This window comes from Chanodichthys erythropterus, chromosome 20, assembly GCF_024489055.1.
Source record: "Chanodichthys erythropterus isolate Z2021 chromosome 20, ASM2448905v1, whole genome shotgun sequence".
Lineage (NCBI taxonomy): Eukaryota > Metazoa > Chordata > Actinopteri > Cypriniformes > Xenocyprididae > Chanodichthys > Chanodichthys erythropterus.
Window position 1 is genome coordinate 16,813,144 of NC_090240.1, and position 144,179 is coordinate 16,957,322.

At 37.0% G+C, this 144,179-nt stretch overlaps 3 protein-coding genes across 10 annotated transcripts; 1 reads left to right on the forward strand and 2 right to left on the reverse strand.

Moving 5' to 3' along the window:
- The first annotated feature begins 13,514 nt into the window (after positions 1–13,514).
- Positions 13,515–25,720, forward strand: tcea2 (transcription elongation factor A (SII), 2). The gene is made up of 10 exons (XM_067371982.1): positions 13,515–13,765; positions 14,227–14,289; positions 16,137–16,242; positions 16,490–16,583; positions 18,630–18,766; positions 21,501–21,555; positions 22,095–22,251; positions 23,014–23,160; positions 23,489–23,560; positions 23,781–25,720. Exons 1-10 carry the CDS (start codon positions 13,697–13,699, stop codon positions 23,787–23,789), a joined length of 909 nt encoding a protein of 302 aa, XP_067228083.1. The 5' UTR covers positions 13,515–13,696; the 3' UTR covers positions 23,790–25,720.
- Positions 25,721–36,340: 10,620 nt separating this feature from the next.
- rgs19 (regulator of G protein signaling 19) lies at positions 36,341–99,284 on the reverse strand. 8 transcript variants are annotated; one of them, XM_067371661.1, is made up of 7 exons: positions 99,101–99,277; positions 88,856–88,892; positions 82,312–82,422; positions 47,965–48,104; positions 44,936–45,019; positions 44,572–44,806; positions 36,341–38,845 (listed from the first exon to the last, which is right to left on the reverse strand). In XM_067371661.1, the coding sequence occupies exons 3-7, from the start codon at positions 82,324–82,326 to the stop codon at positions 38,657–38,659; spliced, it is 663 nt and encodes a 220-aa protein (XP_067227762.1). In that variant the 5' UTR covers positions 82,327–82,422; positions 88,856–88,892; positions 99,101–99,277; the 3' UTR covers positions 36,341–38,656. The 8 variants fall into 8 exon arrangements, with proteins under 8 accessions (XP_067227762.1, XP_067227763.1, XP_067227759.1 ...); XM_067371662.1 differs by lacking the exons at positions 88,856–88,892; positions 99,101–99,277 and adding exons at positions 83,324–83,379; positions 88,401–88,810; XM_067371658.1 differs by lacking the exon at positions 82,312–82,422 and having other exon boundaries at positions 99,101–99,284.
- A 3,438-nt stretch (positions 99,285–102,722) lies between these two features.
- Positions 102,723–113,089, reverse strand: LOC137009844 (protein LKAAEAR1-like). The gene is made up of 4 exons (XM_067372417.1): positions 113,041–113,089; positions 110,151–110,448; positions 107,761–107,883; positions 102,723–103,432 (listed from the first exon to the last, which is right to left on the reverse strand). Exons 2-4 carry the CDS (start codon positions 110,424–110,426, stop codon positions 103,373–103,375), a joined length of 459 nt encoding a protein of 152 aa, XP_067228518.1. The 5' UTR covers positions 110,427–110,448; positions 113,041–113,089; the 3' UTR covers positions 102,723–103,372.
- Between the last annotated feature and the right edge of the window lie 31,090 nt (positions 113,090–144,179).

Here is a 144,179-nt window from a genome sequence, read left to right on the forward strand (position 1 = left end):
CGGGTTTTGTAGTCTATTTGCTTTACTCCAGTCACGTTATTGTCATACGAGGGAAAGTTATGTATATATTAGGTCATGTTTTAACCTTGATCCTTCCTGACTTGTGTACTATGGCATACTGGATCAAAGTGTATACTAGATTAAGTGAGATGAAATGTTCATTTTTACATTTTTGGTAAAAACTGAGTTGTTGCATAGATTAAATAATTTAAATATTTTAAATGTGAAATCTTTTTAATTATAAAGTCAGTGAAACATTTTTAATTGATGGAGTCTTAATTACAATAATGAATGTTAGCTTGCTATTTCAGAAATACTGATGTCTAGAGAGAAAGGCATTTCTCCTGTCCCTCTTTCTGTGGAAGTCCTGCTCAGAAGCTGCTTTCTGTCTATACAAAAGGAAAATTTAACTTAAATGGTTAAATGGCTGCAATAATGTGTTAAATTACCCACCATATTCCAACCTAAATTTAACATCTGTACTGGACAAAATATATAGCACTGCCTTTTATGCGTAACTTGAACAAGAAAAAAAAAAAAATAATAATATATGAAAAAAAATGTCATAAAAAACATTAAATTTAACTTTCTTATGCATGTCAACACATTGTTACAACACTAATTTTAATGTTTTAAAACAAATTATAAGCAAACTGTTTCTTTTTTTTTTTTTTTTTTTTTTTTTTTTTTTGCTTCAATTAATGTTTTGCCAGATAGAGCCTTATAATTCCAAGTGAAAAGTGTTTTTTTTTTAGAAGGTTCTATCTGCATTTATCCTGTTCCAAAAATCCACATTTACAAATTTGAGAGGATTTTGATATTGTACATTTAGAATACATTTAGGGTCTGTCATTTTCATGTTTGAAAGAAACTTTTCTATATTTTTACTATATACTTTATATTTTCTATATACTTTACTATATGAAATGCAAAAACTTTGAACCTCAACATCTCAAAACTGCTCAGAAGGCAGATCCTTATAATTCCAAGGAAACAAGTTGCGTGGAACCACTTGACACTTCCTTTTTAAGTAAATCCAACAAATTTTTTTTTTTTTTTTTTTTTTTTTTTGAGTGTTTGCGATGACTTTTCACATCAGAGCCACTATGCCTTGTGTCTTGTTTGCAGTCAGCTGCACACAGTTTGGGAAAGTTACTTTTAATCCAAGTAATCCATTACAATATTGTTTTACTCCCCAAAAAAGTAGTGTTACTTAGTTATTTTTTTATGGAAAGTAATGCATTATGTTACTTTTTCTCACATTGACTTGTTTTTTTGTTGTTTTTTTAATAACAAATAAAAAAAGTTCTATTTTTGGCAAATGTAAATGCTCTTTCACACCAAGGGGCCTATCATACACTCGGCGCAATGTGATGCCAGGAGCGATGCAAGTGTTTTTTGCTAGTTTCAGCCCGACGCATTTATCATTTTCACATCCTGCGCCACATTGTTTAAATAGCAAATGCACTCGCACCCATCTGTTCACCCATGGGTGCGCTGGTCTGAAAACATGTGGGTGTTCAGGTGCATTGTTGGCGTGTTGCTATTTTGAGGAACTGAAATAGACTGCGCCATTGACCAACTGAAACCTGCTCTAAAGTCAATGGCGCAATATTTTTGTTATTTAAAGAGCGCGTTAGTAACATGCGCCTCAAAGTGTGCATACATTCTGCTTGTTACACACAAACAACAATGTAAAAGATTATTATTGTGTGCATAAAGAGAAAAATGCTTTGGTGGAATCCGTCTTGTCCCATAGATGGTCTGCTTTAACCTTGCGCAGATCCATTTCCTCACTAGAGAATCATTCCGTTTTTTCCGCTTACAAATTCCACCATGTAAATAGCAAATCTGCCATGGTGCAAGCGCAACTGGCTTTTAAAGGGAATGGGAGATGATTAGTTTATTGCACATTACACCCAAAACACACCCATTACTCATTAAGAGAATAGGGACGACCCTTTTAGACCATGCACCGGGCGCACCGACGATTTTTCCAGGCATTAAACCAGCAAAAGTGGATTCGGACACGCCCTAAGTGCACTTGCACCGTGCACTTTAGACCATGCGCTTAGATCGCTAAAATGAAATGCAAATTCACATCTGTACAGTAGAGGGCGCAGCTCAAACTAAGCTTTGACATCGAAAGTCAGCAGCAAAGACATAGGTTAATAAAGTGAGATTAAATACATAAAGTATATTTGTGTTATTTAACATATTTAATTATTGCTGGTTTGTGTGATATTCTGAGTTTGCATTTCAATTAGCATTTCAAATTTCTATACAATTCTGTTATACTGAATCTGTTTTTGTGCCAGTGAGATGTTCACATTTAGTCTACAATAACCATCATGTTCACACAGCGTCTCCACACCTCACTCCCAATGTGTCTCAACATGGCGACAGGAGAGCTGTCAGTCAATAAATGTGAAAACAACATAACTTGCGTTACTTTTTTGAAAAAGTAACTCAGATATTTTGTTGCGAAGTTACTTAAAGTAATCTGATTACATAACTCGTGTTACTTGTAATGCATTACAGTATCCCCAATAGCTGCACACAAGAATCAACAAATAATCAACTATACAAATATGATTATGATTCCACACTGTCAGTTTGATTTCGAACATTCTACCAGTGCAAGTCCTCTTTGAGCTTGAATCCTTCAGTTCACAACTATTGTAACTGCATGGGAAAAGAGTGACCAGTACATTTTTCAAAATGTATTCTTTTGTGTTCCACAGAAGCAAGAAAGTATGAGTTTGGAAAGACTTTTCACTTTTGAGTGAACTGTCCCTTTAAAGGAGGAAGATGATGAAGGAAGGGGAACAGCAAGAGAGACAGGCAGCAGGCAGGGATGCTGACACAACTGGAGTCCTAATTTCACCAGCGCCTCAGCAGAGGAAATGCGCACACCTCAGGTTTACTGTCCCCCTATTCTTCTGCCGATCCCAGAGGAGAGAGAAGGAGAGAGGGAGAGATGAAAAAAGAAAACAGAACAAAACCAGCAAAACAAAAAAACAAAAAAGCCATGTGTGAGCGCGATGGCAGGCCGGCAGCAGGAGGAAATGTTGAATGGGAAGAGCCGTGAGGTGCGTGTGAGAGTGAGAGGGCTGACGGCTTCCCACACAGCGCCCTGCAGCACAGCAGCAAAGTAACCCTGCTGAGACAGGCCAAGGGGAAACACTCCATTCCCCTGACGCACAGGGTCAAGGCTGGGCAGAGAGGGGGGGTGCTGTGGACGTCTTCATTTTGCTGCTGAAATGAGGATGGTGTCTTGAGACAGACACTAAAGGTGGTGACAGGGCTGAAGCGTTTCTGCTTGAGAGAGAAAGTGTTTCTCGTGGAAAAAGACTGGAAAGGGAATAGGGACAATAGAAACGGGGTGAAAGATTAAACTAAGAGGATGAAGGCGGTGGTTTGCAAAGGTACAATGTGCTTTGGTGGGATACAGGTGAGTTTAAGGACAGGTTTAGTGGTATGGTTAAGTTTAATGGGTAAGGGAAGGGTCAACATGATAATTATAGATGTAATTACAGGAATTAATTATATGCAAGTCTTTTTTCTTTTTTTTAAAGTGCAATATAAAAATGTATGGACACAATAAGTTCACTGTACCAAATGATTCATTTAAATGTTAGTATAGGGGTTAAAGACACCTAATATAAAGTGTAACCAAAACACTTTACAGTATGTATGTTTAGATATTTATTTTTAATAAAATATATTATTTTTATCATCATTACTATTTAAAGGGTTTTTAACTTTAGTTAGTGTGTCATGTTGCTGTTTGATCATAAACAACATCTGCAAAGTTACGACGCTCAAAGATCGATGCAAATTTGAGATTTTCTTTTAAAGAAATTACTAAGGACTACAACAAACGGCTGGTAGGGACTACAGTGAGCTTCTTCCTGAGTTAGTGACATCACAAACCCCAAAATTTACATAAACCCCACCCCCGATGACACACAACAAAGGGGGCGGGGCCATGTTGGGCTGCTTTAGAGAAGACGAAGAGTTGTTGTAGTCGAGTGTTGTTGACATGCCGCCATTTTACGGCAAACGAGGATCAATTCAACACAAAAGATGAACATGACGGCACATGCTAGTGGATGAGTTGAATCAACTCCACAGCAACTACATCAATTTATCCACTAACCATTCAGAAACGTCTAAAAGTTGTAACTTCTTCCTGAGTCTCTCCATCAGTGTCGACTCCGGTTTGAACAATGTAAGGCTGAACACTTTCCTCGTTTTGTCTGCGTGAGATTCTCCAGCTTTGTTGTTGTTGAGCTGTTACAGCTCCGCCCTCTTCTGGAAAAGGGGCGGGAGCAGCAGATCATTTGCATTTAAAGAGACACACACAAAACAGCGTGTTATAAGCTATAATAAATGATCTGTGGGGTATTTTGAGCTGAAACTTCACAGACACATTCTGGAGACACCAGAGACGCATATTACATCTTGTGAAAGGGGCATTATAGGTCCCCTTTAATATAATAATATAATATGTTATTATTTGGTATAATAATAATAATTCGATTTTTTAACACTACATTTAGAACAGAAGAATGTTTTGTTGATTAGATATTTGTTTTTTATAAAATAATAATAATAATAATAATGCTGTGTTACTGGATTGGGGCAAAAGCATGTTCTTCTGGAGCAGAAGGTGGGATTTGATGAGTGTTTATGAAAAATGTGTGGAGATTCTTTACATATCAGGTTGGATGGCGGCAGGAAAACAGAAGGTTAGTGTGCTGGGGCAATTGTGATTGCTGATGTGTGTGTGTGTGTGTGTGTGTGTGTGTGTGTGTGTGTGTGTGTGTGTGTGTGTGTGTGTGTGTGTGTGTGTGTGTGTGTGTGTGATGTGTTTAATGACTTATTGTGTGGCTGCATTATTGTACTTCCTGTTGAAGGCGAAATGCCTGTCATGAGTCCAAAAGGAAAATGGTGATATCATTAGGCATCCCAGTCGGTGCTTACTGAGGGAAGCATCATATTGCTCACACTTAGGGTTAGTAATCTGAACAAACTCCTAACTCTTCATATTAAACTTCACTCGGGATGGACTCTTTTTCCTTGGACTAATAAGAATGGACCACTCACAACAAATATATAAATTGTATATTATTAATAATACTGCAGTAACACTGATAAAGGCAGATTAAAATTAATTAATTACTGTTGAAATTAATCGATATGAAATGTGTGCCTTTATTCATTCTCAAATCAAATCAAAACAATGGCACAACAAACTTCATATGTCGACACACACACACACACCTCAAACATAAGACATTGGGTCACATGAACTGCAAGAAGCAATGAGGTTTGAGGAAATGAGATGGATTAGTGTTTAGGTTGTAATTTTGCCAACTACTGTAATTCTGTATAGTATTATATTGCAGCTTGTCTGTTAATGACACATTTAAAGGTTTGAGGCTGGTATATATTTATCATTTATTTGATCAAAAATACAGGAAAAAGAGAAATATTGTGTAAATTACCATTTAAAATAATTTTTTAAAATAATTTAATTTATGTAAAATAACTTTTAATTTTTATATATATTTATAAAATATTATTTATTCCTGTGATCAAAGCTGAATTTTCAGCATCATTACTCCAGTCTTCAGTGTCACATGATCCTTCAGAAATCATTCTGATATGATGATTTACTGCTCAAGAAACATTTCTTATCATTATCAATGTTGAAAACAGTTTGATAATACTGCTTAATATTTTTGTGAAAATGATTAAACATTTTGAAGGGTTCTTTGAAGAATAGAAAATTCAAAAGAACAGCATTTATTTAAAATGTATATATATTTTTAGTTTTTGGTTGTTGTTTTTTTTTACTTAAAGGTGCAATATGTAAGATTTTTAGCAGTAAAAAAAATCAGTGTTATATATTTTGTTCACTTGAGTACTTACAATATCCCAAATGTTTGCAACTATTTGTAAATCATGAGAAAATTGCAATTTTACCCAAGGCTCCGGGACGTGTGAGGAGTCGCCTGTCAATGGCGTCATACCCGCGTTACCCTCAAATTTCCGGTTTGATTTTGTAGAAACCATATAAACACCAAAGACGCTTTAATATTTACATGTTTTAATAGACAAGGGAACAACTGTTTTGATATATTTATAGACAGAAAACTAATTGTTGTTATCGCTCAACACGTTTAGTCTCATTGTTTAAATCTAATTTTCTTGATTTTTTGCGAGTACCATGCTTTACCATGCCTCAGAGAAAAACACTATTGTGTGAAGTAGCTAACATAGCCTAAAAAGGAGTGTAAACACTAAAGTGAATGTTAAGGCCAAAGTATAGTACAGTATACTGCATGCAAACCACTGGATTTTTGTAACCGTGCGCACTTTGTAGAATACTTTGTATTTGCGAGGCTTTGCGTTTGACTGTTTGCATACGCTCACGTACACGTAAAAAAACAAAAAAAACAAAGCATACTTTGGGCTTTAACCACGGCTGTCCAGAAAGCAAACACCACTAATACATTTGTTTAGAGGCTATGCGTCCTCAGGGTCTTTTGTTGCTGTGTATTTACCATCAGAGCAGGATTGTTATATGTGTGCTCTGCAGATCACCGCTGGCCTAAAATCTCTTTCCCAGCACATCAAGAGCATGCCTGGGGCCGTTCCTGCAGTCCTACAGACACTGTTTTATGTGTTCTGATACATGTGTTAAAAATCAAGAACATGCACTTTCCTCTCAGACGGAGAGGACCCTTGACAGAGAAGAGGAGAATGCTTCTTTGTCTCTAATAAGATCTTGGATGATGTTCAGTCCCCTTCTCCCTGAGTTTTTATATAACTCATCATTCGCTTCGACCAGGCTCACATGTTTTACGGTATCTCACTGCCTGAGAGTGAAAAACACCATGAAAAATTACTCTAGACATTAAATACAGCATCGACTGGAGTTTGTTATCATATTGAGGACGGCCAGTGAAAGATACATTTGTTATAAAGGTAACATGAGAATTTGGTTCAGCAACAACAGCGAAAACCAAAAGGCTACGAGGAGAAGGAGAAACACAGCAGTGAGCTAAATAAACACAATTAGCTTTCATTTAGCTCAAACAGATATGCTGCATCTAACATTTGATTTTGTCAGTGCCCGAGATATTTCTCTACGTCCGCCCCGTGCCAGGGTGATCTTGCATCGTTCGTCCGTCATAAACACATACCAATGCGCTTACAGTAACGGCACAGGACATATGATGATATTCCAAGCCCTGGGTTTCTTTCCTAAAACTGTTTGCAATTATACATAGGCTTTTTGACTGGACTGGACAGGTCGCACTCCCTCGATGTTAAATTTCCTCTGTGATTGTTAAGAGGATGTAAGTTTGGGACCAGAAGTGGTCAGCATCTGAATTCAATTTGAAAGTGCTTATTGACAGAGTGATCTGTTTAAACTCAGCACACATGATATGCCTGCATGAGATGTCACCCTCTCGCGCTCCCACACAAACACACACAGCTCTGTTCCCCTGTGTGCTTTAAGCAGAGATAAACAAATGTACACGCTTGGAACTATTCAACTGAACAGGGATTTTTGGGAGAAGCTTTTAAACAAGCATAGCGGTTCAATGGAAGTACGGAAACACGTTTGTTACATTAAGTGTACACTTTTTTTTCTGTTCAAATCAACTTAATTAATGTGCTTCAGATAACATCATATTTTGAGTTTCTGTTGATTAAATCAATCGCCTTCATTGTATTAACTCAATTCAACCAACTTACCTTTTTAAGTTAAACCAGATTTTTTTTGTTTTTACAGTGTACATATACTTTATTAATATTGCTATGTTAGTCATATTTGAAAGATAGCATTATTTTTTATTATAAAGTAGGCATCCTTATAATATTTTGATCCTTATATGCATATGCCTATAAAAACAAAACCATATCAATGTTAATGAGAGGTTCTTAAATGAAACTAAATTAAACAATAATAAATTAAATTAAAAATTAAAGGACTATCTAAAATGTTGTTTACAAAATGTTTTTATGAAAAACTATCAAAACAAAAATTCAGATAAATGTTAAAAAAATATATTGCTCAGTAAATTAAAGTAAAATTAGTTTTATTAAAACATGTATCATCAATTTGTTTAACTATTTAATTTATATGACACCTTTTTATTTATTTATTTATTTATTTATTTATTTATTTATTTATTTATTTATTTATTCATTTATTCCACTATGGGTCATTTTGACACCCTTCATGAATTTATTTGAAGTTATAGTTTTAAATATGTATATTTTTCTTCATTTTTTTTTTAAATGGATGAATGCATTATTTTTGGCTTCAAAATGCATCACACTCTAAAAAAATGCTGGGTTAAAAACAACCCAAGTTGGGTTGAAAATGGACAAACCCAGCAATTGGGTTGTTTTAACCCAGTGGTTGGGTTAAATGTTTGCCCAACCTGCTGGGTAGTTTTACTTAACCCAACTACTGATTAAATATACGACTATATGTCTGGCTTAAAATGAACCCAAAATAGGTTTGAAATTAAAAATCAGACACATAATTAATTACTAGAGGCAACAATAATAATCAAAAGGAGAACATTTATTAATAAGCAATTTAATAAATGTTTATTGTTTATTATTCATTTTCATCTTATTAATAAATGCTCATTTATTAAACATATTAATAAATGTTAATTTCCAGCATATTTTGGGTTCATTTTAATTAAGCAATACAGTAATTTTTATACAACAGTTGAGTTAAGTAAAACTACCCAGCATGTTGGGCAAACATTTAACCCAACCACTGGGTTAAAACAACCCAATTGCTGGGTTTGTCCATTTTCAACCCAACTTGGTTTGTTTTAACCCAGCATTTTTTAGAGTGTATTAAATTTATATTAATAAAATATTAAAGCTTATTAATAAACATTCACCTTTTATCTATTTTTGTTGTCTCTAACTGCATCTGGTTTTTAATTTCCCAACTATTTTGGGTTCATTTTAAGCTAGCCATATAGCAAATTTTAAACAATAGTTGGTTTAAATAAAACTACCCAGCAGGTTGAGCAAACATTTAACCCAACCGCTGGGTTAAAACAACCCAATCACTGGGTTTGTCCATTTTCAACCCAACTTGGGTTGTTTTTAACCCAGCATTTTTTAGAGTGCAGGATATGTTTAAATATATCTCTGATTGTTAAAACTGTTGTGATATCTGTTGAGATTTTATTTTTTTTAAAGATGACAATATAATCTGTAATTTCCCCATCTAAGTTCAGTTTGTCCCCATGTCTCGCAATGACAGATTAATGGTCGGCAACAGCCTCAAACTGATAAGCCAAGTGAAATAAACACACACCTCAATCAATCAGCACATTTCTGAACCACACAAAAGTCCAAAGTAAGAATGGCACCGCATGTATCCTTCTAAAAAAGGGAATGTATGGCAGGAACAGGGCATGTTCTAGCGAGCCGATCGGGCTGCCTTATCCCGGTCCAGTTATAATCAGAAATGACCTCAGCAGGGTGATGAAGACCGGGTTTCCTGCCCGAGTGACTGAGGCCTGAGCTGGCTGTTTCGGGGACTTCCCCCCCTCTGAACACATTCCCTCACTGCTGAGGTGGGGTTTCCTCAGCTGGAGAACATGCCATGCTGTCACTCATATACAGAGTCTGTATGTACACATAACCTGGGTTCAACAGGGCATTGTGGGGCATTAACCCTCCGAGCTCTGATCGGTGTATGACATCAAAGTCACCGATCATACAACACACACCGAACAAGCCTAATGTCTTCTGTGTCATGTGACATGCTAAAATCTACAACAGTCAGAACAATATGAATATAATATTTTCCAGAGGTGGGGAACTTGAGTCACATGACTTGCAAATGTAAGTACTTGAGACTTGCTTGACTACACATCTTTAAACGTCAGCAGATCGCTGTGCTGTTCAGACTACGTGACTTCATTGTGGTGTTCACACTACATAAGCAGTCCCCCAGGAATCGCGTCTCCTTTTGTCGACGCAGGTTACTTCTGATATGAAAAATGTCTTAAATTTCGTCATTTTTAAAGGAATTGAAACAATAAATACCGTATTGTGGCTCTTTAATGTGTCGTGACAGATCGCTGTAGAGCCTTAGATCAAGCGGCTCGTGAACCGATCATCTCTTCCTAGAGATTCATTTATAGCATCAAATAAACATGAATGAACATCAGAAGGTATGTTGTTTCAAACGCAGAAACCATTTTTCAAGTTTAAGTCCACCTACATTAATCTGCTAACTCCCCTGACTGCTTTGTCAGACAAAATGGCAGATTATTGCGTTATGATTGGTTAGATCGCCTGTCAATCAAACTCCTGGTGAAGGGTCAGTTGTGAAAGTCTGGTGGTTGAAAGCTTTTTGCAATTCTAGTGAGCACACATACGTAAAATCAGAGCGAGAGCAGAGCCATGAGACCACTGTAGCGAGAAAACTGCACGTCCAGTTTTGTGCCAGAGTGAAATAAAGCCGCCTGTAAGCAGACAGATTTGTCACATTGATGTGTTTGTGCATTACAATAATGCACTCTCGACAGCTGTCATTAAAATAACGCTATAGAAACGGCCTCAAGTTAACTAAATGAGAAGAAAGTTGTGTCTGAAAGCTGCAATATAAAACTTATTGGTTAAAATTAATGGAAAATATCATGTGTTTTTCTGTGAGTGCTTGGGATCGACGTCTATGCTCTCTTTGGCTGTAGTACATCTTCGGAAAACAAATTATGATATTTTTGATGAAATCCGAGAGCTGTCTGACTCCTCCATAGACAGCAATTTAACCACCACTTTCAATGTCCAGAAAGGTACTAAAGACATCGTTAAACAGTCACGTGATTATTTAATTATGAAGCAACAATCATTTTTTTGCGCGCAAAAACAAAACAAAAATAACCACTTTATTCAACAATATCTTCTCTTTTGTGTCATTCTCCTACGCTGTTTACGTTCAGCGCTTCCAGGTTCTACGTCAGAACGCCGCTCAGTATTGGCCGACGCTAATCACATGATCAGCATGACGCATTCGTGTGATGCTGCGCAGAAGCCGGCCAATAATGAGACGCCGTTCTGATGTAGATCCTGGAAGTACTGAACGTAAACAGCGTAGGAGAATGACACAAAAGAGAAGACTGTTTAAATGGTGTCTTGAGTACCTTTTTGGACATTGAAAGTGGTGGTTAAATTGCTGTCTATGGAGGAGTTAGACAGCTCTCGGATTTCATCAAAAATATCTTAATTTGTGTTCTGAAGATGAATGAAGGTGTGGAACAACGTGAGGGTGAGTAATTAATGACAGAAATTCATTTTTGGGTGAACTAACTCTTTAATGCATCACACTTGTGAATTTACTATCATCAATTTACTGTTTTATCTTCATCATTTTTCTTATAATTGTTAGTAATAATTCAAAATTCTAATAATTATAAATATGTATTATAATATAGTATTAATGAATACATTATTTTTGACACAACTACATTTTGTGTCTTTTAAAAATCACTTCTTTCCTTAAATCTACCTCTATCAAACTTGAATGGCACTTAAATGACCCTTTACTGTGAATCAAACATGCTGTTAAGTATAAAGTATATATCTGATTATTTTTCTGAAACATGTCAGATACTCTTTTAATCAATAATTCACTTGCATTAGGAAACAAAATACCAAAAAACAAACAAACAGTGAAATCAGTAAATGAAAACAGTAAATCACGGGGACCTTTTAAACTTTGAGCTCCATTTTACACTCATAAAAAAACAACAACATTTTTGAGCCAGATTTTATTCAAAATATTGACCTTGAGACAATGTAAGGGTTAAAATGAATGTTTGGTTTAATATTTTGTTGCCATTCGTGCATTTTATACTGTGGTTTAGGTGTTGAAATACATTATCACTTTTGTTACAATGACGCCCTCTACTGATTTATCCTGTCTAAACTAAAACCTGCTCATGCAACACACAGTAGGCCAAAATACTGGCCTTATTTTGCAAAGTGAATGCATTTTTATTTTATTTCATTTTATTTTATTCCTTATCATGATGTCGAGACAAGGCTTAATATGCTGTTTTACTGTAACTGTGGTCACTAAAACAAAGTCGGTAACAATATATGAATGGTGAACTTCAACTATTGTCATGATAAGGTGACATTATTGACCTATTTATCTCCTTTTATATAACTTAAATTAAAAAATTGTTAAAAAAAAATCGACTATTGTCAAAACTAAACATCAAAGATGTTCATTAAACCTGTCAAAACAAATATCAGAATTGTTAAAACTGTTCAGAAAATTTAAAAAAATATATGTATTTAATAAAGCTGTTTGATTCACTGCCTTACTTCTTTTTATTATTATTATTATTATTATTAAACAATACAAAACATCAGAGCATTAAATCGATACAGATACATGTAAAACACAAAAAAGAAAAATACACAAACACAGATAAGTTGCCAGGGTAATAAAGCAACAACAATGCATTATAGGCTATGTAAACCTTAAGAGGACAAAAAGGATGAATAAAGAGAAACAGTTTTCATAGCTTTAGGATTAATAGAGCATTGGATAGTTTCGATATACCTGTCTAGATCATCTCTAAATAGAGAAAAATGAGGTTTAAAGCCAGTACATTTTTGTTTATGTGAAACTTAGCCAGTATAGGAAACACAAATTAATTATGTAATCTTTTTCCTATATTCTCTTTATAGGAAGCTAGTCGAACAATCCAAAGAAAACATCTTTAAAACAGAAAGAAAAGTCGCTTATAAAATATGATTGGATAAACAATAACACATCTGACCAACATTTCTCTGTGTGGCAAATCAAGTGAATGAAATCTTCCTCAGCAAAGTGACAGTAAGAACAATTCACTTCAATCACTGCCTTACTGCTGAGCTGGGTCATATAAACTTCACTTCCCATAACGCCCTGCTTCACAACAGAAGCGACGGGCGGTGCATCTCATTTCCGCGAATCGGTTCTTTCGAACAGCGCCTGGAATCAACCGGTTTTAAAGACGATTCAGTGAATTTTTTTTTATTTTTTTTACGTTACCACGTCATCAGATGATTAGTGTCATATGATGTCGATAAAGCCATGTTCGTAGTCAAATTTCGTGTATAATGGCTGCAACAAACTGAACTACGACACATCTACTAAATATGTGATATTTGTTTATCTGTGTATAAATAAACCTACATACAGTTAACTCATAAACATTTAAATTACATAATTTACGTACCATTACCACTTACTTTTCGCCTCATTAGTTCTATCAGCTCACTCTTCTTCACATTTTGGCTCATTTACTAATTAAACATCCTGAAAAAGACGAGATGTTGACTCGAGAACCACTCGATTCAGTCTGATTCGTAAACGAATCGATTTTATGAACAGGTTCATTTGATTCTTTGAAAAGATTCGACTCAAAAGAGCGATTCGCTCGCGAATCGAACATCGCTACACAACACAGTCGAGAGCGGAGAGAAAGGCAGTGGATTCCTCTCATACTGCCACTAAAAGAGACACACACACACATACACACACACACACACACAGACAGAGACGGGCTCATTTTCCCCACATAAATGGAGGCACGAGCATCGGGCGCCATCAAACAGCCCTAAACCTGTAAACATGGCGAAGGACCAAGAAGTGGAGCGCATCGCAAAGAAGCTGGACAAAATGGTGCACAAGAAAAACACAGTAAGTGTGACACATTTCCTAATTCCTACAGCATCTGAAAAACGAATGTGGGGAACTATTGCTCATCCACGCGCTCGTTTCTGTGTGTCTTCATGAAACACGCACGAGATTCAGTAACTGTGATTATCACCTGTTTCATCCTCATCCAGGCCAGGCTTGTGTTGGTCAGTCTTTATGCACAATCACACATTTAGCGTTTACTCTCACGTTTGAAGCGTTTGTGTACTGTGATGAGCTGGCAGCTGGTTGTTCTCCAAATTTCTCCAGCGCAAACAAAAGACTCATTTATCCAACACTTCACACCAGCCAGTCCCAGTTTTGTCCCCAAAACACAGCATTTATGTGCAGTCTGGATGTGTTTTAATATGAACCAGCCTATAGCTGAGGAAGCCAGTGTTTACTACTGCATTTGAGAAGTTGTTGTGTAACTGTCTTTCCTCCTCCATGTGTTTTATCCTCAGGATGGTGCCATTGACCTGCTTCGGGAGCTGAAGAACATGAAGATGTCTTTGGAGACCCTACAGGTATACAGCGTCTGTGGGCAGAGCATGTGCTGTGTTTGATTACATAATCATCTCTTTCTCTTCCAGGCAGGGAAGCCCATGCTGCTTTTCTTATTGGCTGTGTTTGGAATGGCGTACTGTTTCTGCAGTGTGTAGAACGTAATCTGTACTTGGTATACAAAATGTTTGTATGCATGCATAGAATATATCTGGATAAACTACTAGATCTGCCAAAAAGCATAGTATACAACACAACATCTATACCACAATGCATTGTGCACGACCTTCCGTTTCTGTTGTGATCAATCAATCCTGTCTATTTTTGATTGCATTGCCAAAATTTGCAGCGTTTTTAAAAATGAAAGAGAATTTATACATTTAAAATAAACAATTAATAAAAAAATTATGCCTTTTTCATATGTTCTTTGCATACTGCAATCCATTCTGTCGATGCGTTTTTCAAATGTGGTATTCGGTACATTTTTTTGCACTCATATAACATGCATATAAAGTAGACAGTATTTACTGTAGTATATTGATTCTGTCCGTATGGATGGAGTTAAAGGGTTAGTTCACCCAAAAATGAAAACAATATCATTAATTACTCACCCTCATGCCGTTCCACACCTGTAAGATCTTCGTTCATCATCAGAACACAAATTAAGAAAATTTTTTGATGAAATCCGATGGCTTAGTGAGGCCTCCATAGGGAGCAAAGACATTTCCTCTCTCAAGATCCATTAATGTACTAAAAACATATTTAAATTAGTTCATGTGAGTACAGTGGTTCAATATTAATATTATAAAGCGACAAGAATATTTTTGGCGCGTCAAAAAAACAAAATAACGACTTATATAGGGATGGCCGATTTCAAAACACTGGTTCAGGAAGCTTCAGAGCGTTATGAATCTTTTGTGTCAAATCAGGATTCGGATCACGTGCCAAAATCACGTGAATTTGGCGCTCTGAACCGCTGATTTAATGATTGTTTTGCGTCATTTCCTGCTCCACTTCTAGCGTGTGTTTTCATGACAAAACGTGGTTTGGGAACCAGTGAAATTGAGAAATTGAGTACCCCACCAGTAGACATGTGACGATCTTTGGAAATGCAATCTATCACGATAATGAATATGCACGATAAAATGCACAACACCGCTGTGTGCTGCCATGCCGGAACGAATGAAGGAGACGCGCTGAATGAAAGTTCACGTTCAATCTCTGACAGCAGAGGGCGCTGATGGAACAGCAGAAGTGCAGCGGTTACCCCGGAAACCCCATAAACAAAGCAGCTGCGAACAGTGATTAAAATGCTTCAAACTGTTTTTTTTTTTGCATTCGCAATGTTGTTCATCACAGCACCAAATACTTAAAGACTTAATAGGCTTAAAGATAATGAACTACAACATGACCTAATGATTGAAAATGTTCTGATTATTTGTTATTGTGCAGTAACACTTAGTGACATTAGCAAAAATGTATAATTACCATCACTATATAAGTCGTTATTTTGTTTTTTTTGGCGCACCAAAAATATTCTTGTCACTCTATAATATTAATATTGAACCACTGTACTCACATGAACTGATTTAAATATGTTTTTAGTACATTAATGGACCTTTTTTTTTGTGTTCTGAAATTTTTGGGTGAACTAACCCCTTAATGTACAGACAAACAGACCTTATTGGTCCCTGAGGAGAATTTAAAACACAATAGAGCAGCTACACGCAGAAGACAAATGAATACACTGGGGGAAACACGTCTGTGTCTTAAGGCCTGCTCACACCCAGAATAATAACTGTATGAATGATGTGATGTGTGTGATATTTATTATAACAAATGTGTTCTTTCATTGTGGCCCGCTGTGCAGTCGACGCGGATCGGGATGTCAGTGAATGCGGTGCGGAAGCAGAGCTCGGATGAGGAGGTGCAGACACTGGCCAAATCACTCATCAAGACCTGGAAGAAACTGCTGGGTACTGCATCTCCATTCACACTCAAACAGCTTAAAAAAGACAATTTAGATGAGGGTTTTCCTTATTTCAGAGTGAATGACACCAATTGAGAAAGAGACTGAAGAGGTTCATTATAAACAGTTCTGGGACAAGGCTGCTGTCTGTTTGATTTCTTGCTGTTATTATATTAAGGAAGTTAACTTGTTGGTAGTGAATGCAATGAGTGTGTCTGATGCTAAAGCTGGACTGTGAATCTTCCTTTATGTAGATGGTTCTGAAGGTAAATCAGAGGAGAAGAAAAAAGGAGGATCTCCTCTCCAGTCCTCGTCTTCTAAAGACTGTCCTGGATCCAGTGACTCCAGGTGTGTGGATCTAACCATTAAAGTCGGCATGAAGTGAAAATTCATCCTGTTTTCTAAATGCATATTTTAGATCTTATTGTGAACAATTCAATGGAAGCATGTTTCCGCCACTGAATTCAAAAATAAAAAAGGTAATTGCAAATTTTTAGCCCACAATTCTGACTTTTTTGAGTTGTGATAGATATACACTCGAAATTTTAAGAAAGTGTCAGAATTGTGAGCTGACGTTTTAACTCAGAATTGGACTTTATAACTCGCAGTTGCAAGTTTTTATCTCGCATATCTAAGACAAGAAATCAGAACTGCGGTTAGGGATGTTCATTTCGGTTAATCTTCATGAGCGACAATTGATGCTGGTTAACCAACCTTTAACCAATGACTGATAAGATTTGAATGTTAAATTAGTATTAAAGAAAAATAGAATTGACAAGTGTCTGTGACATACAATACAACTTTTGTTTTGTAACCCTACTTGTGCAAACAGCAGAACAACAGAATATGAGGATTCACACATTGTCAAATTATCACACACCTGCAGGGTGGAAGTTAAAGGATTTGCACGCTTGACTGTGAGACGTGGAGCGATCACTTAAAATACTTCGTCATACAGATAGCAGTAATGCATCATAAAACTAAACCAACTGTAAATATCTACTATTTAATATATACTCACAATAACAACAAAATAAAGAAAGCAATCAGGATGCGCTTTCTGCCGTCTGTCTCCATCTTATAAATTAACCGAAACTCGGCGTGTACTTGCTCCATAAATAATAAATTTATCTATTGAAAGCTTGAAATTTCTAATCTTAACCAATTCACATCGAATACAGATTACATAATCGGGGAGTAAGTTGCATTTCTCTCCAAAGGCGCATCCACTGTCCTGCAGAGATGAGAGCTTCGTCAACTTCACAGCTGACATTGACATGGAAATCACCAGTTTATTAACAAGTTATTAAAATGTATCCTTGCTATTTTTTCCTGACACATTAATTAATTTCGCCAGTGTTTTGCAGCAAGATTTATGCATGAGTTTGAGCACGGAAAATACAGTAAAATGGTTAATCGGTCAATATGAACATCCCTATGTGGGATATAAACTCGTAATTGTGAGAAAAGAAGTCAGAATTGTGAGATGTAATTTTGTAATTGTGGGAAAAAAGTCAGAAAGGCAGAGAAAAACTTGAAATTGCGAAAAAAGACAATTGCGGTATATAAACTTGTAATTGTGAGCAAAATAGTCAGAATTGAGAGATAATTTCGTAATGTGAGAAAAAAGTCCGAAATGCAAAGAAACAATTGTGAAAAAAGAAGTTGGAATTGTGGGATATAAACTTGTAATTGTGGGAAAAGAAGTCAGAATTGCAGGATATAACTTCGTAATTGTGGGAAAAAAAGTCAGAAATGCGAGAGAAACTTGCAATTGTGTAGAAAATGTTAAAATTGCAGGATGTAAACTAGTAATTACGAGAAAAGAAGTTGGAATTGCGGGATATAAATCCGTCATTGTGAGAAATAAGTCTTCTCGCAAAATCTCGCAATTTTGACATAATGACAATAGTGAGGAAAAAAGTCTGAATTATGATATAAAATGTCACAATCTTCCATACAATTAATCTGTGCATAAAAAAAAAAAAAAAACCCGTAAAAGTTAAGAACGTAAAGTAGGCACTATCTTCAAGCTACTTGTCGTCACTAGTACTTGATTGGATATGTATTTTTTGATGGCTGATATTACACACTTAAATAATGCTTGCTACAATATATACTACTTTTACTAAAATACATAATTTGAAAATGAATCACTATAAAAAGTAATGTGGAAAGGATAAACAGATTTATACTTTAAATAGCAACCTCTTGATACTTTATTCCCATTACAGTATTTTTCGCAAATAAAGAAATTGTTAAAAAAAAAAAAAAAAAAACATAAATATAAAGAAAGCAAATACTTTTTTTTGCACAGTCAATAAAGTGTTTTTACAATACGTATTTTAAGCAGTTTTACGAAACTGTGAAATGTTGTTACCCCATGTTGTCTAGTAACAAACAAGAGACACCAAAAACTCCCACCACCCCAGTCACCCCGAAATTCACCTCCTTCCCACCTGCACCCGTCACAACGGACAGTGTGCGCACCAAATGCAGAGAGCTGCTGGTGGCGGCCCTACAGACTGATGGTAAGCCCTGAATAAATTAAGCTGAGTAAGTAACTTCACTGTAAAATTTGCTAAATAAAAAAAGCTAATTTTACTCAAATATAAATGAACATGAACTCTTACTGTGAAATTAAGTGAACTAAAATGTTGAAATTTAAGTGTTATAAAATGTATTCTTGCTGTAAATGACTAAATTGTCTAAAATGTCTGTATTCATGAATTATAACAGTTTAAGTTTGGATGGTGCACTTTTACGTCTAGGTTCAAAAATGGGTGGTGACAGTTAAGGGGCATCAAATGATTTGAGTTAATGTAACTCATTGGGCCTTACTATGTGGAGTGTGTTATTTGTAGTTTATAAAACCCAAATTCTGGAAATTCCAGAAAAGTTAGGACTTGAAAATGAAAACTAAAAGACTTTCAAATCACATGAGCCAATATTTTATTCACAATAGAACATAGATATCATAACAAATGTATAAACTGAGAAATTTTACACTTTTATCCACTAAATGAGCTCATTTCAAATTTGATGCCTGCTACAGGTCTCAAAATAGTTGGCACGGGGGCAACAAATGGCTGAAAAAGCAATGCATTTTGAAAAGATTCAGCTGGGAGAACATCTAGCAACTAATTAAGTTAATTGATATCAGGTCTGTAACATGATTAGCTATGAAGGGATGTCATAGAGAGGCAGAGTCTCTCAGAAGTAAAGATGGGCAGAGCTGTGAAAGAGTGCGTAAAAAGATGTTTCTTAACGTCAGATTGCAAAGGCTTTGCAAATCTCATCATCTACAGTGCATAACATCATCAAAAGATTCAGAGAAAATGGAGAAATCTCTGTGCGTAAGGGACAAGGCCGAAGACCTTTATTGGATGTTTGTGGTCTTGAGGCTCTCAGACGACACTGCATCACTCATCGGCATGATTGTGTCAATGACATTACTAAATGGGCCCAGGAATACTTCCAGAAACCAGTGTCGGTAAACACAATCCGCCGTGCCATCTGCAGATGCCAACTAAAGCTCTATCATGCAAAAAGGAAGCCATATGTGAACATGGTCCAGAAGCGCAGTCGTGTCCTGTGGGCCAAGCCTCATTTAAAATGGACTGTTTCAAAGTGAGTGTTCTACAGTCAGAGTCCAAATTTGACATTATTGTTGGAAATCATGGACACCGTGTCCTCTGGGCTAAAGAGTAGGGAGACCTTCCAGCATGTCATCAGCGTTCAGTTCAAAATCCAGCATCTCTGATGGGAATGGGGGTGCATAAGTGCATACGGTATGGGCAGCTTGCATGTTTCGGAAGTCACTATGAATGCTGAAAGGTATATAAAGGTTTTAGAGCAACATGTGCTCCCCTCCCTGAAATAGACGTCATCTGGAAGGCCTTGTGTATTTCAGCAGGACAATGCAAAACCACATACTGCAGCTATTACAACAGCACAGCAGAACAGAACTACAGCTAACAGAATGGGACCAAAATCCAACACCAAGAAACCGGAACCAGAAACTCATAATCTCGATGCCCAGACGTCTTCACGCTGTTTTGAAAAGAAGAGGAGATGCTACACCATGGTAAACATGCTCCCGGCCCAACTATTTTGAGACCTGTAGCAGGCATCACATTTGAAATGAGCTCATTTAGTGCTTAAAATTGTAAAATTTCTCAGTTTAAACATGTATGTTATCTATGTTCTATTGTGAATAAAATATTGGGTCATTTTGTGATTTTGAAAGTCTTTTAGTTTTCATTTTATTCAAATTTTAAAAAACGCCCCAACTTTTCCAGAATTCAGGTTGTAAAAGAGAATTTATCTTCAGCGTTTTAGTTCTTTTAGGGACATTTATAGAGACAGATGTTGGATATAATAATTCGAAGGCTTTGTCATATCCTTGCTTTTAGGTTAAATGTTGTGGGTTATTTTTATTATTATTTTTTTTTTAAGTGCCCCTATTATGCTTTTTCGAATATTACCTTTCATGCAGTGTGTAATATAACTGTTTGTGAATGTTGTGTACTTTGCTGACCTTTTACAAAGTTAATGTCTCCTAAAAGAAAGCAATGATTCTGAACTGGCGAAATGAGTCATAAGCAATTCCAGTCTCACTTCCTGTTACACACCTTCATAACGGTGTAAAGAATTTGCATAATCCCTGCCTATGGTCTTCATTGGCTGTCCGCGAACGTCTACTTTAACCCGCCCTCAAACACTGTAGTTGTAACTGAGGCCTGGAAGAGTTTAGTTCATGTTGTCAACATGTAGAGAAGACACTGTTTTCTGTGCCGCCAAAGCAAACCCACTTTGCACTCACTTCAAAAGGATGAGGACTCGGGCTGGAATTGATATGGAAAAACGGACGCCATAGTTACTGTGTATCGAGTGCTGAGGAAGCATTCGAAGTGGAAATTCAGATATGGTAATGGGCGTTTGTTTCTGACACATTCTGAAAGACCAAATCACAACAGATTGGGCCATCTGACCAGTCAGATATAGAGTAGCTCACAGAAAGGAGCCGTTTAGAGAAATTGAACAAATTGTTTTCAGACTCTGAGAAATGAGGTGATGTGTAGTGTATATTATGAGAAAAAGAGTGTGTTTTGACTTTTGATGCATGTAAATCTATTGTAGGAGACCTCCAACACAAGTAGGAACCTTTTAAAATGGCATAATAGAGGCACTTTAAGCATAAACTTTTTTTTTTTTTTTTTTTTCAAGGAAATAAGGAAATTATTCTTTGTATACATTTCTCAGGTGATCACCAGACAATCGGAGTAGACTGTGAACACCTGGCAGCACAGATTGAAGATTATATCCTTCTCATTACCAAAGATAGTTAGTAAAACAGTAATGTGGAATATTTTTACAATATATATATAAAAAAAAAAAAAATATATATATATTTGAATACATTTTTGGAAGCCATTTAAAAACCCAGTTAAAAAGAGCTTGAAAAATTTGTCCTTTCTCAATAAAAATATATTCTTTCAAAAACAAAGCAAAATGTACTGACCCCAGGCTTTTGAACGGCAGTGTATAAAATGTTAATGATTCATATTTTGCTTGTTAAAATTTATTTTGAATGCATAACTCTGAAAAGAGAAGTCTGAATTTTGCCTGCAAATTTTGTAGTAAAAACATCTACCAGCAGGGGTCGTGACCTCTTACCTCAAACAAATAGCGCCACAGTGTTTACACTTTTCATTAAAATCCACCAACAAATGGTTTACTTACAGAAGTCTCTGCATAACTGCGAGACGAGAAAATATTTGAAAAGCTGCTCGCTTCCCCTTCAAAGGAGAATGTAAAATAATGACTTTGTGCTTCCTTGACTGGACTTCATGACACACGTATCTACCAGGAGTTCAAATCCACTGACATGAAGTACAAGACCAGACTGAGGAGTCGCATTTCCAACCTCAAGGACCAGAAAAACCCAGACTTACGGCGGAACGTCTTGTGTGGCAACATCTCGCCAGACCGCATCGCCAGTATGACCGCAGAGGTGCGTTTGGATTTGACTTTGGCTTGAGAAATGTTAGTCACTATGGAATTGAAATGAAAATTCTTGTATTTTTATGGAATAATGCAGTAATTATTATAAGCAATTTATTTGCACACTTTTTTTATTCAAAATTCACATGCCCTTGCAATCAAAATAACTTCCCCTCCCTCCTGCAGCGTCATCTCTTCTTTTTTCTGGTGACGTGTGTACTGGTGTGAGGGCGGGGCAACCTGTCACTCACATGAGATCCACCAATAGCAAACCACAACCATCCAATTAATTCCATATTGATACAATTAAATCCTGCCCTACATTTTTTTCTTGTTTGAGAAGCTGTTTCACTCAAACATACATCACAGTAGGATAGAAAAGACCATTGCAAAACCATTTAAAGGGTTAGTTCACCCAAAAATGACATTTCTGTCAGTAATTACTTATGTCATTCCACACTCGTAAGACCTTCGTTCATCTTCAGAACACAAATTAAGATATTTTCGATGAAATCCAGACCTTTTCTGAACCTTGAATGTGGTAATTGCATTGCTTTCTATGAGGGATTAAAAAAAAAAAAACTCTTGGATTTCATCCAAAATATCCTAATTTGTGTTCCGAATATAACAAAGGTCTTATGGATGTGGAATGACAGAAATTTCAAAAATGACAAAAAATAAATTTTTGGGTGAACTAACCCTTTAAGATCTAGTAAACTGCAGCTTCTCTGCAGGATGTGAAGCGTGTTTGTGTTAATTGCGTGTTTGGCAGGAGATGGCAAGCGCAGAGCTGAAAGAGATCAGGAAAGCGCTGACCAAGGAGTCCATTCGAGAGCATCAGCTCTCCAAAGTGGGCGGCACGGAGACTGACATGTTCATCTGTGGAAAATGCAGGGGCAAGAACTGCACTTACACTCAGGTATGCTGTTACAACATCTCACCAGGGTTTAGGACTGCTTTATTACCAGAAGTGTTTATACTTGCCATCATTATAAAAACGGCTATCAATCTGGGCGTGACACAGCAGTAGGTTACACAAGTATTTGTACACTTAAGCCACACTTTAAAAAAGAAAACGAGGGCGGATCAAGTGTCTGAAACACAAACAGCCGCACATTTCTGTGCTCAGAGCAAATTCGCCCAAGTCTTTGATCCGTTTGCATGTCTGAAAGGAAGTTCGCAAATGGGCTAAAGCTGCATTGAAGCATGAAACGAGCAGGAATGTAATGCACAATCTCTCCCTGCAGGTCCAGACACGCAGCGCAGATGAACCCATGACCACCTTCGTGCTGTGCAACGAGTGTGGAAACCGGTGGAAGGTAAGAATCTCCCTACACACCTGGCAGTGCAAAAGCCATTAGTTGACTTGAGTAAAAAAACAAACCAAAAAACTGACGAATCCATTATGCGACTGATAAACGCGTGACTTGTCTTCATGCTACAATGGCACCACATGGTGGCAGTATTTACACACTGTAGTCTAACGTCAAATATTTTGAAAATTGTATATTTATTGTCTTCTGTTTTCTCTTTTCACAGTTTTGTTAAAGACTAAAGTGAGCAGGATTCTTCATATGAAGAGATGACCTGAATTCATAGTGAAAGAACAGTTTTATTTTTTTTTTTTTTCTTTTGAGAAAAAAAGAATTTTTTTTTTTTTTTTTTTTTTATACATTCATTTTCATAGCTTTGTAATATATGAGTGTTGCTCTGTAGTTTTTTTTTTTTTTACTGGTGTCATATCATTGCCTTTCATGCACTGCCGATAACTTAGACTTGGTAAGTCAGCTGGCTTGTTCATTCTTGCTTTGCCTTTTGATATATCGCTTGTGCCTTTTTGCTCTGAGTGCCAAGTAATTGGTGAAAGAATTTTTACACATACTTTTTTTTTTTTTTTGTTTGTTTGATTGTTTTGAATGTGTGCTTTTCATATGTATATGCAGTTTATGCACTTCGCAGATGATTTATTTAACCAAATCTTGAAAGGTTGGTTGCTTTTCCAGAGTTTAGGAAGTCTTAAAGGATTACGGTTAATATTTGAGTCTTAATGTAGGCGATAGTTTGCTTCTTGTAGACAGCCAGACAAAGAGAAAAACAGAATGTGGTACACGATTGAAGGTTCATATGTATTATATGAATAATTGGACTGTTTTGTCTCAGTAAATTTGACTAGAAATATTTTGTGGTTTGAGTGTTGTTTTTTTTTAGTTCATCCCTCCAGACCCACCTGTATGATTCCCTCCCAAACAGACTGTTCTAGCTGCTCTTCCATACAGTAAAATTCAATAGGGAACGGGAGCAGTCGGTCAAACTGGAAAAAGAAATGATGATTGTACACACTATTTTGATTCACTCTCAAATCATATGATAGCTTTAGGTGCAGAATAGACTAAAATGTAGTAATTACTCTCTTAAAATCTGCTCCTCCACTAATGTACAGTGGTGTTCAAAAGTCTGGGGTCGGTAAGATATTTTTAATGTTTTTGAAAAATGGGCAGCATTTATTTGATCAAATACAGTACAAATTAAAGTACTATTGTGAAATATTCCAAATTAAGATTATAGTTCAGTCATGAAACTCTAGATGGCACAGGCTGATAAGGTCCTTTACATGCAGTCTGCAAGCAATCATTACATGGCACAAGCTGATTGGCCTCTGCTGATCCTGCAGCCAATGAGATTGCTTGCTCAACATTTAAATAGTCTGGTTCAGTGTTTATTGTAAGCTAGTCCTTCCTCTGAACCCCTCCACCTCCCCAGCTCCACCTGCCTAGATCTGCTACAGGGTTTATGTATGTCTATTTATGCAGCAGCAGCATATCTTGCATGCTCACAGCAGTGTGTATCTATTAGCAGAAGCAAGTCCATACATGCTCTGCAGCAGCATAGCAGATATAGTCTGCCAATAAATACATTAGAATTGCCATATTCAACTAAGACAAAAAAAACTAAAATAACATGTAACATAAAATTAACTAAATATATGCTAAAACCATTCTGATATTTGTCATGAATGAAATATATCTTAATATATATAATTATATATAATTTTCATTGGCCATTACTCCAGTGTTTTTGATCAACATTACATATTATCAGTGTTGAAAACAGTTGTGCTGCCTAATATCTTTGTGGAAACAATGGATAGAAAGTTCAAAGAACTGTGGAAGCTTGTTTCCACTACTGAATAAAAAAATAAAACGGGTAACTGTAACTTTATATCTCCACAATTCTGACTTTTTTTCTCAAAATTGCATGATATAAACTCAATTGTGGACTTCATATCTCACAATTCTGACTTTATAACTCAATTTCAATTTTATATCTCACAGTTTTGAGAAAAAAAGATAGAATTGCAAGATGTAAACATACATATTTTAACATGTCAGTGCAAGTTACTTTCAGTTAAAACGGTTCAAACATGCATTTTAGTCTGGGACTAGGCTGAAGCCTAGGGGGATGATGTTGCAATTGTCGCAATTTAAATCGACAAGCTTCCATAAACAGCATTTATTTGAAATTGATTTTTTTTTTTTTGCATTATAAATGTATTTACTGTCAGTTTTCAGAAAATTAAATTTGATTTAATGCATCTTTGCTGAATAAAAGTATTAATTTCTTTCAATAAATAAATAAAACTCGTACTGACCCCAGCCTTTTGAACAGTAGGGATGTGAACTGTACTTAAATATGGTGCTTTAAGACACAGCACAACAAGTTTGGCATCAATGGCAATTGGAACCACTGATAAACCACTGGCATCACTGGTACATGAGTTAGCCTATACGGATCACATTTTGAAGTTCAATGGCCCTCATCCATCCGCATTGACGATATGGAAAGTGTTTTCCACAGGAAAAAAAATAATAAAAAATAGTCCCATTTGAAAAACATGAAGGTGAGTAAATGAGTTTTAGGTCATCTATATTTAGTTGTCTGACTGCTGCTTCTTTTTTGTGCTTCAGATGTTTTCCACTAGAGGGAGCAGTCAGCCAATACTCAACAAACACTGCACAACTGTATTCCACTGACATCATATGTGTGATGCATTAACTTTGTATCAAGATCAGATGAAGCTGATGTTTTAATCCAGTGTTTGATGCTTTTGATCCGGAGGACTTGTACATAAAACTGGTCCTATATTTTGGAAAAGTCCTAGCAGAGTCCTCATATCTTAATCAAATATGAGAATAGAACTGACCCTTTGTGACTTGCATGAGACACAGCTGGTGAAATATGTCTGGCCTTTGCCCGAGCAGTAATTTGCTAGGAGCTGTCACAACATTTCTTAATTATGTTGACCAAAAATAAATTGTCAGATCTGGTTTTGAATTGAGGGGATCATAGAAGGTGCTCCTAAATAACCACATTTGGGTTTAGTACCTGCCAGATCATTAAGGCAACAGAACCTGTGATGGGTTGGAGAAAATACGACGGGACTCTCCCAAGCAACTGTCTCCACAGAGGCGTTTGAGGGACAAAATAGCCCCCAGTCATGGGGGAATTAAAGGGTCACTAAGCGAGCATTTTGATCTGCTGATTCACAATGAATGGCTGGGTTATTTAAAATGCTCTGTGTTTGGAGGAAGTTTCCAGGCCTTTCAAGGGAGTAAACCATGGAAGTACTGTAGGACCCTCAGGTGAAGAAGAAAGGAGGCTTGTAATATGTAGACTACATGAAAAATTAATTCTGAAAAACTGATCTCAGTCTCCGTGTCCGAATGTAAACACATTCGTTGAAGACAACAGAATAAATAATGGGAATGAATAACATGTGCAATGTTTAATAGAGTCACAATTACTCTGCACAACAAGTGAGGAAAATCTGAAATCTGATCAGAGATTTCAAACCATTTACAAATGTTACAAAATTTTAGTGCGTGACAAATAAAGTTATTAGCTGTGTCCGAAATCGAATACTTCTCCACTATGTAGTACGTGAAACAGTATGTGAACAGTGTAGAATGTCCGAATTCATAGTATTTGAAAAACAGTACACGAAAAGTACCCGAATGACTTACTACTGCGCATAAGATGGACACTTTACTATCCCATGAGTAGGTCATGTGACGGTAACAACATGGCTGATGAAGTACATCCGAATTTGTTCAAACTACATGCATTCCTACTATATAGAACATACTTTTTCAACAGTAGTGAAGTTAATTTAAATTCAAATGTAGCACCTACTCAACAGTACGCGATTTAGGACGCAGCTGTTTTCTCCTAAAAGAAAGACTCGATTCTGAATTGCTGAAACAAGTCATCAGCAAACCACCTGTTACAAACCTACGTAACAATGTTACAAATTTGCATAATGCCAGCCTATGGTTTTCATTGGCTGCCCACAAACATCTACTTTGACCCGCCCTGAAACAGTAATTGTTGCTGAGGCCTGGAAACAGTTTATTTGTGCTGTCGACACGTCGAGAAGACCCTGTTTTCAGCCCTGCGAATCCACTTTGCATGCACTCCTAAAGGATGAGGACTCACTCTGGAATTGATAAGCTTTGAAAGAATTGAAATTGATACGGAAAAATCAACGCCACTGTTACCTTTCGCATCACTGTATGAAGAGCTGAGGAAGCCTCCGGAGATTCAGATATGGTAATAGGTGTTTTGTTTCTGACACGCGCTGTAAGTGATAGACTGGGTCATCTGACCAATCAGAGCAGAGTATGTTGGGGTTTAGAAAGACTGAATCTTTGAAAGAAGCGTTTTCAGACTCTGAGAAATGAGGTGATGTAAAGGAATGGAAAGAAGGGGTTTCAGACACTGCGAGAAAAGAGGCGAGGACTCAATGAATGTTATGAGAAAATTAAAGTGTTTTTTGACCTTGGATATAAACCTATTGTAGGAGACTTCCAAAACAAAACTTTTAAAATAGCATAATATGGGAACTTATGTAAACAGTAAGGTACTCGAGGCTGTGCTGTATCATGAATAAGTCAAGGCTGAAGGGCGTTGTTAGGCACGATGCGAAGCGGAGTAACCTCTTCAGCCGTGACTTATTCAAGATTCAGCACTAACCTCGAGTACCTTATTGCTTTTATAAAACGGTTACAACACAATACAAATATTAAAGCCAAAAATTTGTATCAATGCAACTTTCATGAAGTAAAGTTTCACTAAAAGCCTTCCTTCCGCCAGAAAAAATAGTCCCTGACCCTGAACAGCAACAGAAGTTACATTATTACACCATTAGATGGCAGCAAAGACTGTCTTTATGAGTGTGTCAGTCAGTAGCAAAGACTTTTACATTGAAAAGACTGAATTGTTGTGAACACAGAACTGAGAAACGCTTTGACTAGCGCTGTCAGTCACGGGAAAATCCCTTAACTGTTAAAAGGACAAGATAATACATCATTTAAACAGATTTTTATTATGAACATAGGACTGACCTGAAGGAAAATGCTAAACCTGAATGCAGGTAATAAACTCGCTCACTCGATCTCTTTCTCACAATACTTGGGTGGTTTATCGTTTTAGCTATTGACCAATCCGGATCAAGGACAGGAACTAACCGTTTTATAAAAAAAAAAAAAAAAAATATAAAAAAAATGAAACACATGGATAATTTACAATAATATAAATATTAGGCACTTACAAAATATATTTAAAATTTTCATTTCATGACAACTTTTAAATGAGTTTATTGCTCATTTATTGGTCTGTTTTTAACCATCTTTTATCATGTAACTTATCTGTTTTAATGAGAGTGATTCCTGAAGAGTTAATCATCTCTATCCAGATGATGGGTCACTCTCTTTATCACCGCTATCTTTACCGCCAGATTCTTGTTGGAATGGCAGCATGAACTGAGCCTCATGTTCAACTCCAGGAATGTTTGTGGAACTTGAAGGGGGAGGGAAAAATGTCTCTGTATTGGTATTTCCGTCTTGCATTTTTAGCCATTTGTTTTTTCCTTCTTCATCCATTCAAACTTTATGCAACGCAGATGTTTGAACAGTGCTGATATGTGCATTAAGCTTTTGTACATTGATCGCTGTTTCACTCAGCGATCACCTACATGGCAGAAGCAGAGTGTGTAGAGCCGCCTGACTGCTGTCCGTGTTTGTTTTGGCAATATGACAATATTTCCATACATGTTCTCGGCAAAGGCAACAAGAATGATAAAGTCAGAGAAAAACCCTGAGCATTTAAGGATACACTTGGCATTTCACATTGGTTTAGATATAGGGTCACAGTCAGTCCAGAGTTGAAAGGATCAAGTCAACACAATAATGAGACTTGTGACATGTATAACTAACTGATATTAAGGAGCCAACGTGAGGAAAGACAATTGACATTTTCATCGTCTAGTGCTCTTGATGCTTAAAAATCCACAAACGCTCCTTGCATCCCAGTCATCTTCCTTAAAGTTAAACCAGATGTGCAGAAGGGGTTCAAGTTAAGTATAAATGCTATTTAGGGGGATACAATAGATCATATTACTTTCCTATGGGCTTTTCACATTTAAAATTAAGCCCATGTGATTCTGCACCCTGGATTAATGTTATTTCATTCCATACTTCACACTATTCATATAGTTGACTGGGTTATTGATTATAGGGAGATTTGTAAATCATGGGTTAAAGGGATAGTTCACTCAAAAATTAAAATTCAGTCATTAATCACTCACCCTCATGTTGTTCCACACCCGTAAGACCTTCGTTCATCTTCAGAACACAAATTAAGATATTGTTGATGAAATCCGATGGCTCAGTGAGGCCTCCATTGACACCAAGATAATTAACACTTTCAGATGCCCAATAAGCTATTAAAAACATATTTAAAACAGATCATGTGACTACAGTGGTTCAACCTTAATGTTATGAAGCGACGAGAACACTTTTTGTGCACCAAAAAAACAAATAATGACTTTATTCAACAATATCTAGTGATGGGCGATTTCAAAACACTGCTTCATGAAGCTTTATGAATCTTTTGTTTCAAATCAGTTGTTCAGAGTGTGTATCAAACTGCCAAAGTCATGTGAACCAATGAAATTTCGAAACACTTATGACGTAACGAAGCCTCGTTTACTGAAATCACATGATTTTGGGAGTTTGATACACACTCTGAACCACTGATTTGAAACAAAAGTTTCGTAAAGCTAACTGCACATAATTTTTACTCTAAGCTTGCAAATGCTCCTTGCATTTGTTGGACTTATTAGATGGCAACACTGGCCCAGGCTATTTAACTTATAACAAGAAATTAATGTTAATAAAATTACTTAATTACACATTTTTCAGTTTTACTCAAATTAGGGTGATGCAAAAATGAGCACACCCCACAAAAAAAAACTACTACATCTAGTACTTTGTATGGCCTCCACGATTTTTAACGACAGCGCCAAATCTTCAAGGCATGGAATGAACAAGATAGCGACATTTTGCTACATCTATCCTTTTCCGTTCTTCAAGAATGAGCTCTTTTAGAGACGATGCTGGATGGAGAGTGATGCTCAACTCGTCTCTTCAGAATCCCCCACAGGTGTTCGATTGGGTTCAGATCAGGAGCCACTGAATCACTTTCACCCTGTTCTTCTTCAGAAATCCAACAGTGGCCTTAGATGTGTGTTTAGGATCATTGTCATGTTGGAAAAGTGCATGATGACCCAGTGCATGGAGTGATGGTGGCATCTTCTCTTTCAGTATAGAGCAGTACATCTGTGAATTCATGAAGCCATCAATGAAATGCAGCACTCATGCAGCCCCACATAAGGACACTGACACCATCATGTTTCACTGTAGACACCATGCTGTTTCCTTTGTATTCCTCACCTTTGCGATGCCAGTGCCAAAAACATTAATCTTGGTCTCATGACTCCAGAGTATAGAGTCCCAGTAGTCTTCATCTTTGTCAGCATGGGTCCTGGTAAACTCTAGGAGGGTTTTTTGTGCCTGGGCTTTAGGAGAGGTGTCTTTTGTGGACGGCTCCCATGCATGCCATTCCTCTGCAGTGTACACCATATTGTGTCACAAGGGAATAGTCACCTCAGTTTGGCTTTCTAGATAACTGCAGTGAACTTGCATGATGATTTTCTTCAACCCTTCTCATCAGAAGACGCTCCTGTCGAGGTGTTTACTTCCGTGGACGACCTGGACGTCTCTGTGAGATGGTCGCAGTTCCTTATTTTTTAAATTTTGTCTCACTTTTGCTACAGAATTCTGACTGATAAGTAAAGCTTTGTTGATCTTCACCTTTCTGGTGTAAAGAAAAGATTTTCTTTCTCAGGATTGGTGACATTTTTCTTCCATGTGGTGCCATTGCTGACAGTGTGAAATTGGAAGGAGTTTTAACACCCTTTTATAGTCAACTGTAGTGTGATGAATAATTAGACTCACATGTGGTTGAATTCTTGTTAAATTAGACATTTGTAGTCTAAAATTTAGCTTTGCTCCAGAAACTTTCAGTGGGGTGTACTCATTTTTGCATCACCCTAATTTGACACAAAAAACAAAATTTTCAGTTTTTAAGAATTTTCAGGAAATTGTTTTAAGTTATATTATTAACCTTACTTTCATGTTATAAGTTAAACAGATGTTATATTAAACTTAGTCTTTTCAACATTTCGGAAATTGTTTTTGTGTTCATTTAGATATTGTTAAAAATGTTACTTTTCAAAGGGGGTGCACTCATTTACGCTGAACACTGTATATCCGATTGAAATAGCATCTTGAACAAGAGAGAAAAAAAAATGTAGGACGGGACTTGATTCTGTCCATTGCAAATTGATAGAACCATGTTTTGCTTTTGCTGTGATGTCATGTGAGTGACAGGATGTCCTGCGGCCATGCTATTTACAAGGGCATATATATATAATTTTTTTTTTTTTCTTCACTCTTTGTTATATTGCAGCCATTTGCTAAAGTCATTTAAGTTCATTTTTTCACTCATTAATGTACACACAGCACCCCATATTGACAGAAAAACACAGAATCGTTGACATTTTTGCAGATTTATTAAAAAAGAAAAACTGAAATATCACATGGTCCTAAGTATTCAGACCCTTTGCTGTGACACTCATATATTGATCTGAGGTGCTGTCCATTTCTTCTGATCATCCTTGAGATGGTTCTACACCTTCATTTGAGTCCAGCTGTGTTTGATTATACTGATTGGACTTGATTAGGAAAGCCACACACCTGTCTATATAAGACCTTACAGCTCACAGTGCATGTCAGAGCAAATGAGAATCATGAGGTCAAAGGAACTGCCTGAAGAGCTCAGAGACAGAATTGTGGCAAGGCACAGATCTGGCCAAGGTTACAAAAAAATTTCTGCTGCTCTTAAGGTTCCTAAGAGCACAGTGGCCTCCACAATCCTTAAATGGAAGATGTTTGGGACGACCAGAACCCTTCCTAGAGCTGGCCATCCGGCCAAACTGAGCTATCAGGGGAGAAGAGCCTTGGTGAGAGAGGTAAAGAAGAACCCAAAGATCACTGTGGCTGAACTCCAGAGATGCAGTCGGGAGATGGGAGAAAGTTGTAGAAAGTCAATCATCACTGCAGCCCTCCACCAGTCGGGGCTTTATGGCAGAGTGGCCCGGCGGAAGCCTCTCCTCGGTGCAAGACACATGAAAGCCCACATGGAGTTTGCCAAGATGGTGAGAAATAAGATTCTCTGGTCTGATGAGACCAAGATAGAACTTTTTGGCCTTAATTCTAAGCAGTATGTGTGGAGAAAACCAGGCACTGCTCATCACCTGTCCAATACAGTCCCAACAGTGAAGCATGGTGGTGGCAGCATCATGCTGTGGGGGTGTTTTTCAGCTGCAGGGACAGGACGACTGGTTGCAATCGAGGGAAAGATGAATGCGGCCAAGTACAGGGATATCCTGGAAGAAAACCTTCTCCAGAGTGCTCAGGACCTCAGACTGGGCTGAAGGTTTACCTTCCAACAAGACAATGACCCTAAGCACACAGCTAAAATAACGAAGGAGTGGCTTCACAACAACTCTGTGACTGTTCTTGAATGGCCCAGCCAGAGCCCTGACTTAAACCCAATTGAGCATCTATGGAGAGACCTAAAAATGGCTGTCCACCAACGTTTACCATCCAACCTGACAGAACTGGAGAGGATCTGCAAGGAGGAATGGCAGAGGATCCCCAAATCCAGGTGTGAAAAACTTGTTGCGTCTTTTCCAGATCAAAAGGGTGCTTCTACTAAATACTGAGCAAAGGGTCTGAATACTTAGGACCATGTGATATTTCAGTTTTTCTTTTTTAATAAATCTGCAAAAATGTCAACAATTCTGTGTTTTTCTGTCAATATGGGGTGCTGTGTGTACATTAATGAGGAAAAAATGAACTTAAATGATTTTAGCAAATGGCTGCAATATAACAAAGAGTGAAAACTTTAAGGGGGTCTGAATACTTTCCGTACCCACTGTATATATAATTTATAATAAATACAGCAATAAAAAACAGGAATTGTCATTTTTGACTAATCCTAACCCTAAGCAGTTAAGGGTTGAGTACAGTGTGAAAAGCTCTTCTGGAAGCCGCAGTGAAATTAAATCTCTTGGCAAGCTGTAAATGAATAATAACACAAACATCTTTATTATTATCATTATAGTCATATCTTCTCTTTTAAAAAACATTCAAAAAAAAAAAAAATCTTCAACCAAGTCAAAAGTTATGGAATATTACAGACGGGTTCTTGATTAAATCATCTCTGGCAATGAGTTGGCCTGGGTTAAAAGGGACCTCAAGTCGGCCCCAACCACAACCTGAAGAGGGCGTCCTGCTATGGCACCCAAGGGCGAGGGGAGGTTACACAGTAATGGTCACAGACTTTTGAAAAAAAAAAAAGAAAAAAAAAAAAAATTGGTCCAGAAATCCATAAACATACTCTTTAAAACATAACTTGATTTATTTTAATACAAAATATAATGCTAATGTCAATAAATAAGTGTCCATAGAAGTCCATGAGTCAGGGACCGATCTCACTGCTGTATGTCATGGCACTGCAAATCTCAGAGAAAATCTCACAGAGTGACCGGAGAGAACATAAGAAAGAGTGAGGGAAGGCCAATGAGATGGCGAGACCTTGAGGCTAGCATGTGAGGTGACAACAAAACCAAAACATCTTGTAACAAAGACCGGCGTGACCATCTGATGATGGCATAATGCAGATGACGGAAACACAACACTTATTGACAGACTCACTCCTCCGTGCAAATGTCTTTTGTTTGAGACTGTTAGAAGGCTAGATTAATTTTGGCACCTTAAAGAAATTTATGTAAACATAAGCAGCTCTAGGTCACAGTCCCCATCTCAAATACAAGTGAAAGTCTGTCTGTTCTGTGCAGCTGTTGAAAGACGACAGTTGCTAGTGAGCGATACAACAAATTCAAACATCTCTTATGATTAACAAAGCATGTGTTGCGATGCATTCATTTTGAGTTCTTTCTATATGAATGATACATTGGTACCATACTGGTTATTGGCCGATATTAGAGAATTTATATTTGACAGCTGATGAAAGCCATTGACTTCCATAGTATTTTTTTTTTTCCTACTATGGAAATCAATGAGTGCCGTCAACTGGTTACCAACATATTTTATTTTATTTTATTTTTTTTTTGTGTTCAATTCCGGTTTGGAACTTGAGGCTGCATAAATGATGACAATTTTCATTATTGGGTGAACTATCCTATTAAATGTAATATTTGTCAGTCATAAATTAAACAGGTAAGACTTCTCTAATAGTACTAATAAACTCAATGTGCTTTAAATACACATTAACCAGGTTTATAGATCAATAAATCCAGTTTGTTTCAATCTGAAACATTTGAATTAAAAATTTTCATATTTTTTAATGGAATAAATGTAATTGTTTTCACAATTAACAGATTATGCAGATTCTAAGACATTTGAATAAATGCATTTCAAAAATATTATTATTTTAATAAAATCAAATAGATGTAACAAATTATGAAATTAGTTTTTGAGTGCAGAAATGTTTCCTGTTTCCTTTATGTATAACTAACAAATATGTATCACATTAGGTTGATTTTGTTATTATTATTTTTAAAACTGTTTAATCCAAATAGATGAACATTTTAGATGCAATTCAATGACACAAATCATAAATTTATGCCTATTTGTCGGTAGATTAATCTTTAAAAATACTAATAATTTAATATCACTAATTAATGGAATCTTTGGCACCAAATGATCAAATATACATAAATGAATATCCATTTTTCATAATCTACATTATAATGTTGTGATGCCTAACTTCAATTGTAGCATTTAACCAACTGATTTTAGTGTTTAGTGTTTTATGTTTTGATTTATTTAGACAAGATAGTATTGAATTTTAATATCAGCCATAATATGAAAATCATCAGTTTATCGTTTTTGTGAACGTTTAAATCTGTTGAATCGCATTGGTTACAAAGTGTGCACACTGACAGTGATTTGCAAAGCAATCTGAAGTAAAGTTCAATGTGATTTAGCAATTTGAGAGACTTGAGAGACACTTTAACATTACGCAAATGAACAGTGACAACCAATAGGAGTGAACAGTGGTGCTCATTTGATCTGCTGATACAGTACAAGACAGTGACCTCTAAATCGTTTTCAGTGTGAATGCAAAGTGCAAGTGATGTGAAATGTTAAGAGGTCCACCAGCAAGCTTCCCTCATTGACCGTGTCTTTAAAGAATAACTTTGCATATCCCTGTGTAATTGAGTGTTTGCTGTCAAAGGCCGCAACGACATTGACATCTCTCTCCTATTGTATTGAGAAAGTTCACTTAACTTTTAACACACGCATGCACACACACACACACACACACACACACACACACACACACACACACACACACACACACACACACACACACACACACACTCACTCTATCTGGCTTAAGTTAGACTGGTCACATCATGTCGGACAATAAGAGCAATACTAAATATATGTTCATGTACATATATAACCATATACACACATATTTTACACACATTTTCCAAAATGTACATCTTCATGCACAACTGATGGAAGAAAAAAAAAAAAAAAAAAAATTATATATATATATATATATATATATATATATATATTTTTTTTTTTGGGGGGGGGGGGGTCAACAGTACATGAAGTTCCTCTAAATTAACACATGACTCTTGAAATATCACCATTAGAGTCCTTAATTCAATATACATGTATTTGCTATACGTATATATTTACAAAGAAGCAAATCCTGAAAGTACCAGGAAGTACCAGGCGGATGTGGATGATTTACCTCATTTCAATGTGAAATGAAAGATCTGATATTAAGACTTAAGGAAGGACTGCTTAAGGAAGAAGAATGTTTAGGGGAAATATGAACACCAGATTTCCAGATCAGTGCTGATATGAAAAGATTAACTCTAAAACAAAACTCTTATTGTGGACCCATTCACACAGTTGGTTTCAGATTCACATTATGAAATATTTAGTGATCCATAAATATGGAGTGGTATCACAACTCACAGTGTTAACATCAATCAAACCGGTTACTCTCCGATATTTCTACTATTTTCTTAATATCAAGGGGGTTCAGAGGCTGTTGAAGGCATCTGTAAAGGAAATGAGTTTTAGCACGAGTGCAGACGTAACACTGAGCATTAAACGTGAATAAATGAAGTGTACTGGACCGGTGAAATCAATGTGTGCTCGAGAGGACTTTAAAATGGATTTAACAGAAGCTAATGGCTTCTTTTTTTAAAAAAAAGGTTCCTGTACAATACTATAAAATACTTTTTCTTATTCTGACAAATAAGAGATATTCTCCTCAACACGTACATTGTGTGAAAAACAGACAGAAAAACACTGTGATTACGTGATAAGGCAAAAAGCAAGATGTTAAAATGATTTTCAACGATAACGCTTAAATTCAAATGTGTGGTTATTGGCTATTATTGCTGTAACGTTTAGTACAACAACATAAATTGGGGATTAAATTACTACATTTAATTTTGCCATTTAGACAATTTTAGAAAGTTGTTTCAGAGGCTTTTAGAAGTTTTTACATTTACAAAGTCTGACGTGCACTGATCAAAGTAGTTAAATACAGTTATTTTTCATTTTATGTTGACTAAGAGCATTTGCTTTTGCCTTTCTGACTAAAGAAAAACCATGAAACTGAGAAACAGCTCGCATAACTGCAGTACCTGAAACCGCCTACAGGAGGCGCCAGAGAGACTTGTGATTTTCACACCATACAACCTCAGAAACATTCAAGCACTCAAACACACAGCGAGGACAGAGAAAAAGAGAGAGAAATAGACAGAGAGAGAGAGAGAGAGAGAGAGAGAGAGAGAGAGAGATACAGCGCGATTGAGCACTCAGGACTAACAGTTTGCTCTGTATGTCGCATATGTTCCAGATTTTCTTTAATATTTGTACAAGAAAAACAAATCAGGTCACAGTTTAACAAAATAAAAAAATAAATAACATTACAAAACTAATTTTTAAAATGTGAGTGACCAGTCTAATTAAGACCATGGCATTCTCTCAACTCTCATGTTTTATTTAATATCTCTAAAATTGGTGGTCCTCCTTTCTCTCCTATGTTGTTGATATCTGTTGTTTGGAATCAACAGGCCCAAACGAAATCTGTATACACAGAAATCTAAAACTTAACATTTACAAAATTCTATGCAGCCCAATTTTATGTTTATTAAATATTTTGGCTGAGTTGATAAGCTTTTCAGCTACCAGTATGAGTTCAGTACACTTTTTATTTTTATTTTTTTTAAATTTAAATTCATTCCATAGATTTCCCTTAAAATCAGTGCAGAAAATCCGGAAAGGACCGCAGATTCTGCCTGGGCCTGAAAATTGATTTGCATTCAAAACAGTGTGTGGATATTTTTGTACCTATTTGTTTAGCACCAAAAAAAGTGCTGTTCCTCTCTTTTACAATGCCGCCAATCACCTCTCGACTTCTCGCCTCAAAGAGCCAATCAGAGCACAGAGACAGTGGACAGGTCGGGGTGAGGAGAGAGGATCAGATTGGTCAGGCCACTCCAGTGTATGTTATTGCAGAGGCCCTCTCAGCTCTCTTCAACTAGAGACGTCAGGAGATACAAGTAGCGGAGCATGTTTGCGTGAAAAAAAATGGCTGTGAAAATCAGTAGTTGATGCTGGAACGAGGGTAAAAAAAAGGATTGGACAAATGAAAACTGCATTTTCAACCCTGTGTCTTCCAGTTTCAGTCTGTGCAGGTTCAGAAGAAATTAGGGATTCCCTCAAAAATGAGAGAGGAACATGGACTAAGCAAAAACAAAAACGATAATCCAATCGTGACGACACAAAAGAGTACTTTCTCCTCGAGTGGTTGTGCAATGAGTGAGATGGAGAGAAATGGGGAGAAATTGGATGGAGAGAACGAGAGAAAGATGAGGGGTCGGGGTTCTATGACTCAGACGAGGAGCGTGACCCCCCCTGCACCAGTGATCTGTAGACGGAGGAGTTGAGGAATCGTGGGTAGGAGTCTCTGTGCATGAGGGTGTAGATCTGCAGCTGTGCATCCTCAAATATGTGAGGGGTGGGATCCTGCATCCTCCTGTTGATCACTTCCCTGACGCGAGAGTCCAGACTCACCTTCAAGACAGAAAAACAACACTGTGAATGTTGAGCGACATAGTCAGAATTTCATAGTCGTTTATACGCTAATAGAGTTTAGGATTTGGGTTAATGCCTTTTTAAGCCTGGGTTAAACAATGTTACTTTTCCTGTCATTCATGATCAATGCATAAGTATTTCTACAATCATTTTATAGAGATACAGGTTTTGTTGTACTTGTCTCATTAACTTCATAAATATGCAAATAAGAACATTAATCAAGATAACCCATGCAGAAAAAAGATAACCTATGGAAAACGCATTGATTACGACTGTAACCTCGGTTCCCTGAAAAGGGGGAAAGAGAGGCTGCGTCATAAGTTTACGACACTAGCATGTGAAAAATCAGTCCAATGGTGTGACAGAACGTCATAGTGCGGGTGACATCACGACCAGGGAGGTTTAAAGCACCCCCGAACCAAGCAATGTCAGCTTCTGATATGCTGAAGGAAGTCGGCCACAGGTACGCCGGAAGTATTGGCAGGGCGACGCAGCGTCTCATTCCCCCTTCAGGGAACTGAGGTTATAGTTGTAACCCGAGGCATTCCCTTTCGAGAGAACTCACGCTGCATCTTAAGTTTACGACACTATGGGAATGTTAAGCATCAAGCACCCTAACAGGGCAAAACCTAAAAAAAATTATCTCTCCTTGTCTGATGTCTGAAGGGGCAGAGGACAAATGCCTGCAACACTTTAGATCTATCCTTGCCTAGCCTGTGTTTTTGACCCTGGACTGTTTCCTTGTTTGCTGCCTGCCTTGACCATAGCCTGTGTTTGGATTACTCTTTTGCCTTGCCTTTCCTGTATCTGTTTGCTGGTGTGTGACCTACTGCCTGTACGACTACGCTCTCCTGTAATTAAAACCTGCTTGTGGATCTCCAACTCTGTTGTCCCGTCCCGTACGGGACAAATTTGAATTAAAAACACAGGTCAAAACACAGGCTAGGCAAGGCAAGGAACAAGGAACACATAGACAAGGTTGGATACAAGGATAAACAATACTCAGCCACCCGTGTGTGTTTGAGTGCAGTTTATAAAGGGTCACTGATGAGAAACAGGTGTGAGTGCATGATTGGTTCCTAGGTGGAGGATTGTGGGAAATGGAGTCCATATGAAGAAAACAGAACATGGACCCAGCCTAGGGTGAAGAAAAGTCTTCACTGTGCCAGGTGCAAACTCCAAACACAAAGAGAAACACAAACCGAAAGGGCTTGTAAATCTCTTGAAAGATGTAATGGCCAACAGAAATAAAGCCTTCCAGGTCAGAAACCTTTCTGAAACCTCCTCGATAGGCTCAAAGGGAGCAGCCAAAAGGCCCTCCAATACTAAGGCCAAATCCTATGTCAGAACCCTTGTGTGAGCTGCAGGCCAGAGCTTTAAAGTGCCATGTAGGAAATTAGATACTAATGGGTCCCTCCCCAAAGATAAACCACCCAAAGGAGTGTGGTAAGTAGCTATGGCCACCACATACACCTTTAGCATAGAAGGGGATAACCCTGCAGAGAAACGGTCTAGCAGAACCTCCAGTACTGTACCAACCGGGTGGTTAAATGGGTCTAAGTGACAACTTTCACACCATGAAGAGAACAATCTCCATTTAAAAGCATAAAGTTTCCTCATGGAGGGAGCTCTGGAGTGAAGAATGGTCTCAACAACCTTAGTTGAGAGACCAGCCTCTATGAGCTTCCATAACTCTAGGTGGGGGTGAAATATTGAGCCCTCCACCTGAGATAGAAGGCCCCTCCTGATGGGATTCTCCCAAGGGGAGCCGTTGAGAAATCAGGTCCGAGAACCACACTTGAGTTGGCAAAAGAGGAGCCACTAACAACAGGTGGGCACCCTCCTGGCGTACTATCTCCAGAACTCCCGGGAGCAGAGCGATCGGCGGGAAATCATACAGACGTAGTCTCGGCCATGCACTAGATTGAACCACAGTGGACAGTGTGTCATTTCCTGAGAAGGAAAAGTATCCACTTCCACTTGGCCGTACCTCTTCAAATTGAGACCCACCACCTTGGGGTGAAGTCACCACTCCCCAGGCCTCAGCCCCTGTCTCGACAGGACGTCCACCCCCTGATTTAGGCATCCAGGGATATAAGCTGCCATCAGTGCAGGCCCCCCAAATGGTTAAGGTTAGTGACCATCGATGTATTGGTGGACTGGATAAGAACATGATGGCCCCTTAGATCTGCGAGAAAATTTTTCAATGGCAGAAAAACAGCCATCATCTCCAGGCAATTTATATGTCATGATAGATGATGGCACTTCCACAGACCCTGAGTCGAGTGGCCCTCCAGGACTGCTCCCCAACCCGTGAGAGAAGCATCCATTGTAAGCATCATGCGATGACAAGGAGCTCCCAACACTGGGCCTTGGGACAAGAACCAGGGTTTCTTCTACATTGTCAGAGTACAAAGACATCTGCTTGTAACTTTGATCATGCGGAACGGATTGCCCCACAGGGAAAACCCCCTGGTCTTGAGCTACCACTGCAGGGGTCTCGTGTACAACAGGCCAAAAGGTAATACGTTGGCTGCTGCTGCCATCAGATAGATTAGTATAATGGTTGCTCAGTGAAAAAATGATACAGTCTGACATGAAATCAGTCTTCACAAAATGTACAAAAGCAATAATAATAATAATAATAATAAAAAAAATGTTACTTACTACTCTACCATTCAACAGTTTGGGGTCAGTAAGATTCCTTTTTTTTTTTTTTTTTAATTAATACTTTTATTTAACAAGGATGCAATAAATTGATCGAAAGTGACAGTAAAGACATTTATAATGTTACAAAAGATTTCTATGCTGTTTCAAACTTTCCATTCATAAATCCTGAAACAAATCTGTCACAGTTTCCATAAAACTATGATGCAGCACAACTGTTTTCAACATCAATAATAAGAAATGTTTTTTAAACAATAAATCAGCATATTACAATGATTTCTGAAGTATCATGGGACACTGAACACTGGAGTAATAGAAAACAGTTATTTTAAATTGTAATAACTTTTGACATCAAATGAGTAAAATCATTTCAATCATCAAAAATCAGCCTTGGTGAGCATAAAAGACTTCTTTCAAAAACATTAATAAATCTTACCAACCCCACACTTTTGAATGGTAGTGTGCCTCAAAATATCTTGAAAATCTTTTAAAACTTCAATGCCATAAACCTCTCAAACCTGTACACCATAAGTCTATGGGCTGAGATTATTACTACACTGAGCTCTCTAGTTTATGTTCTTCCAGGACTCTATTTAATGATTCCTTTTCTTTGATTAATTTCATACTAGACACTTGAGTGTACAAGAACTGAAACTGGGAGCTCAGGGCAAAACAAAGCCCATCTATCCGAACTCACTCACTCCCTCTTGCACTCTACAGCCTATTTATTAACCGCTTTACAGTAGAGCGTCCAGCCGGGATCAATTTATAGCTTCCTTTGTTCAACCTTTGCTCCTTAATTTACTTCTAGAAAGTACGCTTTCCTCAGCTGCCTCTAGAAAGTGGCGGAATTGAAAGGTGTGAGTTCATGAAAAACGCAGATAATGAAAAAGGGAAAAAAAAAAAAAAATCACATTTAACATGTCAACACAATGAATTAAACCACATACCAGGAGCACATGTGCGCACTGAGAATGCAACAAGTGTGTACAATACATGCACACCCCGCGGTCTCACACCAACAGGAGACAAAACATAGAGAGCTCATAATAGAAAGCAGGATCGACCACCACATATGGTGCTAGAGGGCTGTATTTCAGGAAATGAGCCTTTAAAACATTAAGCTTCAATCATACATCTGGCAGAATTCCTTCATGCCTTGTTTCTTTGTCACACGTGATCTCTTAAACGTTTAATGGTGTGAAGTTCAAGTCAAGCTTCAAAATAAGTTTAGTTTTTTTTTTAGATAAGGCCTTAGTCACTTCTCATTGGTCAGAACGCAGCCAATCATAGACCTGCAGCGAGGCTGAAATCTGCATTCCACAAAGGAGAGACAAGACAGAGGTGATAAAGAACAGCCACCAGTCTTTCCATTGCAGTTACTGCAGACTGGACTTTTTATGGACATTGTATTTGGTGGCTGATTAGAAAGGATGTACATACTTATTTATATAAATATGTTAGTGTCTTTCAAATTACTTTGATTGTAGCAAGCTAACATATTAGCCTACTAGATTAGTATAGCACTAATGCGGAGAGAATACAGACACCTGTCTGTATTAAACCTAGAGGACACAACTCGCAGAACTGCCGTCTCTCTTTATATCAGTGGTTCTCATCCTGTTTAAGTTGAAGTCCCCCATATTGTCAAAACAATTATTGAAGCCCCCACCCCCCAAAAGTTGCTTGTTTCAAACTCTTTTCAAGACCTGCATGTTTTTCAATAAAAACAAAAGAAGAAATATCCTTGCAGTTTATCAATTTATCATTATGTTTTAGCATTTTAATTGGGTACTTCATTTTCATACATAAAACGCTAAAGGGGGTGTATCACACACAGTTTCTGCCAATCTTATGTTAATCTTGAGTACATATACAATGCATCCTTCATATCTCCGAAAAGTCTTTAGTTTTGTCATATTTATAAAAGATAAGATACGCTAAACTGAGTCTTTCCGATCCTGGAGGCGTGTCTGCTGTCAGTGCTGTGGGCGGAGCTAAAGAGCGCGCGCAGCTTCTGTGATGTCTGCTAGCTGCGACATCGTTATAAATACAAAGGGAACAAAAGTGTCCGTGATGTTTACATTATGTGCACTTGCGCACTGATTGCCAACAAAACACAGACATCTGATGCAGCTTTACTCGCCACCCGCAATCTGCAAATCCAGCGCCGTACTGGGACTTGTTTACAAAGTATTCATCAATGAAATCCAGGGAACAAACAAACATACGTGTGCAACTCTGTTGCTGCCCCGTAAAAACAAACTTCATCCTCTGTTCCCTTAACGCTGGGAAGCTGAAAAAGGTCATCTTTCCCTCACAACCAAAAACACACGCCTTTGTTGACAGGAGCTGCGTCTCATTTCAGAGGCTTCGTCCTTCGGAGGTCGCATTTGAAGGCTGAATACTTCATCAAGGATGTCATATTTAAGAAAAGTAACCATTATAAAATTGACCGATATTCATTGTGAGGTGTAAAAAACTGTAATTTCTTTTTTACGTTGCAATCTAACGGTTATTTTTCTTAATTGAGACTGCCTCAGTGATGTATGCAGCCTTCAAAGGGTGCAGCCTCTGAATTGGGACACAGCCATTGTTAAAAAATCTCTCGGCTTTTGTATCCTGAACGAATCGCGTTAATGGGCGTGATCTTGCTCTGGGTGATGAGTGTGTGCACGCTTATCAGGGAGAAGTGCCTATACGAGGAATTCCGCTCTCTTTTGACGTCTATATACAGGCCATACTTGAAAAAAAAAACTCCCCGAAACCTGTATCGAAACCGGAAGTAGCCATTTGGCACAGGCATCATACGTCCAACTCGTGTTTTGAAACTTTGGCCATGTTTAGCATGAGAACTCTTCAACAGTGTAAATAAGTCAGAATGCATGAAATAGCATTACACCCCCCCCTTTAATAAAAAACAGTTTAATTTAAATGATTTCATCCTGCAGCCCCCATAGTGCGCCTCAGAGAATCACTACTCGATATATGCTCCTTAGAGATGGGTGAAAAACTTGTGTGTGTGTGTGTGTGTGTACCTCTTTGGGCGAGAGGATTGAGATGTAGTCTTCATAGATCAATCGCGTCTTCTCCTCGATGGCACTCTTGTTGATCTCCTTCTTCAGGTCTTCGCAGGCCAGCCAGAAGAGCATGTTCTCCTCGCTGTACTCCGTCCGCAGGAACTCACGGAACTTGTTCCGCCCCGCCGGGTTCTTCATCAGCTTATCGAAAGACTGCGCCCACTGTTTAATCTCCTCCATCGTCGGTTTGGGGCTGAGAGACAGAGAAAGAGACATTAGGCACATTCACATCCCTAATAAACATAATAATCCATGATGATTTGTTGGCCCTCATGATAAAGTATATGGCAATGTGCAACTGTGCGTAAGTGTGTGTTCTCACCAAGTTTCACATGGAAAGGGCTCCAGCTTTGTCTCCTGGGCTTTCCTCCGCCCACGCTTGTCATCTTCACTCCTAACAGTGAGACTAGAAGGTGGTAAAACGGCATTGAGAAATAACAGCAGTGCCTGAACAAAACAACACAACCTACAGGCAGACAACACACTCACATATAACATGCAAGGCCCTTCAACTTCATGTTCAGGTAAAATCATGTGAGCCTAGAGGATTGTTTTTTAATTTCTGATATAATTATGAAGTTTGTCTCATATGGCTTTGAATTACTAAGTGAATCACTGAGTCGTTTGTTTTTGGAATCAGTTAGAATACACTAATTACATTGATTTTGATTAATAAAAAGAACTGGTTCATGTGAGTCATTTGTTTGGGAATCTCTTGGACTACACTGGTCGCACTGTATGGCTGTGAATCACTAAAGAGAACCTGTTCATTAGAGTCATTATTTTGGGAATCAATTGTGCTACACTGGTCACACTGTATGGCATCGAAGAAGAGTCATTCATTTGGGAATCGTTTAGACCACACTGATTGTGCTGCAAGACTTTCTGAATCACTAAAAAGAATCTGTTCAGAAGAGTAATATTTTAATGAATCAGTTGGACCATACTGGTTGCATTGTGGTTTTGAATCACTAAAAAGACCTGGAACATAAAAATAATTTGTTCAAAAATCATTGGACTACACTGGCCGCACTGTACGGCTTTGAAACAAACCTGTTTAGAAGAGTCATTCATTTGGGAATCGTTTAGACCACACTGATTGTGCTGCAAGACTTTCTGAATCACTAAAAATAATTGGTTTCTACAGAAGCAGCTCTAATGAAGCTCTGTCATTAAGAGGACATCAGAGTTCGGACCACAACGATCCTTACTAATGGCTATGTGCAGCAGGTGTGCTTGAATGAGTGCGAGTGAATAAGTGTGTGAAAGATGTGTGGGTGTGAACATGGCTCCCATTTCCTCCAGGGCTTCTGATGAAACGAGAGCAATCTTAACCACATTTATTCTAATGACTAACAGTATACTTGAATTTCACACATTTCACTCATTCATAGGTACACACACATACACACAAACAAACACACACACACACACACACACAGAAATGAATGATCATATGTGTATATCACAGAAACATGTATTCACCTGTACTCACAAACACATATCATTTATCATACTGAAATACATATCACATCTCATTCACACAAGTATAAAATAACTGAATGTGGTGATGATGAGGGATCTTGATAGGACAGAAGGAGGGAGAGCTTCATAACAAATTCAACTGAATGTGGCATATTTCCAAGTGGAACTGAATATTTGGTCGGAAATAATGCAGGACTGATTTTGCACAGGGATTTGATTGCATTGTAAAAAGTAGACTGTGATATTACTGGTTAATGTTATTTCCCCCCCAAACAGCAGTAAGTAAGTAAAAGTTATTAAAGTTTGAGGAAATATTATGAAAACAAACATTTTATTTAAGGATAACGTGCACTGATGAACTGTGCACAATAAAACCAGGAACATGTATTAAAGGGTTAGTTCACCCAAAAATGAAAGTTCTGTCATTAATCACTCCCCCTCAAGACATTCGTTCATCTTCAGAACACAAATTAAGATATTTTTGATGAAATCCGATGGCTCAGTGAGGCCTGCATTGACAGCAAGATAATTAACACTTTCAATGCCCAGAAAGCCACAAAAGACATATTTAAAACAGATCATGTGACTACAGTGGTTCAACCTTAAAGGGATAGTTCACCCAAAAATGAAAATTTGATGTTTATCTGCTTACCCCCAGTGCATCCAAGATGTAGGTGACTTTTTTTCTTCAGTCGAACGCAAATTATGATTTTTAACTGCAACCGTTGCTGTCTGTCAGTCAAATAATAGCAGTGATTGGGAACTTCAACTATAACAGTATATAAAACTTGCTTAGACAAATCCAAATGAAACCCTGCGGCTCGTGACGACACATTAATGTCCTAAGACACGAAACGATCGGTTTGTGCGAGAAACCGAACATTATTTATATAATTTTTACCTCTAATACACCACTATGTCCAACTCCGTTCAGCTTCCTGTTAGTGAGGTCAAAAAACGCGTTGTGATGACGGAAGTGATGTCTCGCCCATATACTTCAATGAGCGCGAGACATCACTTCCTTTGTCAGAGCGCGATCAGACCTCACTAACCGGAAGCTGAACGGAGTTGGACATAGTGGTGTATTAGAGGTAAAAAATTATATAAATACTGTTCGGTTTCTCGCACAAACCGATTGTTTCGTGTCTTAGGACATCAATGTGCCGTCACGAGCCGCAGGGTTTCATTTGGATTTGTCTATGGAAGTTTTTTCGACTCTTATTGTTCAAGTTCCCAATCACTGCTATTATTTGACTGACAGACGGCAGTGGTTGCAGTTAAAAATCATAATTTGCGTTCGACTGAAGAAAAAAAGTCATCTACATCTTGGATGCCCTGGGGGTAAGCAGATAAACATCAAATTTTCATTTTTGGGTGAACTATCCCTTTAATGTTATGAAGCGACGAGAACTCTTATATAAATATATAAAATATATACAGCTCTGGAAAAAATTATATATATATAATAATAAAGACTAAAAGAGCTTTCAGAAGCTTAATGGTGATGACACTGTAGTGTAGTTTGTTTATAGCTTATGTTTAGCTTTTAACTTCTGGTGATTCAAAAATGTATAGAAGTTGTGTTCATTTGTAAAGATGTTGAACAAAATGTGAAAGAATCATAAGCTTTTGTTGGTCACAGAGCTTGTTTTCTACAATAATCCGAAAGCCAATGGAAATATACCAATGGGTTTTTGTTGAGGGAATCCAACTTTCCAGTTGGCCTACAAAATGACGTCCTCACCGCAGCACTCTATATGAATGTGAATATAATCCCTGTGAAGGAATGGGCGTGGAATGTAAGACTAGCAGCGGTGATGAGTGGAATGTACCATGTGGAGACAGAGACAGGTGAGTGGGTCGTACCATGAGCAGCTACAGCAGCAGCACCAGCAGAAGCAGCAGGTGTTGGGTTTCTGTGTGGGGGAGGGATGCCGGGCGCGGCTGGGGGACGTCTCGCTCCGCGTCATCGGAGACTCGCGGTCTGCCGGGACAGGGCCTGTGTACTGATACATATTAGAGTAAATACCAAACCCCGTGCAGAAACACACACACAGGAAATCCTCTACATCTGGTGACTTGAGTTTGGAAATTATCACGCACGTGGTCATGAGGTCATAATCGGTCCATCTAAACAACCCCATATAGTCATAATCCTCTGACAAATAGACAAATATTAGCCTTTTCACTCCTGAGGTGGGTAGTAACGTTGTTGCATTCACTTGAGTAACTTTTTTTATGTACTTTTAAGAGTAAGTTTACTGGCTGTACTTATACTCACACAGAAATTTAATTTTACTTCACAACATTCTGTGACGTTCCACCTGTTATCTGTTAAATACAGGCTGCATACGTACAAGCTACGCTGCGTGGTCTGAATGCGTAAGCGGGCTTAGTTCTGGACGATATGGCCGAGTGGAATGAAGAGTTCGTATCGATGGAGGCAGGACATCCATGACCCCATATCCAATCGATCTTTTCATTCCAAGCAATGAAATATAATGTGATGCCAAAAACAAGTTGCTCCATCTACATACACGAATTCCAGCTCAAACCTGATAAATATAAATATGTCAACTCTAGAAACAACACGCATTTAAATGTTTATTCCAAATGTCTGCACATTTTATATCCATTTAAATTATGCAAACTAAGCAGCATTTCTGATATCTTACATTCATACACAGTGCCCTAGAACTGCCCTCCGGTTATGTGTCAAGAATAATAATTTTCAGAATAAAAACTTGATGGTGTATTATGCCACAGTATTTCTCAGGAGTGCATAACTGTATCTGATCAAATGTATACCTCAGTTGCAGTGTAAGTAGCTTTGGATATAACCATAATATATGTACATGTAAGATGTATGTATTTTTATATAATCTATCTTTAAAGGGAAATATTTAACTATTGTAAACTGTAGAGCTCCATTTAGCCTAACACTATTCATTCACACTATTTATAACCATTTTATTTTTATTAAATTAAAAATACAAATAGCCTATTTTTTTATTTATTTTTTTCTCACTATTCTTTGTGGAAAGTACCTGCACTTTAAAAAATGCTGGGTTAAAAACAACCCAAGTTGGATTGAAAATGGACAAACCCAGCAATTGGGTTGTTTTAACCCAGCAGTTGGGTTAAATGTTTGCCCAACCTGCTGGGTAGTTTTATTTAACTCAACTGTTGTTTAAAAATTACTGTATTGCTTAATTCAAATTAACCCAAAGTATGTTGGAAATGAACATTTATTAATGTTCAATGAATAATTATTAAACAATAAACATTTATTAAATTGCTTATTAATAAATTTATATTAATAAAATATTAAACTATTTAATTTATATTAATAACATATTAAAGCTTATTAATAAACATTCACCTTTTGTCTATTATTGTTGTCTCTAATTGCATCTGGTTTTTAATTTCCCAACTATTTTGTGTTCATTTTAAGCTAGCCATATAGCAATTTTTAAACAAAAGTTGGTTTAAATAAAACTATCCAGCAGGTTGAGCAAACATTTAACCCAACCGCTGGGTTTGTCCATTTTCAACCCAACTTGGGTTGTTTTTAACCCAGCATATATTTTAGAGTGTGTATATGAATAATTACCATTAAATAGATGATTCAAACCATAAATTATGATAAAACCTAATTTACTGTTAATTACATATTATTTGTTAACTAATTGTTGTTTCATCTGAGGATCCACTTCAAGGTGAATGCAAATCTTTTTTGAATCAGCTGTGTTTGATGAACCTCACTGAAAGAATGAGTAGTCACAAGAGTAACGCAGGCAGTAGTTGACAAACTGTTGGTCAGTTTTGTCGGTGAAGCAACCAGCCATTTTCTGTCATGGAATTATTTAAGAAAATTATAGAAACCTTGCAACCTCAGTGCATGACAAGGAAAATATTACGTATCAAAATACAGGATGCATTCGAAAATATGAAAAGGGAACTTGTCAAGAAATTAAATGATGCTGATTATGTCTCTACTACAGTAGACTTCTGGTCAACCAGTAATACCAACTTCCCAGACATCAGAAGTGTACATGCCATCTTCTCAGTCTTATTAGTAATGTTGATCCAACAGGCTTGAAATGATTCAAACAAGAGACTGCAATGGTCAGCATTTGCAAAATGTAGGTCAGAGTAACGGTCAGGGGCCGTATTCACAAAACATTTTATCTTACCACTAAGAGTTCTCCTAAATAGCAGTAAAAGTTCTTAGCTAAGAGTTTTCTCTTAAAACCCATTCACAAACCTGCTGAGACAAACTTTTACTAAGGAATAGACTGAAGTCTTAAGCTAAGAGTAAGGGCAGGGATTACCTCATTGCTATGGAGTAAACACACAGTGATTGGCTGATGGGGAGGAGTCAGCGATTTAATCATAGAAATATTGTAGAATGAGGTGTCATGTTTCCATATTAAAATAAAGGTTTTAAAATACAAATGTTGCCCTAGTCAAAATAAAATGTTGCCATAAAGGTTTTAAAATGTAGGCTAAGTGTCACTAATTAAACTAGTATATACAGTTAATTGTCCACCTTTTGGATGTCTTAATCTCAAGAGAATACAGAATTCAAGCGACAAATTATGTTTTATGAACAAAGTTTGGGAGAAACACAATCAAACTGTCTTACTAATCAGCTCGAGAGGAGGAATATATACACAGACGAGAGCTTATAGTCGACTCGCCTATAGTTACTTCGACAGTTTACTGCATCCCTCTGCCACCCCGCTCCTCACTCTCGGCTGGGGATACGGCCCTTGAGCCCTCAATCCCCTTGGACAGCACACCAAATACGCTTAATATATATATATATATATATATATATATATATATATATATATATATATATATATATATATATATATATATATATATATATATATATATATATATATATATATATTTTTTTTTTTACTCCACTGCCACAGGTAATCGGACAGTATTTATTTATTTGTTAAAGTTTTTTTTTTTGGCATCTCATCATAGATTCAAATCTATAAATCAAATTGTATTGCATTTATGAAGAAAAATTTCATCACCTAAGGCTCTATCGCTATTGCCTCAATGGTGTTCAGTGTCTTTGGGTGGATTAGGACTGTTTGTGATTTGGTCTTAGTGATTTAGGAGTCCTCTTGACTACTCGTAGCGTTTCACAGATTTAGGAGCTAGTTTTAACGCTAAAATGTTTTGTGAAATACTCTTAAAGCAAAAATTTTGGACTCCTAAAATTAGGACTGACACGATCTCCCTCAGCACAAACAGTTCACGTTCTGCATATGCCCGCAGGAAAACACTCCGATATGGTCCGAGATTCAATAGGTCCTCGATTCCAGAAGAAACAATGAGCAACAAAAGTCTTCTCCAATATATGGCGGCTGTTGCGATGGACAGAGCATACCTAATCCCTTTAGTTTCTTTTTAACACACAGAAAACCTTCCCGTTGTCAAAAAAATATATAGATATAGGTTATCTGTATCGGATATAGGACACAAATACTGTCGCTAAAATAAACTTTACAGATTTCCCAATCTAACTCCGTCAACAGCTCGCCATCGCCAAATCTCTATCTCCTCCGTTTTTTCCAAACCCCTCGTAGCTCCTCCCCCCATCCATTACGATTGGTTGCATGTGAACACACCAATAACCCAATGAAATATATCTTATTCATTAGTATTTTAAATATCTATACATAATATACAAAATACAATTTATGTACACATAATATTGAAATAAAACAAATGAAAATAAAATAAAGGCGTACAAATATTCACAGGGTTACACTCTCCCCCCACCAAATTCCAGCATGTCCCCATGTCTGGACTTAAGATGAACACACAATGGGGAAAGGAAAAAAAATGTGCACACCTTGCATTCAAATGATTAATTCAAGGTTCATACTCTAGGGACTGTGCACGGAAAAGTCTTTGAGTGTCTCATACACATGTTACACAATGCTTGAGAATTACACCACCAGACATGTTCAATTTCAACAAGTTTACAACAACATGAAGACTCAGTTCTCACAACCTCACAACAATGGGAAGTAACGATTTTCTCCTTAACAGGTCTCCCTAGCTCAGGATAAGTAAACCTCTCAGGGGGTTTTCTTTGCCTCTCTGATCTCCTCACATGAGAAGTATCAAACATATCAGGCGGTTCAACCCTAGAAGTTACTGAAACATGGGGCTCAGGTAGGTTATCGGTATGTTCAAGATGCTGTACAATTTCACCTTCACCACCCACTACTTCCGTGTCAACATTTACCGGATCTAGAATCTCATCTGGATCTCCCAACTGGTGACCTAAATCACGAACATCAGGTACAACAGCATGCCTATTTTGCTGGTCTCGATCCGGATGTTCAACATCTGCAGAGTTAGGATCAACATACATAAAAGGACCATACCCATATTCTGACTCTGAATCAGATGAGGAAAAATCTCTCTGCTCGGGGTAAACAAGATCAGACACTGGCTTTACATTGGCGCTTCGTCTCTTTCTGGTCTTACAAACTGGTGAAGGACTCGGGCTCTCAATTTCTGGACTCACTCTCACTTGTGATTTCAAATGCAAGATATGGTTTCTATGGAGAACCTTTTTAGGCCCATTACCACTCTCTGGAACCAGCTCATAAACAGGCAAGTTCGACAACTGACTTTCTACCACATATGGTACGGAATGCCATCGATTTGCAAGTTTGTGCTTTCCTTTTAACCCAAGGTTCTGAATGAGTACTCTGTCTCCAGGAATTAGGCTCTGAGGACGCACTCTCTTATCATATCTCAGTTTGTTTTCTTTGTTTGCACGTGCAGACTCAGCTGTTGCCAACTCATATGCATTCTTTAATTCTTGCTTCATTCTTTCCACGTATTTCCCATAGGAAACTGGGGAATCTTCATTAGACCGAACCCCGAGACACACATCCACTGGTAACTTGGGCTCTCTCCCAAACATGAGGAAGTACGGCGTATACCCGGTCGCATCATTTTGGGTAGAATTGTATGAGTGAACTAACTGGGCAATATGCTGGCTCCACCTGGATTTCTGATGTGCATTCAATGTTCCAAGCATATTGAGTAGTGTCCTGTTAAACCTCTCTGGTTGTGGGTCCCCTTGTGGATGGTATGGAGAAGTGCGGGATTTCTTTACTCCCAACATAGCCAACATCTCCTTGATCAAACGGCTCTCAAAATCCCGCCCTTGATCAGAATGTATTCTATTTGGCAGGCCATAGTGAACAAAATACTTCTCCCACAGGGTTCTCGCAACTGTCAAGGCTTTCTGGTCCTTACAAGGAAAAGCCTGAGCATATCGAGTAAAATGATCAGTAATGACCAACACATTACTTACATTTCGAGTGTCTGGCTCAATTGTTAGAAAATCAATACAGACTAAGTCCAGAGGACCAGAACTGTGCATGTGTGACATAGGAGCACTTCTCTGAGGCAAAGTCTTCCTCATGATGCAGCGATCACAATTTTTACAATGAGCTTCCACCTCGGCTTTCATCTTAGGCCAGAAAAAACGATCTCTCACAAGCACGTACGTCCTCTCAAAACCTAAATGTCCATTCTTGTCATGCAAAGACTCCAAAACAGTACTGCGAAGAGCAGTGGGAAGCACAAGCTGCCTGTACTTTTGATTATTTTTTGTTTCTACCACCCGGTAGAGCAGTCCTTGATCCACTTCCAGACTCTTCCATTTTTTCTTTAAAGCCTTGAGGTCAACATGGTCCAAATGAACACTTTCGGGTGATTTCTCCTGGCTAACTGCTAGCCTTACCTTACTCAAGCAAGGGTAATTTCCCTGTGCCTCCCTCAACTCACTGTAGTCCGAACTGTTTGGTTCATTTTGAGTAAAGGCAACAACTTTCCCAGCAGCTTGGAGCACTCCTCTCTCAGAACAACATGACTTGGGTAAGTGAACACTCTGCTGATATACTACAGTTGACTTAAGGACACCTCGCACTTGATTCTTTGTTTCAACAGATTGGCAAAGTGTACGCACACCAGAAGCTGAAATTTCCTCCCAGCTTTCTTCAGCTCCAGAACTGGAATGAGGCCGTCTCGACAGAAAGTCTGCATCAATGTTTTTCAAACCTTGACGGTACTTCAAGCTGAACTGGTAAGTTGACAGAGCTGCTAGCCATCTGTGACCCGTAGCGTCTAACTTAGCCGAAGTCAGGATGTAAGTCAGGGGATTGTTATCCGTTCTGACTTCGAAATTTACTCCATAGAGATAGTCGTGTAGCTTGTCGACCACGGCCCATTTTAATGCCAAGAATTCCAGCTTATGTGCTGGGTAATTTCTTTCAGAGGTGGAAAGACTCCTACTAATGAATGCCACTGGGCGCAATCCTTCAGGATGTTGTTGATAGAGCACACCACCCAGTCCATCCATACTGGCATCAACATGTAACACGTAAGGTAGATCCGGGTCGGCAAAAGCTAACACAGGAGCTTGAGTCAAACGGAGTTTCAGTTCCCGAAAAGCAGTTTCACAACCGTCATCCCATCGAGAACCAAAAGGATCTGAGAGCCTGAAGTACCCATCAGTAAAAGACTTCTGGACGTTCTCCTTTCCTTGACGTTTTTGTGGATAACCTTTAAGCAGCTGATTGAGGGGTCTGCACAAACTAGAGTACCCTTTCACAAACCGTCGATAGTACCCACAAAAACCAAGAAATGATCGCAATTGGGTAACTGTCTGAGGTCTGGGCCAATTGACAACTGCTTCCACCTTAGATGGATCAGTGGCAATTCCATCTTGTGACACTATGTGCCCAACATAAGTCACAGACGTCCTGCAAAACTGGCATTTGTCCAGTGACAACTTTAAACCCTCCTCTTTAAGCCGATCCAGAACTTTGAGCAGACGCTGATTGTGCTCTTCAAGGGTTCTGCCAAAAACAATCAAGTCGTCCAAATAAACCAACACTTCCAGAAAATTCATGTCACCCAATGTCTTCTCCATAACTCTCTGAAAGGTTGCAGGTGCCCCACTAATTCCCTGAGGCATACACTCAAACTGGTAAAATCCAAGTGGACAAATAAATGCAGTTTTCTCCTTATCAGCCTCCTCCATGGGAATCTGATAATACCCACTTCGCAAATCAAGTACACTGAACCATTGGCTTCCAACCAAACTATGGAGTGCATCTTCAACCCGAGGGACAGTGTATTGATCAGGTATAGTACGTCTATTCAGTGTTCTGTAATCAACACACATTCGCACTTTGCCCGATTTCTTACGCACTACCACGTTGGGAGAGGCATAAGGGCTTCTGGATTCAGGGATGATACCACATTTCTGCAATTCCATTAGATGGTTTCGCACATCTTGCAAATCAGCAGGAGGCAAACGGCGAGAACGTTCATGAAAAGGTGTTGAATCAGTAAGCCGTATTTCATGCTTCATGCTCTTTGAACGTCCAACATCCCACTCATGACAAGAAAATACATCACGCTTCTCCATCAATTTTTCACACAACTGCTGCTTGGCATCTTCAGGTAAGGGTGAATTCCCAAAGTCAAATGATGCAGGAGTTAGTGCATTGGGCGATTTATTTTCGACAACGGTGGGCTGAGGTACAATATCGACAGGGTAAAGATGAGCAATCGGCGTGCCACGTTTCAGATGCACATCTTTAGTGGACATATTTCTCACAGTAACAGTGAGGAGGCGATTAGATACTACCGAAACAGATTGCACTTCAGGTCTCACTAACAAGTCATCTGAAACACTAGTGTCATCAGGCTGGTCTATCAGGACATGCACGTCTGTAGGTTTCACAAAAAGTTTAGGTTTACCCTGAATTTGACGTGATTCTCCAGGCCCTACAACAATTTGTTTATGTTGTGTGAACCACACAGTACCATGTCTCTCACAATCATCAGATGAGCAGTCAGTCTTCTGAATATTCTCATAGACTTCTCGAACTACAGGATGTATGGACAAGGTATGTAAGAAATGATCACCCAGCTTCTGTTTACAAGCCTCAAACAAGCGTCGCACTATATTGGTGTTAGTCCCCACCAGAACAGCAATTCTCTTCTCTGGCTGATAATCTGGACAAACAAGGGCAAGGGTGTCAACTGTTTGTGGTAGTCCTACCACATTTTCAGTGAATTCAAGCTTAATGGGAAGATAACCATCGTATGGGTATTTGTGTGAACTCAAACCCCATATTTCAAGATTTTCCACCGGCGACAGAGGTAAGTGTTTCAAGTACATGTCGTAAAAGCTTCGATAAAGGATGGTGACTTGAGAGCCACTATCAAGTAGAGCTTTCGCGTAGATTCCTTCAATTTGGACCGGTACTTCAGAAGTTGGACCAATCAAGCCAGATGGAAATCCTGAGGAACAAGCGATTTCTTTTTCAGAACAAGATGTGGAACGGAATGGAAAAGGAGTCCTGTGCCGTTCCTCCACGGAGCTCCCTAGAAGTTTCCCGAAAACCTACACTGACTGATCAACTTTTGATTTACTTTCCTCAGGTTTTCAGTTCCTCTACACTCTCGCTTTGTGTGACCATCCTCACCACACTTGTAACAAAAAATTCCCGGCCGAGAAAACTTGGATGAGCTCTTCTTGTTGGAAGCTTCTGTAGCACTTGCATCTGCCACTTGACACACAGGGCCAGTTGCTATTGAAGAATGCTCAGGAATAGAGTCAGTTGCAGCTCCCTTCAACAGCTTGGTCATCTTTGTAGTAAGTGCACTCACCTCTTGCTTTATACTGCTCCCTACTTTTCCACCATCTCTAGCCCTGATCCAATCCTCTTCTTCCCTTACTTCTCGTAACAATTGTGAGAAACTAGGAGGATCACGCAAAGTGTGGGTCATCCTTAGTCGTAGTGCTACCATATCAGTAGTACGTGCTCCCTTAACCACTTGCTCCATACGCATGCGATTCAAATCAGCGGCTACAACTCCTCCTTTTACAAGCATACGATGAAGGAGCTTGTCCAATCTGTAAAGAAAATCAGATAGCTTTTCACTTTCCCCTTGGTAAGTACTCCTGAACTTTGCAAGAAGATCGGAATTACTTTCAGTAGTTCCATAGGCAGTTTCCAGAGCAACCAGATAATCAGTAGCTGTGGCAGCTGGATTACTGACCTTTAGAAACCGAACTATGTCTGAAGCGGGTCCCCGCAAGCTCTCAACAATACGCTGCCTTTTTACAGAATCAGCACACTGCCACTCGCTGATCATTTGGACAGCCTGTTCCATCCAGGGGTCATATTCTTCCTCCCCAGAAGGTACTGGTTTAACACCTGAAAATACTCTTAATCTCCTGTAACCCACAGTATCACTGGGCACATGGATACACTTTTCCACAAGGCGATCAATAGCATTCACCAAGTCAAGATTAACATTTACATTAGTGGACTGACCTTGCTCCAACATAGACTTCACATCCTCCAGCGACTTTCCTTCCTTCTGCAACAAGGACAACAACTTATCCTGAAAAACAGCATCTCCCACAGAAGGATCTGTCACCATTTTTCCAGGTACATGTACCCTCCATGGGCCAACCTCATCAGGAATCCCTATCTCAGGTGGTACAGTATCTGGATCAATATCGTTACTGGTTTCAAGCAACAAGAACAACTTAGTTCCTGTAGGGTCTCCCCGTTTACCATGAATTTTGGTACGCCCAAATACCTTCACTGTATCAAGCACATCTGCGATAGTCTCATCCCTTACATCTATTGGGACATCGCTGAGTATTAGACAACGAGACGGATTTATTTGCGCTTGACGACTCCATTCACCAGCCTTAGAAATATCCATGTCTCACAATGTTTCACAACACAAATAAAAAAAAAAAAAAAAAAAAAAAAGGAGAATGAAAAAAACAAAAACAGGCCAACAGGGAAATAAAAAAAATTATCCAGAGAAAACACTAAAATCCCAGCGGTGCCTCCAAAAATGTAACCCTACTGTTACAACAGCAAGACCTGGGTTTCAGCAATTGATGGTGAGTTGGCTGGGTTATCTCTTTTTGTTTTTTAGAAATTACAATCTCGCTGCCAGTGCCTCCAATAATGTGTGTAAACTATACACCAAGGAAACAAATTATGTATGCTGTTCTCCTAATTAAATAAGTGAATTTCTCTATTTGCTATGGGCTGTTTTCTTTATAAACCACACTGTCATCAAATTATTAAATGCAAAAATACAGTGAAACAGATACAAAAGTAGTAATAAAGATAATTATTTATTCTACCAAACAAACGCTCTGAAACTTAAAACGGAAATAAAATGTTCACTTTCTTTTAGAATGAATCAAATGAAACCCCCTCGTTTACATAATGTAAATTATGTAGGATAGACACAGAGCAAAATAAACGTGATATCACTTATAAATTGCAGTTGTAAACCTCTATGAATTTAAACTGTAACTGAAATTATACATTCACTTATTACGTGCTCAAATGTTCGTAAACCAAGCGCTTGGATTTTGTTGGGGCCCTTATTCGGTGGTGCACTTATAGCAGTCTCAAACAGATGATGAAGATTTTAAAGTACACTGTCAAACTGGTTCGCTACTCACTCAGGCACAACGAAACACTCCAAGTCGCGCCGAGAAGTGTGATGCTTTGATCCTCCTCAGCTTCACATGCACGAGGAAAACAGTCCAAACCTGAAATAGCTGATGCGTCACACACCCGAAAATGGCCGACGAGTGGTGCACAAAGGCGTGCGATCTCCCTCAGCACAAACAGTTCACGTTCCGCATATGCCCGCAGGAAAACACTCCGATATGGTCCGAGATTCAATAGGTCCTCGATTCCAGAAGAAACAATGAGCAACAAAAGTCTTCTCCAATATATGGCGGCTGTTTCGATGGAAAGAGCATACCTAATCCCTTTAGTTTCTTTTTAACACACAGAAAACCTTCCCGTTGTCAAAAAAATATATAGATATAGGTTATCTGTATCGGATATAGGACACAAATACTGTCGCTAAAATAAACTTTACAGATTTCCCAATCTAACTCCGTCAACAGCTCGCCATCGCCAAATCTCTATCTCCTCCGTTTTTTCCAAACCCCTCGTAGCTCCTCCCCCCATCCATTACGATTGGTTGCATGTGAACACACCAATAACCCAATGAAATATATCTTATTCATTAGTATTTTAAATATCTATACATAATATACAAAATCCAATTTATGTACACATAATATTGAAATAAAACAAATGAAAATAAAATAAAGGCGTACAAATATTCACAGGGTTACAATCAGTAACCAAGGAAACCAGAACTAAACAGAGCAGGATAACAGGAACTAAGGAAAAAGAACATCAAAAGAATATCAGAAGACCACAATCGTGACAGTCAGCCTCTGGCTGAAACTGTGGAACATGAGTGTAAATTTCAGTTCCTGCGACCCAATTAGACCAGCTGAAACTCAATGTTCCTTGCTGTAGAAAGGGAGGTGGGCATCCAGAAGTAACAAGGAGAACAAGCAATCCGAAAGGTATGCACAGCATTAAAGATAAAAATGTAAGTTGCAAGACATGTTAGCATTTAAAAGATATTCTTAATGTTAGTGTGAGTGTGTCTGCCCTATTATCATGCAGCTAAACTACATTAGTATTATTATCGTTATTATTATTTACTATTTGTGATTTATGGTGCAGGTTGAATCTGGCTGAAATGGGATTTTTCACAGAGTACACTGCTGTAATGAAGCAATGGCCCTAAAATACTCCAAGGGGAATCATCTGTCCATATGGGTTTTCTGCTGCCAACTTTTTCCAAATGCTGAACAAGCTGAAGAGGCTGGAGTCAACCTGTGAAGTCTGTCAACCCCTCCTTAAGGCCCTGAAAGAGGGAATCCTGAACCTCTTGGACAACAGAGCAGAGCATTGACAGCTGGTAATACTTTTGTGTGTCAATTCAAAAGTTAAGATTTGTTTTCTCTTTGTTGTTTTATTACTAGTGTAATTGCAGTTTAATAAGTTACAAAATCTGAACTGGTTATTACAGTTTAAAATACAGGAATATGCAGGTTTAAATAATTTAGTAAAGTAATGACAGAGGACTCGACTACATTAAAACTCAATTGGAGACCAACATGGAAAATGATGCCCTCTCTAACAGCCGCCACTTGGATGAAGATGACTTCTTTGCATCCATGAAGACAGGACTCTCACAAGCAGGAGTGAGGTATGGAAACGTTACATTCCTTTCCACAAGTCAAAAACCTGTCTCTCAAACATGCAAACACAAACGCTTACTCGCTCTCTCTCTCTACACATACTTTCTCTTCTGTTCTATAGTCTGATCTTTCGTTGTCCTGTTTAAATGCAGATGCTGATACGTTTGAGTTGTGAACATGTTGTGAGAATAAGTGTTAGGAGAAAAAAAAAAAAGTTGTTTTATGAGGTGTGTAATTTTGCACTGAAAATAACAGCTTCTGGAGAGGTTTGACTTACAGTTCTCCATGTAGTCTGAAATTCAGGAATTTTCCTTAATTAGATCCAAAGTAACTGATAACATGCTACTTGAGTAGTTTTCTCATTGGATACTTTGTTATGCGTCCTCAAGTAATTATTAGCATTATGACTTTCACTGTTACTTGAGTAGTTATTTTTAGAAGTAGTTTTACTAGAGCACAATGTTTGGCTACTCTAGCAACCTCTGTTCCACTCTCAATCCACCTTTAAAAGAGGCCAAGACTCAACCTAAAGCAGCCAATCAGAATGAAGACTACAGGATATCAGTGAGCATAAGACCTGGGCTGCGTTCAGCCCCAACAAAACGCTGCAAAACGTTTTTTAAATGGAAACGGTGGCGCGTTGAACACCCTGTTCTGATGATGCATGAGTTGCAACTATGGCAGCTGAGAAGGCCATTCTTTGTGTTCCTTTTTAATAATTTTCAGAGCCTGATGGAGTCTGTATAAATATGTGTTTAATACTACAAAATACGCTCAATGTTACAGTCACTGCCCTGCTGTCCAGAATAAAAGAGAACATCCCAATTGGGTGATTTGTGGAAACTGCGGTTCCTAATTATTGCGATCCAACATTTGTCTTTATGTCTATGAAAGTTTATGAAAGTATCACTCCATAATACAAAAGTAATATAATATATATATATATATATATTGCACACCAAATGCACACCTAGCACACCTTCCTAAGGAAAGGATATGGACCAGAAGACATTGCAATTACTAAATGATAGACAAACTTAAATAAGTTCCAGATCTATACTTATTATTTAGAGCCACTGCCACAGGTAATCGGACAGTATTTATTTATTTGTTAAAGTTTTTTTTTTTTGGCATCTCATCATAGATTCAAATCTATAAATCAAATTGTATTGCATTTATGAAGAAAAAGTTCATCACCTAAGGCTCTATCGCTATTGCCTCAATGGTGTTCAGTGTCTTTGGGTGGATTAGGACTGTTTGTGATTTGGTCTTAGTGATTTAGGAGTCCTCTTGACTACTCCTAGCGTTTCACAGATTTAGGAGCTAGTTTTAGCGCTAAAATGCTTTGTGAAATACTCTTAAAGCAAAAATTTAGGACTCCTAAAATTAGGACTGACACGCCCAAGTTATTTTGCCATTGATGTAAATAAACGTGCAAACAATATACTTGCTCTTGTGAATTTATTTTAAGTTAATTACATTTACGAGCTGTTTCTTTAATACTGCGTGGTTTATATGCATGTTGATGCTGATTGGGCTGACATTTTTGACACACCCTCCAAACAAGAGAAAACGCATCTCAAACCCATTACACACTGTTTCCAGGAAACACGTCGTTCAACCCGGAAACCGTAGCAAAACGTTGCGCACCGGTTTGAGCTTGAACGTGCCCCTGATCCCACCAATCAGAGCTTAGATGTCTTGGCACAGGGCTGGTGAGTGACAATAATGAGGTAAACGAGCAGGTAAATGAGATGCAGGGAACAGAAGAAGAGTGTAAAAGCCCCGATATACTTCAAACAAAGTTCTTTTTCATTCTTTGCTTAGGGGTAAAACGAAGTTCAAAATATGTGAGCAGCGATATACTGTTTTCAACATCTGACGCCGCCCAGACTGCTGAAAGCAGCGATTAGATGAATATGTCAATATGCACGCTTTCCTCTCAGTAACAAAATAAACAACAAAAACAGCATTTTTATAGAAAGCATAAGAAAAGCATTTGATCATAATAACATGGGTGTGTTAGCACGAGCTCAGCAAATTAACACTCCGGTAAAGTCACGTCATGTTTATTTATATGGCATTTTATTCAATAGATAGTACAAAATGAACTTTTTTTCATCTATAAAGCGGCTATCCAGTGTGTTCATGTTTTCACCCGTGGAGATCTCACCTCGACAGACTCAACAGATGAAATGAGTCAGAGAAGAGTTCCTCGTGAAAGAAGGCGGAGCCTCAGAGCACGCCTCCTGTTACGTTATCTTCACGAACCAATGGTGGCACGAAGGTGATAACCAGCTGAAGAGAACTTTTCCTGAGAGTTCACTTTGGCAAGCCATTTCGAACTCACAAAACAAACACAAAACAAACTTCGCTTTGGCCTGATTTTGTTTGAAATGACTTCACATCAGTCCGTTCTTGGATTTCGTTTGAAGTATATCGGGGCCTTAAGGCCCAGGGGTCGTGCATAAGGCCCTTAACCTGAGAGTAACCCAAATAAACAAATGTATAAACCAACCACATTTAAAGGGTGCTTCTTCCATTACTGTACCATTACTTTTGGCCCTGTGAACTCATAAAAAACACACTTTTTACACTCATTAGTTTAATCTGTCCACTAACTGGATACACATCAGAGGAGAAATCTCTTTTTTTTTTCTTCATGAAAATGATTACCATATCTCAACTGCGTTTGTGGCACAAATTACATTTTACAGTTTGATTGGAGTAAATTTAGATGATGCCTTTATATTACAAATTACGAATGAAGTGAAGATTTCATGTAAGATTTTCCATTAGGTTTACCCTTTAAAGTCACTTGTGGGTTAACGCTTTAAAGTTAATGTGGAAGAAGTCTGTTTTTTGTAAAAATGCCCGAGACCATTAGTAACTTGGAAATTTCCTAAGGTACATTTTTCTTTTGGAGAAAAACTGAAATTTATTTACATAAAGAAGCTGTTGTGTTCAGATGTGTCTCAATAGATGGTGAAAATCTAGTCTTTAAAGTGGATTTGATTATTAATTATAATAATTATTGGATTTGATTAACATTTAAATTGAATACAAAAATGGGCAAACACATTTTTGGAATTGGAATTGACATTAAAACCTATTTGGAAACTATCTAAAATTCTCTTGAACATGTACAAAGATTTTCTGTAATTATTTGTTGTTTTTTCTATATATCCCTAACATGTTGGGTTATATGAACTCTTCTGTGTAAAATACACTTGATTCTAAAAAATATATATATATATATATATATATATATATATATATATATATATATATATATATATATATATATATATATATATATATATATATATATATATATATATATATATATATATATATATATATATATATATATATACTTGGGATTAAAACAGATGACTTCTTTGTCAGACTAATATATTCTCACACTTTTCAGCACTTGACACAACAGGAAATGGCACAAATGTGCATTACAATAAATGTGATTTCTCTGGTTTTTATAAACTGAGAGACAAGTCAATGATTTTCTGCGGTAATCGACAGCATGAACCAGTATTGAACCCGGAACATTCCTTTAAAGTGGAACAGAGAGTGGGGTGGTGTTTTTAAACTCTCCTCCCCCATATGACCTTCTCAATTCAGAGGTTATTTTTAATTCTCTAAAAGGCCTAAGCCATAATTCTTTTCCAATTACATTTGGGCCAGCTGTCCTAAATAGAGAGGCCCTGTCCCACTGCATACTGAATATCTCTAATGCCATCACAATAGACACACAAACATACTGTACATGTGTATGTGTGTGTTGAGGAAGGGAAAGAGAACCTCACAGCATTAAAACAAAAGGCTTTTGTGTTGTTTAATGACAACTTCAGAGAGCACGGTCATATTCACATGCATGGAGAGCGTTTTAAAATCCAAACTTCCATACACACAGACACACAACTGCTCCACAGTCTTAGAAACTTCCCCAGCCTCTGGCAAAACCAACAACAAACCCCTGAGTGTCTCTACAAGTTCGAGTGCCAGCCTGGAAAAGCTGTTCGCTGTAATGAGGAAACACAAGTTAAAACAGCAAGAGGAAGTGTGCGTGAGGGTGACGGGGAAGTAGCACTTCATACCCAAAATGGCAGCACAATGTGGCAGACTATGTCCCTGTCCTGGTGAGTCTGCCTTTATGGAAGAAACCAGGAGCGTTTTGAGGAGTTCTGAGGCAGGTCATCCGCTCATGATGGCCACCATGTCGAGATGCAAGTGTCCCATTAAGAGAGACTTTCATTTAATAAATAAATCACAAATACATCTGCGAATAAGGTATTTCTAAAATGGCATCTAGTAAACGAAAACATTTGGTTCACTCTTAAAAATAAAGGTTCTACAAAGGGTTTTCATGCAAAAATCATTTTGGCTTCCCCAAAGAACCTTTAAGGCATTTTAAGGCATGCACTATAGAGATACAGATAATTATTTATATTTGAAAGCCAATAAATCTAAATCCAAATTTTTATATAATTTCTGAGAGCCTGATTACAAATAAAAAAAAAAGCCATGTCCCAAGCACTTCAACATAACCAGTGTAAGTTTTAAATTAATTTTACACTCCTATGGCCAACATTCTTTATCAAAACCTGGACAACATTACTTAAGTATAAAGAATCAAAATGCATGTGCAATGGATAAATAAAACGGAATAGCCTCCGCATTGACAATAATGAATGTTTAGCTGCGTGCGCTGAAGCTGAAGAGCTGAATGACCACCAGGAAGTGCTTTATTAGAGGGTTAATTAATGCATCCCACATGAGATTAATCGGATATTTATGCAACATAAACATAATGTTACAACTTATATATCTGCATAAAATGACACAAATGCACAAGTGAACTTGAACTTGTCACGGGAAATCACAGAAACAGGCAAGTAGATCCAAGTGCAGCTTTTTAATGAGGCTAATCCAAAACATAGTCGTCCAAGCAAAGATCAAAATGCATCCAACAGTCCATAACAAAAACAGGAAAACAGAAACCTGTGACCGTAAATTAAACCACCATGACAAGAACAGAACAAACACAGACTAAATAGACAGACACTGATTACAGAACTCAAAACAGCTGAGTGTAATGACAGGGATAACGAGTCCAGGAGTGAGTTATGGGAAATGTAGTCTGAAACAGTGAAACAAGGTCCGGGGTGGAGTGCCCTCTGGTGGCTAGACAGGGCACTCCAACTGGTGGTCATGACAGAACTAAGTTACTTGCTAGTCAGAATGTGTAACTCCTGTTGTGGATGCACTCTTCGCTGAAACATGGTAACTAAAATAAATAGTGTTTATTATAACCCTTTATAATGTTATGTGACAGTTCCAGTTTTCTGTTTTACAGTCGTGCTCCCATTATAACTTTATGTAGCTTATTTTGGCTTGTGCTGCACGAAGTTTCGAAATGATTCCAATCATAACGAACAGTGCGCATCTGTTTCTCAGCTATAGGAAATAATCAGTTATCTATGGGCTTTAATATAAATTTTCCCCAATTTTCTTATTGGCCAATAACGATAACATTAAAAAATTAACATGGCAACACTTTAGGGTCCAATTCTCACTGTTGCTTATTAGCATGCATATTATTAGGATATTGGTTGTTTATTAGTACTTATAAAGCACATATTAATTCATTATGAATTCCTGCATGACCTTATTCTACATCCCTTAATCCTACCAAATACCTGAACTTAACAACTACCTTACTAACTATTAATAAGCAGTAATTAGGAGTTTATTGAGGCAAAAGTCAGTTAATAGTGAGAACTGGACCCTAAACTGAAGTGTGACCGTGAACATATATCGCCTGAATCCGATATGGTGGCCGATATATCGTGCATCCCTAAATTTCCCTAATATTCTAGACAACCTTCTTCTACTATAAAGAACCTTTTGTGCAATGAAAAGCTTCTATGGATGATAATGGTTCTTCATGGAAACACAGATTCCAATAAAGAACATTTATTTTAAGAGTGTGTGATGCTTCATTCACACTGTTACAGATAAGTGACAGAGGATCTGGAGATTCAAATTCTGGCACATAACTGATAAATGGTCAATATTAAAGTTGTGATGAAACGGTAGTAGCCACAAATCTTTTCTTCCGTTTAATGACGTACATTTGAGTATAATGTATTAAAAAAGAAAAATAGGTATGGCGAGGACTTGACTGGATGGAGTCAGATCTGAATGTAAGCTTGCAGATGATTGGAGATAAGTTTCACGGGAAGCTCGAGTTATGACAATCTGATTAAAAATGACAAGAACATAAAAAAACAACAACTGTAAAATCAATAACATGCATTTAGAAAATAGGACGAATCAACTTTTAAATTTTACACAATTTTGTCTAAATAAACAAAAATAAAACACTAAGAAATCAATTATTTGACGTGCAAGTGAATTTAGGCAGTACAAAAAGTAATCTTAATTTTGAGATCTGCTAAAGATTAATAATTAAAAAAAATGCGTAATGCACATTTAAGGTATTAGTCAAATGTGTCAGCATTATTGTTACCAGTCCACCAAGCAAAACAAGTCACCAGGCAGCTACAATGAACTATATCTTCTGTTTTCTTCTCTCTCTCAGCCTTTGACAGGCTGTACAGGAGGCAGGAGGAGACATCCCCTCAACACCTACTCCCTCACTGTTTTCCTTTCCTGACTTTCATTTTATTTTCCACAAAGTTTTCACAACTTCTCTCCTCACTCCCCCTTGTGCGTGAAATTCTCTCCTCTGTAAAAATGGTTACAACCGCTTGAGGTATTTTTAGCTTTTGGCAGACCCCCTATTCATCCTCCTCTCTCAAGTTTTCTTTTTCTTTGCCGGAGAGCTATTTTCTGCGCCGGGGTCAATGGTGGCCAAAAATTTTGACAACACACTCCACACTTCACAAATACTGTCGAAAGCAAACAAGGTATAAATCCTCCCCCGTCCCTTCATTCTCTCGGCGTGTGGTGTTGTACTTCCCTCCGGAGATTCTGTCTGTATTAAACGCCTCTCCTGTTTTGCCGTTGCACAATGACTGTCTCAAATGAGGTCCTGTGAACATTTGTGTTTTTGTTTAGTGTGCATCTTTTTTCTTTTCTTCTTCTTTTTTTATCCACAAATGCTCGGAAGATTACACAGGGATATAACACAGATGTAAGCACTGCAGAATGAGCAGCATGTAAACCATAACATGCTTTAAAGGGGTAGTATTTATGGGTCTAATATAGGATTCTGCCAAATATGAAGACAAAAATGTGTGTGTGGGTCTAGTCCTGAGGCAAAGTGGAAGCTCAGTCATTTCTTAGCTTGTTAACCCTCCCTCCAATCCTGTTAGGAGGGATTTGGTCAAGTCTTGGCAACCACAAATACCATCTCATTTGACCCACAGTGAGAGGGAGCAATGCACAATGCAAGAGAGACAGTAACTAGATGTGAGAGAAGAACTTATGCTGTGATTTTCCAGGTGTCTCTTGAGACACAAATCCCAATGCAGTCATCACAAAACATGTTGCAATATAATTCCTCATGGGTAACTGGATGCCAGTTCTTGTCGCTGGTAGGCATGGGCCGATTACTGGTTTAAAGGTATACCGTGGTTTGAAAACTTCACAGTTTCAAAACTACAAAAAATGTCCATGATACTGTTCCTGCGCTATGAGATGTTTTTTTTAGTTTTTTATGTCTCGTGCCTCGCTCGTTCATCAAATACTTTCGCTTCAAATCACATTTTTGGAAATAATGTGTACACTCACATGTATTCAGGCTGTAAAATGTCATGTGGTGCGACCCCACAGAAATACTTTTAAATACTCCACAGAAATACTCCACAGTAAAAACTTTTATCTATATTTATATATATATATATATATATATATATATATATATATATATATATATATATATATATATATTTTTTTTTTTTTTTTTTTTTTGGGGGGGAAATAACGATTAAAGGATTAGTTCACTTTAAAATATAAATTACCCCAAGCTTTACTCATCCTCAAGCCATCCTAGGTGTATATGACTCTATTCTTTCTGATGAACACAATCTGAGTTATATTAATAAATATCCTGACGCATCCAAGCTTTATAATGGCAGTGAATGGGATCAACGAGTATGAAGCTCAAGAAAGTGCTTCCATCCACATCCATCCACATCATAAACGTACTCCACACTTAATAAAGGTTAATAAAGGCCTTCTGAAGTTAACGGCAGTTTACACTTTCATGTTTACATTTTCATGCGTCAGCCCATACTCGTCGGTCCCGTTCACTGCCATTATAAAGCTTGGATGCGTCAGGATATTTATTAATATATCTCTGATTGTGTTCATCAGAAAAAAAGAAAGTCATATACACCTAGGATGGCTTTTTTGGAAAGAAAGGGAGAAAACATAACAGAATAACACAACGGATATCGCATTTTGTGCAAAATTAATACATGACTTTTCAATACCAACCAGATACAATACTGATTTTGGTGGAAACTCAATTTTTTTTTAATTTTTTTTTTTATGGTTTATCGTGTTTTGGAACCAAACTCTTCATATGCTACCACTTGTTACTTGGTCACACCACATGACATGTTTTAGAGTCATTAGACATTTTTCTTGAAAACAGTAATTATTTTTTTTTTTTTCAAAACTTTACGAAACCATATAATTTTAAGATTAACAATTTAAGATTTTTCTTTTTTCTTTATCATTGACAATCTTGTATGTCATATAGCTAGGAACTAAAACATTTGGGCTCTTTGCCAGTCGGCAACCACCCAGAACATCCAAGCGACAACCAGAAACACCGCATAGGAATACCCAAGCTTCCACCCTAGAGTTGTGGTGTGAGTTTTGCACAGGCAAAAACCACTCACATTTTCTTCGTAAAATCTAGAAATCTAGGTTGAATAATCGTTATTTGCCATGAATGTCAAGTTTTAACAGGAAATACTTGAATGAAGTAATACAATACAGAAATACAACCCAGGGGAAATCTATTTCTGCAGATGAGAACTAGAGAAGAGGCTAAATGTGTGAGCGAGAGACAGGATATGGTGTAAAAGCGATACAGGCTCCTGGGAGCTCCAGTGTCACCAGGGCCCTTGTGAAGCACATGGCAGAGGGTGAAACTCAGAAAGTGAGAACCGGAATGGAGGCATGCTGGGACGTGTCTCTCTGGGTGGTGTTGCTCTGGTGCTGAAGGGCTGAATAAAGCCCTGCTGTTCATGCCCGCGGGCTTAAAGCAATTAAGAGTTCATTTGAGAATTAATCTGTGTGATTATTCCCTCATAATATCGAACACAGATCAGTGCTAGAGGACCGAGTCAGAGAGAGGGGCTTGTTTAAATAACGCCAGGAACTGCAGGGAATTCAAGCCCAATGCAGACAAATGAAAACAGGCTCTAAATCACACATACAGTAAAAGCACATGATTACACAACGGTAAAAGAGAAAGCTGTGATCGCTCTCCCATAACTGGGAGGAAAATTGTTGATTGTGTTTTGTTTTTTTTTAACAGATGATTCAATGTTACAACTAGATCTCATGTTAAACAAACCACCAAAAATATTTTTGAAAGAATATATTTTTTTTTTCTTGAATTACACATTGCCATATGAACAACCAGACATGAACCTAAAGTAAGAACCTCTGTAATGGTTCTGAACGAAACACTGAGTCTGATTTAGTTAGAGGCTGTTTCGTGACTGATTCATTAAGAGGAACCAGTTCATAAAAGTCATTTGTTTACATTATGTCTTGTTGTAAGGGGGAGGGGAAGATACATTTGTTGATTAAAGATTATGAGGGTAAATTAATTCTTTAAAAAAATAATAATAATACAAATACATAAATAAAAAAAAAATAATAATAATAATAATAATAATGTTGTGCATGGATGAATAATTTATAATAAATACTGCAATATTTCATAAATGTAAAAAAAAAAAAAAAAAAAAAAAAAAGAAGAATTGTCATTTTTTATTTCATGATGACTTTAAAGGGGATCTATTATGCCCCCTTTCACAAGATGTAAAATAAGTCTCTGATGTCCCCAGAGTGTGTATGTGAAGTTTTAACTCAAAATACCCCACAGATAATTTTTATAGCACGTTAAAATTGCCACTTTTTGGGGTTGAACAAAAACGTGCCATTTCAGTGTGGGCCCTTTAAATGCAAATGAGCTGCTGCGCTCAGGCTAAGAGGGCGGAGCTTCAAGAGCTCATTCTCCCCTGTCAGGATTCAGTCAGGATGCACTATAATGTCAGAAACTGCGAATATATGCTGCATGGAGATAGTACAGGTATCGTTCTGTTCAATTACGGTTATATTGTCTTCTTATTTTTATCCACTATATTAGTACAAGCCAGTTTACTGATAAGATTTATAACGTTTATTGTACTTCACACAAAATATGAAGCATCTGTTTTCACTCTAGAAAATTAGCTTAATAAAACACAGTGCAATTGTTCATCAACATATTATCCATAAACTCTCTCTCTCCCTTGCATTATCATCAACATACACAGCGAAGCACACAGAAACACTATATATAAAGACCTTATGCCTTTTCAGGTGGTGCTTAATAAACTGGTAAACTTTCTATCCATAAATCAACTCTGATGAACTGTAATAAAGTGCTCTCACCTTCATTACTGCTGTATCCAGTATCACTCTGGAGGCTGTATGTTTTGTATTGTCCCTTTCTATTGATATACGATACTAAGCGTTCACTAAGCAGCGGTGACATAAATTAATTTTGGTAGAGTTGAAGGAGCATTTTCTGTGGCTAATGTGATGTCACATTGCCAGGGATCTGGAAATTGGCTTGTTCTGAGACACTGCTTATGATTTATGGGGATTAAAAAAAAAGGAGTGGGTGGATTTTTATCATTATATGGTGGTTGTGTACACACACTGCCAACACACATTTATAGCCATACACCATGCAAAAGTGAATTTTGCATAATAGGTCCCCTTTAAAGTTATTGTTGCACATATTTAAATTTGGTCACATTTGCATTTTTGGTCACAGTCTAAAGCCCTGCCTAAAACATTGCAAATTAAGCAATCGAGTCCCAAAGAGTTCTAATATATCTTGAGAAAATATTATGTTAGAATATTCTCAATTGATACTGTTATGGTTTAAAGCTTAAAACCTTTTTAAATGCATATGGAGAAAATTAATATGAAATATACAGCACGTCCAGGACCAAGGCTGCTTAAAAAAAGTGTGCATTTAGCACTAAAATGTGCAATGCTGGCATGATTCCACAGACAGGCAGAGACATGTAGTTTACATATAAAACAAGCAAAAACACACACTGATATTTGAGACTGGAATTACATTTTGACATAAAAGCGAAACTCTTAGTGCCGGCCCTTTTGGTTTGAGTCATCCCTGCCACACCTTAGAGGGGAATTTGGTGTCAAAGGTTAAAGGTATGAGGGCAAACATTGGACAGCTATTCCACTGGTGCAAAATGCTAAGCCCTAACACTGCTTCGGATTTAATTGCAACCAATGTGATGAGGAATTTCCTCTTAGTTAATGTTCTTTAATGGAGAGAAAATTCACCTAAATTAAATAAAATAATAAAATAACAAACTAAATATTTCACAAGCATTAGTCAAGCTGATATCAGTTAATTACTAGCATTAATACGTCTAAAAATAAATTATGTCCAGCATTTCTGCAACATTTAATTCTAATAAAAGTAACGTCAGGCAGAATGAGTACTCAAAGCTCCAACGAAAGCAAAACAAGGCAAACAAGACAAAACAAAATGACTAGACAAAACATTAAAGAATAAAAAAACAACAAAAACACAAAAGACAAAAAAAAACCAAAAAAACAAAACAAAACAAAAAACATCCCAAGACAAGACAAAACAAAAACTGCCATGTTAAAACACACTAAATTTAAAAACTAAAGGTATTTGACTTGTAATTAATCAAGCCAATATCAGTCTATCATTGGTATGAAAAAGCCTAAAAATAGGTTCTGTCCAGCAGTTGTGCAATGTTTAATGCTCACAAAAAACGCCAGGCAGAATGAGCACCCATCGCTCCAGATAAATGGGGCCAAGAGCGAGACAGAGCAGCTCAGTGCCCCGACACCACCCTGTGGAGACCTGGGGGTCAAACTTGGAGCTGTGGCGAAGTCAAAATTGTCACAGACTTCTAAAAAGAGTCTGAATCAGAATGGGTCATAATACAGAGGTACTTGTCACACACAGGGGGGGGTGGGGGGGGGGGGGGACAACAAACAACAAAACACTGCAGAAAATTTCACAGATGAGAAGAGAAGAGCATTTGCTAACTCTGATCTTGTTCTGACAGGCTCTGAAACTCAAGCTCCCAGTGAAACAAAGAGAACGAGTTTTCAGGACACACTAACATACGTCAGCATAAAGATTTGTGAGCTAAGAGTACATTAACATTCTCTCTTAAATCATCAACTCACCCTGGAAAAGCCAAAAACCTTCTATGAAAAAACACATAGTATTATCACACTAATAGTTTATTGAGCCAATAGATATTTTTAATACCAGGAGCCACAGTAAGTATTCGCTGCAGTTATGTTGTAGTTTGATGTCCTTGTAAGGAGATCCCACTGTAAATTTAGGCTCATTTCGTACAGTCACACGGGAAACAAAGAGCTCAACTATGAAAACCATCATGAGCACCATAAGTCTTTGTACATGCCGCTTGACCGGTGGATTCAACAATTAAATATGAATTAACAATATTCTTTTAATTAATATTTATGAATTCATTTAATTAATTATTTCATTATTTTTTTTTTGTAAATGTTCACAATAAATGTGATTGACCTTATAAATATGCAAATGAAAACATTAATCCATTCACACGTTTGCAGCGTCAAATAGTGTACAACCCAGCATTACGTTTACAGTTTACAGTGACATTGTACTGACAGTTTCAAGTGTAAAGAGATAAAGGAACAGGAGAGGAAAGGAAGTGTTGTAACTCTTCAGATGTTGTAAGTGGCACACGGCACTTGAAATCTAATGAGTCAGCCGCAACCTCTTCCTCTTTCTAGACGCTCACCTCTCACCAGATCAAACCAGATGTCCTGACAAACAATGAGTTCACAACACCACAATTAAAGCTAACATCCGCGCACCATTCCACATACACTTTTTTTCTGATCAGATAACAGGCACGCACACATCTCTGCACAACACAGCTCAACGAGTTAGCTAATTATTCATCTAACACACCTATGTATTACACAGCAGCCTCGAGATGCAGATTTGGTCATTTCAGCAATTACACTGAAAAAAATTGCGTACGATTTACTTTGAAACCATTTTTACTGAGAAGTGGCTAAATTTCACAAATAATTACAAAGAAAGGACAAGTACCAATGAATTAAAAGTGAAATTCTGATGTAGAAAGACTGAAATAGCATTTTCTGTTGTACTCTAATAATCTTTGTTATATTTACAACTTTTTCCAGTGTTATTTATTTGTACTGTATATTATATTATAATTTATATTATATTACAGTATCGCTCAAACGTTTGGTAAGAAATCATTGTTTTTTTTGTTTTTTTTTGTTTTAAGTATTTTATATAGTGTAATTTACTTTATTATATTATACTTTATTATATTATATTATATTATATTATATTATATTATTATATTATATTATATTATATTATATTATATTATATTATATTATATTATATTATATTATATTATATTATATTATATTATTTTATATTATATTATATTATATTATATTATATTATATTATATTATATTATATTATATTATATTATATTATATTATATTATCGTTCAAACGTTTGGTAAGAAATCTTTTTTTTTTTTTTTTAAAGTATTTTATGCTAACCAAGGCTGCATTCATTTGATCAAAGATAGTCATTTTCTGAAATAATATTACAATTTAAAATAGCAGTATTCTCTTTTAACACATTTTAAAATGTATTTTTAGTTCATGTGATTGTAAAGCTGAATTTTCAGCATCATTACTCCATTCTTCAGTGTCACATGATCCTTCAGAAATCATTCTGATAGGATGATTTGATGCTCAATAAACATTTATTATTATTATCAATGCTTATATATTATATTTTTTTTATATTAATACTTTTTTCAGGATTATTTGATAAATAGGAGTTCATAACTTAAAAACAAGATTTATTTGAAATATAAATTTTTGTAACAATTTAAATGTATTTACTTTCACTTTTGATCTAATTAATGTGTCCTTGCTCGTTATATATACACATATGAAAAAAAAAAAAAAAAAAAATAGAGAAACTTTCCACAATTTGCATGAGAACCTGAGGTTTCTGCCAGTGTTTGCTAATAAAATTGACACATGACACTTTAGTGACTTCTGAGCTAACGTGTGCTACATAAAGAGCTGGCATTAAAAAGCAGAAGCATCCTGTGCCCGTGGTTACAGCCCACATCATTTAGCAGCTTCCTCTGTGAGTCAATACAACAGCCCCTCTCCTGTAGCTTATGGGGGATCAGAACGTCTGGAGATAAATTTGAACGGCAACCGTTACAGTTACAAGTCAAAATTATTTTATTAGGTTAGGAAGACTAAAAGGCATCTTTCCCGGATCCACCAATTTTTAACAAGACTGACAGTGTTTCAACTTCCTGCTGGGAGTTGGGAAACAATTGCCACATCAGCCTCCTTTCCCATTAATAGTGCATGAACTCCGCATGCCATCCCATGATCATCAGTACACTGTTTGATTCTAGTCATCATTAACCGAGCTAGTCCTGTGTCTTACATCAGTGCTTATATATAGGATCACCATGTGAAGAGAATTGAAATTCAATTTAGCCGATGGCAATGTGGTAACCACACCACGTTTATCAGGTAAAAAGCAAAAACAAGGACTTAAATGCATATTATGCAAAATTAACTTAATCGTGATTAATCGCGCACCCTTAATGGCGATTAATTGCACACTTATCTCACGATTAAGCATACACCATTTATCTTGTTTAGCACGTCCATTTTGCCATCATTGCCTAGATCCAGCAAAGTAAACCATCAGATTTAAGTGTGATTCTCACAAAAAGTTTTTTTAGCTTTTTTCAAGGTAAATTTAGATGTCTTTCCAAAAAAGAACACCAAATAACAAAATTATTGTTCATATAATTCATACATTTATGTTTTTTTTTTTTTTTTTTTAAATCACAGCAAAAATCGTTTCAGAATTCAGTGTACATTATGTGCAACAGCAAAGAGATTGTTTACATTTTAGACAAGTCAAGTTGCAATACTGAACATGACCACATGGAGATGCCAAAAAAAACCATCCTATACAGCTGCCTTGACCTGCATATATACTAAAGTACACAGCAACATACACAGGACAAATCCAAACATTATCCTGAATGTGTGTGAAAACGACATCAATGTATTGAAATGTGTCCGTGCATAAATACAGTGTAATGCTGTGTTCACACCAGACGCGACTTGCGCGAATAAATCGCGCTATTCGCGCGTAGTTGGACGCTTGAACATTTTGAGTTTACTCGCTTCATTCGCGCGTGACATTCGCTTCATTCGCGCGTGAAAATCCCTTCACAACAGACGCGAATTCGCGTCATGAGAGGGGCTCTCCCGCTCCTTTATGTGTCCCAGACTCTCCCACTGCTTCTGCACACTTCCTCTGAATAAACACAACTTGTCAGTGGGGAAATAATTGTAAATTACAGCGAATAAGCTCAATTGGTCGTCTTTAGTTGGCTTGTAGTCTTAATATGTATTTATATATATGTATATATATAGCTCAAATTGAGTAAAGACCGTTTTTTACAACTTATCAGATTGCCGACCTCCTCACTCACTTTCTTTCAAACACAGTCCTTTTTATTTCTGTTTCTATAAATGTATGAAGATGTACAGCGACGATGATTTTGTCCTCCATTGTTGTTTCGAATTTCTGCCTCAGCTCGCTACGTCACGTCACTACTAGAGCAAGCTCCCGATTGGTTAACGCGGCGCGGAAATTCGCCAAAGTTCAGATTTTTCAACTTGCGCGAATCGCTCAATTCGCGCCGCGTCATTCGCGCGAATCGCGTCATTCGCGCCGCTTCATTCGCGCGAATCGCGCCGCAGGATGTCAATTCGCGTCTTTGCATTGACTTAACATGTAAATCACTCGCGCTTACCGCTTCATTCGCGTCCGGTGTGAACGCACCATAAGATCAGTGCATTGGGAGCGCTCATACACGATTTGTTTGCCCATCAATATAACAGACTCACGTGTGCTTGTGTACGTCACCGCAATTGTCTTTACTTTGATTGCAATCATCCTCCATCAAAACTTTCATAGCAAGACGCTGGTTTGCTTTATCCATCCGAGAATCATAGTTTTCATATCATTTGGCTATACAGCGGTGATGTTTCGACGTTCCGTTCAGACATGAACAGTGCGATGCGGGAGGGCTCCGCTCTTCAGATACAATGACTCTGTGTTTTAAAGCGCAACATACACTGGAATTGATTATTCTCTCTGCCATCTCTGATATAATCAGCATGGTCTTTAAATCATCTAACTGTGTGACGTAATTACGTTATGACACCATTTCACCTGCTTCCGTAATTTTTTGCATTAAATATGCGTTAATTATTTTGAATTAATCGCATGCATTAATGCATTAACGTTGACAGCCCTAGATTGAACATAAATGTGTGTTGGCAGTGTGTGTACACAACCACTATATAATGACAAAAATCCACCAACTCTTTTTTTAATCCCCATAAATCATAAGCAAGGTCTCAGAACAAGCCGTTTGCAGATTCTACCTTTTGTGATGTCACAAAATGCCTAGGCCCCGCCCACGACTGCTGGCGGACTCTGCTGTATTAGCATAGTTTCCACCCTAAGCGAGTTGTACTTTGTCGACATTTTTTTTTTTTAAGCCGGAGCAGCTATAGCGACAAGAATGTCTCGTAAACAACTCCACACCGTGGAATAGTTTATTTTTGAAGGGAATGCATCCCCATATACCTAAATTTTTTGATGTCTGCGCAAATCATTTTACACCAGACTGCTTTGTACAAAGGGACGATACAAAACACAGTTACTCAAAGATGGATTTCAAACTGTTCGTGATCCAGCGTTTCACAAGTTTGCCCTGCCCATTTAATATTAATGGTAAACAAACTTGGCTTGCTGTCCTCGAAGGACGCTCCGAGTTAAACCCTCCTATAACAGTACTGTGAAGAGGGAGAATAAGAGAAATAGAGGGGAAGATGGGGAACAGGAGTGATGTTGGAAGAATTGTCGCTAGGATGACGCAGTGCCTGCTGCGTATATACACTCATAATGATGATTGACAGGACTGAATGTTTAACCTACATTTGGAACTACATATAGTCTTTGGAGCGATACTAATCACAAGCACTTTATTACAGTTCATCGGAGTTGTTTTACAGATATAACGTTTACTAGTTTATTAAGCACCCCCTCGAAAAGGCATAAGGTTGTAACGAGTGTTTTTGTGTAATTTGCTGTGTATGTTGATGATAATGCAAGGGGAAGAGAGAGTTTATGGATAAGGCTTTAATGTGCACTTCTTGTACTGTACTGTGATTTTCTGGAGTGAAAACGGATGCTTCATCTTTTGTGTGATGTACAATAAGCTTCATAAAACTCATAAGTAAAGTTTTGGCCATCATTCTGACGGGATCCACTACAAAGGCTTGTACTAATAGTGGATAAAAGCAATATGACAACAACCGTAATTAAACTAAACAAGAGGTCTCCAAACTCAAAAGTTGCTTGTATGCATAGTCAGACCTTGATTAGCTGATTCAGGTGTGTTTAACTGGGGTTGGAGCTAAACTTTTTCAGGACAGCGGCCCTCCTGGACCAAGTTTGGACTAAAGTATAGGCCTATACCTGCTCTATCTCCATGCATTATATATTCTCTGGCTCTGTAGGCATCATTGTCTGACTCCAGTTTGAACTGAACACCGCACAGTTTCTACATTTTCAGTGCATGAGATTGTCCTGTTTTGTTGTCGGTATGGCAGAGCATGGACTCTTGAAGCTCCGCCCTCTTCTTGAAAGGGGCTGGGAGCAGCAGCTCATTTGCATTTAAAGGGGCACACACAAAAACGGCACGTTTTTGCTCACCCCCAAAAAGTGGCTATAAAAATACTATAAAAAAAGATATGTGGGGTATTTTGAGCTAAACTTCACATACACACTCTGAGGGCATCAGAGACTTAAAAAAACAGAAGCATTAGTGGTCTATGAAAGTAAGAGTTCAAAATAAGAGGGAGCTGCCTCAAAGAACCAATGAGAAAAGGAAGTGGTTTTACTAAAAAGCAACCGCAGCAGAGCAGCGGCCCACCAGGAACTGGATACACTTTGGTCTTAAATCACTGCAAACACACATAGCAGCCCTTTAAAGCAATACAGAGCTGCACTCTTCCACTCTATCACATGACTAAACTATCACGTTTGTTTGGAGGTTACAGCATGAGGCTGAGCAGAAACACTCACACAAATGCACCCAAAAATCGACTGGGCAAATCGGGTGACATCAGTTCACTTTGCAAAATGAGACCAAATTTAATAAGTATCTTCAGCAATTAGCTACTAGTACGCACATCACTGCTAATACAGATTCCATTGAATTGAATTATTTATTTGTTATCATATTATTTTATCCTATTATTTAATTATCTTAATCATAAACACATGTAGTTTTACCATGCACTGCATTTTGTTATTCTTCAAATTATGTACCTATAGTGGAAAATAAATCAGAAATCTCACACACTTAAAGAAAATAGCTTACTTCCACATTGCAAAATAAATTGGATACTGTGTATAATGCCCAGTATGCAGTACACTGGCATTCTGTTCCAAACATAGCACATGTTTCTGCAACATTCATGCATGACCACTACAGCACCACTATGGTGACCATGAATCAATCCTTATTGGCATGGAACCTGCAGCTTTCTGGAAACCAGCCCAGATCCACTAGGCTATGCCACATCCATCCCTTTTTAAAAAAGACATAGCCGCTTGTTTTCTAAAAGGAGTATCAAAACCAACAGGCTTGAGAGCACTAGCACAGAGAACCCCCAACCTGGCATCAAGCGTGAGAAACTCAGAGATCTCCTGAGGGCAAGAAACTTAACCCAGGAGAGGGGGAGGGAGAGAGAATGTGCACTGATGTTTGCTTTATATTTAAATGTATGAGTCAAACTTTAGTCTATGGAGCTGGGAGGAGCTCTAAAGAAAGACATGCCACTAAATAAACTGCTGGAGATACAGAATGAGTAAGCTGCTCTGTGCCATTAAAGACGAGAGGAAAACTCCCTTACACACACACACACACACACACAAACAGAATGAATGTCTGTCTGCTTGTCTGTTTTTAGATCTAAATCTTGCTTTCCTCTAACTTTATCCAGATGCCATGGCGGACCGGCCATGAATCATGTGACTTGTCACCCCCTCCCTCTTTTTCTGACTTCTCCTTTCTGTCTTTCTTGCTGTCTTCCTAGCAGTCTTTGTCTCTTAATGATAATCTATGTATCTCTTGTTTTTCATCCATCTCTGCTGTTCTGTGAGCTTTGATGGACCGAGACTAGCCAGGACAGAAGTGTGCTTGAGGAGTGACACCTTTCTGAAAATGCCGGAAATTTAATAAAACATCTTCAAAACATGATAAAGACAGATGTTGCCTAAATTAAAATACAAAAAAAATGTCAAAAGATGTTTTGTGGGAGGTAGTAATTATAATTAAGCTTAATTTGGGCTAATCTACAAAAAAAAAAAAAAAAAAAAAAAAGTTTAGCGGAGGTTTTTATAAATTGGTGTGTGTGGAATAGGGAAAGGACAGGAGAGGAGATGAAAGGACAGGAGAAGAACAGAGCAGAGGAGACCAGATGTGATGTGAGGAGAAAAGACGAGACTCAAGGAGAGGAGAGCAGAACTTCACATGCTGTAAACATCTCCAACAAGGACCAAATTATTCTCTCAAGTATTAAACACAAAAAGCATTGTCAGTGAAGAAAATAAAACACACAAATAAGGCTAAACATCATGATATATGGCTATAACCAGGACCAGATGGAGTCTGCAGACATGTTTCACATTTTCTGCACTGATTCTGGAGGGAAAATCTCTGGAATGGTAAAATGTAGACTGAGCTAGAAGTGCTTCACTCTTATTGGTAGCATTATCAAATTAGCCAAAACAGGGACCAAACATGAAAATGTTGTCATCATTTACGACTTTCTTTCTTTTGCGGAACACAAAAGAAGATAGTTCGAAGAATAACCAAACTGTTTTGGTGACCATTGACTTCTATTGTATTATTTTTTCTCAAAATATCTTCTTTTGTGTTCCACAGAAGTTTTGTAACGACATGAGGGTAAATAGTGACAATAAATGGTGATAGAATTTTCCGTAACACTTTAATATGGGGAACACATATAAACTATTAACTACGACTTTTGCCTCAATAAACTCTTAATTTACTGCTTATTAAGGTAGTTGTTGTAGCGTTTACGTTTCGGTATGGAGTAGGATTAGGAATGTAGAATATGGTCATGCAGAATATGGCATTAATATGTGCTTTATTATAGGTATTAATAAACAGTCAATATTAGGGGTGTAAGGACACAAAACTCACCGTACCTCGGTTTTGAAGTCACGGTTCGGTTTACAGTACAGCAGAAGGGGAGAAAACTAAACATAAAATTGCTCTTTTTAAATTAAAAAGTGGTTTACTAAACAAATTGTGTTTTTGTCTTTAAATATATTAAATTAAATTAAAACTAAAAGTTTCTTAAGGATAAAAAATGATCTCTTCTAATGCTATAAACTCTGTAGGCAGCCCTTACTTGAACATTATGCTACTATAATATTAAAGGTTAACAACTGAGCCCAAACTATTAGCCTAAATTCAATTGCTTTTTATTTTTAGATAAAATAATCAACACTCAAATAACAAATTGTATGCAAACATGTAAGCTGCACCTAAGGCAGTTTTTGCATTAACTTCTAAATGTTTTTACTCCAATTCGTTGTTGAAATATAATCATTTCTACACAGTAGTTGTCATTTTCATGACAGATTTATTCAAACAGCCTAAATTAATCAGAACATCACTAATAGGTTAAGTAAAATATAATGATTACATAGACTAATACAGTGCATATATTAAGCGAAAGAGTTCATTTCTCTAGCAAACTAACAAACTTTGGACTTTTCGGAGGTAAATGCTACATGTCATATTGTTTACAAGCTTTCATTGATGTCTTTCCGCCGCTGAAACACTGATTGAGCAATTACACGAGACATGACCGTTTCAGTAAGTTGTACTGTATCTTTCAACAAACCTTCAGATGTTCATTCATTACGTATCTAGTATTAAAGAGGAAGAGATGATCGCGTTCACTCGTGCTGCCTGTGCAATGATCTGTCACGCCGCATCAAAGGGAACGGCATTTTCTGTTTCTGTTTGAATTTCGTGATTTCGTGGACATAATTTGAAGATGACACTTTGTTTCTTATGGAAAGTAACAAAACGCAGAGCTTATTGCGATTATTGGTGGTTGGGCTACAACGTTGCAATGCAATGCTTCGGTACACACGCGCACCGTACCGAAACGGTTCGGTATGAATACATGTACCGTTACACCCCTAGTCAATATGCAAGCTAATAAGCAACTAGTTAAAAGTGAGAATTGTTTTCCATACGAAAGCATTTTTGGGTGAATTAACCCTTTAATAAAACGTAAACTTTGCGAATTATGGAGGTTCCAATTCCAATTCCGTCTGGACCTGGATACAACAAATAGTGTTTAACAGTATCTATCAGGACATCACTTGAAATGACCAAAATGAACAAACCACATCATTACGCACCTCGTGCCATTAACACACAAACAAACCACCACAAAACACCCCAAACACAAACAGCAATGAGAGAAAAGGCCAGTTACCAGAATGTCCATCATGGCTTGGCGGAGGGCAGCCTACTAGTCTTAAAATCCTCAATGATGTTAAATGCCTGGACACATGCATGTCATCCCCCCGCTGGCCGCGGACCTCTCCTTCACACACAAACACATACGGCACAGGCCGGAATGCACAGGAACACACGAACAGGGCAACAGTAAGACACAGACACACAAATAGGGAGAGAGAACGGTGAGGGAGAAAAAGAGAGAAAGACTTTATATTAGTCACATCAAGCAAATGCTCACAATTAAATCTATGACTTTGTGTTTTAGGAATTAAGCTAATTTAGACAGGCATGTTAATCTTAATCATCTACTAAAATGAGTGAAACATTCGGTTTTTAATTAGTTGTTAAGGCAGAGATTAAAATTAACATCTGCAGACAAATTCACCATTGTATGAGATTTAACAGAGAATTTTACACATCCATCCATTTTCCAAACTGCTTGTCCAATGCCCATTTCCTAAACCCTAATTCCTCCTCCACATTTACACTAGAGTTCAAAAGTTTGGGCGCGATTTTTCAATGCTTTTGAAAGTCTCTTAGGCTCACCAAGGGTGCATTTTTTTTTTGATCAAATACAGAAAAACAGCATTAATTATGTGTTATTATAAAATGTAATTTTTCCCAGAACGGCAAAGCTGAATTTTCAGCATCATTACTCCAGTCTTCAGTGTCACATGATCCTTCAGAAATCATTCTGATATGATGATTTGCTGCTCAAGAAACATTTATGATTATCATCAATGGGGAAACGGTTGCTTAAAATATTTGTGGAAACCGTGGTACATTTTTTTCAGGATTCTTTGATGAATAGAAAGCATTCATTTGAAATTGAAAACTTTGTAACATTTGTAAATGGTTTTACTGTTACTTTTCATTTAATTGAATGCATCCTTGCTGAATAAAAGTATTAAAAAAAATCGTACAGACCCCAAACTTTTAAAGGTATTAGGGGTGTAATGACACAAAACCCACGGTTCGGTACGTACCTTGGTTTTTAAGTCACGGTGCGGTGCGGTTTTCGGTACAGCAGGAGGGGAGAAAACTAAACATAAAATTGCTTTTTTATTTATTTATTTATTAAACAGTGGTTTACTAAACAAACTGTGTTTTTGTCTTTAAATATATTAAATTAAATTATAACTAAAAGTTTCTTAAGGATAAAAAATGATCTCTTCTAATGCTATAAACTCTGTAGGCAGCCCTTACTTGAGCATTATGCTATAATAATATTAAAGGTTAACAACTGAGCCCAAACTATTAGCCTAAATTCAATTGCTTTTTATTTTTTTTAGATAAAACACTCAAATAACAAATTGTATGCAAACATGTAAGCTGCACCTAAGGCAGTTTTTGCATTAACTTCTAAATGTTTTTACTCCAATTCGTTGTTGAAATATAATCATTTCTACACAGTAGTTGTCATTTTCATGACAGATTTATTCAAACAGCCTAAATTAATCAGAACATCACTAATAGGTTAAGTAAAATATAATGATTACATAGACTAATACAGTGCATATATTAAGCGAAATAGTTCATTTCTCTAGCAAACTAACAAACTTTGGACTTTTCGGAGGTAAATGCTACATGTCATATTGTTTACAAGCTTTCATTGATGTCTTTCCGCCGCTGAAACACTGATTGAGCAATTACACGAGACATGACCGTTTCAGTAAGTTGTACTGTATCTTTCAACAAACCTTCAGATGTTCATTCATTACGTAACTAGTATTAAAGAGGAAGAGATGATCGCGTTCACTCGTGCTGCCTGTGCAATGATCTGTCACGCCGCATCAATGAGCGTCAAAACGGCATTTTCTGTTTGAATTTCGTGATTTCGTGGACAGAATTTGAAGATGACACTTTGTTTCTTATGGAAAGTAACAAAACGCAGAACTTAATGCGATTATTGGTGGTTGGGCTACAATGTTGCAATGCAATGCTTCGGTACACACGCGCACCGTACCGAAACGGTTCGGTATGAATACATGTACCGTTACACTCCTAAAAGGTAGTGTATAATAATTTAATACTAAATTCAGATATGTTCTGATTTGTTGTGACCGTGTCAAGCATCTTCCTCATATTCATTGTGGACAAACAAAGTACTATCTGCTGGAAGCTCACATCAGGGTTTTGTCACTCTGAAGTGCGTTTCCAGAAAACATGGTTAGTCAACTATGGTGTACGTCCCACTGAACTCTGTTGGTAACGATGGAGCTTGCGACCATAGTTCGCTTTGGGAAACGCAGCCCTGGTTGGTCTTACTCTTAGTTTGGTGAAACAAGCCTGACACTCATGTATCGTCTTATCTCTGTGTAAGTGTGTTGTGTTTGAGCTGTGTGCTCTCTCCTCTGTGTCATGTGTTGTGTATGTGGAGTTTGGTGTCTGGATACCTGTCTAGATCGGTTTGGTTCAGTGTTGAGGTCCGTTTTGTCTTTTGTTGTGAGCAAACAGGTTGAGTGTTCATTCCCTCACCATGCGCTCTTGTCTGGTCTGGTATGTTTTTGTTTTACACTTGGTTTGTGAGTTTTCATTGGCCATCATGGCCAGGTGTTCTTGTATTGTTAGGTTTGGTGTCAGCACATAGCTTGTTTCTATGTGCCATGTCTAACGCTGCCTTCACTTGCCATCTTGGAATTATCATAAATATGAGTTTCCTAGTAGAAAATTGGACATGAATGCCCTCTTTTGGTGCGGGATTGTGGGTATAATTTTGTGAATAATTCCCACAGGTTTTGCACTTTTAATGCATGCAATTCACTTAAACATTTATGCTCTATAGCATGTTGGTTGAGTGAGTAATATAATCCACACAGATTATCAGATCAAACCATTCATTTGAAAACTTTCTGTGATATGTAATTTAAAAAATGATTCAGCAGCCTAATAATATACCTGCTGCGGTCTGTGTTATTAATGGTAATTCAAACAACAAAAGAAAAAGAGAAAACCACTCAGTGCTCATGACTGAATAACTTTAGTAACTTTAATTGTAAAGATTAATCCTTACAGGATACAATGAAGACTGTCCAGTGTTATTATGCATTTCAATTTCTCTAGTATTTCTGTAGCTGACTGTTTTACCTACCTGAAAAACTTAAAGCACTGTTTATTTCATTTGTATATTTATATAGTATTATTTGCGTTACTATTTGCAATTTGTTTCAGTTTTTTTGTTGTTGTTGTTTATTTGTTTAAAAGACAACTTGTCTTTTTTGTAAGTTCAGTTCAAAGTTTGAAATCAAACTACTTTGTGCTGTGTGTAAGTGATTGCGCAACAAAATTACCCCATTGTAAAACCACAAATACATTGAGTGAGCAAACATTAGGAGAGATAATTGTAATTCATTTTCCCCACCTGCTCTCCCTCTTTGCCCTCTATTATTCCCACCGTGTGCTGTCTTGTGTAAGATCGTCATCATATGTTCCCTATTGTATCTAGCCTTGCCCTGCTATTGGACAGTGTTTTCTTGTTTGTTTTCAATAAAAAGCCCTTTAAACTCTGCAACTAAAGCCGCGCACACACTTAACGATTGTAAGGCCGATTATGAATGTAAATTGATAATTATGACTGATCGTGCTCAAACACATCCAGTCAGAGCCAGTTGCGTTCAGTCGGTGTTCAAATTGCTTGTGTAAAGGCATGTGACGGTATCAAATGTTCATGTTGCGATTAATTGATGAAGCTTTTATCACGGTACACGGTATTAAAATAAGTTGCAAAACCATTTTTGTCAGTTTAACATGTTTAAGAACTCTTTTTGTAATAAAACAAAACAACTCTGACTGAAATTTTCAAACAGATTAAAATGCAAAAGAATTAGGCTATAAAGAACAACAGATAACACTTTACTCTATTTAATGCATTAACTAAGATTGAGCAATAGCTACATTTGTTACAGAAAGTGTTATTTTTTGTTAATGTTAGTTTAGAAACACAACTGATCATTGTTAGTTTTATCTCAGGTCCATTAAATAAGTTATTTTGATTTTAGTAATGTTATTAAATAGTAACTAAGAAATTAACATTAATAATTAATACTTTAGAAGTATTTTTATTGTCAGTTAAGTGATAATGAATCAACATGTTAACTAATGAAGCTGTATGTTTTCAAAGTTTTACTGAACAATAACAAATAATCAGAACATTTCTAATCATTAGGGCATGTTGTAGTCCAGATTAAAATATAAAAATGTTTGGGTATGAAAATAAATATCCTTTTAAGTATTTTTTAAGTATTCAGTATTTGGTGCTGTGATGAACAACACTGAGATTGCAAAAAAGTGAATGGCTGTTTGAAGCATTTTAAAAACTTCACTAGCGCAGTTACTTTGTTTGCACGGTTTCCGTGGTAACCGCTGCTGTTCCATCAGCGCCCTCTGCTGTCAGAGAGTGAACGCGCACTTTCATTCAGCTCGTCTCCTTCACTGGTTCCGCCATGTGCTTCTCGTGCACGTTGGGATTGTTTACATCTGAGCGCGTGTCCTTTTGACGCAGAATACAGCAGTGTTGTGCATTTTATATGATTGATGGGTAAAGTATTCTTAATTGCCTTATAAAAAATTAATAATTGGTAATAAATTATTATTTACGGTATTCTGAAGTGCCGACGATTACAATATCGTGCATATTCATTATCGCGATTTATCGCATTACCGAATATCGGCACAAGTCTACTTGTGTAAGTATATAAATCTGCTTCAGTCGAAGGAAACAGTCTTCGTGTGTTGTGCTCAGTCTTAGCTAGTCGTTAAATGTGTCCCAAGCTTAAGTCCTTGCCTCATCCCTCAACCACACCTGACAGTTCATCTCATCATCTCAAGTTATTTGGCTTACATATCTATCTTAATTTGACAGGAATGGAAAGTGTTCTTGCATTTTCTGACCAGTGAATTTCCATTATTTTCCATTACTTATACATTTATGAGTGATAATTGCCTAAATTGACTAAAGACATTTCCGTGACTTTTCAATCACCTTTTTATGATTTAATCAATTTCCATGACTTTTCCAGGCCTGTAAATTACACTTTTGAAATGATCTGGTATTTCCAGGACCAACGTGAAGCCTGGGTATGAAGTACAGTTTGTTCAGTAGGTTGTATCTTAATGTCACAGGTCAGGTCAGTTTTACACAACCAACGTTTTCTGGAGTTTCTCATCCACTGGAACTTTATTTGGAAAGCTCTAGTAAAATGTGTTTTTTTGGCTAAACTATTTACACATCAGACTTGTTTCCACATCGAATCATATGTGACCCTGGAGCACAAAACGAGTCATAAGTCACACGGGTATATTTGTAGCAACAGCCAAAAATACACTGTATGGGTCAAAATTATCGATCTTTCTTTTATGCCAAAAATCATTAGGATATGCCAAAGATCATGTTCCATGAAGAACTTTTATAAATTTCCTACCGTAAATATATCAAAAATGTATTTTTGTGAGTGGATATGCATTGCTAAGGACTTCATTTGGACAACTTTAAAGGCGATTTTCTCAATATTTTGATTATTTGCACCCTCAGATTCCAGATTTTTAAACAGTTGTGTCTCAACCAAATATTGTCCTATCCTAACAAACCACACATCAATGGAAAACTTATTTATATATTCATATGATACAGAAAACCACACAATTGACATCAAATCAAATCTATTCTTCAAAACATCAAAGTCTAATACCTTTTGAGAACTCTTTACTAAATCACCATATATCACTTCTCTAAACTTGTGTCCAGCCTTCTCACGTTAAATAAAAGTTCTGCCAAGAATCACCTACAAATCATGAAAAAAAAATCAGCCCCAGATGTTAATCCAGCTGCCACGGTCCCGTGCCACCCTCAGATACACGCAGACGCGAGTGAAAAGGTCAATCGGTTCAAAACCCAGTGAGAAACTGGCATGTGATCTCAAATATAATAAATATCATGTTTCTAATATTACTTCCACAAACACTACTGCTAATTCCATTATAAGAAGGACAAATATATTGTTACTGCCCTCAATATCATTATTAAAACTTTTAATAGAACTATAGATCAGGTAGACTGATACTTACATGGTTTCAGGTTTTGGGGGTAGATAATATCTCTGGACTGTCAGCTAACCTCTACTATATCTTCTGTAGAAGGGTTTGTGACTATGTAGGGAACTAAAGGCACTGCTGAGCCTGCTATGACCAAAATCTCCTACTTCCCTTTTAACTCTGTGAAGGAGAGAGGAGGAAGGGGAGCTACACATGAAAAGAGGAAACGTTCAGCGGAAGACCGGGGAAGAAAAGCAGACATTGGTGAGGACATGTGCAAGAAAAAGCAGAGATGGAAGACAAAAACACAAGTGCTCAAAGTGAGAGAGAGAGGGAGTGATCTCTGTTAGCCGGCCTCTCTACGAACACAATGTGATATTTCAGTGATGCTTTCATGAAATTGCATTTGGACACCTTTGAAAATGCCGTAACTAATCTGGTTTTCCATAGCAAAGAGTTAAATTAATATTCTGTCATCATTTACTCACCCTCATGTTGTTCCAAACCTCTATGACTTTCGTTCCTCTGTGGAATATAAAAGAAGATATTTTGAAGACTGTGCTGGTTGCTCTTTTCAATACAATTACATTGAATGGAGAACGCTTTCAATTTTCAAAAACAACACAAAAGCACAGTTGTTCATATTAATCTAATTCTACATACGAAAGATTTGTGAGAGGAACAAACTAAAATTCTCATTATTTGAGATAATTAAGACTATAACCACTTGAAAGCCAATTAAACTGAATCACTGAGTCAGAACATTCATTCAGATTAATTTTGTGAATCAAATCAACTGATTCATTGAAATGATCTGTTTAAAATGAATGGCTGGTTCATGAATCAGATGTTACTACATTCCTCATGAATGCGTTAAGAAGAACATAGTGGGATTTATATTGAAATGACTTCAATTTTAGTCTATTTCTCACACAAAGGAATCATATGACTTCAGAACACTTGGAATATTTGTATGAACCACTTCATGGCACTTTTATGGAGTTTTTGACCTTTTTCCTAAAGCTTGAAAGCTGCATGGAAAATAGCCACCAGTATGAAGTCATAGTTTTAGAAAGACATGAGGTGGGTGAGTAAACGTTTTGCGGGACATGATGGATTGGAACGGAGAATGTGATAATCATATCCATGTAAAATTAGTGTAAAGAGAGAAATAGAAACAGGAAGTACAGAAGAAAAGAGACAGAGAAGAATGTGAAAGGATTTGATTGTGAAAGAGAGTGAAGACAAGAGGAGGAAAGAGGAGTGTGATGAAAGATAAGAGAGAGAGAGAGTGAAGGAAAGAGAGCAATATGGCTGCAAAATGACTCAAGCTTCCTCCTTAAAGTCTGTTTTTTCCTTACAGCGATACCAGGCTAATCTGTTGGAGACTTGCACCCCAGGCTTTTCCATTAGACCCAAACATGAAAAACCACAAAACAACAATGGCGCAATGAACTCAAGTTGTGTACACTTGAATTCTTCGGCTCTCAACTGTTGGGTCGTGACCCAAAATTAGTTCTGACAGGGTTACGGACAGCAGGGATATAAACAACGCTAAATATATAACATAGTAAAGTTCAACATAATCATGCATAGTTAGACACAGCAAAATGCTTGTTTGTATTTTGCCACATATTCATCTTTCATTTGTTAGAGTCAAATGATGACCTCATCCTTGAAAACCATCAACAGAACTACTTTGGGTCCTGATTCAACTCCTCACTGAAGGTCTGTAAAACTATTTGCTTAGTTTTACTTCGGCATATGATGTGAAAACAATGCCTATCGGAATTATTTTGACAAGCGAGGCGTTCAAGTCGAGGCTTGGATTTGCAGACCAGCATTGTGTTTCATCATAAAACAAGCAGCATCATGAAAAACATTCTTGGTCAGCATTTGTCCCTTTAATCAACTTTCTGACAATTTAACAACCCAATCCTTCCCTTTTCAACCATTTTATTGATAATAATAATCGGTTTTACACGTAAAGTGTGTCAATAATCCCAGTAAAACACTTTTACTAGACATAACTAATTTATCATTTAACTGACACTTTTATTCAAAGAAACTACAGTCTTCCTAGAAACCAAAAGCACATTGCTGATTAGTGTGCGATTTGAATTTGGCAGTCACAATGTTCAACACATCAGAAGAGTCATTCATTGGACGTTCTGTATGTTTTTTTTGCAAAAATAATGTTATAGAAAGATATGTTTACTGTCTGTTCTGTGTCTTGTTAATACTCTTAGCAATGCATTTTATTGCAATTGAATTCCCGCTGCAGTACTGAAATTTTAAAAATGTGACGGTTTGAGTTCTGTTGAGCGGATTCGTAAACACCTCTTATTGGCCACTGTGTTCATGTGCTCAACAGATATGTCTCTGATTGGCTACAATGATCAACCCTTCAAAAACATGTTGAAAAATAGACATCAGCGAGCGCTTACACAGATACACACGGAGCGTTTGAAAGCAGGCATCTATCCATTCCACTGACAGACGCCTGCTTTCAAACGCTCCCGCTCACACTTTCAAATTCAAACACTTCCGCACGTTGATCATTGTAGCCAATCACAGACATATGAGTGTGTGAACACAATGGCCCAATCAGAGGGGTTTACGAATCCGCTCAACAGCACCACATTTTTTTAAATTTCAGCACCGACTTGGTATCAAAGTCGTTGCAACACAGAAATGCAAAAAGAAAAACCATTTAGGTCATGACTGCACTACAAAGATTTTCAGCCAAACAAATGTCTCAAGAATGAGATTGTCCTGCCCCCTAATACCACCTGCAAATAATGAATGAATGAAGGAATGAATGAACTAAATAACACTTTCAGATCTCTGTTCAAGCAATGCCCTATAGCAACAACAACTCATGGAAACTACTGTCTCATAAAGCCAGTGTTAAACTTTAGCTTACTGTATATAATGTAAAAATGCCACCTTTGCAATTTGAAATGGGGAAACGCTTTTGTTTTTAAAGGAGCTGTGTTTGCTAAGCGGTGTTCTGATTGAATTAGTGCTTCAGAGAGGATGACTAGCCCCTTATGAACCCTGCACAACCCTGAAGGCCCTGAATAAGGGAATCATTTATTCAGGATTCTGCTCCAGTGACTGGTCACATTGCTTTTCTATTTTCACTGGTTTTGTTCATTCAGGAACTGTTGTTGAATAATGCCTATACAGCAGACAGAATGAGTTGTTTTTTGTTTTTTTTCTTGTAATAGGATGTGGTTTAAGATATCCATCTCTGCAAACCATACCGACGGAACTCATCTTTTTTTATAAAAATATGTAAATATGCAAAGGCAATGCAAATTTTTAGATCATTTAAAGGGTTAGTTCACCCACAAATGAAAATTCAGTCATTAATTACTCTCCCTCATGTCGTTGCACACCTGTAAGTCGTTGCACATCTTCAGAACACAAATTAAGATATTTTTGATGAAATCCGAGATGTTTTTTTTTTATCCTCCATTGAAAGCAAAGAAATGACCACATTCAATGTCCAGAACAGTAGAAAAAACATTGTTGAAATAGTCAACTATTTTGACTACAGTGGTTCAACCTTAATGTCATGAAGCGACGAGAATACTTTTTGTGCTCAAAAACAAAACGAAAATAACTTTATTCAATAAATTTGTCTCTTCACGTCTCTCCCCTGCTATGCTTTTTTCGTTGCAGCCTCCAGGTTTTACGTCCAAACAGCGGCTCAGTATTGGCCGACACTGTTCATGTGGGCAGCACGACGCATGCGTGTGATGCTGACACAGGAGCTGGCCAATAATGAGCCGCCGTTCGGACGTAAACATGAAAACAGCACTGCACCAACTGCTTAACAGACTAACAAGGAAAAATTGTTGAATAAAGTCGTTATTTTCGTTTTGTTTTTGAGCACAAAAAGTATTTTCGTCACTTCATAACATTAAGGTTGAACCACTGTAGTCAAAATAGTTGACTATTTTAACAATGTTTTTTCTACTGTTCTGGACATTGCATGTGGTCATTTATTTGCTTTCAATGGAGGATAAAAAAAAAAAAAAAACATCTCGGATTTCATCAAAATATCTTAATTTGTGTTCTGAAGATGAACGAAGGTCTTACGGGTGTGGAATTCACTAACTAACCCTTTAATCTAAATCTGAAACTGTACTAAATATGCACTTGTGAGGAAATAGAACAGAAAACTTGTCAGAGCATGATTTCCTGTCTACTTTACACACACAAAGTGACAGAAGCTCTACCTCCGCTGAAAAAGTACAGTGTAATAATGTCATAAAATCAAAACTTTAGCTGCTTTTACTCCATGTCTAAAGGTTGAAGCCATCAATTTGTGCACTTCTAAAAGTTAATAATAAAAAAATAGCATGTTTCCTGTGCCACTTTCTATGCCTGCTGCAGTCTCAATTGAATGTGGAGCAATAGAGCTGTACATAACATTTTTTTTCTGAACATAGCACTTCTGAACTACGTTTTGCAGCACAGGCCACACAATTAAAAACCTGAAACCATTTCTGAAAACAACCATGAATAGTGAAGTTCATCATGCATGCTATGTATGTATGCAAATTATGTTATCAATCACATCAGAAACTTGTCATTTACGGGTGGGTGACGTGACCTTTTTTCTTTTTTTCTTTTCTTTCTTTCTTACAATGTATTTAGTATTGAGTTATATCGTTTCATCTTATGCCATTTTTTTTATGAGTTTATGGGGCAAAATAAATTAAATAAACATGAATAGACGTCTCATAAAAATATGGTTAATAAAGATACCATTTTTCCTGTGCATATGGTGTGTTCCCAAGAAATTATTAACTGCACTATATATTATTATATACTATTATGCTTTAATATATTTACATAATACATCTTTAATCCTAATGTCTTTATTGTTAATCTGTATAGGCTGTCTTTATTCTGTTAATTACTTTTATATCTTTAAAGTAAAAAACAAACAAACATGAAATACACACATTTTTATCAAACAGCATCAATGTATCTGCATCCTTCCAAAACAGCTTTTAAATCTTCCACAACATGCTTGACATAAAAAAAAAAAACTATATTTGAAGTTTGACCATATGATCTGACATTATTCCACCAAAATTCTTCTCACCACTACTTTGTTGGATTAGAGGTTTTTTTTTTTTCTCCAAACATCCCCCATCATTTCAGAAAATAGTAAAACATCGAGTGTGTCAACTATAAACACATCTGAGGTGTAAGTCAGCAGTGCTAGGCGAAAGTAAATACAAGGCTTGAGTCATTGTGTCTGTGAGCACAGCATAGAGTTTTTTCACATGCGCTTAATAGCGTTCTGTGCTTTTTCTCATTCGTGAGTGTTTCTTTATCACTCTAATGTGTCAGTAAATTTTAAGCAGCATCTACTTTGCTGGACGAATATATTTACATATATTCATGTGTTACAGCTTGTATAACAGTGTAAATTTGCTGTCCCTTCAAAATAACTCAACACACAGCCATTAATGTCTCAACCACTGGCCACAAAGTGAGTACACTCCTAAGTGTAAATGTCCAAATTGGGCCCAATTAGTCATTTTCTTTCCCAAGTGTCATGTGACTCGTTAGTGTTACAAGATCTCAGGTGTGAATGGGGAGCAGGTGTGTTAAATTTGGTGTTATCGCTCTCACTCTCTCATACTGGTCACTGGAAGTTCAACATGGCACCTCATGGCAAAGAACCCTCTGAGGATCTGAAAAAAGAGTTGTTGCTCTACATAAAGATGGTGTAGGCTATAAGAAGATTGCCAAGACCCTGAAACTGAGCTGCAGCACGGTGGCCAAGACCATAGAGCGGTTTAACAGGACAGGCTCCACTCAGAACAGGCCTCGCCATGGTCGACCAAAGAAGTCGAGTGCATGTGCTCAGCGTCATATCCAGAGGCTGTGTTTGGGAAATAGACATATGAGTGCTGCCAGCATTGCTGCAGAGGGTGAAGGGGTGTGAGGTCAGCCTGTCAGTGCTCAGACCATACGCCACACACTGCATCAAATTGGTCTGGAATCAGAAGGAAGCCTCTTCTAAAGATGATGCACAAGAAAACCTGCAAACAGTTTGCTGAAGACAAGCAGGCTAAGAGCATGGATTACTGGAACCATGTCCTGTGGTCTGATGAGACCAAGATAAATCATTTGGTTCAGATGGTGTCAAGCGTCCAGGTGAGGAGTACAAAGACAAGTGTGTCTTGCCTACAGTCAAGCATGGTGGTGGGAGTGTCATGGTCTGGGGCTGCATGAGTGCTGCCGGCACTGCTACAGTTCATTGAGGGAACCATGAATGAGCAGAACATGATCCCCTCCCTTCAGAGACTGGGCCGCAGGGGATTATTCCAACATGATAACGACCACAAACACACCTCCAAGATACCACTGCCTTGCTAAAGAAGCTGAGAGTAAAGGTGATGGACTGGCTAAGCATGTCTCCAGACCTGAACCCTATTGAGCATCTGTGGGGCATCCTCAAACGGAAGGAGGAGGAGCGCAAGGTCTATAACATCCACCAGCTCCGTGATGTCATCATGGAGGAGTGGAAGAGGACTCCGGTGGAAACCTGTGAAGCTCTGGTGAACTCCATACCCAAGAGGGTTAAGGCAGTGCTGGAAAATAATGGTGGCCACACAAAATATTGACACTTTGGTCCCAATTTGGACATTTTCACTTAGGGGTGTACTCACTTTTGTGGCCAGCGGTTTAGACATTAATGGCTGTGTGTTAAGTTATTTTGAAGGGACAGCAAATTTACACTGCTATACAATCTGTACACTCACTACTTTACATTGTAGCAAAGTGTTATTTCTTCAGTGTTGTCACATGAAAAGATATAATAAATTATTTACAAAAATGGGAGGGGTGTACTTACTTCTGTGAGATACTGTATGTACAGCCCTGAATGTACTGTGAAATGTGAAGAAAACGTATCTTTCTATTCAGTTGTTTTTCGGGCTGTGCATTTCCCGACCTGTGCGTTTCCCAAAACGAACTATGGTCGCAAGTTCCATCATTACCAATAGAGTTCAATGGGACTTACGACCATAGTTGGCTAATGATGCTTTTGGGAAAAGCCCCCCAGAGTAGTCTGATTCATGAACAAATGACATTAAAGCCTAAAGTATAGTTTAATTTTTACGCGTACGCATGGGTCAGTGTAAAGTGCGCATGATGCAAATTTCATCATCAGAAGAGTATGCATGTACTGTACTGGATTTTTATAAGGTTGCAAATCTGCATTTAATTAATTAATTAGATTAGCGACCGTGCCCTGGAGGCATCGATTCACAAGGTAGTCAAAGAAAAACTGCATAAACAGAACAGACTGGAACGGATGCAAGCTACAGTGACGATGGAGGCCTATATAGACGAGAGATTGTGTGAAGAGGTTAGAAAGTACCCTTATTTGTACAACTCTAGCATGAAAAAATACAAAGATGTTTACCTGGGTTGTAACTCGTGGCCAGAGATTGAACGCGTTGAACGCCTGTGTATGTATACGTGTCAAATGAAGTACACTTTCCAAGGCTGTCCGTTCTACTGTACACTAGTGTACACGTAAAACAACGAAGCCAGGACTTTATGAACAGATTCTTTTAAAGTCACAATGAAAGTCTCAAATAAGCTTTTTTCCGTACTGTGACATTCAAGTGTAAAGGCCTGTACACGGGGATGAATATCACGCATGATTATCGCTGACGTTTAACGTCTCGTGACTAAACAAAGGGCGCCAAAGTGAGTGTGCACACCGACGCAAAAAACGGCAGCCATAAAAGCGTCAATGCTTTTTCTCATTTGTTCAATGCATTTTTAAAAAACGCCTCGGAAGCGTTTTTTTGGTTTGACGTGCCGCGTTAAAAACTGGCACACCAATGAGAGTAGCGCTTTTGTTCACGTGCATGGAGCTGCTGAAGTTACAGTAAAACCCGACTTGGTGGCACTCAAGCACAAAACGGTCTTGCCTAGCACACACTGATACCAAGACGACGAAGAGGAAGTAAGTAGACGAGGAAGACCCCTACAAACTATCCCTGCGTCTCAAACAGCTCCCTAGCTTCCTAGGTTGTGTATCAGTATACCGTGTAAATGAATGTGGCCGACTCCCTTATCAGTGCCCTGACTAGTGAACTAGGGAGCTGATTGAGACACACTCTACGTGCTCTGCCAGTTCTTGGCCAATCCAACAGATGTCTATTATTTCTGTATTTTTACTGTTTGTTTTTTTTTCTTTTACATTAAAAAAATATAGCTGAGAATGTCTATTTCATAAATATGTTTATTTGCACTACCGTTCACTTGCACTTACTGTTATTGTGACTTAATTGCACTACCTTTTCTGACATCTCTCATATGTCATATATATGCCATTTTATATCTGTATTTTTACCTTCTTTAACTTTATTAATATCATAAATATATTTGCACTAAGCACAAGCACCATATACTGTCAGGGATTGAATAGCATGTTCACTCAGCGCATCGCCAGTAAAAATCGCTTGGGTATGAACACTAAAAAAGCCTCGCAGAAATGCTGGCGCTAAACACGTGTGATATTCGCCCCGGTGTGTACAGGCCTTAACAGATTTTCGGAAAAGTAAAAAAAAAAAGTAGGGCGGGGAATTGGTTCAATGCATCAGTTGTTGATTGGATTTTGCGATGTGGATGGAGCGCTCAAAATTAGAGGCAGGTGAATGTAATTAAAAAAATAAATAAATAAATAAAAAAAAATTAAAATGAGACATGAACAGATGTGTTGTTCACAATGAAATCTATAATATGCATTTAGAAAGACGCATGGGTTACCGGTTTGAATAAAATCCTTCATACTTAGTTAATTCAATTTAAAAAAATGTGTGTGTGTGTGTGTGTGTGTGTGTATATATATATATATATATATATATATATATATATATATATATATATATATATATATATTTTAAAGGGAGGATTGAGTCTCTCACTCTTGAAAAAAAAAATCTATAGAGAAAACTTTGCATTTGCATTGCATTTAAAACATTTTCTCTTCTTGCCATTACAGAAAAAATAAATAAATAAATAAATGAACATGATTCATCCTGCACTACATATTTTTGTCCAATCAGATGCTTTCTAGAATGAGAATGCCCCGCCCCCTATACCACCTCCAAATGCCTATGTAGCAAATCATGGTTCATGGCTGTGACATAACTAAATTCTTTATTTAAAAAAAAAAAAAAAAATGTTTTGCTCAAACTTGCTTTTTCAATGAGAAATACATCAACACAAGAAAGAACAGGGGTCCTTAAAACACCAATAATAATAACCTCTAGTTCTTGATTGATGAGTTAAATTTGGTTTCACTAGTTTTCAAGGTCTTTTTTAAACCATGACTGGTTTAATAAATGCCAAATGCACCATTAAAAGAAAGACAATGCAAACATTTTCTGTGAACTTGGTGGAACAAATCTGAGTCCTGGTACAGCAGAGATGCTGAAGATATCAAAGCAGCTGAGCTTTGACTGGCAAGCCCACGTGGAAGCTTACTTGGTGTTTCAAAACATGCCATTCTTTTTGCTAAATATAGACCTTGCTGTTGTCACCACAAACTAAGAAGGCTACATACACTGTGATGATTAGGGTGAATTGGGATCACTAGGAAAAATGTGTCCCAATCAACCCAAATTCCGTCAAATAACAGACATGCCTGTGGTGTGGTCAACAAAAAAATATCCAGGCTTGGCTACCAAAAGGTCACATATAGTCATTGATTGGACATTAATATCTCCTAACCTCGGGAATTCTCTCTCTGACGTCAGAGGTGCACGAGCACTGTGTCTCCCCTCCATTTCTGCAGCGACACGCGCGAACGCGTTCAAAGCTACGCCGCCACGCGACACCGCGGGCCCCGCCCCCCGATAGCCACGAGAACGCGCGCACAGAATTCATTCACCCGAAGGTCCCGCGCGTGCATCGCGAACGCGCTTTACTACACAGCCAGCTAAATGGAAAAAGAACATCTTTCGAGACGACAAAAGACACGCGAATGCAACGAATGCAAAGTTTATTCTTATTGGTTGCGTAAAATACACGGTTAATCTAGAGAAAGACGGCAGTGACAGATGATAACCTGAGCGTTATCCTCCCCCACTTCCTAGATGTTTGAATTGAAAATATCCCCCTCATACAAGGCTACAATCTGTGCATTAGTGAACTGAAATGCCCCAGAAGCAACATTGTATCAGCTCGCGCTGCTTTACGCGCAGAGATTTAAAACATCGACTGTGGTGAAACCATAATGTGTTATGCAAATATTGTTTTTGTGAGGAAAAATCAAACGCGTAATGCCCCTGACACACACACACCGGGCGCACGACTACTGCACGAGGCTCACAAAACACATCTTCCAGCAGATGACAACTCAGTGTAGCCACATATCCAGTCTATCCCATCCTGATGAAGCGAAACGGGAGACGCGAATATAAGCGGCATTCCCTGCTCGACTGTAGTCTCTCTCGAAGACATTCACCGCTCTATTTCTAGGAAAGCTTCGTTTTTACCAAGCCATAGAAGTAAGTTATACAAGACTGTGCAATAAAACAAAAACAAATGTAGAGACAGAAGATTGGGATTTACGGAGGACGACCCATTCTTCGGGAAAAAAACGGAAAAGAACCCACCATCCACTGGCAAACTCAACGTTTATGCTGTTGAAAAACGCGAACGATGACAATACTTACAATTTTGGCATTAAAATGATCTGGAGGGCGGTAGCCGTTCCGTTTTCTGAAGCACATCCGTTTGTTTTTGCCTGTTTTGTGTGTAAAATACAGTATCTTTTTTTCCTCCAATGTTCCAGCTTGAGAATCGACACCCTTACGGAGGCAGGCTGAGGATGAATTGCGCATGCGCTGATTTAGACAGTTCTACTCAGTCGATTGACGAAGGACTTCCTCAGTAATTGTCATTTTCAGCGGAACTTTTCAAGTTGATCTGCCCATAATCGGGTAGCTGAAATAGTAGCAAACACAATGTGTTGATTAAAATGACAAAATAAAACTGTATCTTCACTAAAAGTTTGGGACTTCAGTCATAGAGTCTGACTTTCATGTAGCCTGCCTATTGACAGTCATCATGTAGTCAATCATATATATATATATATATATATATATATATATATATATATATATATATATATATATTTATTTGTGTTTGTGTGTGTGTGTGTGTGTGTGTGTGTGTGAGTGTGTGTGTGTGTGTGTGTGTGTGTGTGTGTGTGTGTGTGTGTGTGTGTGTGTGTGTGTGTGTGTGTGTGAATAACTCTAACATTCACATAACTTCTACCCAACTCAAATATGTGATTTTTTTTTTACATGCATATAACAGTTTATAGACAACAAAGCAGATATGATGATTTAAATCATAAATAAATTCTATTAATTTAATCATCATTATTTCATAGATTGTAATCATGCCTTCACAGAAATCTTGCAAATATCCAGCAGGGGGCGCCAAACACTAAGAAGAAGAGCAAGTCGCCCAACAGCGATTCCTGAAGATATAAAAACATCATAGAGATGCAACTCAGCTGGGTTAATATGCGAGTTTTATCACTTTAAATGATCTAGATTCGTGTTATTGCAAGATTTGTTGTGCTTTTACTAATAGAGTTGCTTTACAACAGACTATTGTGAAGTAGCTCCACTGTTCAACAGTGATATAGGAAACGGCTGTGAGGGTTTCGACCACTTGGTGTCAGTAAAGCTTTCTGCCTCACTGTAGGGCTGAACTCTCCTATACACCATTAAGAAGTCCGCAGTTTGATTTATCATATGATTAAACGCATATCCCTCCTAAAAGCACCTATTTGGCTGAGCATTTAGTTAAGCACAGCACAATAAGAAAGCCTTTAAAAAGCCATTTCTTTAGGTATAATTAATGATAGTCTATGTTGTTAAGGCTACAGACAATTTTCTCTCCCCACCTTTAGCTAATTGTGTTATCTGCTTCCTGTCATCTTCATCTTTAATCTAAGAGACGTGAAATTGACCAACCGTTCACCCTCCCTGCCCTCTAATTACAATGCTGACATAATGACTTTAAGCCATAATTAGGTTGAATTCTGACTTTGTTTACCTGCCTCTGAAGCATGTTCACTCAGGGTGAAGAAATAAGAGTGTAATTCTCAACTTAAAGCACTTTGACACACTGCAGCTATAATTAGCTCCCTTTCTGTCATAACATCAAGGTGATTTGGGGGCAGCTCTATTACTCGGACACTGTACTTCATCAGCTCAGTCTGATCAGCCCCCCGCTGCCAGATTCACCCCCTGATGCTTACAGACACTTCACACACAAAAAAGCCTTGCTGCCAGAATCCTGTGTTTGACTGCTACTGACATGGCAAGCTGCCTTGTTCTTTACTCTCACATCTATTTGCCCGTAATGTCAGTCTGGGCCTTTCTTTCTTCTTTTTTTTCACCCTCAAATCCTCTGTGCTTCAGCTCAAGACTTTCATTTTGTCTAGATGGGTTTTTGTTCTCGATCATAATCTGCTGAGATGGTATTACAGAACATCCACTCTCCACTTTGGCATCCCCCGTTGGTTTCCAAAACCCAGTTTGGAGATGCAGCAGAAACTATGAAATATAAGACAATAAGATCAGAGGTTCAGACCTCTGGTTATTGCAAGTGCTGCACAGTGGATTTTATACAACAGTTAGTCTTCTAATCTGATATTGCTCAAATATAAATTAATATCTATAAAAATTACATTTCTATACCATTCAATTTACAATGCATTCAGTGTATTTTACATTAATATTAGCTTTGCTGTTATCTAACCAGTGTTGTTATTGACTATAAAACTAAAAAGTATTAAAAATTGTTTGTGTTCATTGAAACGAAGCTGAAATGAAATTGCAAATGTTGAGTTGGCAAAATATATATTTTAAATATTTAAAATAAAAACTACTAAAAATGTCAAAAGAACAAAGTGTAAAGTATTTGGGTAAATGTACTTAAGTATCTTTTTGGCTACTTTGTAGTTGTTATCAAAGATGTTGGCAGTTTTTACTCTCTACTTGACTACATTTTTGAGCAAGTAAATGTACTTTTTACTCCACTACATTTGTGATGAGTAATGCAATACACATTACATCTTTCATGACACCTAACTTTTTCTGCAGCAGTTTGTTTCTTCTATAAAGAAGCGATATCGCCATCTAAGAGCATTGAAGGTACTATATCTTGTGCATTTTGCCTTTACTCCCCCAAAAACATGTCACCAAGGATACTTTACGTGAATGTGAGTGCATTAGCAGGTAGTTTCTGATCGCAGGTGTTTGATTTATTAGATGAGGAAATGACTGCAGCCGGTGATGAGGCCGAAACCAGCACATACAGTAGACTTTGACTGTTTAATTTGGTTTACTCATGGCCTTTCTGTGCACTTGAGCTCAACTGAGACTTGAGAGTTTGTAGACGTTTAAAAGGTTGTTGTGTCGACCTTGATTTATTGCAACATTGAGGTGTTCAGTTTTATTTCAATTTTAGAAAATAAACTTGATTTCTCATCTTACAAATCAATTGTTTCTTATTTTCACCAGGATGTCTCTCAGGACTAGTGAACCCAGTCTCATGACAATGTGTATTGACGTTCATATGATACGCACTTTATGGCGTACAATTGGCATGAACCCACACCACTAATCTTACCCAAGACTAACAAGCGTATTTCACACATGCTGTAAAGTGCATATCATATGTGTGCAAAAAACTGCGTATCATATGCACGGCAACACTCGCGTACTATTGATACGCATTCTCATGTGATCGGGTTGGACTAGTGCATCTCTAAGCCTACATTCGGCATGAGTAAAATACTGTTAAAATCAGATACTTGTACTCAAGTCGTATTGGAATTGGTGAATTGTAACTTGTAGTCGAGTCATTTCTGATGTAAGGTACTTGTACATTTACTCAGGTATGGTTTTCAGGTACTCTTTATACCAAGTAAAATTTACACAAAATGAAAAATTGAACTTTACATAAAATAAAAACTATTAAAAATGGCAAAAGCGACAGCGATGACAATATTATAAAGATGGCAGCACGCTTGTTTCTCTGGCGCATAAGGTCTACAAAGAAGTTAATTCAAAATATTAGTTAACACTATACTAGTATATAAATAATACAAAATAACACTGGAATTCAAGTTAATACTTAAAAGCACTAATAATTAAATTTTTTTTTTTTTTTACACTGTATTTGTTACGTGCTGGTGTTGTAGAGATGAGGCGTTCACGGACTTCCACAGTAAATGGGTATTTATTAACATAAAGGAGCTAGAAACAACATCCAACACATCAAATAACATTTAGAACAGACAAGGAGTGAAGGGAGTGAGTCCATATATAAAGGGAGTGCAAACGAGGAAGTCCAGGTGATGACGATAAGTGATGATGGGGAGATGACGAGGGAAGTGAGTGCAGGTGTGGAGAACAGGAGGACTGTGGGAAATGGAGTCCGGGGAACACGGGAACTGTGACAGTATTATAATGTTGTGATTCACTTGTACTTTTTTTTTCTCTCTACAAAATAAACTTTAATATCGGTCATTAATGACAAAATAATTATCGGCTTATTGCCGCAGCAGGAATTTTGAAACCAGTACATTCCTAAACATGAATGCTTTATTGGTCTGTGGTAGTAAGGTAATACATTTCTTGAAATTTGCAACATTAGCTGTTTCCACCTATGTGCTTTTGGATGGAAACGCCAAGCATAAATTCTAAATGCACATAAAAATCTTATGCGCTCAATTGAAGTGGATACATTTTTTCATCAGATAAGAAAACGTGCATAAACTATGATGGAAACGCATTTACTGTTCATATCTTCTATGCTCAGAAACCAAGGTTCATTAAAGTATAATCAAACATAAAAATGGCATGCAGGGCCACGATATAATATGCATTTTCAGTCTCAGATCTGTTTCTTTTTGTCTTCAGTCATCTGCGGTTGATGGTCAGGCCTTTCTCATCCTCTAGGATCTCTTCAACTCTTCGTCTCTAAATAGAGCACAAAAAAAGATAAGCAACAGAAAATGTCTTTGAAAAGTTCATGTTCTTAAAAATGCACTTCCAAGTTTATTTATATGTACATCTGTTCATGTAGCAGACACTTTTATCCAAAGTGACTTGCAAATGAGGAACGTTAACATAAACGTTTCATAAGCAGTCGAATTAAGGGAATAGTTCAGACAAAAATGAAACTTCTGTCTTCATTTAATCACCCTTGTGTCATTCCAAACTCTTTGACTCTCTTTCTTCTGTAGAACACAAAAGATACTGAATAACGTTTCAACTGGTTTTCAATGTACAATGACAGTCAGTGAAACAAAACAAATATTAGATGGAGAACTTAACTTAAAGCTGCCCTAGAATCAAAAATTGAATTTACCTCGGGATAGTTGAATAACAAGAGTTCAGTACATGGAGAAGACATACATTGAGTTTCAAACTCCATTGTTTCCTCCTTCTTATGTAAATCTCATTTGTTTAAAAGACCTCCGAATAACAGGCGAATCTCAACATAACACCGACTGTTACGTTACAGTCGGGATCATTAATATGTACGCCCCCAATATTTGCATATGCCAGCTCATGTTCAAGCATTAGACAAGGGCAGCCAGTATTAACGTCTGGATCTGTGCACAGCTGAATCATCAGACTAGGTAAGCAAGCAAGAACAACAGCGAAAAATGGCAGATGGAGCAATAATAACTGACATGATCCATGATATCATGATATTTTTAGTGATATTTGTAAATTGTCTTTCTAAATGTTTCGTTAGCATGTTGCTAATGTACTGTTAAATGTGGTTAAAGTTACCATCGTTTCTTACTGTATTCACGGAGACAAGAGCCGTCGCTATTTTCATTTTTAAACACGTGCAGTCTGTATAATTCATAAACACATCTTCATTCTTTATACATTTCTCCAACAGTGTGTAATGTTAGCTTTAGCCACGGAGCACTATCAAACTCATTCAGAATCAAATGTAAACATCCAAATAAATACTATACTCACATGATCCGACTTATGCATGCAGCATGCAAGACGAACATCTTGTAAAGATGCATTTGAGGGTTATATTAGCTGTGCAAACTTTGTAAATGCGCTGTATTATAGAGTCGCAAGCTCGATGGTCAGGGAGCATGAGATTTAAAGTGGCCGCAGCCTGAATCGGTGCATAGTTAACCCTCAGGGGTCTGAGGATTTTTGGGGCCTTGGAGAAGTTTTGACATGCCCTGACATTTGTGCTTTTTTTCAGTTATTCATAAACATATTAATGGAAAAAGTGTCATTACACTGTATTCAGCACAAACTAGGCTACAATAATATGTGAGGAACATGTATGTACATGTTTGTGTTTTTGAAGGAATAACGTTTATGTGTGGTTATTGAAAAAAACAAAAAACTTAAGTCACTGAAATAAAGCCAAAAAATATATATTAAATCTTTGTTCACAAGACTTCTGGGTATTTGAGGTTGTAGATTAGAGTTTTTGCTTCAGAATTATGTAAAAATTATGCTGCCTGCTCCTTCATATAAAACAATACAGAGATTTAAATTTTCTAAAACATCTTTGGTCAAGAAACACAGTATGCGTGGAGGCGTGAATAATCATGAATGATGGATGATTCTCACCTGAGAAGACAAAAGAATTGCATAAAGAGCTCTAATGAGCTGCATAAATAATGAGCTCTTTCAGTCAGGTAGGCTGTGAAAAAACCCTCTGTTGATCATGTCTTAAATCTCATCATGGTGTAAATCAAACATACAGAAAAAATAGCAATACTGTGAAATATTATTACAATTTAAAATAATGGTATTCTATTATATTCTTTAAAATATAATGTATTTCTGTGATGCAAAGTGTCTGAACAATTATGTTACCTCTATGGCATTTCATATAGACTTTTAGCTTAAAGGCATGCACATTTGGAGAAATACTGATGGATTCTCATATGTTTGTCAATTTTCTATACAGAGGAGTACATTTATTCAGGATTTATTGTCATTACAATGAGTGCTGGATACTGTGTTTTGAATTCATACTTGCAGCCGGAGGGCGCTCTGTACATCTCTAGTCCACAAATGCCTGCTAAAGAAGAATAGACAATCCAGGAAATAACTGAACTAACAGAGGCAAGAGATCGCTAACTATGGCTATTCAAAACACTTTTCAAGACAATAAATACACGATTGAGACGATGAATGCATGCATCGACTCTGAATTTGCGTCTGAATAGCTCTAGCTCCGTGGGCGTGGCCGCATTAGCGGATAATGAGCTGAATCACGGACTTCTGACATGGCTCTCTTTTCATACAGATTACATAAACACAGAATGTTTGTTTTCGATTTGACTTACACGATTTAAAACCTGACATTTTAAAGTTTTTTTAGACAAAAGTCTAATTTTTTTGTCATTAGTATTCACTAAGTCACAGTTCATTTTCTGAGAACTATCAGATTGGACTTCGTTCAGAGGGAGACGAGAGATCACGCATCATGTTAGTTTTCTTTATTTTACAAAAAGCACAACATTTTGTTGTTACTCTGAGTGTACACAAATAAAGATATTCCACAGATCAAAATGGTGTATAACTCTTAATTGTATGTGCAACATTGACAGAGTATTTTGAGTCTCTTTCACACTGGTTAGAAAAAAAATGCGGTGATCACGCCGGCGTGACCGCTGACCCCAGAGTGTTAATGATGCCCCAAAATAGGCAGTTAAAAACATTTATTAAAAAAAATGGGGTATTTTGAGCTGAAACTTCACAGACACATTCAGGGGACACCTTAGACTTATATTACATCTTGTAAAAACTGGTTCTAGGGCACCTTTAATATCTAGTTCAGTCATGAAACTCTAGATGGCACAGGCTGATAGGTCCTTTACATGCAGTCTGCAAGCAATCACATCATTACCACATTGGCCTCTGCTGATCTTGTAGCCAATGAGATTGCTTGTTCAACATTCAAATAGTCTGGTTCAGTGTTTATTGTAAAGCTAGTCCTTCCTCTGAACCCCTCCACCTCCCCAGCTCCACCTGACTAGATCTGCTACAGGGTTTATGTATGTCTATTTATGCAGCAGCAGCATATCTTGCATGCTCACAGCAGTGTGTATCTATTAGCAGAAGCAAGTCCATACATGCTCTGCAGCAGCAGCATAGGAGATCAGTCCGCCAAGATCAAATACATTAACATTGCCATATTCAATAACATGCTAAAACTATTAAGAGAGTTGTCACGATTGAAATAAAATAACTAATTAGAAATAAAAACTAAAACTGAACTAAATATAAAATATAAAAATATCACATAGCAAAATCACTAAAAATTAAAATGAAAAACTCAAAATATACAAGCTAATTTAAAATATTAAAAAAACTGATAGTATATAAATAATACTAAAGCAACTGCTTTCATTATTTGGTCAACAAAATCCACTCTTTAAAATATCTACTCTTAATAATCTACTCTTAAAATATCTTTTGTGTTCCGCAGAAAAAGAAAAGAAAAAGAAAGAAAGTCAGGTTTGGAACATGGAAAATGAGAATGAGTGATGACAAAATTTTCTTTTTGGGTAAACTATTCCTTTAAGTGAAAAAAAAGAACCTGTATAGGCTTACAGAGGCCTTTAGCATTAAAAATACATGCAATCTCTTGAACTGTTTTAAGTGGTATATTTAGGGAAGACCTCACGTATTGATCACGCTCGATCTGAGTCCTTTTAATTTCATTTCCATCAGTGTAGGGTCTCGCATGGCAGCAGACCAAGTCTGCCGATGTTACACAGATGACACTTGCCACTGCATTGACATTTTACTTCTAAAGATAACATGACTTTGAAAGGACAGTCAGATTAGGAACCCTGTTGTCAAGATTCTTATGAAGTTTTTTTTTTTTTTTTTATAAACCCTTTAGGGTAAAATAAAGGCTGAGACAAAACAGAAGCAGTCACTTAAATATCTGCCTGCTGAGGGGAGATAATTGAACATGTCCCTCCACCTGTTAGAATATGAGAGATCTGGAGCTTTCTCTCTCTCTCTCTCTCTCTCTCTGGTCATGCTTATTTAGCAGATAGCATCAGGACTGTGACGGTCAATGAAAAATTGTCAACTGGGGGCCGCTTAAAGGCATTACAGCAGTGGGAAAGGGGAAATGAAGCAAAGATCAGAGTCCCTCTGCTCCTACTTCTGTTGTAGAACATTTTGGGGCTTGACTCGCACATTTCCTGGAGCAACAGTACATTTATACTGATAATAAAAGTAAAATATGGGGTATCTATGAGATTTGATGCCTTTTAAGTAAAAATATCCACCTGTAATTGGTCCATGCAGTCTGTGTGGTTTATCTTCCTCTCTCTCACAGTGAGTAAATGCTCCAGGCGTACAGCCTTCTGCGCGTTAGACTGGCATGAAATCATTAAGTTAATTTCCTGCTCCTGAAAATTTGCAAAGGAGAGAGATTAGACTTTTAGGCAAGCGTCAAGGAGGCAAATGCTCTTCCAAAGAACTGGGTGAGATTTATAACAATAACATGGTCACACTTGTGTGAATCCAGAAGGGTCATGTCATGTTTTTTGATTAAAGGTGCACTTAGGTTTTTTTTAAACCCCAAATAAATTACATCAAATTACAGTAAAATGATTTTCTTAAAGTTGTAAATAAAACAAACTAAGATGATTGGAGTACATTTTACAAGAAAAGTCTGTTTCACCAGAAGATCTAGTTATGACATTTTGATTAAACATTATGAGTGAGGTAAAAAACATATGCATAAATTGTGTACAGTAAGATCGATAGCATGCATTTAGAAAATAGAAAGGGTAAAATGTCATGCCAACTTTAAATGAGATGAAGACTCCAGTCATATACTGTAAGTAACCCAATAATGCAGTTTTATTTTACATGAATGTGGCCGCACAACAGTATAAATGTGACCAGCTAAATATGGCTCTTACATGTAAAAAAAAATAATTAATTAATCATGGATAATTATGTACAGCCATGGCCCAAAATATTGGCAGTATTTTGCAAAGTTTGCTGCTTCAGTATTTGTAGATTATTTTTTTATGGTATATATTGTAAAACAATAACCATTTCATAAGTTTTAAATGCTTTATTTGCAAAAACACTCAATTTATGTAAAGAGTCAATATTTACAGTCCCGTCTTCTTCATAATCTCTGCAATTCACTCTGGCATGATGGACATCATCTTCCGGGACAAATCCTGACTGATGGCGATCCATTCCTGCCTTATTATGCTCAGAGTTGATCACAATTTGTGGGCTTCTGCTTATCAGCTTGCTGACCACCGGTTCTCTACGGCATTAAGATCTGGGGAATTTCAAAATGTCAATGTAACGATCTCCGAGCCACATCTTTATCATTCTTGCCTTGTCAAGGTGCTCCATCATGCTGGAAAATGCATGGATCGTCATAATTAAATTGCTTTTGGTTCTTTGGAAGAAGTTGCTCTGGACAGTTTGATACAATTCTTTATTGTTTGGGGGCAGAATGCTGAGAGAGGTCACTCCCTTGGATGAAAAGAAACCCCACACATGTATGGTCTCAGGATACTTCACTGTTGGCACGACACAGGACACAGGATGGAAGCATTTACGTTTTCTTCTCCAGACAAACAATTTTCCAGATGTCTCACACAGTCTGATGGGGGCCACAAAAAAGAAAATAACTTTGTCTTCTGCAGTCCAATTCTTGTACTTCCTAGAGAATTTCCTTGATCTTTTTCTGAAGTGGCTTCTCTCCAAGAAAAACGCCATTGTCCAAAAGTCTTGGCCTGGGTGTGCGTGCAGATGCTCTCACACCCACCTGCTGACAATACTGAGCAGTCCTGGCACTTGCTTTAGGACACTCTGGGACGTCCTAAACCCTTCTTCACTGCAGTTAAACTTTGCTTCTTGATGATCTGATAAATGGTTCTTTCAAAAGTAATATTTTCTGCAGCAATTCCCTTGCATGTGAGGCCATTATGATGCAAAGCCATGATGGCTGCACTTTCTTCAGAGGTAACCATTGCTAAGACAAGAACCCAAGAACAAACTTTTGGCCAATTAAAGGGATAGTTCACCCAAAAATAAAAAAAATAAAATATTACATAATTTACTCACCCTTAAGCCATCCTAGGTGTATACGGCAAGCAGTGTCAGTCAAACACAATCAGTGTTATATTAAAATATATTCTGGCTCTTCCAAGCTTTATAATGGGAGTGAATAGTATCCGGTATTTTGAATCCCAAAAAAACCCATCCATCCATTATAAAAGTAATCTATACAGCTCCAGGGGGTTGATACATATCTTCTGAAGTGAAGCGATGCATTTTTGTAAGAAAAATATCCATATTTATAACTTTGTAAACTAGAATCACTGAAAGAAGAAAGTCACCCGCACCTAGGATGGATTGAGGGTGAGTAAATGATGGGATCATTTTCTATCCTTTTAAACTTTTTCCAATTATTTAAAATGCATCTGATCACTCTGCACAATAATCTAGAAACAATGTGAATCAACACCACAACAACTCAGGCAGCAAACCTTGCGAAACACAAAATGTCTGTCAGTGCCAATGGCTACGGCTGTATAACAATCACACCGCTTAGTACAAACTGCTATGGGCCAGGGCAACGTAACTTTAGACGAATATACTGAGGGAACCTACCAACCAACCAAACAAACAAACACCTTGCCTTTAGGTCTTGATAGTGTAGTCTCAGTTGTCTAACACGATTCCTCGCCTCGGCGGCTTTTAATTGTGCTGTGAGTTGATTTTGACGCTCGGCAGCAGCGTTGGGGTTGCAGACCTGACGGGATTTTTGATGATTTAGATGCATGCACACGCGCTGTCTTGCCTCTGCCATCCATCTCTGTGTTTCTTTAGACGGCTCGTTGTAGGCTTCGTGACGGGCTCTCTGCTGAGGGCACATCTTCACAGAAATACTGTTCCGTGATTTTCGCCCTGCCATCTTTCACTCATAAGCTGTAGGCCTACAACAACATTTTATTTATGTTTAATTAACTTTTCAAGTTGGCAAGTCCTTTTTGTTTCATAACAAACAATAACAGTTTGTACATTGTAGGGAAGAAAAGCATCCTTTGAATAGGCTATGAGGTTATCCTAAAACAATAGCCTACTTTTCAGATACACTATCTTGCACTACTTTTATTTTCCATGTTGCCAGTGGTAAATTATTTGTTCACACATTTTGAACACCATTTTGTAAAAAAAATATATTTCATTTTTTAATAAAGTAAAATAAGACTGTAACGAATTGTTTTTAAAGCTGCAGTCTGTAAGTTTTGTCTCTTCATCGCCATCTCTGTTTGAAACCTGCAATTGCAGTTATTTACAGAATTATCATCTTTATGTGGGTTGTGCATACGATACACACTTTATGGCAAAAAAGCAATTAGAATAAATTGTGCTTCTAACGATGATTAAATCGAATGATCTCTTAGCTCAGATCACATCAAACCATGCAAATTATTATTTGTTCTCAAATTGTTAATGTTAACAACATCAGCATTGTGTGACTATGTGTATTTAGTGTGTATAATGTTACCTGTAGATTTCAATTTCCGAAGGCTTTTGACTACGGGTGAATCTCCAAGTTGTCACTGATGATTGTCATTTGAACCTTTCTGGATTAAAATCCACCATCAAAATGATAAGTTTAATTACTGCAGCTGCTGTGAGAAAAGGCTATAAATGATCCGTCACCTGCAGCATCCTCACATGATAGGGTACAATGGGGCTAAAGGCACACCTTAAGAGAAAATGAGCTTTTCACTACTCTCAAAGTGTATTATTGCCGAAAAAATGTTTGTACTGAACATTGATGGAGGAACAGATTTTGTGTGAAAATAAATCATAAAAGTTGTTAATTTTGTTTAAAATCTTAAAAATGTATGAGGTGGTGAGGGGGCCACACATGGGGTAAAAGGCACACAGTATTCATACAAATACTTTAGCTAAAATAATACGTTTTTAAAAATGTCTAGGTTAATACTTGTTCAAAAGAATCACTTTAGCAAAGTTTGTACTATTTTCTGTTTATTTTGATAAATAAAATAATTTGTGTTAAATAAATATACTGTCAAATATACGGAAGAGGATTAGGCCCGAGCAATAACAAAAAAAAATAATACCATCTCGAGATTAAAGATTTTAAATTATGAGAACAAATTCATAATTTAATGACTTTTTTCTCGTAATTTAATGAGTTTATTCTCAACATTTGATCTCAACCTTTTTCTCAAAATTTAACTAGTTTTTTCTCGAAATTTATCAACTTTAATCTTGAGATGGTTTTATTTTTTTATTATTTCTTGGCCCTAATCCTCATCCGTAGTCATTAAAATAGGCCTATGTTAATATAAAAATATATTTTAAAAATACAGAAACAAAATTACTTTAAAAAGTAAAGATTCTGAAAGCATTGAAGGAGATCCCATAATATTTAATATAGATTTACAGTAGTAACAATAAATTATATGTTATTATGATATGATTAAAATAATATTTTTAAATATGATTGTTTCATTATAAATATGGGTCTTATCTCTAAGATTTTTGATAAATGATATTTACCATCTGAATCTATCCATGTCACGTCAACAAATGGAAAAGTCATCCAGCTCTTCATTATCATGTTAATTATTGTGTCTTTTGCCCCAACAGCAGGGGTGCTTTTCATCCCAAATACCATACTTTTACATATTTTTCCGTTATTGAAAAACTGTTGCTTAATTTACCTTGAACAAAACTGAAAATCATTAAGAAGACCTTTGTCTGAAAATACAAACATTAATTTAATCGATTCTCATTTGCTACTTTAATCAACAACATTTTAAAAAAACATCAAATATTAGATCAGAATCAACATTGCGTTGCTGCCTGCGATCGCATCAAGGATCAGACAAATTTGCACGTGCATTATGAAAAGCAGATATTTAGGAAAGCGCTGCGGCAAGTTTTGTGCCATCTAGTGGTTTAGAGGAAAATCCAATCAAAGGCGCCTTTAGCCCCGTTGTACCCTATAGCCTACTAGCTGGGACTCCTTCATGTAAACAATCGTGACGTAATGATGCAAAGATGAACGGCTGCATGCTGGAATTACCCACAGAAACCCACCAGTAGCGATTTTATTATAAAACATTATTACAAGCTTACCGCTGTGAATCGAGCTAAGATAAAGAGATCGTTTTGAACACTGGCTGGTTATGTATATGCTCAAAAATTGATTTTGGATAATTTTAACCAAAAGCAAGTTACAAACTGCAGCTTTAATGTTTAATTATTAAAAACAAATAATATTTTGGTTGAATGAGAGAGTGATTTGAGTCACAAATGATACTCTTGTCACCACCTGTTGGCGTAACAATGTAACATGCCAAAATGATCAGTGAAGAAATTAATGAATTCAAATGAATCGAGTTACTGTGATAAATCAAGAACTCAGTAACATCAAAGTAAAACATAATGCTCATTTTTCTAGATTTATAACACTCCTGGATCTGTCTATCAACCATTAAACTATATGCTAAACATATCTGAGGCTATAATTTGAAACGTTTTACCTCACAAAACTCAAACGAGTTACTCCCATCAGCCGTTGAAGAAGTGAACATGCACTGTTTACTAAAGTCGTCATGGTGACTTGATCTTTGTCTTGTAGACAAAAGCAATGAACCAGTTCTGTACCATGAAAGTGTTAACGGGTGAAATGACATTGCAGTAGTTTCGTATCCCAGTTCAGTATCCCAGTTTCGTATTACAGTTAGTCTGAAACACGCTTCAGTGAATAAAAACCACAGCTCACAACATGAAAGAAATCCTGAATGTATGGTTATCTGTATTCTTTGAAGAATGGAGTAGGCCTAAAGGAATATGGCTATTGTGTGATATATCTAAGTCCCATGGTATTGTCATTTGATACCACAGTACCAAAGCAATACATTTTTAAGTGAAGTTATGGTATATTTTGAATTATGAAACAGATGACGTGAACAGTAACTGCAAAAAAAGCATTACAAAAGAGTTTTGCATGTGTGTAAGATACTTGGCTGCTTAATATGTTTCTGCGAAGGGAGGAGCGGGCGATTGGCACGAGTCCCAGCTCCTCCTCACGACAGGTGCTGAGAAGATGAGAGATGAGATACATGCTGCCTGTTCGCATCCTGTTCTGCACTGAGTAAACAATCGAGAACAGGAATACAAACATACACGCACTTCCTGAAAATGAACTTCTGCACACAAACCTGCATGTCTTTCTTCTGTTGGGTTATAATTGGTGCACTGCAGCCGCTGCCGGGGGGAATCTGAACTGGCTGCTCATGTCACCATGCAGTTAACATTGATCTCAGAGTGCTGTGCAAAGTTCAATGTTCTCCATCACTATGGATCCCACAGTAACACACAGAGCTCCCGCTGTGATCTGTGAACTATATCATGTGGAAAGAATGGAAAGTTTCATCTTTACAACTTTTTTCCATGTCAATGACGATACAAACTTTTCAGCTAAAATAATGTAGATTTAAAATACTAAAAGAAAAAAAAAATCATAGCATAGTTTATTATATATCTGCATCTATTTGATGTTATTTAAATAATCCTATTTTCAAAATCTATTAACATTCCTTGGAATAAGCACAAACAATTACATCTAATCAAATACAAATATAAACATTTCAACAATCAAGCTTAATTTAGTTAAATGTTTGAGATTGGTTTACATATAATAAAACTGATTTATTAATGACAAATATATAAACCTGTTTATTTATTACATAAATGTCAATCTTGTTTCATTTATGTATGACTAACAAATATGCATCATATTAAGTTTATTATTTTTTGAGTGTAGGTTTTATACAGAAAATAAAAAAAAGTTATGTTTATAGCATATAATATTAAAAGCTTCACATTTCTGATCTTGTATTTCCTTTAAAAATAAATAAATAATAATAAATGTCTTAATTTTCCATTGTGTGCCTCGTCAATTTTTGCATTTTTAAAGAAACAGTGTTGGGGAAAGTTACTTTTAGAAGTACTGCATTACAATATTGCATTACATCAAAGTTAATTACTTTTGTGTTGCTTTTTCTCCTGGGCTGGGCTTGCTTGTTTGTTTTTTAATAACAACAAAATAAGTTCTATTTTTGGCAAATGTTAAGGCCCTTTCAAAGTGAAATGAATAAGCCTCAGACTGAAGGACATGCATATTTACTCCTATACAGTAGAGGGCACTGCTCAAACAAACCTTTCAGCTGTGCTGCCATTCTGGATTAAAGAAGAATAAGATTATGAGAAGAATTAGAAGGAAGTTCAACACTCTTATTTCTAAATCTAATCTAAAGTAATCATTGAATGTCAGCAATAAAGACATTGGTTAATAAAGTAAGATTAAATACATAAAGTAATATCTCTGGAATTTAATATAGTTAATTATTACAGGTTTGCATACAGTTCTGTTCATTTTGAGGAATACTGAATGTTTTAGTCTAAAAATACAATAACATCATGTTCACACAGCGCACCTCTGACCTTTATTTCTCTCAACAGGAGGACAGGAGAGCTGTCAGTCAATAAAAGTGAAAAAGTAACTTGGATTACTTATTTGAAAAAGTAACTTAGATATGTTGTAAATTGAAAAAAAAGTAATGCATTAATTTAGTTACTTGAAAAAGTTACTTGCAATGCGTAACCCCAACACTGATCATAAGTACTGTCAATTGAATTTAAATATTCTGGGTTCAGAACTAGTTAACAACCCAATGAAACCATCACATCCTTTGTAGAGTAAGAAGAAATTGTCCATCTACTACAGAAGTTCATATTTGAAAAATGTGTTTCTAAGAGCTCTCTCTGTTTGGCTCTGAGCCCATAAAGGCTCTAAAAGCTCTTGGAAGAAATGATTCACAGTCTCTCAGAGGGTGTTTTTATAAATCTATAGAAACTCCATACCACGCTAGAAAAGAAAAAAAAGTTGAACTTTCAATATAAATTGTTGAAATGTGTAGTTGCTTGAGTGTGTGTGGGTTTCCAGCACTAATATCTGACACACTCACTCTTTGATTCTAATGCAGGCTGCTTAGCACTTTAGTATATCTACTGAACTGTGTGTGTGTATAGAGAGAGAGAGAGTAAAAACAATATATTTCTCTTTAGCAGCAGGACAGTTATTTATGCCCTGCTGAGCATATCTTAGTGAATAAAACCCAATCAAATGGTTTGATGAACAGTTTCCTTTCCTGTGTCGACATATTCAATTCAAACAGAAATTTGTCTTACAAACAAAAACAACAACAACAACAACAAAAAGGCATTAGCCTTTATTTAACAGCACAGCCATGCAGGTTTGTCCCAATAAAAGCACTGGAGATATTTAACATTCAGGTTTGGAATAGTTCTCACCACCACTGGCCAGATTCAGACAGTGATGAAGAAAGAAGTTAACCTTTTGTGGTTGAAGAGGTTCGTGGTCATCAATAGAAGGATGATGAAATGATGTCCTTATTTTAAATACAAACCCAATTCCAAAAAAAAGTTAGGACACTGTACAAATTGTGAATAAATAAGGAATGCAATAATTTACAAATTTTTACATTTTGAAATGTCATGCCAAATATTGGCTCATTTTGGATTTCATGAGAGCTACACATTCCAAAAAAGTTGGGACAGGTAGCAATAAGAGGCCGGAAAAGTTAAATGTACATATAAGGAACAGCTGGAGGACCAATTTGCATCTTATTAGGTCAGTTGGCAACATGATTGGGTATAAAAAGAGCCTCTCAGAGTGGCAGTGTCTCTCAGAAGTCAAGATGGGCAGAGGATCACCAATTCCCCCAATGCTGCGGCCAAAAATAGTGGAGCAATATCAGAAAGGAGTTTCTCAGAGAAAAATTTCAAAGAGTTTGAAGTTATCATCATCTACAGTGCATAATATCATCCAAAGATTCAGAGAATCTGGAACAATCTCTGTGCGTAAGGGTCAACGCCGGAAAACCATACTGGATCCCGTGATCTTCGGGCCCTTAGACGGCACTGCATCACATACAGGAATGCTGCTGTAATGGAAATCACAACATGGGCTCAGGAATACTTCCAAAAAACATTGTCGGTGAACACAATTCGCCGTTGCCGGCTAAAACTCTATAGGTCAAAAAAGAAGCCATATCTAAACATGATCCAGAAGCACAGGCGTTTTCTCTGGGCCAAGGCTCATTTAAAATGGACTGTGGCAAAGTGGAAAACTGTTCTGTGGTCAGACGAATCAAAATTTGAAGCTCTTTTTGGAAAACTGGGACGATTGATTTCTTTATGCAATCACCAGATACAGCTCACATATAGAGGATCATCACCAAAAAAGGATTGTCCTCCTACCTTATTTCCTTTCTTAGGTATTGCATGTCAAATAAGAAAGATATGTAAAATTTCGCTTGAGCAAACTTCTATTTTTTGTATTTTATCATCAGTTTCTCAGCATGAGAATGTCCAAATTTAATTAATTTATTTTTAATTTAAAAAATGTAAAAAGTTTTCTTTCAAACGATACCAACCTTTTGACTCTCCTTGCTAGAGATTTGAAGTAATAAGTCATTATTTTTGTGCATGTCACTCGGAAAACAAACAAACAAAAAAAAAAAATCTAAAAAGGCTACCTTTGTTCCAAATGCTGTAACTTTTGATTTCTTCATGCAATCACCACAACATTTGATCCAGATACAGCTCACATATAGAGGAACATCACCAAAAAAATGATCACCCAAGCTTATTTCCTTCCTGAGATACTGCGTGTCAAATTAGAAAGATATGTAAATTTTCCCTTGAACATCAGCCTGTGCCATGGAGTAATGATGTGACTGACTGACTTTATATTATTGTTGATATTCTATTCAAAATATCATACATTACAGATTGATTATTTTGCACTACTGACATAAATTAAGTGAAACGATCAGTAATTTTCTACAAAAATACAAATATGATTTCTAAACACAAATAAACGCCTTGCATGTGCTTCCGCTTTCAGTGTTCTTCAAAAAGCTTATGCTGTATGTCCTACACCTTCCCTATTCTACTTACGGAACGAACGCGGCGGCAGTTCCATTTTTTTAAGTTGAATAGGAAAGGTGTGGGACATACATCATAAACTTTTTGAAGAATACGGAAAGTGGAAGCACATGCAAGGTGTTTATAAAGCATATACAGTTGTATTTGTGTAGAAAATGACTGATCGTTTCTCTAGATAAGACTCTTATTCCTCGTCTGGTATCGTTTAAAGCTCTTTGAAGCTGCACTGAAACTGTAATTTTGACCTTCAACCGTTTGGGCTCCACTGAAGTCCACTATAAGGAGAAAAATCCTGGAATGTTTTCATCAAAAACCTACATTTCTTTCCACTGAAGAAAGAAAGACATAAACATCTTGGATGACATGGGAGTGAGTAAATTATCAGGAAAATTTTATTTGAAAGTGAACTAAACCTTTAATCTTTCTAATGATACTCAGTTTGTCCAGATCAAGAAAGTGTGTGGTGTTTTAAAGTGCAGTGAATGTTGTGAATAAACTGACCTGTTACACTAACAAGTCTTAACATATAAGTCTGAACAGCCTCCTCAATAAAAATAGGTGCACATGGACCCTAAACATGGATAAAAAATGTCACAAAACGGCAATTTTGTTTTAATGGGCTCTTTAAAACAGAAGATCACTCAGGCAGTTTACTCAGCCTATACACCACCTGTGATCTGACAGTTAATCAGTATATTTTTGTGTACATGTGCATGTGAAATACAGAGCTGGAAGGGGAATCAGGTCCTGGTAATGTGCATTGATGATTACACATCACCATTTTGTGTCCTTACAACCTCTTGGAGTGAAGATATAGTTTGTCAGTTTATCAGATGATGGCAAGAGAACAAGGCCTTTAATGGGCTTCCTTCGGAAAAGACCATTGACCTCTAGATGAATAATGATATATGAAAATATGAAATTGTGGATGAGGAAGGCAACCATTTTAAGCTCAGCTTGAAGTCCGTTTGATTGCATATCATATTTTAGAGCAGATTTCACTCATAATGAGGACTTATTTCATTTCTATTCCCTTAATTCATTTACCTTTCAAGCAGCAGCATGCCAGTAAACCGATGTCAAAAGTAAATGTAAAATGGTCCCCTCAGGGTGAAATGTGACCCTAAAAAGGAGTTCCTACCCCTGAGCGTTTAGAGACGAGAAGCGGCGAGTGGCTTTGCCACAGTATTATTCCTGCAGGCTGTGGACTCCCAATGACAAGCCTGCCAAAGATGGAAAAAGAGGAGTGTGCAAAAATGGAGTGGACAGCACACAATTAAAGCCATAGCCAACAGCTTTTTGGCCTTGGCAGTCAAAAGCTAGAAGGTGTCCAGTTTTCATGTTTCATTTGCTGCTGAAAGCAAGTGATGATAAATATAAGGACAGACAAGGTCTGCAGTTACTCGAGCGAGTGCGGACACACCACACACAATAACTGTCAGCCTTGGGTCTCTCTCTCGCTCGCTCATCCTCTCCACTTCTTTAATTAACAGAGACAATGACTTAGTCAATCCCTCAAAGTAACGTGAGTTCCTCAAGCTTGTGTAATGCTTCAGTAGATGGGATGCCTTTCAAGATCTTTTTCAGAAGAAAACGTTCATTGCACTTGCTAGCATGATTCTAGTGTGTTTTGAATGGTTTACAGTGGTTTTCTGAGTGGTTTTTAGCACAATGCCAGCAAAATTAGTCATGATTATGTTATTCTATTGACAGGCTTTAAGCAGATTTGTGAAAAAAAAAATATGACAAACTTTCAAGAGTCTTTGTAGTTTTTCCTCACTACTGTCATCTTGAAGGGTTAGTTCACCCAAAAATGAAAATTCAGTCATTAATTATTCTCCCTCATGTCGTTCCACACCCGCAAGACCTTCGTTCATCTTCAGAACACAAATTAAGATATTTCTGATGAAATCCGAGGGTATCTGATCCACACATAGGCAGCAACATCACTGCACCTTCTGGCGTCCAGAAAGGTAGTTGAAGACATGGTTAAAATAGTCCGCATGACTACAGTGGTTCAACATTAATGTTATGAAGCGATGAGAATACTTTTTGTGCACAAAAAACAAACAAAAATTATGACTTTACTCAACAATTTGAACCATTGTCATATGAACTCCTTGTTTACGTCCGAATGCCAACCCAGTATTTTTGATCAAATAAATGCAGCCTTTTTGAGAATAAAAGACTTCTTTCAAAAACATTAAAATATATTACTGATTTAGCTAAGATATATCTAAATTAAAAGGGGTTTTCCGCGTGATCATCAGATTTGTGAGTTAATTTGAAGCATCATTTATGCAGCACACATGGTGCAGTATGAGTTACTTGCTGCTATCTCTTTTCCCCTTGCTCTATATCCATAAAGCATCTTGATAGCTGGCTTACTATTAAACATGCAAAGAAGGTCAACAGGCCCTCATCTGAGCCCCGGGCATCGTGCCTTACACTCACTGCATCACACTTGGCTTTACTGTAATTGCGAAAGCCCTTTTGAGCAGCTATTTATGTGGATGGATAGATCAGAGAAGTGAGAGCATTTGAAAGAATAAACAAGGCAGCGATTGCATGCTGTCTCGGTGGCACACAAAGGTATTTAAAGATTGAAATTCAATTGGAAAATATGATACGCTATGTCCTCTTTCACCCTGGACTTTAGAACTCTTTCCATCTGCCAGCTGCTCCTTGTGTATCTTGCTTGTCTGTCTGTGTGTGTCAGAGTGATGTGAATAATAGAGTGAGATTATTAGACAAAGATTAGAAGCATTGAGAATTAGTTTCTGGTGCTGTTATCGGTGTGATCCCAGACCAGATGATAAGTTTACAACCTCTCAGACAAATATAAAACAGAGGCCGTGTAATTATAGTAGTTATTTGTCTAAAACAGGCTAATGACAGGATGCGCTGTGATTAATTGGCTGTACCCCGCATGGATGAGCAAAGTGCAAATTTTGCTGAAGTGATTCACTCTGCTCTATTGTTAGAGTATCATTGTACATAACATCTACCCCTGTTGTTGAGCTCCCAATTTAATGCTCGGAAGTTATATAAGCCTTAAAATACAGTTACACTTTGTATTTTAAGGCTTTAACTTTTGAGCTTATAACTTACTACATACCAAGGCTGCTGAGAAAGTGGATGGAAACGGTTCCACTCTGTGACTGATGGACAGCTGGTACCTAAAATAACCCGGTGCACAGTGTATCAGTCGGAAGTTTTCATGATATGTAGGCCTATGTCTGCGGATGTTAACTATAATGTTCATGGTCAATTCGCACAGTATATGTGACATATGTCGTTAAGATTGGTGTCTAGTGTACTACTATTTCTCAGAATAAGTTGTGAAGCATGGTTTTATGTCTCTAACATCCACTTCAGTGCAAATTTTCTGGCTTTTTAATAGCATGTTAGTTTGTTATTTAATATGTTATGTGCTTTCATTTACTGTAGGTATGTGCTTTCATTTTCGTCAATCGCAATGACACCAATCCGATTTCAGTTTCACAAAATGTTCTGTTTATATAACCGTTGTTTATGTAGCTATTCTAAACAATGCTTCAGAACTGGAGAAAGCCATTCTTGTGAAAAATAAGTGTGCTATTAGTATACTTCTTTTAAACTAAAAATAAGAAAGCATACTTTCAGTCTACTTTTTATGTACTTCTCAGCAATATACTTAAAATTGCACTTATAAACTTGACTTATACTGACAGAAAGGTCTAAGTATATTAATTTTGGACTATAAATGTACTCAATCTTTTGATCGAGATTATAATTAAGTATTCTAAGTCCCTTTAATCCTTTAAAGCTTACTACTTACAGTACACTTAAATGAATACTTTTAAAAAGTGGGCCAATTGAGTCCCAAGCAGTATTGAAACAGTACACTAACAAGTTTACTACTAGTACACTATTAGTAGTATACTTCATAAAGTATACTTAAAAATATACTTGAACATTACTTAAATATGCTTCATATAATGAACTTAAAGTTTACTTTTTTTTTTTTTTTTGTAAGGGCACCGTGATCGTTGTTGCCATGTTGACATCTAGCTTTTTGTCTTTTGGCACGTTTAGTAAATATTCAGAAATAAACTTCATATGACGTAAAACAAATACTAATATTTAAAACATATGCTAATGCATATACTAATGTTTTTCAGTATCAAACTGATTATAAACGGATTATATGGGTGCATGTAAATGTAGCTACTGATGATGAATGTAACTTTTAATAACATTTTAATAAAAATTCCCGACGTTAAACATATGATTACATGGTCCCTGCATAAGAATGCAAAGGGAGACATTAGATATAAAACGCTGATTCGCTAAGGTTTTTTTTAACTAAATTCAAATGATTTGCCTTTAATTCCATTGAATGTGTGGGAAAAAATATGTAGCCTATTTTTGATACTGCCGATGAGTTCTGAATCGTTATTGCATTTGACTGAATAACAACTATCCAGAATTTTGGCTGAACAAACCTGGTAAAACAAAACACAGCAATCTTTTAGTGTAATTATTAGGTATGCATGATATATCGGCCACCATATTGGTTTCCTCCAGATGAGCACAGTCTGCTATTATGGTTTTGAATTGCTTGAAATATGATCGAAATCATTTCAAAAAGAAAAATGCAGTTAAGTACAATGTTCAGCACAAGTCTGTCATATAGTCTACATAATATTATAATGAGAACATTATTTAGATTTAGATTTATCTGCCAATATATCGGTTATCGGCGTTCAAATATACAGAATTATCGGTTATCGGTATCAGCCAAAATATTCATATCGGTGCATCCCTAGCAGTTATGTGTTAAATTAAGTATTAAATGTCCAAATATTTCATTTATAGAAGTGATTATTTGTTATTATTATTATTATTATTACAAATTAAAACTTAAAGTCACAATAATTACATTATGTATTTTTTTTTAATCGTGCAGGCTCACAATGTAGTAAAGCAATTATACAGATATTTTAAATTAATATTGTTTGTGTATACACGGTATAACTATAACTGGTAGTTTATGGATAATTTGATTAAATAAAAAGAAGCTGTTAATGAATGGCACATTGCTTCTCTCATTAGCTCTCAGGAACATGACAAAGAGAGTTAGACTGTAAGTCAACATTTTCCTAGAATAAAGATCTTGGCCTTTTTCATAACACAAAGCATATTGTATGGCTTGAAATATAGTGCATAATAAAATGCTTACGGTGCGTTTTAGTCATTTTTGAGCTTGACAGCCTCGTTCCTCATTCACTTTCTTTATATCAAAAGTGACCAGGACATTCCTAAAAAAATTTGTGTTTTTTTTGTGTCCAACAATAAAAAAGAAGACCACATGGCTTTGGATGGACACAATGGTGAGTAGGCTAAATAATAACAGAACTGTCATTTTTGATGAACTAAAGACTTCTCTAGTTGACAGATGTGTATATCTTGCTGTGGGCCATAGACTGATTTAAATGTCACGCGCCACACCATCCCTTACTGATTCAATACTAGGGAACATTTCAAGGTTATAATCCTTCAGTGCAGCCTATCACTATGGATAGATAGAGATAGCTTACTGTAAAACTCTTCCACAGGTAAACAACCCGAGAAGGAACCATGTTGTCTTTGAGGCTTTTTTTGATATTCTATGATTTATGATTTTACTCTAAGGATCATGGGTCAATGGATCCAGCATTGAGCACTGAATCACTGCTGAGCTGGCCTCTGCTCCTCCTACGTGTTTACCATTTGTGGCTAGTTGTTTGCTTTTAATGATTTATATTACCTCCAAGCCCTTCTCCAGGCTTCAGTCCGAGGTATTGATCTGGGGGTGATATGCTTGTCTGGTTTGTAGAACGTTAGAGTTCCCAGGGGTTGAGCACTGTGATACAACCCAATTTATGATCTAGATCAAAGGTGCTCAACCCAGGTCCTGAAGATCTCTCCCGCAGAGCTGACCCGTCTCTATTAAAGAAAACCCAAAGACCTCCATTAGCTGGTTCATGTGTGTTTGATTAGATGTGGGTCTAAACTCTAGTAAGCAGGCAGTTAGATCCCCAAGAATAAATTGTGTTGTGGAATTTTTTTTATTTTTTCTATTAGATAAATATGCTGGGATAATGATAAGTAAAGGTGTGTTCACATTAATGAAATGCATGAGGCACTGCTCAAACAGAAGTCACTTTCAGTGGTTCAAACTTAATGTTATGTAGCAATGAAAAAAATTCAAAACACTGCTTCATGAAGCTTTACGAATCTTTTGTTTCGAATCAGTGGTTCAGAGCGTGTATCAAACTGCCAAAGTCACGTGATTTCAGTAAACGAGGCTTCGTTACCTCATAAGTTTCAATGGTTCGCGTGACTTTGGCAGTTTGATGCACGCTCTGAACCACTGATTTGAAACAAAAGATTCGTAAAGCTTCATGAAGCAGTGTTTTGAAATCGCCCATCACTAGATATTGTCAAATAAAGTCATTTGTTTTTTTGGCACACAAAAAGTATTATCATCTCTTCATAACATTAAGGTTGAACCACTGTAGTCACATGATCTGTTTTAAATATGTATTTAGTATCTTTCTGGGCATTGAAAGTGTTAATTATCTTGCTGTCAATGCAGGTCTCACTGAGCCATCGGATTTCATCAAACATATCTTAATTAAACTTGATCAAAGGCTGTTTGTGAAACCTGTTTGAAAACAGTCATTGGGATGGTTCATGAAATGCAAGTAAAAAAAAAAAAAGAAAGACTGTGTAAAATTGCACATAAAACGATGCAAAAAGATAAACTGTTGCATTCAATTCAATGGAAAATTACACTGAAATTTCCTCTGCTTGTTTCATGAATAAGCCCCATTACTTTTGCAAATTACATGCTTTAAAATGTGTAGTTGTGCATGGATCAACACAATGAGAAGAGGCCAGGCTCAGGGAACGTCAAAACAATGCCTAAAACAAGAGATACGCCAAGCAATCAGACTGCTGATGGAATCATTGTGCCAGAGATCGAGCATTGTGAGCGATAATTGTGTGTGATGTGTGGGTTATTCTGCGTACTAGAGAAAAAAAAAAATGAAAATAGCTGAAGTGAAACACTGCCAAGTGGATGTTTAAAGAGAAGACTCATGTGGAGTTCACAGGAGGCAAAGACTACAGCCAGAGAGAGATGCCAATGGCTGGGAAAAACCTAAACAGAATAAATAGATGCCAAATCTGCCATTTGACAGTTTACAATTTCCACACAAGCAATTAAATGTGGCTCTTTTTGATGTATTTTGGTATACTGTAGCAATGGACATGTGAAAGTTCTAGCTATGAATAGCGCACACTCATAAAATGAACAAGCATATGGTGCGATTTTTCAACTGTAGATGGGACGGCGCCCCATAAACACCCAGCATTTTCTTTGTCAAAGCAAAATTGCTTAGCACTGCTGGCTTCAATTGGCACCAATCATCTTTTCATTCTGACAATCAGCCATCTGCCTACATTACCGTTACTATTTAGCGTCCTCGCAGCGTTCCTTCTATCTATCTTGTCTTAATTCATTCTTTCCATCCATCAGATTTGCAGTGTAAATACAAGCTAATTGTCAGTGACAAGCCTTTCAACCTGCACTATGTTTGATTTCATGGCAAGACTGGGGCTTTTTTCTCGATCTCTTTCTCTTAAACTATTTGTCTCACAAATCTGCATGAAAATAATTTTATATTTCATATGGAACAATGGTTGTAATGTAAATGGTAATTATTGAACAGCCTCATGCGCATCATGGAGATGTTTAGAAGTAAGAGGATCACGGTGATTTATTGTTTCTCTTGACGTTAATCATCACGCTTTTGCTTGGTTTCTCTTAGGGGTGCCTGATATATTAGTATTATACAATTTCAAACAGAAGATCAGTATTTAATTGTGCATGCTCATTTTCATTATTCTTTTCATTTAGATTATGTTCGCCTTCATCTAACACATCAAGTTGTAAAAATTTAATAACACTGTAATCTTTAACAAATGCTGTGATGCCTGAATTCACTTGAAGCATTTAAAAGTAATTGATTTTAGTTTTTAATATTTGTTTTGTATTTTTCTTAGACAAAAATATATTGCCCATTTGGTTAGCAGCTGTAAATGAAAAATGAGGCTTATCAATATCGGTAATAATAGGTACTGTAAGTGTGGTGGTTAATTGTGGTTAAACTGGCTTGAACAACATTATAAACTTGTTGTTATGTCCCATTAGCTTGGATTCAAGTCTTGGTGACTTGATAGAAATTAAAAGAGTTTTGTGTTAGTCTGATGAGATCCTCCAGCGCTTGTCCTGTCGTTGTTGTAATCGTACTGATCCATCTCAATTTCAGTCTTCCTCTGCATTTTGTGACCTTAATCTTTTCTAGTGATCTTTCCCTACGAACCGTATGACCACAGTACGGCAAACGCAGTTTCATCATTTGTGCTTCGAGTAGCATTTCTGGTTTGATTTCCAATATGATTGACTTGTTGATCCATCTCGCAGGATTCTTCTCCAGCACCGTATTTAGAATAAGTCAATATTCCTTTAGTCTTGTTTCTGGATCGTCCAGCTTTCACAACCATAGTTGACAACCAAGAATATGAGTACAACTACACCTACCCCAACCCTAAACCTACCGTTAGTGATTTATAGTGCATATACAATTTATGATCACATTTGTTCCCTGGGATCGAACCCATGATCACATGATTGCATATTGTTGTATATTGCAATGCTCTGCCAATTGAGCTACGTGAAACCCAAAACCCAACACAGATAAAAGGGTACAATGCATTAAAATGAAAGTGTCCTGTTGTCGATAGGGGTGCAACTTTAGCAAATGCTCCTATGGGTCGTATTTCAGGGAAGTGACAAATGACCAATATGGGCGTATTGGTTGGAGAAAATGTTGATGACGAGATATGGCTCTGTTGTACACCTTTTCCAGCTGAAAACCAGCTTGCATTTCTATATTCCGTTTGAACCCTAGCTTCTTGGCCATCATAAAGATTACTTCTTAGCTGAAGCGCGTGTTTCAGTATTACCATTTGCAATAGAGTCATCCATAGTTTTTCACGATTGAGTCAAATATTTTACCATCAGCCATTTATCGATTATCAGCATTACATGAAAATAATTATTGGCTTATTGTAGCGAGCAGAATTTTAATATCAGTGCATTCTTAATTTCTAGTGGTCTAAATATTGGTGTAATTGATCTAAAATCCTCAAAACGTTCAGATTAGCTGTAATTGTGTCATGTCATTTCAATTTCATTGTAAACGGAAATGTTTCTTGTTGCATTAAGGCCACAGGAGGAGGAAGGTGCCCACATATATCCATCCCCACGTCATCCGGTCGTGTCTGACTGAGGGTGAACCCGCGAGAGAAGGAAAGTCACCAGTTAAGGTGTTGCTAGGAGACAGTCTATTTATTGGAGCCCTTTGGTCTATCTCAGTTTAGTTTTGATAAGTGACATGCAATAACATCACACACTGCCAAGGGAGCTGGCCATAAAACATCGAATGCTCTTTCACAAAATTTCAGAGTGTGTTTGTGTTTCTGAAGTAAATGGTGGCTTTTCAGATTTCACTTGAAGTCTTCTTCTATAGTTTGCTTTGTAGATTGTTACATACTCTTCATTTTGGATGGTCTCAAACATTGTGTGTTTGTCCGGATGATGGATGTCTTTAATATTTTCGATTGTCCCTTACAGTTACTAAAAGCTCAGGCAAAGGACAAACCTCTGGCACCCCCTGCGACACACGTAGAAACGCTCATAAACAGACCTTGTGACTCACCTTGCATCTGTGCTTACTTTTATATAGTGTCTTATAAATAAATCTAATGGTTTCAGTGCATTAAAACCACTACAGTGTTAACAGACAGTGCTGGTTGTGCTTATTTGTTGCATTTTTCATTTTTGTGCATTCTTGTGTGTCGGTGTACACACTCTCTGTGCATGTGCAGCAGTATCCTACAAGGCTGGTGATTTATGTCTTGCCTCAGAAATACTCATAACGTTTTATTTTTCCTCTGACGTCCAGCTCTGCAAAAAGCACTTTACATGCCATGGCCAACAAGGACATGGTAAAAGACACTATATATTCTCTTTTTAATGCCTGTTTTATGATGTTTTTGTAGTGTAGCTGCACAACTAATATTGATTCTGAATTATGTATGAAATGTTCGCATGAATTGATGTGTTTAATAAGGTCATTGTTATCAGATATTATTTGGAACCTGGTATTGCTGGGTAACACTTTACATTAAGGTTCCCTTTGTAAAGGGTTTATAAAGGTGTTTGTTAATGAGTAATAAGTCATTTACAAATGCATTATAAATCATTAATAATGCAGTTATAACTGCATGAATAAAAAGGCGACTTTAATGCAATACCTGCCAAATAGTGAGCCGTTTTTAACTCACATGTTATAAATGCTTAATAAATGTATTTATTAACATATTTAACTCAAAACCAGATTTCTGGTTTATTTTATGATGCAGCAAAAATTGACTATCATAATTAGACTGAAGGTTGTTGTATTTGTGCTTTCTTATTAATATCTCATGACTGCCACTTGTCTTACTATGTTGCTTACCAGAAGTTTTTGTCTTACCCATGATACTCTCCAAAAAGGTCATGATGCCTCTCCACAGCAGTGTATAAAAACAAAATTATTGTTTTTTAAAGACAAAATTCCAACTTTATTTTGAAAATAAAACAAAAGATAATAACCATAACTTGATTAGATATTAAAGTCTGCGTGAACCGGAAGTTGCAAACGACTCTTCTCCAGTGTTGTGACGTATTTCCAAGTGAAACAGAATATTGAATAGAGGGCAGAGTTTTACTTTAGTGCTCCTCCTTTCCATCTCTCGCACTCCTCCTCTCCATATCTCACTCATAGCAGACGAACGGTTGCAGAAGAGTGCTTTACACGTTTTCAACCCAAGCCGTCAAACTGACGTTATCAGAGAAGGAATGCCATTCCAGACCAGAAGTAACTTTTTCAGATTTTGATTAAAGATTACTGTGACAAACAAGTTTTTTCTGTGTTTTAACTTGCACGGATTCATTGTTCACCACAAGACCCGTAATATGACCAGTAATAATATTAATGTAAAGTGAAAACCTGTGAACCATTTATTAATGAGTTATGAACATTAACAACCTATGAAAGGGAACATTAATGTAAAGTGAAAACCTGCGAACCATTTATTAATGAGTTATGAACATTAACAACCTATGAAAAGAAACCTTAATGTAAAGTGAAAACCTGTGAACCATTTATTAATGAGTTATGAACATTAACAACCTATGAAAAGGAACCTTAATGTAAAGTGGAAACCTGTTAACCATTTATTAATGAGTTATGAACATTAACAACCTATGAAAAGAAACCTTAATGTAAAGTGAAAACCTGTGAACCATTTATTAATGAGTTATGAACATTAACAACCTATGAAAAGGAACCTTAATGTAAAGTGAAAACCTGTGAACCATTTATTAATGAGTTATGAACATTAACAACCTATGAAAAGAAACCTTAATGTAAAGTGGAAACCTGTGAACCATTTATTAATGAGTTATGAACATTAACAACCTATGAAAAGAAACCTTAATGTAAAGTGAAAACCTGTGAACCATTTATTAATGAGTTATGAACATTAACAACCTATGAAAAGGAACCTTAATGTAAAGTGGAAACCTGTTAACCATTTATTAATGAGTTATGAACATTAACAACCTATGAAAAGGAACCTTAATGTAAAGTGGAAACCTGTTAACCATTTATTAATGAGTTATGAACATTAACAACCTATGAAAAGAAACCTTAATGTAAAGTGAAAACCTGTGAACCATTTATTAATGAGTTATGAACATTAACAACCTATGAAAAGGAACCTTAATGTAAAGTGGAAACCCGTTAACCATTTATTAATGAGTTATGAACATTAACAACCTATGAAAAGAAACCTTAATGTAAAGTGAAAACCTGTGAACCATTTATTAATGAGTTATGAACATTAACAACCTATGAAAAGGAACCTTAATGTAAAGTGGAAACCTGTTAACCATTTATTAATGAGTTATGAACATTAACAACCTATGAAAAGGAACCTTAATGTAAAGTGGAAACCTGTTAACCATTTATTAATCAGTTATGAACATTAACAACCTATGAAAAGGAACCTTAATGTAAAGTGGAAACCTGTTAACCATTTATTAATCAGTTATGAACATTAACAACCTATGAAAAGGAACCTTAATGTAAAGTGGAAACCTGTTAACCATTTATTAATCAGTTATGAACATTAACAACCTATGAAAAGGAACCTTAATGTAAAGTGAAAACCCGTGAACCATTTATTAATGAGTTATGAACGTTAACAACCTATGAAAAGGAACCTTAATGTAAAGTGAAAACCCGTGAACCATTTATTAATGAGTTATGAACATTAACAACCTATGAAAAGGAACCTTAATGTAAAGTGGAAACCTGTTAACCATTTATTAATGAGTTATGAACATTAACAACCTATGAAAAGGAACCTTAATGTAAAGTGAAAACCTGTGAACCATTTATTAATGAGTTATGAACATTAACAACCTATGAAAAGGAACCTTAATGTAAAGTGAAAACCTGTGAACCATTTATTAATGAGTTATGAACATTAACAACCTATGAAAAGGAACCTTAATGTAAAGTGAAAACCCGTGAACCATTTATTAATGAGTTATGAACATTAACAACCTATGAAAAGGAACCTTAATGTAAAGTGGAAACCTGTTAACCATTTATTAATCAGTTATGAACATTAACAACCTATGAAAAGGAACCTTAATGTAAAGTGAAAACCCGTGAACCATTTATTAATGAGTTATGAACATTAACAACCTATGAAAAGGAACCTTAATGTAAAGTGGAAACCCGTGAACCATTTATTAATGAGTTATGAACATTAACAACCTATGAAAAGGAACCTTAATGTAAAGTGGAACTCATTTAATGAGTTATAAACATTAATTACCTATTAAAGTGAACCTTAATGTAGTGTGAACACACGTTAATCATGTATTTATTAATTATTAATGTACACAGAAGATAATATCTTTTTCAGATGAAATATTTTATTTTTGATGAATGTCTCAGTAAACACAACTTTAAACTTGAAAAAAATAAAAAATCTTTTACAGCACAAAGTTACAGAGCATGACTTCTCATGAAAAGTGGCTTATGCAGGTAAACTTAAATTAAAACATTCAGAGAAACAATCAAGTATTCAGAAAAGATAATAAACATGACACCTATAAGCCAAACATATTTGATACAAGCTGAATAAAGGCACCTAAATATGTATTTTTTTTAATTAACAGTTGTGTAAACCATTAAATCAATGACCTACTGCACCATTACAGAACATTAGCAGCATATTAATATGCATTTAATAGATATTTCTGATATGATAAAGGCCACTGTAACTTGAGTACGTTATTTGGCTTTGGTCATCCGTACAGTACATGCGCGGGTGCGCCGGAGCGGTTATTTGTTTAAGATAACTACAAACTAACACAGCGATTACTAATATAATATAAACACTAGAAAAACAAAGTCTGCGATTTCACCTCAGTTAGCTTAACCATCAAATCAGTAAACACAAATTCCCTTCAACGCATGTTGGAACAGTACTGTGTAACTTCTTCTCAAAAGTGGCAAGGCTTTATTGAATGCTCACTAGCGCCAACTCCTGTCACACGCCAGAATCAACACGCATAGTGATGAGAACCCGAAAGAGAATAATAAAGTATACAGCCTACTACTACTGCGTATAATAATAATAATAATAATTATAAATAGAAGAAGAATGCATTGCTCATTATACATTATTGTCACATTTGGTGTAAAGAGCAGTCAGGGAGCAGGATTCAGATGAAGCATTTTTTTTTATTATGAAGAAAGTTATAGAAAACTAGACATGACAATAATATATTAGGCTATACTAATATATACTCTTTATATACTTATATACTCTGTATACTTATATACTCTTTCAGGGTTACATCACTAAGCATGCGTGTTCTGGCGTGTGACAGGAGTTGGCGCTAGTGAGCATCCAATAAAGCCTTGCCACTATCATGAGAAGAAGTCATGCAGTTACCAGGGCATGCTCTAAAGTAAAATTTGTGTTTAAAGTTACTGATTTGATGGGTAAGCTAACTGAAGTGACATTGCAGACTATGTTTTTCAAGTGTTTATATTATAATCGCTGTGTTAGTTTGTATATTATATGTTTATTCGCGGTGTTAGCTTTTTATATTAAATAAATAACCGCTCTGGCACTCCCAAAAAATTACAGTATCCTTTATCATGATATCAAGAATAATTATTAATTGCTTATTAATATTTTAACAATAAAATATGTCACCAGGAAAAAAACAAAAGAGATCTGCGTCTGCTTTAATAAACACGATGCACACTACATTAAGGTTCACACAGGTTATTAATATTCGTAACTCATTAATAAATGGTTCACAGGTTTTCACTTTACATTAAGGTTCCTTTTCATAGGTTGTTAATGTTCATAACTCATTAATAAATGGTTAACAGGTTTCCACTTTACATTAAGGTTCCTTTTCATAGGTTGTTAATGTTCATAACTCATTAATAAATGGTTCACGGGTTTTCACTTTACATTAAGGTTCCTTTTCATAGGTTGTTAATGTTCATAACTCATTAATAAATGGTTAACAGGTTTCCACTTTACATTAAGGTTCCTTTTCATAGGTTGTTAATGTTCATAACTCATTAATAAATGGTTCACGGGTTTTCACTTTACATTAAGGTTTCTTTTCATAGGTTGTTAATGTTCATAACTCATTAATTAATGGTTCACAGGTTTCCACTTTACATTAAGGTTCCTTTTCATAGGTTGTTAATGTTCATAACTCATTAATAAATGGTTCACGGGTTTTCACTTTACATTAAGGTTCCTTTTCATAGGTTGTTAATGTTCATAACTCATTAATAAATGGTTAACAGGTTTCCACTTTACATTAAGGTTCCTTTTCATAGGTTGTTAATGTTCATAACTCATTAATAAATGGTTCACGGGTTTTCACTTTACATTAAGGTTCCTTTTCATAGGTTGTTAATGTTCATAACTCATTAATAAATGGTTAACAGGTTTCCACTTTACATTAAGGTTCCTTTTCATAGGTTGTTAATGTTCATAACTCATTAATAAATGGTTAACAGGTTTCCACTTTACATTAAGGTTCCTTTTCATAGGTTGTTAATGTTCATAACTCATTAATAAATGGTTCACAGGTTTTCACTTTACATTAAGGTTTCTTTTCATAGGTTGTTAATGTTCATAACTCATTAATAAATGGTTCACAGGTTTTCACTTTACATTAAGGTTTCTTTTCATAGGTTGTTAATGTTCATAACTCATTAATAAATGGTTCGCAGGTTTTCACTTTACATTAATGTTCCCTTTCATAGGTTGTTAATGTTCATAACTCATTAATAAATGGTTCACAGGTTTTCACTTTACATTAATATTATTACTGGTCATATTACGGGTCTTGTGGTGAACAATGAATCCGTGCAAGTTAAAACACAGAAAAAACTTGTTTGTCACAGTAATCTTTAATCAAAATCTGAAAAAGTTACTTCTGGTCTGGAATGGCATTCCTTCTCTGATAACGTCAGTTTGACGGCTTGGGTTGAAAACGTGTAAAGCACTCTTCTGCAACCGTTCGTCTGCTATGAGTGAGATATGGAGAGGAGGAGTGCGAGAGATGGAAAGGAGGAGCACTAAAGTAAAACTCTGCCCTCTATTCAATATTCTGTTTCACTTGGAAATACGTCACAACACTGGAGAAGAGTCGTTTGCAACTTCCGGTTCACGCAGACTTTAATATCTAATCAAGTTATGGTTATTATCTTTTGTTTTATTTTCAAAATAAAGTTGGAATTTTGTCTTTAAAAAACAATAATTTTGTTTTTATACACTGCTGTGGAGAGGCATCATGACCTTTTTGGAGAGTATCATGGGTAAGACAAAAACTTCTGGTAAGCAACATAGTAAGACAAGTGGCAGTCATGAGATATTAATAAGAAAGCACAAATACAACAACCTTCAGTCTAATTATGATAGTCAATTTTTGCTGCATCATAAAATAAACCAGAAATCTGGTTTTGAGTTAAATATGTTAATAAATACATTTATTAAGCATTTATAACATGTGAGTTAAAAACGGCTCACTATTTGGCAGGTATTGCATTAAAGTCGCCTTTTTATTCATGCAGTTATAACTGCATTATTAATGATTTATAATGCATTTGTAAATGACTTATTACTCATTAACAAACACCTTTATAAACCCTTTACAAAGGGAACCTTAATGTAAAGTGTTACCTATGGAAAGTTTGGCCAATACGATAACCAAAATTTTTTGTGTGCTGATGTGTCATGTAATGCAAGGTACTAATCAAAACCCTCATGGCCAGCATCTTCCAATATCTGAAGTGGTTCAAACAGAGGAAATAATCCATTATTTATTGGCTTTAATAAATAAACCTAATTTTCTTAACAGGCTGATAACATCACAAAAGGAAGCCAATACCGATTTGTCCACTGATATACCTGAATCCTAGTTTTCTGAATAGTTCACAATTTAAGAACTGTCATTTATGCCACATGGAAACAGCACTTTTTATGTGTTTTCACTTCCACAAATAGATTACAAAACAAAGCCTAAAAGTCTTAAATTGTCATATTATGTCTAGTTGTCAAATTAAATATATTTTTAATATATAATTAATATATATTTTTTATTTTTAATAAATTTTATATGAAGTTTACATTTTTGCAGGTCTGTTACCAGGTTGTGAGACATGTCTAAATACAAAAAATTCCAAAAAAGTTGGGACACTGTATATCAGGTTGGGTGGGTGGTAGAAGGAGCGAGGACTCAACGATGCAGGGAAGGAAAGGCTTTTTATTAATAATAAAAATAAAACAAAAGACAACAAAAACTACCCCGTGGGGGAAAACAGACTTGACAAAAACAGGACACGACTTGACTTGGCTAGACTTGACTAGACTTACTAAAAACACCAGGGAAAGTATGACAGAATAAACGACAACGAACCAGCACAGGACTGCAAACACAAGGAGAATAAATAGGAGAGCAAACAAGGCAGGTAATGAGGGAGGACAGGTGGGGCAAATCAACCAATAATGAGGTAACAAGGTGGGCGGGTTCAAGACAATAGACATGAGAGCACATGGCACAAAGAAACACATGACAAGCCATGTGCTCACACCAAAACAAAACAAAGACACAAGCACATGGCCAATGAAGACAAAAATCACAAGCCATGTGCTTACACAAGACGAGACATGAACACGTGACTATGAAAACTCATAAGCCACGTGTTCACACAAAACAAGACAACATGGAAGCACGCAGCCCGTGAAACACAGACTGCGTGCTGCACAAGACAACACCACAACATGAAAGCACGCGGCAGGTGGAAATCACCGCGTGCTACATAAAACATGAGACAAGAGCGCACGGCAAGTGAAGGTACACACAAACCGTGCGCTCACAATAAAGACAGGACTGGGAGCGCGAGTGTCCGAATCCCGACACGAAACCGAAACCAAACTAGACACGAGTCCCGGGATCCGAACGCCACGCTCCCAACATGAAACAAGGCACGCAGACAAGAGAGCGCACAGCCCCAAGAACCCTCGAGACCGTACGCTCACACAAAAACACGACAAGAACGGGAGTGTCAGAGCTCTGTCACAAAACCAAGAAATAAACTAGACTGAAGTGACAGAACCCTGACACTGTACAAATTGTGAATAAAAAAGGAATGCAATAATTTACAAATCTCACAAACTTATTTTATAATCAAATATAATTAGTTTGTCACTACAGTAAATTGAATATCCTTTTTTTTAACATCTGTCTTGCCTGGAGAAACATCACATCAGCCATATTACTTCTCCAACTAAGCTCTTCTGTTTTCCTCTGGTGTATTGGCCAGAGTGAAAATGACAAGGACCAGGTTTAAAATTCAGGTGGGAATGGATGCATAAGTTGTTTGTCCGAGTATTCATGTTTACCAGTCAGATGGTTGTGGTGCTGAGCTGAGTGATTGAGTTAGATTGGATCTCATGGTGTGGTCTGACACGCCTTGGCATCTGTCCTTCTATTTCCCCCTCCCCATCAGTCATCTCCAGAATATCTCTCAGTCTCAGGCCATACCGCACCTGTCAGACAGAGATACTGCTCAGTTATGATATTACCATAGTGACAGAGGGAAAGGGAAGAGGAAGCTAGTGTCCTGCACTTTTCTAATTGTATTCAGACAACAGGTGGCAACTTGTTGAACTGTCCTCAGCTTCCGCACGACTCTGGTGTTCACATATGTCTCGTGTGCTCTGATATTGAGACTGGTAAATAAAATATCTCTCAAATATACATGTGTATATAGCTATTAGTTTTTTTTTTTTCTTTCTTTCTTTTTTCTGGTGGGTATTGGATATTCAGTTGTGCATGCTTCTTTCCTTTATTTTACATTTAGATTGCCTTTGCAATCATTCCATGCTGGCATAGTTATTCTTTTAAAATACTAATAATTGTTCCGTTTTCCCTGTTCCCATTTGCCTGTGTTCCCTGCATCTATATGTTGACCTAGTTTCCTCATGTGTGCCAGTTAATCACTATAATAAGTTCACCTGTTGTTCATTTAGTTATCTCGTTTACCTCAGTATATTTAAGTCCCCCGTTTACTTTGTTCAGTTGTTCATTCTCTGTTGTGGTTTATGTGGTTGTTCTGTTTCTAGTATTCTGAGTTCTGGTAAGAAAGCTAGACTGCTGTGATTAGATCCTTCTCTTTATTTTTGCAACCCAATAGTGATAATATATATTTATATATTATAGTGAAATATGCATGTAATAGTGAAACATATGGGGAAACATGTAGGCTAGTTCATGTGACTACCCAAATGCAGCTCATTCTCTTGTCAGTTTATAGCCAGTTTGTGGCCTACAGGCACAAGGCATGTTATTTAGTTCGAGTTTACTGCTTGCACACCTGATATAAGCACTTATTAAGCTCTTCTTTGGCTCAATTAGATTTAGTTGGCTGGGAAAACAAAACCTGTCCATGGGTCTCCAGAGTCGCCCTGAGAAACAAACCAATTGTTTGTAATCACTGTTAAGAATGTTTCCCTGGGGATGTTTTTGACCATCTGAAGAGTTTAACCTGACACAAAGGGAGCTGTTTTGCACTATGATGTCTATTGTAATCCAGTAGAGAGAGGACAGCTTTATTTATCTTTTTTCAGATGTGGAGGAGCTAGTCTCATGAGGAAACAAAGAGTAGTTTGCCCTATTAAGCATGTTGTAAGGACTCCAGATGTGTTCAAAATAAGTATGTTTAAAACTGTTAGTCTTCTTAGTAACAAACTAATAAGATCTACACACCTAAATGATGTGGGGCATTCATTTTGTTTGTTTGTGGTTTGCACTAATGCAGTTATATAATGAACACCACCGAGCCTATGTGCCAGTGAGTCATTCGCTCCTACTGATGTCTTTTTGGAGGGGGAGCAGTGAGAAATGTCTTTGTGTGACAATGTCTTTAATGTGATTTTCACATCTAATACTAAGACTTAACCCTTAAATGGGCAGAAACAAAAATAATTTAACACTAAGACTAAATTAATATATCCAGTTTTGTATAGGATGCACAATAAGTATCAGTTTATACTATATTCATTTATTGCTTATTTATTGATATATTCTAATATCAGATCTTTAATCGCACATGCTTGTTTGCTCTGTTTTTATATTTACAGTAGATTACCTTTAGAGTCATCTAATGCTCACATAAGCCGGGATCCTTACAGATTGTGAAATCTGGTTGCAGCACACACATGAGGATAATCTTCACAGATGGTTTTCTCACAAATCTCAAACATGCGCACACACACACACACACACACACAAAGAAAAAATTGTAGTGCAGCACACACTACAGGTTATTATTAAGATTATCATGGCCAGAGGAGCACCTCAGGTGATCTCATGGGGAAGCGGATGTAAACATATATACGTAGCAGATCTTTGCTGACATCTAAACAGGTAATGTTTACATTTACTTTCGCACTTTCGTATTCTTCAAAAAGCTTACGCCAGGGAAGGACAACTCCGGTCCTGGAGGGCCAGTGTCCTGCAGAGTTTATCTCCATCCCTGATAAAAACTCACTTGCCTATAACTTTCTACTAATCCTAAAGACCTTGATTAGCTGGTTCAGGTGTGTTTGATTAGGGTTGGAGCTAAACTCTGCTGGACACTGGCCCTCCAGGACCGGAGTTGTCCATCCCTGGCTTACGCTGTATGTCCTACGCCTTCCCTATTCTTCTTACGGGAAAAATGGAATTGGCACCGCGTTCGTTCCGTAAGTAGAATAGGGAAGGCGTAGGACATTCAGCGTAAGCTTTTTGAAGAATACGAAAGTGCGGTTTTGGCGGAACCACTTAGAAGGCGATCATTTGTTTATATACATTTACATTTTTTTTCGAAAATGACCGAACGTTTCGCTAGATACGTCTGGTATCGTTTAAAGCTCTTTGAAGCTGCAAGTGAAACTGTAATTTTGACATTCAACCTTTTGGTGCCCATTGAAGTCCACTATAAGGAGAATAATCCTGGAATGTTTTCATCAAAAACCCTAATTTCTTTTCAACTGAAGAAAGAAAGACATGAACATCTTGGATGACATGAGGGTGAGTAAATTATCAGGAAAATTTTCATTTGAAAGTGAACTAATCCTTTAAATAGACAATGGTGATGAACTTAAAGACGAACAGCTGTGATGATCAGTGTCAGTGTCCACGGAAACCGATGAGCGGTGGGAAACAAACAAAGGAACACATGTTATAAAAGGAAACAAACTAAAAGTCCTTTAAATCTAAGACAAACCAAATGTGACTGGAAAAAAATCTGTTTATTTTGTGTTTTTTTTTTTTTTTTTACATGTAGTTCAAATTATTTTTTTATATTGAATTAAGTACACTGTAAAACCCAATAAGTTCAGAATACTCAAAACATTTGACGAAACTTATTACCTCAAAACATTTAAGTAAACTAACTAATTTTTTTTTTTTTTTTAAGTTGGTAGAACTTAAAATTTTTGTGACAAGTGGGGCTGAGAGCCATGGAAGCGGATCAAGGCCAGTGTGGTGCACAGGTGTCTCTCACTAACAACCCCGTCACCGGCATCCCTTTCCCAACTCATCATAGTGTTAATTACATACAGTTAATTTACATAAACATCACATTCAGATCTTGGTTAAATGTTACATAGCAAATAACACATGCTATTATAACTATCAGAGAGACTGTCATTAAATACTTGCATATATGTAATCAAACAACATATGTAGTCTTAAATGTTTTGTAGCTCATCCTCAACCTAACCACAGGCTCTACTCTTCACCACAGTGGTAACCCTACAAAACTAACATAACAGAACCCCCCTGAATCCCAACACAACATTAAACATTAACTTATATCTCCATATGTTAATCTTGTGCAAAAACACACAAAATAACACTTAATTTCAACAGTTATTTATATGGTCTGATGCAAAGCATGCTGGGAATTAGAAATCTGCTGCAGCTCAACTCAATCATATTAAGTTCAGCTTACTACAATGAAATTTCATTATTATTTGAGTGAAACAAACTCATTTAATTTAATTAATTTCACTGCTCGGTTTTACAGTGTAGATGGCGCCTACGTTTATAAACATTATCCATTCAGTTTCAGCCTTTCAGTAGAACAAAAACTATTTCACAGTAATTTGTTGTCATATAAAGAGCCCCTAAGGGGACATGATGAATAAAAGAGGGCATGAAAAATTATATTTCAATGCTTTTGTGTTTGCTGATATACATGCGTTTTCTTTCTCAACTGTTTACATTCACTTAAGACATAAATGACGCAAAGATGGGCATTTTGAAAATGGGCTGTTCACACAGAATGTAACTCAGAAATGTAACTCAGTTCAGTACTCCCACTGTCACACTTGCAGCGTCTTTATGTGCACACGTTTTAGGTGTGCGCGCTCAGAAACCATCTCTTACACCAAAATATTTTCTTTCACTGCTTATTGTGCTTGAACAGTTAATACCACTTGTTTTAAAACCACAAGGCTTAAAAATGCAATCAAATGATACACTTTTGTGACGCCGCAGCACAACAATGTCACATGGGTCTTACCGCAATAGAGATGAAATACCAAAATCTCTGTTTGATAAATTTCCACCGGTTTATTGTGTCTACCAGTATATCAGCCACCCCTAATCCCTCCCTTCCGTTCCTGTTCTTTTGCTCTGCAGGTCTCCATTGTATCAGTTCTACCAAGCATTGAGTGGGACATTGCGATAGTCTTATTATCCAATTCATTTTAGAAAGGTTTAGATAAGAGAATTCTATTTCTTAAATAGAAATATATTTGAATTAAGGGAGCAAGTCTTGATCCATGATTACTTTGAATGACACTTACAAAATTGAGCAGTATCTAAAAAGTGCTTCTGTCAGAATCAGAGCAGTGGTTTGATCTTCTCCTTTTCTGTTCTCTGATCTCTGACCTTCCAGAAGTCTTCCTTCTTCTTTTAACGCCCTGTCTCATCTCAACCTGACTGCTTGAGCTTTGGCCAGCAGGTGTTCTGGATCCTCCAGATCTACCTGTTGTTGACCAGGCAAGATGGTTCAGGCTGGTCGTCTCTTTGGATGTCTTTCCAAGTGATGCTGGATGATAGGAGCCTGAGCTGAGGGAATCATTTGAAGAAGAATCTGATCTTTTCCTTTACTGTTGTTTGCTCTCTGACCAGCTAGAAGTTGTCCTGGCCTGTTTCACCTCATGTTCTGGATCTCCCAGATCTGATCTCACTGTTGTTGGCACGGTGAGAAGGTCCAAGGCTGTTCATCATCTGAGCTGGACTCACTCATAGATGTCTCCACACATTCTGCCAGTGGATTATACTACACGGGATAAAACGCAATGTTTGTGAACTCACCTGATGCATGCAAAGTGACGGTCCAGGCATGGAGAGCAGTAAATTGTGTTCAGGACCAGGGGGGTATTCCAGAAAGCAGGTTATGTGACATACCTGGGTATGTTTAAGAATAAGTAAGTGGATAACCTCAACTTTCGGTTCCAAAAACGGAGGTAACTTTTAGGGTATGTAAGTAACCATAGCAACTTGATCTCTGAACATAACCTGCTCCGGAGCAGGTTATGTTCAAGGGTTAGTTAGCTTAAGAGGAATTCAGATGCATGTTATATTATCAATATGGTTATATTAAATTTGTTATATAGTTACAGTTATATACACAATGTTATATTATACAATATATGACTGTTTATTCAATTCTAATATATGAATGTATTTTATTGTCATCTCACACATGGATCTGCTTTCTATCCTTTAACAGGACATTTTCTATGCTATAATTTCTATAATAAAATACATATCATATATGTGATATCTTATTTAATAATTAGCATAAAACAATATTAAGAATAAAAAATGATTGCATAACCACCCAATAGGTGGTGATGTGCACCAAGTAGGTTATGTAAATTGCCATTAAACAAAAGAAGAAGAATGAAGTAGAATGGCGCGCTTTTTCTTAGCGTCTGTTTCCATGGTGAATCATCGATTCGTCGCTCTGTTGAGAATGTCTTGTGTGTTAACCGGGAACATACTCTGGGTTGGCTGAACTTATTCCCGGACGCATTTTTGGAACCAGCATACCACGAGTAAGCAAGGTTTGGGTTAATCAACCGAGAGTTCAGGGTATATGTGACAGTAAGTTAACCCTGCTTTCTGGAATACACCCCAGGTGTCAAGGGATACGGAGTAAGTTAAATGAGAGTTCTTTGAATCAACTTTATATACAAACCTGTGTTGTGACGTGGTATGCAAATTTCTGGAAGGCCCCTCCAGACATGATCATTTGCAAATGATACAATAAAAATGAACATCACATTAGCTGTTTCCATTACCCTTCAAATTGCGCAAATTGAAATTTTGAATTGAAAATATGCCGAATGGAAACATCAATTTCACAACTCCCATATATCATAAAAAAAAAAGTTTTTAGGCTCACATGAGGTGGTTTACAGGCAATTTGAAAAAGGAATATTTCACAAAACTGCAATGAAAACAGTTTTTTTTTTCGCATTTACAGGTCACCTATCATATGTAACAGAGTTCTTTATTAAACTCAATAAAAGACAAAAGAATTACAGGAATGCTGGATTGTAAACAACAAAGAAATGCCACAATTTATCAAGACCTTGAAGTAGATAGGAGGGAGAAACACACAGAAACACCTCATACGTGGCCACTCACAAGTATAAGGGGCTTTCCTTGTCATTAATGCTTAAATAACACTCCTTCAATTCAAAATAATGGCTAGCGAAATGGCTGTGATATACTTAAACATTCTAACATCCGTTGCGAAAGGAAGAAAATGACGTTTTAGTCGCATAACATCAGTTAATGGAAACGCCGCCATTTTGCAAAAGTTTTTTATCGACATCTAGAAAATATTGTAAAGGTTTTGTGCAAATCTGTAATGGAAACCCAGCTATTGTCATCACTGAGCAGAACAATGACTACGGGGATGCTGTAAACCATCTGAACTAAACTACAAACTGGTATTTGATGAACAGTAGTCAGGAAATACTGATACTGGTTCTCAGCTACAGCTGCTCTGAGGAGCATCTGCTCTCTATATAGCTTCTGCTTAGAATGCTGCTGTGATGTCATCAGTGGAACATTAATCTCTTGTTTAAAAAACAACACATTCTGTACAGCTGTGAATGTTGTAAGAATGTCTGTGTGTGTTACACCAAAGACTATAGAATAACACAAGATGTGTCACTCGTATTGTTTTCAATGGGAAAAAGTGTAACACTCAATATGGCGGAATAAGTCCCGCCTTCTAAATCAGAACCAATCGCCTCACTGCAGCGGCCGTTAGAAGCACTGGTTTCTATAGAAACAGTCAGACTCGCGCCTCCGAAATAAGGCCCAAGAGACACGCATTTAGGTTTGCGCATGCGCATTAGCTTGATCCAGCCTGAAAAAATTTGATTCGAGAGTTTGGAAAAACATTTATGAGAGAGTTGTTGTCAGATTTCATTGGTGATTGCAAATATGAAATTTAATCGTAAGGTTAGCGAACAGTTTTGGAGAATTTGATGTTTCCCCATTCAAAGAGATAGGAGCTGCATGATGCCCGAGAGGCATTTCAAAGATGGCCGCCGAGTAAAATGACTTGTCTTAAAGGGACTTTTGTTATACTCTCTCTCTTTCTCTCTGCCTCTCTCTCTCTTTCTATTCTATCCCCTAACCATCTACTTTTTTTTTCATTTTCAAAAAACATAATTAATATAATTTTTAAGCGGTTTTCTTCATGGGGATAAAAAAAAAAAAAAGTCCCCATAGTAGGGAATACCTGAACTATATACTACAGCTCATATTTTTCCCATCACAATCGCATCAGAGGATCATATGTTTGTTCGGAGCCTTTGACTGCATAGTTTTTGTAAATGAGACACAGTGTAATTGGGAGTTGGCAAAGAAACTTTTGTTGAAAGAGTAAGCAGTCAACTGTATTGGATCTGACAGCAGTTGCATCACAAACAGTAAACAATTCCATAATGTCAATTTCAGACAGAAGGCTTAATAGTGCAAAATCCTATTACAGTATTTTACAACTGCTTACACACATTTTCAAAACTTTGCCTCTTTACACTCAAATCCAAGAATTGCACACGCAAAATGCAAAATGCCTCACATCTCTTGGAAAATGAAGCACTGCATTTAAAATATCACAAACACATCTCAAAAACAAACATTTGCGTATCGTAATGTTCTATTTTTGGATATAATATACACATAGTTATTCAAAACCTAAAGCTCTTCTTTCATGAGCTCCTATGTACATTTCTGTACAAGACTGAAAGTAGTTGGAAGAGAGATGTTGAAAAATTCACTGTAAATATGAAAGCAAGATTGAAACCAAACTATTTCTTTTTTACAGTAAGCATTTGTGGTTGTGATTACAGTATTTCACAGTACGGAAGAAAATACCATGTGTAGTTGGATGGTTACTAGTTGTGTCTGAAAAAGGAAATCAAGAGATTGTTGTGTTACATAGAGAATTGTGTGTTGTGTTTTGCAATAAGTGTTTTATGAAATTGACGTTAAAGATCAAGAATTAGTATATGGTTTTGCAGATTTGGTGTGTGGTTCTGGTGTTTGAGTGTCAGGTTTCAGAAATTGTGTAACATGTAAGGTTCTCCAGAATGATTTGAGATGATCCACAGAGCAATAATTTTTGAGTTATTATAAATATTGAATTGATAATCACAGTTATTTTACTAAAAAGTACCTAATCGTGATTATTAATCACAATTGTTTTAATTTCATTTAATTGGAGAAATGTTATAAAATATTGAGTGAACGATACATTAAAACACTCTATACATCATGAAAACTGATGCACCTTAAGAA

Excerpts from the sequence above, each read along its gene's own strand:
- tcea2 (XM_067371982.1), top strand. The coding sequence starts at position 13,697 with ATGGCGAAGGACCAAGAAGTGGAGCGCATCGCAAAGAAGCTGGACAAA. Across the intron at positions 21,556-22,094 it reads CTGGCAGCACAGATTGAAGA|ACGTATCTACCAGGAGTTCA; the intron begins TTATATCCTTCT and ends ACTTCATGACAC. Across the intron at positions 23,161-23,488 it reads AGAACTGCACTTACACTCAG|GTCCAGACACGCAGCGCAGA; the intron begins GTATGCTGTTAC and ends CTCTCCCTGCAG.
- rgs19 (XM_067371656.1), bottom strand. The coding sequence starts at position 99,268 with ATGCGCAATTCATCCTCAGCCTGCCTCCGTAAGGGTGTCGATTCTCAA. Across the intron at positions 44,807-44,935 it reads CCCTTTCCATGTGAAACTTG|CCCCAAACCGACGATGGAGG; the intron begins GTGAGAACACAC and ends TCTGTCTCTCAG. Across the intron at positions 38,846-44,571 it reads CAATCCTCTCGCCCAAAGAG|GTGAGTCTGGACTCTCGCGT; the intron begins GTACACACACAC and ends TCTGTCTTGAAG.
- LOC137009844 (XM_067372417.1), bottom strand. The coding sequence starts at position 110,426 with ATGGCAGGGCGAAAATCACGGAACAGTATTTCTGTGAAGATGTGCCCT. Across the intron at positions 107,884-110,150 it reads TACACTATCAAGACCTAAAG|GAGCAGGAAATTAACTTAAT; the intron begins GCAAGGTGTTTG and ends GCAAATTTTCAG. Across the intron at positions 103,433-107,760 it reads ACTGCATGGACCAATTACAG|AGACGAAGAGTTGAAGAGAT; the intron begins GTGGATATTTTT and ends TGCTCTATTTAG.